Below are 144,179 nucleotides of genomic sequence, written 5' to 3'. Positions count from 1 at the left end.
GGCCGGAATGAGATGATGTATGATGATACACTTCACACGGGTGTGACTTTTTTGGAGGGGCGCTAGCCCCTCCTATATACAGCTTTTGTCCCCACACGTCTCATATTTGCAAATGACAATGAAAGGAGAAATTTGGTCATATGTCCGTCAAATATGACGTAAATTTGTGGCAACACAAACATTAAATGCCATTGACAATGAAGGGAATCATTACGTCATATGTAGACGAGCAAATCAGCTAACACATCACATAAATCACATCACATAAATGTATGATGATGTATAATGATAAGAGCGCCCCTCACTTCACTCAGGTGTGATTTATGTTTACCATCCCATGTTTATCCACTCCCTCCTGGGCGGAACTACAGTCACTGTTCTTTTTTAATAAATTAAAATCCAAATTTCACCCACTTCTAGTGGTCAGAGGCCAAAATACCCAATATAAAGGTTGTTCGCAGACACCTGTTTGGGGGTTTAGGAACAGTGAGACTTGTGGACATTGAAAAAACTATTCCCATTGGGAAATTGATAAATATGTTTTAAAATTAAACAAAGACCATTATCTCTCAAACCTAATGTCGGAGAAATATGTCCCTTGTACCTTAGAAGCACGTGTTTCAGACCTTTTATTTTAAATAAGCTAACCCTATGGTTAGTAGTGTTACGCAGAGAAATATGACTTTTGGTCACGTTCTGACCATGTGATTGTAGCCTTTGTTGAATTTTCGACAAAGTTGTACAAGTCCATACAAAATCACACTCATGGCATCGGATGCGTCTTTGAAAGGCCTTTCTTAGTGTATGTGGTTCAGTGCTAATAGTATACTCCAAGCCGGAAAAACAAATCAAAAACTAACCCTTTGAAACATTTATATTGCAATGGACAGATCATGCTAAGGGTTAAAATCTGGTTAACTAGCTTGTGCTGCACACCTGCTGCTCATTCCTGATTGCGGATGGACATAGATATTGCCCCGCTCAACACTTTTATACATTGACACGAAGGAACACCCACAAACGTCACATCCGGTTTTAGCCCGGGGTAAAGAAAATGGTCCTCAGAGTTATAATAGCGTACGATCCTTTGGATCACTTTCAGAGCGATTTGTTGGATGATAGAAATATTGACAGACAAGAAAAATCCATCAGAAGGACATCTGGAACACTCGCCCTCGGAAAGTTGACTTATTATTACGTATACGAGACGATTTAGCCATGGTTCACATGGTGCCCGTCTGTCATGGCGGAACTTCAACCTGTTTTATGCACTTTTCCCATTTAGAACGTTATACATACATGTTCAGATTTCAAATATAAAGTGCTCGCCCCAGAGCTACGGATGTTACAATCCTCCTCGGGTGGGTAAAAGTAGGCTACCCGTGTCTTCCGCATAGTTCAATAAAAAGCGTTTTAATCCGATCGGTGGCCATTTTATCATCAGAGTTATAATGCACCAACCGATAGTTGGGCGCATAGTTGAAAGCGCATGGCCAAAAACGGATTAATCATTGTAGTAGAGGACCTGACTATGTATATCTATATGTATGCACTTCATTTAGGAGAGAATATCGCAACTGTTCTTGACTAATATGACCCCCACGAACAACTTGGGAACTGTGAACAATTCTCTATCCGAAATACCCGAAAATTACCACGCCCTTTTAAAAATGACTGCTAGTTCAAACATGGCTCTATCTTCTAAACCGTTGGAGCTACAGATTTTCTGAGGTGCTCAAAATGTTCAGAATACTACAATGTTCAGAATGGCTCGGGCACTAATCTGTGCCCGAGCCAGCAACCCTCATAGTGGTCAAATCCAATATGGCTGCCAGTCTGCCACCTGAAAAAGGTTTTATCTAGAACTTTTGAACCACATGAGCTATGAATGCAAACTTGGTGTCTAAATCATGTTTTTTGACAATTAGAAACTTTTTGGATTATTATTATCAGGCCATTGTGTTGTGTTGGATCATGTCCATGCAGTCAAGGAAAACATTCCAATCGGCCTCTAGCTTGTTTCATTTTCTAAAGTAGCGTTCCTTGTCGAGTGGCAACAAGGATCTGTGCCTGTGATCTGGCAAGCCATGAATTTTAAATTAGTATAGTATTTAAAGCATCTGCGTTTGAAAACCCAACACGTCACTGTTTATTCCGGTTGAGAGAACTCTGAACTTTCCCCCGTCTCCACCCCCCAGCTATATTGACGCCCCTATGATGACAAAAGTCTGTGTGAATGTATAGAATGGCTTTTTACTAGAGCTTGATTGCTTTTGTTTTAAATTGAATTGTTTGTGCTTTGTCTTGTTTCTTTCTTTTCCCATGTGTTTTTTGCTTTTGTTTTCCCACATTGTGTTCTACTGTGATTTGTGTTGTGACTCAAACTTGCTTTTGACTCATGGGGAACACGTCTGTCACTTTGACCAGTAAGCCTAGATTTTTGAGCAATTTGAATGACTAGTTCTACACACAAGCTATAGACCATTATCTGAAATCCCAGTTGAAGAGACATTTGTAAAAAATATATATATATAAATTTGCAAGCACCGATAACAGGCACTTTGAACAGGCATAACTCATGCCTCATTTGGCCAAAAGCCATGGAACTTGTTTACACATGTGCCTTGACTCATGTGGAACACATCTGTCACTTTGTACGTGAATAAATTTGTACAAAACTAGATATGCACTCTGTCGATCTGCCAACTTGCGCATTGCACACAAGTAGGCCATGTATGGCCTATTTGTGCGCAAGAAGAGCGCGCCATGAGGTGCGCACCTCACTGCTGGTACGACTGCTGCTCTGATTCCTAAAGCTCTCTGCTGCTGTCTAGGTTTGAAATACAGCAGTGGTCAGTGGTCCCTCATTGCCCGGTGGAGTACACCGACATGCACACATACTCAGCTGATACATACAATACCCCCTATTCACCTTATACCAATTTTGAAATGTACTTTAGTTACGTCATCGAGAACAGTAGTTTCTCATTGGCTGGTGGAATGTACCAACATACATACCCAGCTGTAATGTTTGTGTTTGCACCGTTTGTTTTATCACCATTACATCACCTAATCAACATGAGTTAGACTTTAATATATTAGCGCCCCTCACTTCATACGGGTGTGATTTTTTATTTAATTTCCCTTGTCACCATTTGTTCTTTACAATCCCGTTTTTGAGGGGCTATTTCCAGCTTTGAGGGTTTGTGTATACACAAACATTGTCCTAACACAAACATTGAATGCCATTGACAATGAATGGCCAGTTGAGTGTTTGTGCAAACACAAACATCGAATGCCATTGACAATGAATGGCCAGTTTTGAGTGTTTGTCTAAACACATATTGTGTAAACACAAACAAAACTAAAGTGATGACGCAAATTGGGATTTGGCCGGAATGAGATGATGTATGATGATACACTTCACACGGGTGTGACTTTTTTGGAGGGGCGCTAGCCCCTCCTATATACAGCTTTTGTCCCCACACGTCTCATATTTGCAAATGACAATGAAAGGAGAAATTTGGTCATATGTCCGTCAAATATGACGTAAATTTGTGGCAACACAAACATTAAATGCCATTGACAATGAAGGGAATCATTACGTCATATGTAGACGAGCAAATCAGCTAACACATCACATAAATCACATCACATAAATGTATGATGATGTATAATGATAAGAGCGCCCCTCACTTCACTCAGGTGTGATTTATGTTTACCATCCCATGTTTATCCACTCCCTCCTGGGCGGAACTACAGTCACTGTTCTTTTTTAATAAATTAAAATCCAAATTTCACCCACTTCTAGTGGTCAGAGGCCAAAATACCCAATATAAAGGTTGTTCGCAGACACCTGTTTGGGGGTTTAGGAACAGTGAGACTTGTGGACATTGAAAAAACTATTCCCATTGGGAAATTGATAAATATGTTTTAAAATTAAACAAAGACCATTATCTCTCAAACCTAATGTCGGAGAAATATGTCCCTTGTACCTTAGAAGCACGTGTTTCAGACCTTTTATTTTAAATAAGCTAACCCTATGGTTAGTAGTGTTACGCAGAGAAATATGACTTTTGGTCACGTTCTGACCATGTGATTGTAGCCTTTGTTGAATTTTCGACAAAGTTGTACAAGTCCATACAAAATCACACTCATGGCATCGGATGCGTCTTTGAAAGGCCTTTCTTAGTGTATGTGGTTCAGTGCTAATAGTATACTCCAAGCCGGAAAAACAAATCAAAAACTAACCCTTTGAAACATTTATATTGCAATGGACAGATCATGCTAAGGGTTAAAATCTGGTTAACTAGCTTGTGCTGCACACCTGCTGCTCATTCCTGATTGCGGATGGACATAGATATTGCCCCGCTCAACACTTTTATACATTGACACGAAGGAACACCCACAAACGTCACATCCGGTTTTAGCCCGGGGTAAAGAAAATGGTCCTCAGAGTTATAATAGCGTACGATCCTTTGGATCACTTTCAGAGCGATTTGTTGGATGATAGAAATATTGACAGACAAGAAAAATCCATCAGAAGGACATCTGGAACACTCGCCCTCGGAAAGTTGACTTATTATTACGTATACGAGACGATTTAGCCATGGTTCACATGGTGCCCGTCTGTCATGGCGGAACTTCAACCTGTTTTATGCACTTTTCCCATTTAGAACGTTATACATACATGTTCAGATTTCAAATATAAAGTGCTCGCCCCAGAGCTACGGATGTTACAATCCTCCTCGGGTGGGTAAAAGTAGGCTACCCGTGTCTTCCGCATAGTTCAATAAAAAGCGTTTTAATCCGATCGGTGGCCATTTTATCATCAGAGTTATAATGCACCAACCGATAGTTGGGCGCATAGTTGAAAGCGCATGGCCAAAAACGGATTAATCATTGTAGTAGAGGACCTGACTATGTATATCTATATGTATGCACTTCATTTAGGAGAGAATATCGCAACTGTTCTTGACTAATATGACCCCCACGAACAACTTGGGAACTGTGAACAATTCTCTATCCGAAATACCCGAAAATGACCACGCCCTTTTAAAAATGACTGCTAGTTCAAACATGGCTCTATCTTCTAAACCGTTGGAGCTACAGATTTTCTGAGGTGCTCAAAATGTTCAGAATACTACAATGTTCAGAATGGCTCGGGCACTAATCTGTGCCCGAGCCAGCAACCCTCATAGTGGTCAAATCCAATATGGCTGCCAGTCTGCCACCTGAAAAAGGTTTTATCTAGAACTTTTGAACCACATGAGCTATGAATGCAAACTTGGTGTCTAAATCATGTTTTTTGACAATTAGAAACTTTTTGGATTATTATTATCAGGCCATTGTGTTGTGTTGGATCATGTCCATGCAGTCAAGGAAAACATTCCAATCGGCCTCTAGCTTGTTTCATTTTCTAAAGTAGCGTTCCTTGTCGAGTGGCAACAAGGATCTGTGCCTGTGATCTGGCAAGCCATGAATTTTAAATTAGTATAGTATTTAAAGCATCTGCGTTTGAAAACCCAACACGTCACTGTTTATTCCGGTTGAGAGAACTCTGAACTTTCCCCCGTCTCCACCCCCCAGCTATATTGACGCCCCTATGATGACAAAAGTCTGTGTGAATGTATAGAATGGCTTTTTACTAGAGCTTGATTGCTTTTGTTTTAAATGGAATTGTTTGTGCTTTGTCTTGTTTCTTTCTTTTCCCATGTGTTTTTTGCTTTTGTTTTCCCACATTGTGTTCTACTGTGATTTGTGTTGTGACTCAAACTTGCTTTTGACTCATGGGGAACACGTCTGTCACTTTGACCAGTAAGCCTAGATTTTTGAGCAATTTGAATGACTAGTTCTACACACAAGCTATAGACCATTATCTGAAATCCCAGTTGAAGAGACATTTGTAAAAAAGATATATATATAAATTTGCAAGCACCGATAACAGGCACTTTGAACAGGCATAACTCATGCCTCATTTGGCCAAAAGCCATGGAACTTGTTTACACATGTGCCTTGACTCATGTGGAACACATCTGTCACTTTGTACGTGAATAAATTTGTACAAAACTAGATATGCACTCTGTCGATCTGCCAACTTGCGCATTGCACACAAGTAGGCCATGTATGGCCTATTTGTGCGCAAGAAGAGCGCGCCATGAGGTGCGCACCTCACTGCTGGTACGACTGCTGCTCTGATTCCTAAAGCTCTCTGCTGCTGTCTAGGTTTGAAATACAGCAGTGGTCAGTGGTCCCTCATTGCCCGGTGGAGTACACCGACATGCACACATACTCAGCTGATACATACAATACCCCCTATTCACCTTATACCAATTTTGAAATGTACTTTAGTTACGTCATCGAGAACAGTAGTTTCTCATTGGCTGGTGGAATGTACCAACATACATACCCAGCTGTAATGTTTGTGTTTGCACCGTTTGTTTTATCACCATTACATCACCTAATCAACATGAGTTAGACTTTAATATATTAGCGCCCCTCACTTCATACGGGTGTGATTTTTTATTTAATTTCCCTTGTCACCATTTGTTCTTTACAATCCCGTTTTTGAGGGGCTATTTCCAGCTTTGAGGGTTTGTGTATACACAAACATTGTCCTAACACAAACATTGAATGCCATTGACAATGAATGGCCAGTTGAGTGTTTGTGCAAACACAAACATCGAATGCCATTGACAATGAATGGCCAGTTTTGAGTGTTTGTCTAAACACATATTGTGTAAACACAAACAAAACTAAAGTGATGACGCAAATTGGGATTTGGCCGGAATGAGATGATGTATGATGATACACTTCACACGGGTGTGACTTTTTTGGAGGGGCGCTAGCCCCTCCTATATACAGCTTTTGTCCCCACACGTCTCATATTTGCAAATGACAATGAAAGGAGAAATTTGGTCATATGTCCGTCAAATATGACGTAAATTTGTGGCAACACAAACATTAAATGCCATTGACAATGAAGGGAATCATTACGTCATATGTAGACGAGCAAATCAGCTAACACATCACATAAATCACATCACATAAATGTATGATGATGTATAATGATAAGAGCGCCCCTCACTTCACTCAGGTGTGATTTATGTTTACCATCCCATGTTTATCCACTCCCTCCTGGGCGGAACTACAGTCACTGTTCTTTTTTAATAAATTAAAATCCAAATTTCACCCACTTCTAGTGGTCAGAGGCCAAAATACCCAATATAAAGGTTGTTCGCAGACACCTGTTTGGGGGTTTAGGAACAGTGAGACTTGTGGACATTGAAAAAACTATTCCCATTGGGAAATTGATAAATATGTTTTAAAATTAAACAAAGACCATTATCTCTCAAACCTAATGTCGGAGAAATATGTCCCTTGTACCTTAGAAGCACGTGTTTCAGACCTTTTATTTTAAATAAGCTAACCCTATGGTTAGTAGTGTTACGCAGAGAAATATGACTTTTGGTCACGTTCTGACCATGTGATTGTAGCCTTTGTTGAATTTTCGACAAAGTTGTACAAGTCCATACAAAATCACACTCATGGCATCGGATGCGTCTTTGAAAGGCCTTTCTTAGTGTATGTGGTTCAGTGCTAATAGTATACTCCAAGCCGGAAAAACAAATCAAAAACTAACCCTTTGAAACATTTATATTGCAATGGACAGATCATGCTAAGGGTTAAAATCTGGTTAACTAGCTTGTGCTGCACACCTGCTGCTCATTCCTGATTGCGGATGGACATAGATATTGCCCCGCTCAACACTTTTATACATTGACACGAAGGAACACCCACAAACGTCACATCCGGTTTTAGCCCGGGGTAAAGAAAATGGTCCTCAGAGTTATAATAGCGTACGATCCTTTGGATCACTTTCAGAGCGATTTGTTGGATGATAGAAATATTGACAGACAAGAAAAATCCATCAGAAGGACATCTGGAACACTCGCCCTCGGAAAGTTGACTTATTATTACGTATACGAGACGATTTAGCCATGGTTCACATGGTGCCCGTCTGTCATGGCGGAACTTCAACCTGTTTTATGCACTTTTCCCATTTAGAACGTTATACATACATGTTCAGATTTCAAATATAAAGTGCTCGCCCCAGAGCTACGGATGTTACAATCCTCCTCGGGTGGGTAAAAGTAGGCTACCCGTGTCTTCCGCATAGTTCAATAAAAAGCGTTTTAATCCGATCGGTGGCCATTTTATCATCAGAGTTATAATGCACCAACCGATAGTTGGGCGCATAGTTGAAAGCGCATGGCCAAAAACGGATTAATCATTGTAGTAGAGGACCTGACTATGTATATCTATATGTATGCACTTCATTTAGGAGAGAATATCGCAACTGTTCTTGACTAATATGACCCCCACGAACAACTTGGGAACTGTGAACAATTCTCTATCCGAAATACCCGAAAATGACCACGCCCTTTTAAAAATGACTGCTAGTTCAAACATGGCTCTATCTTCTAAACCGTTGGAGCTACTGATTTTCTGAGGTGCTCAAAATGTTCAGAATACTACAATGTTCAGAATGGCTCGGGCACTAATCTGTGCCCGAGCCAGCAACCCTCATAGTGGTCAAATCCAATATGGCTGCCAGTCTGCCACCTGAAAAAGGTTTTATCTAGAACTTTTGAACCACATGAGCTATGAATGCAAACTTGGTGTCTAAATCATGTTTTTTGACAATTAGAAACTTTTTGGATTATTATTATCAGGCCATTGTGTTGTGTTGGATCATGTCCATGCAGTCAAGGAAAACATTCCAATCGGCCTCTAGCTTGTTTCATTTTCTAAAGTAGCGTTCCTTGTCGAGTGGCAACAAGGATCTGTGCCTGTGATCTGGCAAGCCATGAATTTTAAATTAGTATAGTATTTAAAGCATCTGCGTTTGAAAACCCAACACGTCACTGTTTATTCCGGTTGAGAGAACTCTGAACTTTCCCCCGTCTCCACCCCCCAGCTATATTGACGCCCCTATGATGACAAAAGTCTGTGTGAATGTATAGAATGGCTTTTTACTAGAGCTTGATTGCTTTTGTTTTAAATGGAATTGTTTGTGCTTTGTCTTGTTTCTTTCTTTTCCCATGTGTTTTTTGCTTTTGTTTTCCCACATTGTGTTCTACTGTGATTTGTGTTGTGACTCAAACTTGCTTTTGACTCATGGGGAACACGTCTGTCACTTTGACCAGTAAGCCTAGATTTTTGAGCAATTTGAATGACTAGTTCTACACACAAGCTATAGACCATTATCTGAAATCCCAGTTGAAGAGACATTTGTAAAAAAGATATATATATAAATTTGCAAGCACCGATAACAGGCACTTTGAACAGGCATAACTCATGCCTCATTTGGCCAAAAGCCATGGAACTTGTTTACACATGTGCCTTGACTCATGTGGAACACATCTGTCACTTTGTACGTGAATAAATTTGTACAAAACTAGATATGCACTCTGTCGATCTGCCAACTTGCGCATTGCACACAAGTAGGCCATGTATGGCCTATTTGTGCGCAAGAAGAGCGCGCCATGAGGTGCGCACCTCACTGCTGGTACGACTGCTGCTCTGATTCCTAAAGCTCTCTGCTGCTGTCTAGGTTTGAAATACAGCAGTGGTCAGTGGTCCCTCATTGCCCGGTGGAGTACACCGACATGCACACATACTCAGCTGATACATACAATACCCCCTATTCACCTTATACCAATTTTGAAATGTACTTTAGTTACGTCATCGAGAACAGTAGTTTCTCATTGGCTGGTGGAATGTACCAACATACATACCCAGCTGTAATGTTTGTGTTTGCACCGTTTGTTTTATCACCATTACATCACCTAATCAACATGAGTTAGACTTTAATATATTAGCGCCCCTCACTTCATACGGGTGTGATTTTTTATTTAATTTCCCTTGTCACCATTTGTTCTTTACAATCCCGTTTTTGAGGGGCTATTTCCAGCTTTGAGGGTTTGTGTATACACAAACATTGTCCTAACACAAACATTGAATGCCATTGACAATGAATGGCCAGTTGAGTGTTTGTGCAAACACAAACATCGAATGCCATTGACAATGAATGGCCAGTTTTGAGTGTTTGTCTAAACACATATTGTGTAAACACAAACAAAACTAAAGTGATGACGCAAATTGGGATTTGGCCGGAATGAGATGATGTATGATGATACACTTCACACGGGTGTGACTTTTTTGGAGGGGCGCTAGCCCCTCCTATATACAGCTTTTGTCCCCACACGTCTCATATTTGCAAATGACAATGAAAGGAGAAATTTGGTCATATGTCCGTCAAATATGACGTAAATTTGTGGCAACACAAACATTAAATGCCATTGACAATGAAGGGAATCATTACGTCATATGTAGACGAGCAAATCAGCTAACACATCACATAAATCACATCACATAAATGTATGATGATGTATAATGATAAGAGCGCCCCTCACTTCACTCAGGTGTGATTTATGTTTACCATCCCATGTTTATCCACTCCCTCCTGGGCGGAACTACAGTCACTGTTCTTTTTTAATAAATTAAAATCCAAATTTCACCCACTTCTAGTGGTCAGAGGCCAAAATACCCAATATAAAGGTTGTTCGCAGACACCTGTTTGGGGGTTTAGGAACAGTGAGACTTGTGGACATTGAAAAAACTATTCCCATTGGGAAATTGATAAATATGTTTTAAAATTAAACAAAGACCATTATCTCTCAAACCTAATGTCGGAGAAATATGTCCCTTGTACCTTAGAAGCACGTGTTTCAGACCTTTTATTTTAAATAAGCTAACCCTATGGTTAGTAGTGTTACGCAGAGAAATATGACTTTTGGTCACGTTCTGACCATGTGATTGTAGCCTTTGTTGAATTTTCGACAAAGTTGTACAAGTCCATACAAAATCACACTCATGGCATCGGATGCGTCTTTGAAAGGCCTTTCTTAGTGTATGTGGTTCAGTGCTAATAGTATACTCCAAGCCGGAAAAACAAATCAAAAACTAACCCTTTGAAACATTTATATTGCAATGGACAGATCATGCTAAGGGTTAAAATCTGGTTAACTAGCTTGTGCTGCACACCTGCTGCTCATTCCTGATTGCGGATGGACATAGATATTGCCCCGCTCAACACTTTTATACATTGACACGAAGGAACACCCACAAACGTCACATCCGGTTTTAGCCCGGGGTAAAGAAAATGGTCCTCAGAGTTATAATAGCGTACGATCCTTTGGATCACTTTCAGAGCGATTTGTTGGATGATAGAAATATTGACAGACAAGAAAAATCCATCAGAAGGACATCTGGAACACTCGCCCTCGGAAAGTTGACTTATTATTACGTATACGAGACGATTTAGCCATGGTTCACATGGTGCCCGTCTGTCATGGCGGAACTTCAACCTGTTTTATGCACTTTTCCCATTTAGAACGTTATACATACATGTTCAGATTTCAAATATAAAGTGCTCGCCCCAGAGCTACGGATGTTACAATCCTCCTCGGGTGGGTAAAAGTAGGCTACCCGTGTCTTCCGCATAGTTCAATAAAAAGCGTTTTAATCCGATCGGTGGCCATTTTATCATCAGAGTTATAATGCACCAACCGATAGTTGGGCGCATAGTTGAAAGCGCATGGCCAAAAACGGATTAATCATTGTAGTAGAGGACCTGACTATGTATATCTATATGTATGCACTTCATTTAGGAGAGAATATCGCAACTGTTCTTGACTAATATGACCCCCACGAACAACTTGGGAACTGTGAACAATTCTCTATCCGAAATACCCGAAAATGACCACGCCCTTTTAAAAATGACTGCTAGTTCAAACATGGCTCTATCTTCTAAACCGTTGGAGCTACAGATTTTCTGAGGTGCTCAAAATGTTCAGAATACTACAATGTTCAGAATGGCTCGGGCACTAATCTGTGCCCGAGCCAGCAACCCTCATAGTGGTCAAATCCAATATGGCTGCCAGTCTGCCACCTGAAAAAGGTTTTATCTAGAACTTTTGAACCACATGAGCTATGAATGCAAACTTGGTGTCTAAATCATGTTTTTTGACAATTAGAAACTTTTTGGATTATTATTATCAGGCCATTGTGTTGTGTTGGATCATGTCCATGCAGTCAAGGAAAACATTCCAATCGGCCTCTAGCTTGTTTCATTTTCTAAAGTAGCGTTCCTTGTCGAGTGGCAACAAGGATCTGTGCCTGTGATCTGGCAAGCCATGAATTTTAAATTAGTATAGTATTTAAAGCATCTGCGTTTGAAAACCCAACACGTCACTGTTTATTCCGGTTGAGAGAACTCTGAACTTTCCCCCGTCTCCACCCCCCAGCTATATTGACGCCCCTATGATGACAAAAGTCTGTGTGAATGTATAGAATGGCTTTTTACTAGAGCTTGATTGCTTTTGTTTTAAATGGAATTGTTTGTGCTTTGTCTTGTTTCTTTCTTTTCCCATGTGTTTTTTGCTTTTGTTTTCCCACATTGTGTTCTACTGTGATTTGTGTTGTGACTCAAACTTGCTTTTGACTCATGGGGAACACGTCTGTCACTTTGACCAGTAAGCCTAGATTTTTGAGCAATTTGAATGACTAGTTCTACACACAAGCTATAGACCATTATCTGAAATCCCAGTTGAAGAGACATTTGTAAAAAAGATATATATATAAATTTGCAAGCACCGATAACAGGCACTTTGAACAGGCATAACTCATGCCTCATTTGGCCAAAAGCCATGGAACTTGTTTACACATGTGCCTTGACTCATGTGGAACACATCTGTCACTTTGTACGTGAATAAATTTGTACAAAACTAGATATGCACTCTGTCGATCTGCCAACTTGCGCATTGCACACAAGTAGGCCATGTATGGCCTATTTGTGCGCAAGAAGAGCGCGCCATGAGGTGCGCACCTCACTGCTGGTACGACTGCTGCTCTGATTCCTAAAGCTCTCTGCTGCTGTCTAGGTTTGAAATACAGCAGTGGTCAGTGGTCCCTCATTGCCCGGTGGAGTACACCGACATGCACACATACTCAGCTGATACATACAATACCCCCTATTCACCTTATACCAATTTTGAAATGTACTTTAGTTACGTCATCGAGAACAGTAGTTTCTCATTGGCTGGTGGAATGTACCAACATACATACCCAGCTGTAATGTTTGTGTTTGCACCGTTTGTTTTATCACCATTACATCACCTAATCAACATGAGTTAGACTTTAATATATTAGCGCCCCTCACTTCATACGGGTGTGATTTTTTATTTAATTTCCCTTGTCACCATTTGTTCTTTACAATCCCGTTTTTGAGGGGCTATTTCCAGCTTTGAGGGTTTGTGTATACACAAACATTGTCCTAACACAAACATTGAATGCCATTGACAATGAATGGCCAGTTGAGTGTTTGTGCAAACACAAACATCGAATGCCATTGACAATGAATGGCCAGTTTTGAGTGTTTGTCTAAACACATATTGTGTAAACACAAACAAAACTAAAGTGATGACGCAAATTGGGATTTGGCCGGAATGAGATGATGTATGATGATACACTTCACACGGGTGTGACTTTTTTGGAGGGGCGCTAGCCCCTCCTATATACAGCTTTTGTCCCCACACGTCTCATATTTGCAAATGACAATGAAAGGAGAAATTTGGTCATATGTCCGTCAAATATGACGTAAATTTGTGGCAACACAAACATTAAATGCCATTGACAATGAAGGGAATCATTACGTCATATGTAGACGAGCAAATCAGCTAACACATCACATAAATCACATCACATAAATGTATGATGATGTATAATGATAAGAGCGCCCCTCACTTCACTCAGGTGTGATTTATGTTTACCATCCCATGTTTATCCACTCCCTCCTGGGCGGAACTACAGTCACTGTTCTTTTTTAATAAATTAAAATCCAAATTTCACCCACTTCTAGTGGTCAGAGGCCAAAATACCCAATATAAAGGTTGTTCGCAGACACCTGTTTGGGGGTTTAGGAACAGTGAGACTTGTGGACATTGAAAAAACTATTCCCATTGGGAAATTGATAAATATGTTTTAAAATTAAACAAAGACCATTATCTCTCAAACCTAATGTCGGAGAAATATGTCCCTTGTACCTTAGAAGCACGTGTTTCAGACCTTTTATTTTAAATAAGCTAACCCTATGGTTAGTAGTGTTACGCAGAGAAATATGACTTTTGGTCACGTTCTGACCATGTGATTGTAGCCTTTGTTGAATTTTCGACAAAGTTGTACAAGTCCATACAAAATCACACTCATGGCATCGGATGCGTCTTTGAAAGGCCTTTCTTAGTGTATGTGGTTCAGTGCTAATAGTATACTCCAAGCCGGAAAAACAAATCAAAAACTAACCATTTGAAACATTTATATTGCAATGGACAGATCATGCTAAGGGTTAAAATCTGGTTAACTAGCTTGTGCTGCACACCTGCTGCTCATTCCTGATTGCGGATAGACATAGATATTGCCCCGCTCAACACTTTTATACATTGACACGAAGGAACACCCACAAACGTCACATCCGGTTTTAGCCCGGGGTAAAGAAAATGGTCCTCAGAGTTATAATAGCGTACGATCCTTTGGATCACTTTCAGAGCGATTTGTTGGATGATAGAAATATTGACAGACAAGAAAAATCCATCAGAAGGACATCTGGAACACTCGCCCTCGGAAAGTTGACTAATTATTACGTATACGAGACGATTTAGCCATGGTTCACATGGTGCCCGTCTGTCATGGCGGAACTTCAACCTGTTTTATGCACTTTTCCCATTTAGAACGTTATACATACATGTTCAGATTTCAAATATAAAGTGCTCGCCCCAGAGCTACGGATGTTACAATCCTCCTCGGGTGGGTAAAAGTAGGCTACCCGTGTCTTCCGCATAGTTCAATAAAAAGCGTTTTAATCCGATCGGTGGCCATTTTATCATCAGAGTTATAATGCACCAACCGATAGTTGGGCGCATAGTTGAAAGCGCATGGCCAAAAACGGATTAATCATTGTAGTAGAGGACCTGACTATGTATATCTATATGTATGCACTTCATTTAGGAGAGAATATCGCAACTGTTCTTGACTAATATGACCCCCACGAACAACTTGGGAACTGTGAACAATTCTCTATCCGAAATACCCGAAAATGACCACGCCCTTTTAAAAATGACTGCTAGTTCAAACATGGCTCTATCTTCTAAACCGTTGGAGCTACAGATTTTCTGAGGTGCTCAAAATGTTCAGAATACTACAATGTTCAGAATGGCTCGGGCACTAATCTGTGCCCGAGCCAGCAACCCTCATAGTGGTCAAATCCAATATGGCTGCCAGTCTGCCACCTGAAAAAGGTTTTATCTAGAACTTTTGAACCACATGAGCTATGAATGCAAACTTGGTGTCTAAATCATGTTTTTTGACAATTAGAAACTTTTTGGATTATTATTATCAGGCCATTGTGTTGTGTTGGATCATGTCCATGCAGTCAAGGAAAACATTCCAATCGGCCTCTAGCTTGTTTCATTTTCTAAAGTAGCGTTCCTTGTCGAGTGGCAACAAGGATCTGTGCCTGTGATCTGGCAAGCCATGAATTTTAAATTAGTATAGTATTTAAAGCATCTGCGTTTGAAAACCCAACACGTCACTGTTTATTCCGGTTGAGAGAACTCTGAACTTTCCCCCGTCTCCACCCCCCAGCTATATTGACGCCCCTATGATGACAAAAGTCTGTGTGAATGTATAGAATGGCTTTTTACTAGAGCTTGATTGCTTTTGTTTTAAATGGAATTGTTTGTGCTTTGTCTTGTTTCTTTCTTTTCCCATGTGTTTTTTGCTTTTGTTTTCCCACATTGTGTTCTACTGTGATTTGTGTTGTGACTCAAACTTGCTTTTGACTCATGGGGAACACGTCTGTCACTTTGACCAGTAAGCCTAGATTTTTGAGCAATTTGAATGACTAGTTCTACACACAAGCTATAGACCATTATCTGAAATCCCAGTTGAAGAGACATTTGTAAAAAAGATATATATATAAATTTGCAAGCACCGATAACAGGCACTTTGAACAGGCATAACTCATGCCTCATTTGGCCAAAAGCCATGGAACTTGTTTACACATGTGCCTTGACTCATGTGGAACACATCTGTCACTTTGTACGTGAATAAATTTGTACAAAACTAGATATGCACTCTGTCGATCTGCCAACTTGCGCATTGCACACAAGTAGGCCATATATGGCCTATTTGTGCGCAAGAAGAGCGCGCCATGAGGTGCGCACCTCACTGCTGGTACGACTGCTGCTCTGATTCCTAAAGCTCTCTGCTGCTGTCTAGGTTTGAAATACAGCAGTGGTCAGTGGTCCCTCATTGCCCAGTGGAGTACACCGACATGCACACATACTCAGCTGATACATACAATACCCCCTATTCACCTTATACCAATTTTGAAATGTACTTTAGTTACGTCATCGAGAACAGTAGTTTCTCATTGGCTGGTGGAATGTACCAACATACATACCCAGCTGTAATGTTTGTGTTTGCACCGTTTGTTTTATCACCATTACATCACCTAATCAACATGAGTTAGACTTTAATATATTAGCGCCCCTCACTTCATACGGGTGTGATTTTTTATTTAATTTCCCTTGTCACCATTTGTTCTTTACAATCCCGTTTTTGAGGGGCTATTTCCAGCTTTGAGGGTTTGTGTATACACAAACATTGTCCTAACACAAACATTGAATGCCATTGACAATGAATGGCCAGTTTTGAGTGTTTGTGCAAACACAAACATCGAATGCCATTGACAATGAATGGCCAGTTTTGAGTGTTTGTCTAAACACATATTGTGTAAACACAAACAAAACTAAAGTGATGACGCAAATTGGGATTTGGCCGGAATGAGATGATGTATGATGATACACTTCACACGGATGTGACTTTTTTTGAGGGGCGCTAGCCCCTCCTATATACAGCTTTTGTCCCCACACGTCTCATATTTGCAAATGACAATGAAAGGAGAAATTTGGTCATATGTCCGTCAAATATGACGTAAATTTGTGGCAACACAAACATTAAATGCCATTGACAATGAAGGGAAACATTACGTCATATGTAGACGAGAAAATCAGCTAACACATCACATACATCACATCACATAAATGTATAATGATAAGAGCGCCCCTCACTTCACTCAGGCGTGATTTATGTTTACCATCCCATGTTTATCCACTCCCTCCTGGGCGGAACTACAGTCACTGTTCTTTTTTAATAAATTAAAATCCAAATTTCACCCACTTCTAGTGGTCAGAGGCCAAAATACCCAATATAAAGGTTGTTCGCAGACACCTGTTTGGGGGTTTAGGAACAGTGAGACTTGTGGACATTGAAAAAACTATTCCCATTGGGAAATTGATAAATATGTTTTAAAATGAAACGAAGACCATTATCTCTCAAACCTAATGTCGGAGAAATATGTCCCTTGTACCTTAGAAGCACGTGTTTCAGACCTTTTATTTTAAATAAGCTAACCCTATGGTTAGTAGTGTTACGCAGAGAAATATGACTTTTGGTCACGTTCTGACCATGTGATTGTAGCCTTTGTTGAATTTTCGACAAAGTTGTACAAGTCCATACAAAATCACACTCATGGCATCGGATGCGTCTTTGAAAGGCCTTTCTTAGTGTATGTGGTTCAGTGCTAATAGTATACTCCAAGCCGGAAAAACAAATCAAAAACTAACCCTTTGAAACATTTATATTGCAATGGCCACCGATCGGATTAAAATGCTTTTTATTGAACTATACGGAAGACACGGGTAGCCTACTTTTACCCACCCGAGGAGGATTGTAACATCCGTAGCTCTGGGGCGAGCACTTTATATTTGAAATCTGAACATGTATGTATAACGTTCTAAATGGGAAAAGTGCATAAAACAGGTTGAAGTTCCGCCATGACAGACGGGCACCATGTGAACCATGGCTAAATCGTCTCGTATACGTAATAATAAGTCAACTTTCCGAGGGCGAGTGTTCCAGATGTCCTTCTGATGGATTTTTCTTGTCTGTCAATATTTCTATCATCCGACAAATCGCTCTGAAAGTGATCCAAAGGATCGTACGCTATTATAACTCTAAGGAGGACCATTTTCTTTACCCCGGGCTAAAACCGGATGTGACGTTTGTGGGTGTTCCTGTCTACCTTCGTGTCAATGTATAAAAGTGTTGAGCGGGGCAATATCTATGTCTATCCGCAATCAGGAATGAGCAGCAGGTGTGCAGCACAAGCTAGTTAACCAGATTTTAACCCTTAGCATGATCTGTCCATTGCAATATAAATGTTTCAAAGGGTTAGTTTTTGATTTGTTTTTCCGGCTTGGAGTATACTATTAGCACTGAACCACATACACTAAGAAAGGCCTTTCAAAGACGCATCCGATGCCATGAGTGTGATTTTGTATGGACTTGTACAACTTTGTCGAAAATTCAACAAAGGCTACAATCACATGGTCAGAACGTGACCAAAAGTCATATTTCTCTGCGTAACACTACTAACCATAGGGTTAGCTTATTTAAAATAAAAGGTCTGAAACAAGTGCTTCTAAGGTACAAGGGACATATTTCTCCGACATTAGGTTTGAGAGATAATGGTCTTTGTTTAATGGGAATAGTTTTTTCAATGTCCACAAGTCTCACTGTTCCTAAACCCCCAAACAGGTGTCTGCGAACAACCTTTATATTGGGTATTTTTGCCTCTGACCACTAGAAGTGGGTGAAATTTGGATTTTAATTTATTAAAAAAGAACAGTGACTGTAGTTCCGCCCAGGAGGGAGTGGATAAACATGGGATGGTAAACATAAATCACACCTGAGTGAAGTGAGGGGCGCTCTTATCATTATACATCATCATACATTTGTGATTTATGTGATGTGTTAGCTGATTTGCTCGTCTACATATGACGTAATGTTTCCCTTCATTGTCAATGGCATTTAATGTTTGTGTTGCCACAAATTTACGTCATATTTGACGGACATATGACCAAATTTCTCCTTTCATTGTCATTTGCAAATATGAGACGTGTGGGGACAAAAGCTGTATATAGGAGGCCCCTCAAAAAAAGTCACACCCGTGTGAAGTGTATCATCATACATCATCTCATTCCGGCCAAATCCCAATTTGCGTCATCACTTTAGTTTTGTTTGTGTTTACACAATATGTGTTTAGACAAACACTCAAAACTGGCCATTCATTGTCAATGGCATTCGATGTTTGTGTTTGCACAAACACTCAAAACTGGCCATTCATTGTCAATGGCATTCAATGTTTGTGTTAGGACAATGTTTGTGTATACACAAACCCTCAAAGCTGGAAATAGCCCCTCAAAAACGGGATTGTAAAGAACAAATGGTGACAAGGGAAATTAAATAAAAAATCACACCCGTATGAAGTGAGGGGCGCTAATATATTAAAGTCTAACTCATGTTGATTAGGTGATGTAATGGTGATAAAACAAACGGTGCAAACACAAACATTACAGATGGGTATGTATGTTGGTACATTCCACCAGCCAATGAGAAACTACTGTTCTCGATGACGTAACTAAAGTACATTTCAAAATTGGTATAAGGTGAATAGGGGGTATTGTATGTATCAGCTGAGTATGTGTGCATGTCGGTCTACTCCACCGGGCAATGAGGGACCACTGACCACTGCTGTATTTCAAACCTAGACAGCAGCAGAGAGCTTTAGGAATCAGAGCAGCAGTCGTACCAGCAGTGGTGACTCACCACTGCATGAGGTTCGCACCTCATGGCGCGCTCTTCTTGCGCACAAATAGGCCATACATGGCCTACTTGTGTGCAATGTGCAAGTTGGCAGATCGACAGAGTGCATATCTAGTTTTGTACAAATTTATTCACGTACAAAGTGACAGATGTGTTCCACATGAGTCAAGGCACATGTGTCCATTCGTATGGACTTGTACAACTTTGTCGAAAATTCAACAAAGGCTACAATCACATGGTCAGAACGTGACCAAAAGTCATATTTCTCTGTGTAACACTACTAACCATAGGGTTAGCTTATCTAAAATAAAAGGTCTGAAACACGTGCTTCTAAGTTACAAGGGACAATTTCTCCGACATTAGGTTCGAGAGATAATGGTCTTCGTTTAATTTTAAAACCTATTTATCAATTTCCCAATGGGAATAGTTTTTTCAATGTCCACAAGTCTCACTGTTCCTAAACCCCCAAACACGTGTCTGTGAACAACCTTTATATTGGGTATTTTGGCCTCTGACCACTAGAAGTGGGTGAAATTTGGATTTTAATTTATTAAAAATGAACAGTGACTGTAGTTCCGCCCAGGAGGGAGTGGATAAACATGGGATGGTAAACATAAATCACACCCGAGTGAAGTGAGGGGCGCTCTTATCATTATACATCATCATACATTTATGTGATGTGATTTATGTGATGTGTTAGCTCAGGGGTGCCCAACCAGTAGCCCGCGTGAGGATTGCCAGTCGACTGCGAGATGATTTCGGGAAAAAGAAAAAAAAAGCGAGCTGGATAGCTTGAGCCCTCCATAATACACTGCTTCCGAAAATAGCAGATCTACAACCTCTCTACAAGTGCATTATGCATTGCATCAGTCAGGTTGTTCGCTTGTACATCTGTTCTGAAACCAGCGCCTACAACCCAGACTTTGAGAAACTAGCCTCCTCTTCCCAGTGCCAGCGTTCCCACTAAGGTAGACTGACATTATTAAAATAACTACAAAAAAATAAAAACCTACAAAAAAAAGAGAGACTTTGAAGATCGTTGACTTTTGATTGATGGAAAAATGTAATATTACAATTTGCATAAAAGTACAGGTCAATACAAAGTGCTGAGAGCACAAAAAAAACACAAGTTGTCTTTTGGATGAATGTGTTGTCAGTATGTTTGGCAGAGTTCAATAAATGTGGAGTCCCAAATGAGAAGTTGCAATGTTTTCATTCTTGTAATTCCGACCTTACAATGACTATTAATATTTTCTGTTGGTCATGTGCATATTGAATGGGTTATTACGGTAAATTTTGGGCTGGTAGCCCTCGGCTAGGTGGCAAATTTGAAAGTAGATCTTGGGTCAAAAAAGGTTGGGCACCCCTGTGTTAGCTGATTTGCTCGTCTACATATGACGTAATTTTTCCCTTCATTGTCAATGGCATTTAAAGTTTGTGTTGCCACAAATTTACGTCATATAAACAAATTTCTCCTTTCATTGTCATTTGCAAATATGAGACGTGTGGGGACAAAAGCTGTATATAGGAGGGGCTAAAAAAAGTCACACCCGTGTGAAGTGTATCATCATACATCATCTCATTCCGGCCAAATCCCAATTTGCGTCATCACTTTAGTTTTGTTTGTGTTTACACAATATGCGTTTAGACAAACACTCAAAACTGGCCATTCATTGTCAATGGCATTCAATGTTTGTGTTAGTACACTGTGTACTAACTATGTTACAATTTACAATACAATTTAGGCATTTAGCAGACGCTCTTAATCCAGAGCGACTTACATTAAGCAAGAACAAAAAGCATGGGAATACATCACATATATAAAAAGCATTTGTCAAGAAACATTCGTAAGCTAAGAACGTAACTAGAACATATCTATATAATGACACTATACATATAAACTATACATATATATTATACTATGCTGTACTGTTATTGTGCTGTCTACATGACATGCTATAAGTCTGTTTCAAATGCTATCTAAGTCTAAAAAGTGCTGTCTAAGGCGGTAGGGTAAGTGCTATGGGCCATGGTGGAGTCTGAAAAGGTGGGTTTTCAAACTACGGCGGAAGATCGGGAGTGATGCTGCAGTTCTGATTGCAACGGGAAGTGCATTCCACAGTTTTGGGGCCAGAAGGGAGAAGAGTTTGGGACGTGTGGAGCGTTGTCCCGGCGTTTTTAGTGAGGGTACTTCCAGCTTCCCTGCGTTGGCTGATCTGAGTGCGCGGGAGGGTTTGTAGGGTTCAATCGTGCTTGCAAGATATGGGGGAGCCATACCTTTGGTTGCTTTAAATGCCAGCATCAGAGTTTTGTATTCTGTGCGGGCAGCGACCGGGAGCCAGTGCAGGGAGCGGAGCAGGGGGGAGACATGTGAGAATTTTGGCTGGTTGAAGACCAAGCGAGCTGCGGCATTTTGGATCAGTTGGAGAGGCTTAAGTGCACATGCCGGTAGGCCAGTGAGGAGGGAGTTACAATAGTCAAGTTTTGACAAGACTGTTGTCTGGATTAGGAGCTGGGCTGATTCCTGGGTGAGGAAAGGTCTAATTCGTCGTATGTTATAGAGTGTGAACCTACAGGATCGAGTGACAGCTGTGATGTGAGTTTTGAACGAGAGCTGACTGTCCAGGACTACACCAAGGTTCCTGGCTGTTGGGACAGACGTTACCAGGGCGTTGTCTACGGAAATAGTTAGCTCCCGCATAGGGCAGGACTTAGCTGGGAAGAAGAGAAGCTCAGTCTTGTCTGGGTTCAGCTTGAGGTGGTTGGAGGACATCCACTGTGAGATGTCAGCCAGGCATGCAGTGATGCGCTCTTCCACCTGGGTGGCAGAGGGGGTGAAGGATAGAAACACACACAGTGTTAGTACACTGTTCCAAGTGGTGTCACCTTTGCTTGTCAACCCGGTTGAGATTGAGAACCACTGTCCTATGTGACCAGCCTGTGACATCATCTATGACAGTCATCTATGACATATTTATGAGGCACGCACATTACAGTACTAGAAGCCTTCAGAATGGTGAAGTTTGCGCTGCAGTTCAGAGCCACCCTGGAGAGCATCACAAATGTGCGACCGTTGGGAGAGGATTTCCGCTGGTTTCTCAAACTGAAATGCGGAAACTGTGGGGAAGTTCCAAATAAATGGCAATATTTAACCCTTGCGGAAAGCACACCACTAAAAGGAGGCAGAGGCAGTGCCAGCATGGTGCAGAAGTGTAAACTTTGTGCCAGGGAGTATTCTATCGATATCCTGGGAGATACTATCACGCCTTACAATGCAGAGGACAACGAGAGATTCAACTCTAAGTGGCTTCGGCCAACAGGATTGGATATCAATAATCATGTCATATAATATAATAGTAAATGACAGTTTCTGCCATGGATAAAAGAAAATACTGCGCTGCATTTTTTATAGACTAGAACTGTACGTGCCCGTCGCAGTCAGCCACCGGCATACTTGGGAACGATGCAACTTGGGAACCTAATGATATACGTTGTCATAGCACCCGTTTTAACTGGACTTTGATACAGTGGATTATGCACTCCTCTTATCTTACACAGAAATGGATTTAATGGAAATACCTGCAAGTGTTTTCAGAGCTACCTGGCTGGGAGATCTCAATGTGTAAAAAGCTGGGAGAGCCCAGTCAGGGTTCTAACCCATCTTGAAAGGTGTCCCACAAGCATCGATCCTGGGCCCTGTTCTATTTACCCTATATATTAATAACATTGCTTCGACTCTAGATGGCTGCCAAGCCCATTTCTATGCAGATGACACCATTATTTACTGCATTGCTGATTATGTCCAGCTTGCAACAGATCATTTGCAGCATTCATTTAATGCACTTCAAGATGCACTCAGAGAGCTAAAGCTTGTACTAAATGCTGGAAAAACTAAATTCATGGTATTCTCCATGATCACTACCTCAATTGGATCAAACATAGAAAGGGTTGCTGAATACAAATACCTTGGAATATGGCTTGTTTACATTTAAATACCATATTGACAATCTTGTCAATATGGTATATAGAAAAGCTGCTCCTTCTGTCCTCAAGCCCTTGGATGCAGTTTATCACTCTGCTCTGAGATTTACATCTGAACCTTATAGACCTCATCAATGCGTCCTATATGACAGAGTGGGCTGGCCTTCCTTGGCGGACAGGCAAAATAAACATTGGTATTTATTTTTAAAGCAATTGATGGGACTTTACCGTTGTATATTAAAGCTCTGCTGGATTGGAATCCTGTAACATATAGGGCACGCTCCAGTCACTGGCTTACACTAATAAAGGTTCCAAATGTAAACACAGAACTGGGGAAAACAGCCTTTTGTTTTAGTGCCCCAAACACGTGGAATGACTTACAGCTTAAATTAAAGATCTGCTCTCACATTACACACGGTCAATTTAAATCTTTGATTGCAGACTTACCACCAAGTGTCTGCAACTGTTTTAAACATGTATTAGATCACACAATGTTGCTTGTTCTGTTTTTGTTGTTTTACTGTACTGTACTCGATACTGTACTGTATCTCGAGTTTCTCGACGACACTGCACATGAGGGAAACCTCAATGTCTCTCGAGAATTAATAAAGGTTTGAATGAAATTAATGAAACTTAAAGCATGATTGATTTTTTTTCCATAATAGGTTGTTAATGGTATAGTCAGATATTATGCCAATTATGAAAATTGCTCAACATATGCAAGTTAGCATCCGGCAGTTTCTACATGCTGGGGACCCATACTCAACATTTCTAACATAACATTTTGGTGTACTCATGCCTGGGTTCACATTCTGGCAAGTGGACTATGATGGTTTATATTGCCAAATCTTCTAAAATTTTGAGGATTTTACGCCATATCAGTTCTGACTTTTGGCCATTATGTCTGTATATATATAATCTAATTCTAAATCATCTTTACAGTAAAGGACATTTCAGCTCACTTTTGACCATAGCCAAGGTTATTCGTTACTAGTACTTTATTTGTTACGCACAAGTCCTGGACCTGGTTAGACATAGGATGGGCCCGGACAGGAGTCAACCCACAGAGCCTAGTCATTCCACGCGCCAGACCTCCCAGGATAGATAGGGAACCTACCGGATTTCAGATTTGGACCCTGTCATATAAGTGCCTCCACCGGGTGGTAGCACCACTTTCGGATTCGGGCACCCGCCCGAGTGCACGAAGTGGAAGGGGGCTCGTACAACTCCGCCCGCTCCCCGCCCATGAGGCCCGGGTGCCCGGATCTGAAGCCGTATGTTCAGAGTTCCCAAAGTTGAAGGGTCAACTCCTCCCACTCCCCGCCCACAAGGCCCGGATCTGAAGCCGTATGTTCAAATGAACTGAAACTGAAGCAGTGTGCCCAAAGTTGAAAGAAGGTGGTCAAATGAACTGAAACTGAGGCAGAGTGCCAAAAGTTGAAAGAAGGTGGTAAAATGAACTGAAACCGAAGCAATGGTGTAAGAGTGCCCAAAGTTGAAAGAAGGTGGTCAAATGAACTGAAACCGAAGCAATGCTGTAAGAGTGCCCAAAATTGAACTGAAACTGAAGCTATTGATTATCATTATAAGTAGTAGATTCATAGTTATATTGTTATTGATTAGACTGACCCAAAGCATCAACCTTCAACTTTGGGCACTTTTACATGTAGACTGACCCAAGGTTGAAAGTTGATGATCAAATGAACTGCAGCTATCCAGTGCCCAAAGTTGAAGGGCGCTTCAACCTTGGGTACTGGGTAGCTGAAGTTGAAGCTCTGCCCTTCAACTTTGGGCACTTTTACATGGTGGTCAAATTAACTGGAACTGAATCAGAGTGCCCAAAGTTGAAAGAGGTGGTCAAATGAACTGAAACTGAGGCAGAGTGCCCAAAATTGAAAGAAGGTGGTCAAATGAACTGAAACCGAAGCAATGGTGTAGGAGTGCCCAAAGTTGAACTGAAACTAAAGCTATTGATTATCATTATAAACACCAGTAGTAGATTCATAGTTATATTGTTATTGATTATCATTATAAGCACCAGTAGTAGATTCATAGTTATATTGTTATTGATTATCATTATGAACACCAGTAGTAGATTCATAGTTATATTGTTATTGATTAGACTGACCCAAAGCATCAACCTTCAACTATGGGTGGCTGAAGATCCAGTGCCCAAAGTTGAAGGGCGCTTCAACCTTGGGTACTGGGTAGCTGAAGTTGAAGCTTTCAACTTCAGCTATCCAGTGCCCAAAGTTGAAGCTCTGCCCTTCAACTTTGGGCACTTTTACATGTAGGCCGACCCAAAGTTGAAACAGTTGCCAGGGGGACATCTTTGGGCCTGGGGTCCTCATCGTTGGATATGTTGTTCCCACAACCAAGAAGAGTATTTTACCCTTTACTGGAGGTCCTAGGCCCTAAAATGACCCCATGAGGAAGCGTTGACCTTTACTGAATTGCTTCAGTTTCAGTTCATTTGACCACCTAACTTCAGATTTGGGCACCCTAACATGTGGTCTTTAAGTGGTGGGCCTGGGGTCATCTTAGTGGCTATAGGAGGTCCAGTGAAAGGCCTACATACTCTCCCAAGATGGAGGAACAACATTTTACAATCTGGGAACCCTAGGCCTTTGTATGGCTACAGGGCGACTGGTTAAATCCTACCCTAAATCTAGGCCTAAGACGTGACACCTCAAAGTGGGGTACATTGCATCCTTTCCCTGGACCTTCTAGCCCCTAGGATGACCCCAGGCCCACCACATGCTACGGTGCCCAAATCTGAATTTAGGTGCTCAAATGAACTCAAACTGAAGCAATTCAGTAAAGGTCAACACTTCCTCCTGGGGTCATTTTAGGGGCTGGGACCTCCAGTAAAAGGCCTAAATACTCTCCAAGAGTTGGGGAAGAACATATCAAGAGAGTGGAGTGGTAGGCCCTTGGATTGACCCAGGACCAGTGATTCAATGTACCCCACTTTGAGGTCTCAGGTCTTTCAATTTTGGGCAGTGTTGCCACGGAAACGGTCGACAGTGTGATGTCAGACCATGACGTCACATCACTCTATATAGTATGGCGAGCAGAGCAGTAGACTAGAGTTAATATATCATTAAGACTATAAGAAAGGAGGTATCTAGAGACAGGCTTTAGACTCAAACGTGACCAGCTCCGTTCCCTCCCCAGTTCCTAAGAAGACATACAGATCCTTAGACTATAAGACCTCCCTGAATACGAGCCCTTATAGACTCCCCTGACCGTCCCCCATAAGCATAGGAGATCTCGGTTACATGGTCCTTCTCTCCCGGCAGCTGGCCACAAAGACGTCTGAACCCTAAAGATGCCAGAGGTTTCTGAAGCCACACTTAAAAATCTTAAAAATCCACCTCAACTTCAACATGCTGAACTAGAAGTGAAGCTCAAAGCCCAAGAGGCCGAATTAAAAGCAAAGCTCGGAGTGCAAAAAGATAAATTTGCACACAACCCGAGCGCCTACAATGACGGCTGTGAGAGGCTGAAGTCGATCACCCATGAGAACAAAATACTAAGAGGCAGACTTACAAGCCTCGAGAACGAGGTATCCGAAGGAAAACTTGCAGCACAAGAGAATCACCTCACACACAAATCCCTCAACAAACAACTCAAAGCAGAGAACGAACAACTCACATGTGTGAACGCATCCTCCTTCGCTAAGTCCCACCCAAGCCTGTTGTTGGCCAATACCACGTTAGCGACGGTTACTAAGGTAGGATACTGGTCACGCTTGCAATGCTGGTCAAAATGTTTAAGCAGTGTCAATACATATATTTAATGTACAGCATGTGTGGACCTCAGAAAGAGGGTTTGTTTTCTTACCTTGTTATGAGCAAACTAGTCCGTTCCATTAATTATTTCGCTCCGTTGTGCAGTTTAATAGTACATATTAGAAATAAAAATCACACCCGTGTGAACTGAGTGGTGTAAGGTTTTATATAGCATGATCAGCTGTGGTCTGACGTAATGTCTGACGTAATGAAATAAGGTAAGGTATTATGTAGCCTGATCAGCTCTGATCTGACGTAATGAAATCACACCCGGATGTGATTTCACAACTGGCTTTTTCTGTGCAGAGAAAATGACCATGGTTGCTACGGTCATCCAGTTCATCCGGGTGTGATTTAATTACGTCAGAAATTATTTTGAACATAGCAACCATGCTCATTTTTTTCTGCACACAAAAGCCAGTTGTAGGAGTGGTTTACACCACTCAAAAATAGGCTCTCGTTGACTTCCATTGTAACGGGGGAACAGCTCTCAAAGTCACTCTTTTAGAACACTAAGCTGATTCTGACCGTTTATGACTTCAGGAAAACTCATGCGGTTTTATTTTTAATAAAAAATGTCAAAGTTGTCTTGTTTATGTTTTGACTTCAGTGTTGCCACATTGTGTGAGAGAAATAAGCCAACCCACCTCCAAAAACAAGCCAACTCTTAAAGCCAAATCAAGAAAAACAAGCCAAAACAAACACAATAATATGACCATATATAATCATAATAAAAAGATTGTATGCATGTATCATTATAAATACTATGTAGGCCTATGTCTATGATAATTAATGTTTTGGTAATGTATTACATACACTAATGATTAGCCTTAAGCCAAAAGTAGCGGGAAATAAGCAGACCTGGCAACCCTGACAAGTTTGTGTGGAAAGAAGTTCCGGTTTGCCTACAAAACGATCTGATTGGTCCAAATCTGTACACACACTTCTGAAGTAGCCTCGGTCTCAGCCTTCCATCCAGGCCGTTGGATGTAAACAAATTTGATCTCGTCCACTTGTCGCAAACACCATACACAATTTTGGACGCGTTTGAGGGAGACACTTTAGGAGAAATGTCTGGGACTGCAGCTGGGTGCATCTCAAACAGCATGGCTTCTTGTTTACAAACGAGAGTTGGGAACACCAGAACCGCTTCACTGTATATCTCCAACCAAAATAGTTACTTTATAAATCTATCAAAAGACGAAAATAAAACGGCATGGGTTTTCCTGATGTCATAAACTGTCAGAATCAGCTTTTGTTGTGTTCGCTTATGTGCTAACTGACTGACTTTGAGAGCTGTTTCCCCGTTACAATGGAAGTCTGCATGCAAGCGTGACCAGTATCCTACCTTAGTAACCGTCGCTAACGTGGTATTGGCCAACAACGGACTTGGGTGAGACTTAGCGAAGAGTGAATTCATACACAGGTAACGGAGATGAAGGATTCAGACCTCCGCGAACCAACCACACCTCCACCAGCAACCACCAGCGAGAACAAACTATGAATCAATCAACCCCCCTAGAACACTTCAACAATGGTCTGGCTGAATTATCCCGCTCCACCAACAATAGCTTAGCTGAAATAGCCCGCTCCACCAGCAATAGCCTGGCTGAAATAGCCCGCTCCAATCGCGCCATCACAATCCAACCATTCGATGGTTGGAATGACGGATGTACAGTAGACCGCATAGACTACGTTGAACAATATACCGTAGGCGCAGCTCACAGACTCATTGAGCACTCCCTTTCCATCCCCGATGTAACAGAAGCATACGCCGCCGCCATGAAGACACTTCGAGACCACTACGATGACCCTAATACCATTGTTAAGATTCTCTGGCAGAAGGCATCCAATTGGCCACGAGTACATACAGCCACAGAACGTGATCAACTCAGCGAATTCCTCACCAGCTTTCACAACAGGCTGAAAGCCATGAACGCGACCTACTCCGCAGACATACTCCTCACAAAAGTTATTATCAACTACCACAGAAGTCCCGGGACGAATGGTCTAACCACAAGGCAGACATGGAAGTGGAGAGGAAACCGCTGACTTTCGGAGACTTAGTAGAATTTACAAATCGCGAAGCCAGATGATGGAAATACCGCGAAGAAGATTCATGGGATCCAAGCGTCAGCCCCTCCCCTGAACAAGGACGCCATCTCAATGACCACAGGGCACCCTGCCGCCAAGGCCGCCCCCTAAGATGGGACCACTACCCCACCCAGATCAGGACTAACAATTATGCTAACAAGAAAGCAAAAACAGCTTGAGGGGGGGAGGACCCATAGGCGGAGCCCCAGAAAAGAAAATCAGCCCAGAACGACGACGATCAATCGTTTCACCCAAGCCTTTGTGAAGAAGACCCTCGTCGAGCGACCCTTGACTGCCACATCTGCAGCGACAACAATTGTCGAACGACCCTTGACTGCAACATCTGCAGCGAAGACAATTGACTTCACCCCGAAGAATATTGCTATCCAGCGCTCGTCTCATCACATCCCTACTGCCAAGTTGCAGCAGACCAAAAAGGATGATCTGGAGTGGATGAACGTCCGATCGAAGACACCGGGATACCCCAGAAATACCAAGACTGCTTGGGGATGGAATCTCACTACAGAGACAAGAGGCTCTCAGACAGTGTTACCAAGTCAGGATGGAAAGAGTCCTGAACTCAATACACCTGTGTCCAAGAGGCCCACAAATAAGACAGAGAGGCTTACGTCTACCAAAAAGGTAGCTCCTACAGATAAGGCTAAGAGCCCCGACCCCCTAATACCATTAAGTGAAGTAAGGCGAACCCCAACTATTACAGAATCATCACAAACCGCGCTCTACGCACAAGTAACAGAGCATGGACAGCCCAAACCTGGCCCTGCGATCGCATCCGATGAGCCGCCAAAGTCAGGTGATAATCACCAAGAGGACAAAAGAAACGATCCGTTAGTTGCTCGTGACGCCCAAGGTCCTGACAATCCTGACCTTAATAGCAAATCCCCTGAAACTACCCCATCGTCCATTAAGATGCAAGGGAGGACGGACCCCACTACAACGAAGCTGAACGATAATCCATGATTGGTGCAGTCCGCACCACCAGTCCCTTATTCAGGACCCACATTCATAGCTACAATTACAGCTGTGCAGAGCCTGCTCCCACTTCAACAGTCCTCAATAGACACTCAGGGCATGTCTACCATAGCTCAAATAAGCCCAGCCGAAGGAGCTGATGCACAGGAGTTGCAGACATCAACGTTCCGTAGGCCCAAATCGCCTACATCAGGAACTGCATTAGCCATACCCATGCAAGGAGCAGCGAGAGGACCTCCCCCACTAAACGACAATCTACCCCAGATCCAAATGATCATCACTCTAAGTTTCATCGTCCTACTGTCACTGCCTGCTGCCACTGTCTTCTACAGCAGCCCAATCGCCATGGTCAGCCTCAGACTCACGCTCGGTGCCAATTAATCAATCAAACATGGTAAGCCCAAAGAGCCCCCCACCAATGAAAAGAGGACCACTGAACTCCAACGAAACGCTGAACTAGCTATCCTAAAACGGATCCGACAGGACTGTCTCCCAAGCTGGATAATTACCTAGATCTAGCAAGGTAGATCGAGATAATTACCTAGCTCTAGCAAGCTACGAATGCTAAAACCAGAACACCACTCGGAACTTCTCGGAGTAGGAGGCAGACTCCGCAGATGCCGTGATTTAGATCATGAAATGATCCACCCCATCCTACTATTCTCCTCTCAAACTCAGAGAAGAGAAGCGAAGAAGTGAAGAAACATAAAAACAAGCTGCTTTGAATGTCAATACACCGATGAGTCTACGCTACCATGCTCAGGCAGTGGGCCATCAGCTTAATGTGGCGCCTCCGCAATTCCCTACAGCAAGTGGCACCTCAGACCAGACTAGCAGGTCCCCAACCCCCGTAACAATTATCAGGAAGACAGCAAAAGGAAGAACGTAAAGTCCGTTACCGTGGATTGAATTAGTGAATCCGAATCACCGGATCCACAGGGGGACTGTTGCCACGGAAACGGTCGACAGCGTGATGTCAGGCCATGACGTCACGTCACTCTATATAGTATGGCGAGCAGAGCAGTAGAGTAGAGTTAATATATCATTAAGACTATAAGAAAGGAGGTATCTAGAGACAGGCTTTAGACGCAAACGTGTCCAGCTCCATTCCCTCCCCAGTTCCTAAGAAGACATACAGATCCTTAGACCTCCCTGAATACGAGCCCTTATAGACTATTGCTTCAGTTTCAGTTCATTTGACCACCTCCTTTCAACTTTGGGCACTTTTATATGTAGACTGACCCAAAGCATCAACCTTCAACTATGGGTAGCTGAAGTTGAAGCTTTCAACTTCAGCTATCCAGTGCTCAAAGTTGAAGGGCGCTTCAACCTTGGGTACTGGGTAGCTGAAGTTGAAGCTCTGCCCTTCAACTTTGGGCACTTTTACATGTAGGCTGACCCAAAGTTGAAACAGTTGCCAGGGGGACATCTTTGGGCCTGGGGTCCTCATCGTTGGATATGTTGTTCCCACAACCAAGAAGAGTATTTTACCCTTTACTGGAGGTCCTAGGCCCTAAAATGACCCATGAGGAAGCGTTGACCTTTACTGAATTTCTTCAGTTTCAGGTCATTTGACCACCCAACTTCAGATTTGGGCACAATTACACCATTGCTTCAGTTTCAGTTCATTTGACAACCTTCTTTCAACTCTGGGCACTTTTACATGAAGGCTGACCCATGGTTGAAAGTTGATGATCAAATGAACTGCAGCTATCCAGTGCCCAAAGTTGAAGGGCGCTTCAACATTGGGTACTGGATAGCTGAAGTTGAAGCTCTGCCCTTCAACTTTGGGCACTTTTACATGGTGGTCAAATGAACTGGAACTGAATCAGAGTGCCCAAAGTTGAAGGAGGTGGTCAAATGAACTGAAACTGAGGCAGAGTGCCCAAAATTGAAAGAAGGTTGTCAAATTAACTGAAACCGAAGCAATGGTGTAAGAGTGCCCAAAGTTGAACTGAAACTAAAGCTATTGATTATCATTATAAACACCAGTAGTAGATTCATAGTTATATTGTTATTGATTATCATTATAAGCACCAGTAGTAGATTCATAGTTATATTGTTATTGATTATCATTATGAACACCAGTAGTAGATTCATAGTTATATTGTTATTGATTAGACTGACCCAAAGCATCAACCTTCAACTGCATATAGATCACTGTACTGCATGCCAGGCTCAGCTGTCACTAAAGACCAGACAGAAGGAATTTGTCTTTAATACAGATTGACAAATATCCATTGACTGGGCAGCTCTATGTGTAGGGGGCTAGGGGCAAGATATTTCACAGCCTGGAACAGCTTGCCCCCAGTGGGAGGCAGTCACTGCGAAGGCTCGGTAGATGAAGTTCCGTGGTCTACATATCCACTAGAGTGGTCTACTGATGCACTAGAGTAGTCTAAACATGCACTAGCGTGGTCTAAACATGCACTAGAGTGGTCTAAACATGCCCTAGAGTGGTCTAAACATGCACTAGAGTGGTTGAATCAATTAGGTATTTGCTACCATGCTCAGGCAGTGGGCCATCAGCTTAATGTGGCGCCTCCGCAATTCCCTACAGCAAGTGGCACCTCAGACCAGACTAGCAGGTCCCCAACCCCCGTAACAATTATCAGGAAGACAGCAAAAGGAAGAACGTAAAGTCCGTTACCGTGGATTGAATTAGTGAATCCGAATCACCGGATCCACAGGGGGACTGTTGCCACGGAAACGGTCGACAGCGTGATGTCAGGCCATGACGTCACGTCACTCTATATAGTATGGCAAGCAGAGCAGTAGAGTAGAGTTAATATATCATTAAGACTATAAGAAAGGAGGTATCTAGAGACAGGCTTTAGACTCAAACGTGTCCAGCTCCATTCCCTCTTCAGTTCCTAAGAAGACATACAGATCCTTAGACCTCCCTGAATACGAGCCCTTATAGACTATTGCTTCAGTTTCAGTTAATTTGACCACCTCCTTTCAACTTTGGGCACTTTTATATGTAGACTGACCCAAAGCATCAACCTTCAACTATGGGTAGCTGAAGTTGAAGCTTTCAACTTCAGCTATCCAGTGCTCAAAGTTGAAGGGCGCTTCAACCTTGGGTACTGGGTAGCTGAAGTTGAAGCTCTGCCCTTCAACTTTGGGCACTTTTACATGTAGGCTGACCCAAAGTTGAAACAGTTGCCAGGGGGACATCTTTGGGCCTGGGGTCCTCATCGTTGGATATGTTGTTCCCACAACCAAGAAGAGTATTTTACCCTTTACTGGAGGTCCTAGGCCCTAAAATGACCCATGAGGAAGCGTTGACCTTTACTGCATTTCTTCAGTTTCAGGTCATTTGACCACCCAACTTCAGATTTGGGCACAATTACACCATTGCTTCAGTTTCAGTTCATTTGACAACCTTCTTTCAACTCTGGGCACTTTTACATGAAGGCTGACCCATGGTTGAAAGTTGATGATCAAATGAACTGCAGCTATCCAGTGCCCAAAGTTGAAGGGCGCTTCAACATTGGGTACTGGATAGCTGAAGTTGAAGCTCTGCCCTTCAACTTTGGGCACTTTTACATGGTGGTCAAATGAACTGGAACTGAATCAGAGTGCCCAAAGTTGAAGGAGGTGGTCAAATGAACTGAAACTGAGGCAGAGTGCCCAAAATTGAAAGAAGGTTGTCAAATTAACTGAAACCGAAGCAATGGTGTAAGAGTGCCCAAAGTTGAACTGAAACTAAAGCTATTGATTATCATTATAAACACCAGTAGTAGATTCATAGTTATATTGTTATTGATTATCATTATAAGCACCAGTAGTAGATTCATAGTTATATTGTTATTGATTATCATTATGAACACCAGTAGTAGATTCATAGTTATATTGTTATTGATTAGACTGACCCAAAGCATCAACCTTCAACTGCATATAGATCACTGTACTGCATGCCAGGCTCAGCTGTCACTAAAGACCAGACAGAAGGAATTTGTCTTTAATACAGATTGACAAATATCCATTGACTGGGCAGCTCTATGTGTAGGGGGCTAGGGGCAAGATATTTCACAGCCTGGAACAGCTTGCCCCCAGTGGGAGGCAGTCACTGCGAAGGCTCGGTAGATGAAGTTCCGTGGTCTACATATCCACTAGAGTGGTCTACTGATGCACTAGAGTAGTCTAAACATGCACTAGCGTGGTCTAAACATGCACTAGAGTGGTCTACTGATGCACTAGAGTACAATTTACAATTTAGGCATTTAGCAGACGCTCTTAATCCAGAGCGAGAACACAAAAGCATGGGAATACATCACATAATAATAAAATGCATTTATCAAGAAACATGCGTAAGCTAAGAACATAACTAGAACAGATCTATATAATCTATATAATGACACTATACATATAAATATAAAATATACCACTCTAGTGCATGTTCAGACCACTCTAGGGCATGTTTAGACCATTCTAGTGCATGTTCAGACCACCATAGTGCATGTTTAGATCACTAGTGCATGTTTAGACCACTCTAGTGATGCTTAGGCCACTCTAGGGCATGTTTAGGCCGCTCTAGTGCATGTTTAGACCACTCTAGTGCATGTTTAGACCATTCTAGTGCATGTTCAGACCACTCTAGTGCATGTTTAGACCGCTCTAGGGCATGTTTAGACCACTCTAGTGCATGTTCAGACCACTCTAGTGCATGTTTAGACCGCTCTAGGGCATCAGTAGACCACTATAGTGGATATGTTGACCACAGAACTTCATCTACCGAGCCTTCGCAGTGACTGCCTCCCACTGGGGGCAAGCTGTTCCAGGCTGTGAAATATCTTGCCCCTAGCCCCCTACACATAGAGCTGCCCAGTCAATGGATATTTGTCAATCTGTATTAAAGACAAATTCCTTCTGTCTGGTCTTTAGTGACAGCTGAGCCTGGCTTGCAGTACAGTGATCTATATGCAGTGCAGTGGTCAATGTATGGGGTCTATAGATACAATGTATAGATACAATTCGGATGTATATAGATGCAGCACAGTAGTCTCGATGCAGTACAGTGGTCTCATATGCAGTACAGTGGTTTAGATACAGTACAGAGGTCTTTTTTACAATAGGCAGAAATTACACATTTGTACTGCATGTATAAAACGGCATGAGATTGGCATAAATTTGGCATGTCTGTACAGGGGAGGCTTGAAGGTATCCATGTAATCCATTTCCATTCACATATATTGAAGTGACAGCTAAAGGGGCCTTTTGGAAAATGACTATGGCTGTTTTTCTCTCGCCAAAATGTAGTCAAACCTTGAATCAATTAGGTATTTTCCCCCCTTGCTGACAAGGTGGCATGACAAGGTTGGTCCCATTGGAAACCTGAGGTTGTCTAGAATCAAATGGTATCTCTATCTTTGGTCTATCTCTAAATCTGAGCGTGCCACAGTCTCTGAAAGAGTCTCGCCGGTGTTCCAGACAGCAATTTGGCAGGTCTCATAGGGGTAATAAAACATTGAAAAAAACACACTTTGGGCCATTTTTGTTCTTGGGATCATCAAAATCTGTATATTAGAGGTCCTATGGATCCCAAAAATCAAAAAAAAAAGAAAGGGGGGGTGCGCGTGGACGCCTTCTGGGGCTTCTACTAAACAGTTTGAGACTTGTGGACATTGAAAAAACAATTCCCATTGGGAAATCGATAAATAGGTTTTAACATTAAACAAAGACTATTATCTCTTGAATCAAATGTCGGAGAAATATGTTGCTTGTACCTTTAGAAGCACGTGTTTCAGACCTTTCATTTTAAATAAGCTAACACTATGGTTAGTTGTGTTACGCAGAGAAATATTACTTTTGGTCACGTTCTGACCATGTGATTGTGGCCTTTGTTGAATTTTCGACAAAGTTGTACAAGTCCATACGAAATCACACTCATGGCATCGGATGCGTCTTTGAAAGGCCTTTCTTAGTGTATGTGGTTCAGTGCTATAGTATACTCCAAGCCGGAGAAACAAATACAAAACTAACCCTTTGAAACTTGTAAACATTGCAACTGACAGATCATGCTAAGGGTTCATATCTGGTTAACTAGCTTGTGCTGCTCATTAGGCTGCACACCTGCTGTTCATTCCTGATTGCAGGTGTTGCCCCGCCCAACACCCCTATAAAAGCCTTCCAATACCACACTCCTGCTTTCTCAAATTCTCACTCAGTCATTCAATGCAGCACAGAACAGCGGCATGTCCTCATTGTCCTGTTACACTCGGGTGATTTTTAGTTTAGTAGTTTTTAAGTTGAGAGTGGTTAGAATGGTCCTATGTGGGACTTGCCTAGCTCCTCTCCTTTCTTTTCTCTTCCATTTTGGCTGACATATCTAGTCACTTTTGGTTATTTTTCTTTGACTCCTGAGTTTAAATTCTACTTTAAAACGAGTCATTCTGAATGAAGTGCATGTCAAATCCATGAAATCTATGTATTAGCATTAGTTTTTTGGTAAACTCAAGATTGCAGTGGGGAGTGAATCAGAGCAGTGCCAGGGCAGTCACTGACAGGTGCTTCCAGTTGTCTAATTGTGCTGTCCTGATTCTACCAATGCCTTCAGTATAGTTCTCAAACTTTAGTGCCAAGGGACCCTCAAAATGATATGTATGGCTGTGAACCCCCATCTGAATATTTGTGCCAGGGACCCCCCAGAAGTGAACATTCAATATTCAACATAGTTTGTGAAAGAAAAGTTAAACTACAGCCTTAATTTCAGTGCAGTGCTGTGAGCTTGTACAACAGCTATTTTTTTCCAAGAGTTTTCTGAAAATCATGTCATATGTCCCAAAAGACAGATGCTTTCCTGGTTTTAATGGGTTAAAGTAGTATGCTGGACTCAAACATTCCAGACCTTCCACACCTGCTGTTCATTCCTGATTGCAGGTGTTGCCCCGCCCAACACCCCTATAAAAGCCTTCCAATACCACACTCCTGCTTTCTCAAATTCTCACTCAGTCATTCAATGCAGCACAGAACAGCGGCATGTCCTCATTGTCCTGTTACACTCGGGTGATTTTTAGTTTAGTAGTTTTTAAGTTGAGAGTGGTTAGAATGGTCCTATGTGGGACTTGCCTAGCTCCTCTCCTTTCTTTTCTCTTCCATTTTGGCTGACATATCTAGTCACTTTTGGTTATTTTTCTTTGACTCCTGAGTTTAAATTCTACTTTAAAACGAGTCATTCTGAATGAAGTGCATGTCAAATCCATGAAATCTATGTATTAGCATTAGTTTTTTGGTAAACTCAAGATTGCAGTGGGGAGTGAATCAGAGCAGTGCCAGGGCAGTCACTGACAGGTGCTTCCAGTTGTCTAATTGTGCTGTCCTGATTCTACCAATGCCTTCAGTATAGTTCTCAAACTTTAGTGCCAAGGGACCCTCAAAATGATATGTATGGCTGTGAACCCCCATCTGAATATTTGTGCCAGGGACCCCCCAGAAGTGAACATTCAATATTCAACATAGTTTGTGAAAGAAAAGTTAAACTACAGCCTTAATTTCAGTGCAGTGCTGTGAGCTTGTACAACAGCTATTTTTTTCCAAGAGTTTTCTGAAAATCATGTCATATGTCCCAAAAGACAGATGCTTTCCTGGTTTTAATGGGTTAAAGTAGTATGCTGGACTCAAACATTCCAGACCTTCCACACCTGCTGTTCATTCCTGATTGCAGGTGTTGCCCCGCCCAACACCCCTATAAAAGCCTTCCAATACCACACTCCTGCTTTCTCAAATTCTCACTCAGTCAATGCAGCACAGAACAGCGGCATGTCCTCATTGTCCTGTTACACTCATGTGATTTTTAGTTTAGTAGTTTTTAGTTGAGGAGAGTGGTTAGAATGGTCCTATGTGGGACTTGCCTAGCTCCTCTCCTTTCTTTTCTCTTCCATTTTGGCTGACATATCCAGTCACTTTGTTATTTTTCTTTGACTCCTGAGTTTAAATTCTACTTTAAAACGAGTCATTCTGAATGAAGTGCATGTCAAATCCATGAAATCTATGTATTAGCATTAGTTTTTTGGTAAACTCAAGATTGCAGTGGGGAGTGAATCAGAGCAGTGCCAGGGCAAAGTCACTGACAGGTGCTTCCAGTTGTCTAATTGTGCTGTCCTGATTCTACCAATGCCTTCAGTATAGTTCTCAAACTTTAGTGCCAAGGGACCCTCAAAATGATATGTATGGCTGTGAACCCCCATCTGAATATTTGTGCCAGGGACCCCCCAGAAGTGAACATTATTGATTCAATATTCAACATAGTTTGTGAAAGAAAAGTTAAACTACAGCCTTAATTTCAGTGCAGTGAGCTTGTACAACGGCTGTTTTCTGACAATCATATGTCCCAAAAGACAGATGCTTTCCTGGTTTTAATGGGTTAAAGTAGTATGCTGGACTCAAACATTCCAGACCTTCAACGGTAAATACTATAGTTCTCTAGAAGAGCAGAGGAAAGGTTTCTAGAAGAGGAAAAGAGAATTTAACACAATGGGGGATCCCATTTGGTGGTAAAAAACAAACAAAAAAATGTCCACAGTGAAATATTTCAAGGATTTTCGACTTCTAGGATATATCCGGTCAATGTAACAGGTGTATGCTAGTATTTCACTTGGTCTTTTTACAGTTAAAACCCAGAGTTGGTTAAAACACTAGTGTTAGGGCGGCATACAATTACCTTCTGCTGCCACCTAGTGGATTAACATGATATGATTTATCACATCCTCTGTTCTTAGACTTTTGTCAATCCAAAGTGAGTTATTCTCATGTTGATTAGGTGATTTTCCCATCATTGTCAATGGGTACGTTTACATGAGGTCTTTCAACCCCTCTTAATTCCGAATAGAAGTTAAATCCTATTAAACGTTGTCATGTAAACACCTACAAAAACGTAAATCCGAATGAAAATGCTCGATGCGATTTAAAAACCATTCCGATGTCACTGGCCGGATTATTCCGATGTTGAATGCGATTGGCCGAAAGTTGGACTCATGTATACACTGCTTCGGATGTAAATTCATTCTGGTCTTTCTGAGCATGCTCATTTCCAAGGCGCTCCAACTCCAAGGCGCTCATATCCAAGGCGCGCAGAGGAGTTTGCACATAGAGCGCGTTATTTCGTGCATTTTGCAGATCCGAAATAGCCTACACACAAAAAAAACGTGGAGCAGGCTGCAGCAGCAGTGGTGATGATGATCCCCCTGATCTGTGAGTGTTCGAAGATCCAACCGTCCCGAGTTGATGATCACTCTGATAATTTTCAAACATGTTTGATAGGCCTATAGGTTATATAGCCAGCCTATATGTATCTGGATGCTTCATGCTACTGTAGGCTAAGTGCATGGGGGACTCACAGAAAGACGGAGGAGAGAGAGGACGAAATGCCGTCAGTCCGCTGTTCAGTAATCTCTCACACACACACACACACACACAGTCCCAAGAATACGCTATTATCGCTATAATGTCCATCCTATCCCTTTAAACTTTTATAGGCTATAACTTTCCTATTCCAAGTTGCAACCAAAACGTCATGAAACATAACGGCTTTGCAGTTTAATTGGGACACGTTGTCAGCCTGTAGATCAGCGCTTACTTACACAATGTACGTGCATTGTGCAAAGACGAATCACAAATAAACCCAATAGCCTTGTGAGGCGCACAGCGAAAACTTGATAAATGCGATGTGTGTGTGTGTGTGTTCAACAGTCTCTCTCTCTCTCTCTCTCCTCTCAAAAATAACGAGCGACCCTTGATACAATAATAATCAGTGTGCGTGCCCTGGCCGTGCTGTAGTGTAGATAATAAAGTACAAATAAAAACGAGATGATCACCTTCCCAGCGGAGAAGGGGAGCCGCAGCGGGTGGGGAATAAAATACGGTAAACATATACGCCCGCCCCTATCCAACCAGCAGCCTCAAAGCTACTGCAGAATGAAATGATGGGATTTCAAAGTATCGTCTTTCACATAATGAATGAACTGCCTATATTTTATGTGTCCAACACGTGTCCATCACGTGAATTAACATGTATCATGTCTTATATCACATCTCCTTGTAAACGCTCATTCGGAATGACCATTTCCCATGTAAACACGCAGCAAAAAACATTACTTCGGATGTATTTTATTCGGAAGTATTTATTCGGAATGATCAGCCTGCATGTAACCGCGGCCAATGGCGTTTACAAAACAAACATTGAACCTGTGTATAGGAGGGGCCCTCAAAAACCTGGAGATTTGTTACTGAACTATTGATTAGTCAGTATAGAGCCATTTAACACATTATAATAAAGAACAAATTAAAAAATATATAATTTACCCTACCTTTAACCAATCAGGTCAAATTATTTTTGCAAAAGAGACAGGATAACCATGAACAATTTTATTTAGGCTCAGAACATCTTACAAAAAACAAAACAAACACAGTGGTCGCCGTCTCTTGACGTCTTCAGCTCTGCAGAGTGAACACAAAGACATAGATCAAATGGAATAAGAAACTGTGGAAGTTGATGAAAGCAGTACAGTTATGCAACATGTAGAGTTTTGACTATTAGCTTCACAATGGTGGATTTCAAAAGAGGTGCACGCAGATCCAAAAAAAGACTGAGAAAGGAGAGTGGAGTTCCGCACACTGTTTTAAAAGCTCCCAAAGTAATTTATAGAGCAGACAAAGAAATACAACGTTTCGGCCTAACCTGCCTTTGTCAGGTATACTGAAACAGCGCATCATATTTTTTAAGAACACCAGAAAATTACTTACTAGGGGCTGAACACCCAGTTGCTGTTCCTGGTGGACACCATGTTGGCTGATGGTTAAAAAAAAAACTTTTAGGTCTGTTATTATTGTCACGTGCCATATAACAAAGCTTTTGTGAGAACGCCAGAAAATTACTTACTAGGCGTAAAACACCCATTTTGCCTTTTATCTTGTAGACACAAGACAGCACTTTGGCCTGTTTGCCCTCCATGATGGCCACGCAGGAGTTGGTGGTGCCCAGGTCGATCCCAATGGCCGCGTGTGTGTGTGTGTGTGTCACGTGGTTGGAGTTGAGCTCCAATGTTGAATAAATATGAATTTTAGTAATCAACTTACGCAAATTCAAGTCCACTTGTATGTTGCGTACAACATAACGGAGGGCATATGAGCCCATGCTCCTGGCCGCTGTGAAGGCTGAAGCAATGATTGGGTCCATTTCAAACTGTGAGGCATTCAAGCCGGGAAAGTCAAAGTTTTCCTATAAATAATTATAAAAATCCTTGACCTCCTCCATCTTGGCCTCGATGTCGTGGGCGACGCCCTCGGCCATGTTGACCGCCTTTGTGCGCTCCTTCTTCGTCCTGTCGGTCTCGGCGTGCCTCTCGGCGCTCCGGATCATGTTCTCGATGTCGTTTCGGCCTAACCTGCCTTTGTCAGGTATACTGAAACAGTGCATCAAAGTGTTGGCATATAGGGCAACGTCAAGTGTTGTCGCTCACGTCAGTTTGTGAGTGGAGAAACCTGGGGTATACCACTTTAGTGGTACTACAGGTTATCACACCCCAAATCTTAATAAGAAATGCTACAACTACTATTTTGTAAGAACACCAGAAAATTACTTACTAGGGGCTGTTCCTGGTGGACACCACGGGCTGGGGGTGCTGGGGCCACCATGTTGGCTAGCCTCACAACAAGTGGGTTGATGGTCTGGGGAAGTGTTAAAAAAAAGCTTAAAATGTTGTGAACTTTTAGGTCTGTTATTATTGTCACGTGCCATATAACAAAGCTTTTGTGAGAACGCCAGAAAATTACTTACTAGGCGTAAAACACCCATTTTGCAGCACCTTGGCCTGTTTGTCTAAGGTGATTGCGATCTGAGGCACGCCGTGCGGGGCGGGGGGGATCCCCACCAGGGTGAACTGACCCAACAACTTGTTGTCTGCCACCATCTCTCGCTCTCCCTGGAACACCTTGATGTCCACCTGGGACTGTCCGTCCGCGGCCGTGGAGAATATCTGGCTGTGCTTGGTGGGAATGGTGGTGTTCCTGTTGATGAGTCTGGTGAAGATCCCGCCATTGGTCGCGATGCCCAGCGACAGCGGCGTTACGTCGAGTAGCAGAACGTCTGTGACATTGCCGGCCAGGACGCCGCCCTGGATGCGACTGCCTCGTCTGGGTTGACCGACTTGCTGGGAGCACGGCCAAACAGCTCCTGGACCATCTGAATAGAATAGAATACACTACACGGTTAGAATGAACAAATATTTGAAGAATTTCATTAATTTATAATTCTTTAGAAACAAGTTGAATATTTGTGCCAGGGACCCCCCAGAAGTGAACATTATTGATTCAATATTCAACATAGTTTGTGAAAGAAAAGTTAAACTACAGCCTTAATTTCAGTGCAGTGCTGTGAGCTTGTACAACGGCTATTTTTTTCTAAGTTTTCTGAAAATCATATGACATATGTCCCAAAAGACAGATGCTTTCCTGGTTTTAATGGGTTAAAGTAGTATGCTGGACTCAAACATTCCAGACCTTCAACGGTAAATACTATAGTTCTCTAGAAGAGCAGAGGAAAGGTTTCTAGAAGAGGAAAAGAGAATTTAACACAATGGGGGATCCCATTTGGTGGTAAAAAACAAACAAAAAAGGATTTTCGACTTCTAGGATATATCCGGTCAATGTAACCGGTGTATGCTAGTATTTCACTTGGTATTTTTACAGTTAAAACCCAGAGTTGGTTAAAACACTAGTGTTAGGGCGGAATACAATTACCTTCTGCTGCCACCTAGTGGATTAACATGATATGATTTATCACATCCTCTGTTCTTAGACTTTTGTCAATCCAAAGTGAGTTATTCTCATGTTGATTAGGTGATTTTCCCATCATTGTCAATGGCGTTTACAAAACAAACATTGAACCTGTGTATAGGAGGGGCCCTCAAAAACCTGGAGATTTGTTACTGAACTATTGATTAGTCAGTATAGAGCCATAATTTATAGAACAGACAAAGAAATACAACGTTTCGGCCTAACCTGCCTTTGTCAGGTATACTGAAACAGCGCATCATATTTTTTAAGAACACCAGAAAATTACTTACTAGGGGCTGAACAACCAGTTGCTGTTCCTGGTGGACACCATGTTGGCTATTATTGTCACGTGCCATATAACAAAGCTTTTGTGAGAACGCCAGAAAATTACTTACTAGGTGTAAAACACCCATTTTGCCTTTTATCTTGTAGACACAATAGACAGCACTTTGGCCTGTTTGCCCTCCATGATGGCCACGCAGGAGTTGGTGGTGCCCAGGTCGATCCAAATGGCCGTGCCTTTGGGGGCCCCGGACGCATAGGTCCTCCTGGAGAGGGCTCTGAGTGCATCATCCAGTTGGAAGCCATTCCTGTGTGGCTTCCTGATGAACGAAGACATGGTTCGTGAAAAAAAACAATTTAATAATAATTAGATTGTCTCTGCTTCTCATTTTCTGTTCATTTGTCATTACACTTACTTGGAGTAAAGACCTAACTTGAGCAGCAGTAGCCTACTATCTTTAGTTAACAAAAACAGCCTTTTTAAAGGCTTCCAAAACAATACATTGCATTTCATTTCTGTCAATTATCAGACATATATTTTATTTTAATTTGATTTGATTTTACTTTTCTTTTCTATCATTTTAGTTGGGGTCAGTTTAGTTCCAGTGTAATAGGGTAAGAAAACATGGACTGGAGTGTTGTGTTATTTGTTCAGAAGGAAGTGGGGACATGAGGTGTCCAGCAGATTCTCTGCAAAAAAAAACAGTGCAGAGGTGTACAACAATTTCCTTAAGTTAGTTGAAGAATTTAGGGAATTGGATGGGATGCCTGTAAAGGTTGATTTCAAAGGTTGTGGTACAGTTCAAAAACAATGCATGTGGAAACCTATTTACATCACTGAATAAGGTTACTGATGATGTTTGTCTCGTTATGACACAACAAGGATTATTTATCAGCTTTACTACACAATGACTGAATGCCAATACACTACTTGCCTGTAATCAACTTGCGCATATTCAAGTCCACCTGTATATTGTTCAAAATATAGTGCAGGTTGATGTCGGTCTGCAGCGAAGAGGACAGCTCACACTTGGCCTTCTCAGCGGCCTCTCGGACCCTCTGCAGGGCCATGGCGTCTTTGGTCAGATCCACGCCGCACTCTCTCTTGAATTCCTTGACAATGTGTTGCAAGATGTGCTGGTCAAAGTTCTCCGTTGGTGGATTTAACCTCAAACACACCCTTCTGCATTTCCAGGATGGACACGTCAAACGTACCGCCGCCCAGGTCATAAACGGCGACAATCTTGTCCATGGTCTTGTCCAGTCCATGGGCCAGAGCGGCGGCTGTTGGCTCGTTGATTACACGGAGGACGTTGAGACCGGCGATCTGACCGGCGTCCTTCGTGGCCTGTCTCTGGGAGTCGTTGAAGTAGGCCGGCACAGTGACCACCGCGTCCTTCACGCTGTGACCCAGGTAGCTTTCGGCAGTCTCCTTCATCTTCCCCAGGATGAAGGCGCCGGCCTGGCTCGGGGAGTACATTTTCCCTTGAACCTCCACCCAGGCGTCGCCGTTCGATGCTCGCACAACCTTGTAGGGAACGTTCTTCGAGTCCTTCTGGATATCCGGGTCGTCGAAGTGCCGCCCTATGAGCCTCTTGGTGGCGTACAGCGTGTTAGCGGGGTTGGTCACAGCCTGCCGCTTGGCGGCCACTCCCACCAGACACTCCCCGTCGGACGTGAAGGCGACGACGGAGGGGGTGGTCCGCGCTCCTTCCGCGTTCTCCAGCACCTTGGCCTGTTTGCCCTCCATGACGGCCACGCAGGAGTTGGTGGTGCCCAGGTCGATCCCAATGACCGTGCCTTTGGGGGCCCCGGACGCATAGGTCCTCCTGGAGAGGGCTCTGAGTGCATCGTCCAGTTGGAAGCCATTCCTGTGTGGCTTCCTGATGAACGAAGACATGGTCCGTGTGCAGTTCCATGAAGGAAGAAGAGCCTTGTGGACGTTTCTAGTGATGGTCAGCATGGTGTCTGTATGAATAAAAGCAGTGAATATATGAAAGCGATATATCAGCTATACTGTACTGTACTGTAATACAATTTTGAGGTATTTGTACTTTACTTGAGTGTTTCCAATTTCCAGTACTTTTACTTCTACTCCACTACACTGCAGAGGCAAATATTGTACTTTTCTCCACTACATCTAACGTTAGTTACTTTTTAGACATATACATTTCGGCTATTTTCAAAATATATCTACCTAGGGTCCTGGTCTGAAGGCTGTGGCCAGAATTGGGTCCATTTCGAACGCAGAGGTGTTGGGTCCCTCCAGCTTGGCGCGCTCGTCTGCAGGGACATGATCCTTGAACTCCTCCATCTTGGCCTCGACGTCGTGGGCGACGCCCTCGGCCATGTTGACCGCCTCTGTGCGCTCCTTCTTCGTCCTGTAGGCCCTGGCGTGCCTCTCGGAACTCCGGATCATGTTCTCGATGTCGTCCTTGCTGAGACCTCCGGAGGACTGGATGAGGATCTGCTGCTCACGGCCGGTGCCCTGGTCCCTGGCCGAGACATGGACGATGCCGCTGGCATCGATGTCTAAGGTGATTGCGATCTGAGGCACGCCGCGCGGGGCGGGGGGGATCCCCACCAGGGTGAACTGACCCAACAGCTTGTTGTCTGCCGCCATCTCTAGCTCTCCCTGGAACACCTTGATGTCCACCTGGGTTTAAACAACAGATTTCTATTAAATCCTTCACATTTTGTTCAGTCCGTTGTTTTTGTTGATAGGGCAAAGATTGACTATACCTGGTTTACAGTAAAGGCAGCACTGTTCCCTAAGGTAAGTAGGATCTGAGCTGTGTCAGACGGATTACTGCTGGACTGAAGAAGTGACAGCAACATGTTCAGATGCTGTGATTCCAGGCTCCCGGGTGATTTTGAGATGATGTCACCTATAGAACAAAATCATATATTTATTCTACATGATGACGAATGTGAACAATGTCGTTGAAATTTCGTTTGAAATGTAACTATTCTACATACTGTGAAATAGAAATTTCAATCAATCAAAACAAAACACGTGTTATTGAGTATGGATTCAATTCAGCCCCTAGCTGTGAGAGACCAACTTTGAAAACCTGACACTTTAACGTCATCTTGCTAGAGTAGAGATATTATTAAGCTAAACGTACTAGATGAAACGTCCTCGGGACTGTCACCCCCACGGGGACGAACAATCTCCAGACCCGACACTTTGGCCAACAGGCTCCCGGGTTGTAAGGTTACTTCGCCGGGTTGGCTACTTTTGACAGCGCGACTTTCATTGGCAGCGTTCTTCTTGTTCCTGAAGTTCTCTCCACTGATCAGTTTATAGATCCCATAGGAGGCTCCAGCCCCGGCTACGATCCCAAGCAGCGTCTTCATATTTCCCAGCTTGGGAGTGACACCGCCATCACCCATGCTGCTGTGTGATCTCTGGTACCCAGCTGATGCTAGCTAGTAACCCGCTTAAACCAGCATGGTGTCTATGCATAAAAGCAGTGAATATATGAAAGCGATATATCAGCTATATATATGGGTCAATTACTTACTAGGCGTAAAACACCCATTTTGCAGCACCTTGGCCTGTTTGCCCTCCATGACGGCCACACAGGAGTTGGTGGTGCCCAGGTCGATCCCAATGACCGTGCCTTTGGGGGCCCCGGACGCATAGGTCCTCCTGGAGAGGGAGTGCATCGTCCAGTTGGAAGCCATTCCTGTGTGGCTTCCTGATGAACGAAGACATGGTTCGTGTGCAGTTCCATGAAGGAAGAAGAGCCTTGTGGACGTTTCTAGCGATGGTCAGCATGGTGTCTGTATGCATAAAAGCAGTGAATATATGAAAGCGATATATCAGCTATATATATGGGTCATCACAGGCATGGTGTCACCATGACTCAGCCATAACAACATAAGGAGTTCCCAATGCAGCTATATACATTTCGGCTGTTTTCAAAATATATCTACCCAGGGTCCTGGGTACCCTGGGCACGCGCGTGTGTGTGTGTGTGTGCACGTGGTTGGAGTTGAGCTCCAATGTTGAGCCCCACGCGTCTCATATTTGCCAACAACAATGAAAGGAGAAATTAGGTCAAATGCCCGCAACAGGATTCAATTTGATAAACTTACGTCAGGATCCAAGTTGTGGCAGATCCTGATCTGGTTAAATGGTGCCATGCCTGAGTGATGGAAATAGAAAACATAACACCATCGTGATTAGCCGGAATGAGCTGATGGATTTATGATAAGAGTGCCACTCACTTCACATGGGTGTGATTTGTTTTATCCTCAATTCTGTGGTACACACAGACAGAAAGCTGGCTATAGGAGGGCCCTCACCACTTTTACTAATGATGTTTGTCTCTTTATAACACAACAAGGATTATTAGACATTTATCAGCTTTACTACACTATGACTGAATGCCAATACACTACAGGCAGATTATAAATATGAATTTTAGTAATCAATTTAGGCAAATTCAAGTCCACTTGTATGTTGCGTACAACATAACGGAGGGCATATGAGCCCATGCTCCTGGCCGCTGTGAAGGCTGAAGCAATGATTGGGTCCATTTCAAACTGTGAGGCATTCAAGCCGGGAAAGTCAAAGTTTTCCTATAAATAATTATAAAAATCCTTGAACTCCTCCATCTTGGCCTCGATGTCGTGGGCGACGCCCTCGGCCATGTTGACCGCCTTTGTGCGCTCCTTCTTCGTCCTGTCGGTCTCGGCGTGCCTCTCGGCGCTCCGGATCATGTTCTCGATGTCGTTTCGGCCTAACCTGCCTTTGTCAGGTATACTGAAACAGTGCATCAAAGTGTTGGCATATAGGGCAACGTCAAGTGTTGTCGCTCACGTCAGTTTGTGAGTGGAGAAACCTGGGGTATACCACTTTAGTGGTACTACAGGTTATCACACCCCAAATCTTAATAAGAAATGCTACAACTACTATTTTGTAAGAACACCAGAAAATTACTTACTAGGGGCTGTTCCTGGTGGACACCACGGGCTGGGGGTGCTGGGGCCACCATGTTGGCTAGCCTCACAACAAGTGGGTTGATGGTCTGGGGAAGTGTTAAAAAAAAGCTTAAAATGTTGTGAACTTTTAGGTCTGTTATTATTGTCACGTGCCATATAACAAAGCTTTTGTGAGAACGCCAGAAAATTACTTAAAAAAACACCCATTTTGCAGCACCTTGGCCTGTTTGTCTAAGGTGATTGCGATCTGAGGCACGCCGTGCGGGGCGGGGGGGATCCCCACCAGGGTGAACTGACCCAACAACTTGTTGTCTGCCACCATCTCTCGCTCTCCCTGGAACACCTTGATGTCCACCTGGGACTGTCCGTCCGCGGCCGTGGAGAATATCTGGCTGTGCTTGGTGGGAATGGTGGTGTTCCTGTTGATGAGTCTGGTGAAGATCCCGCCATTGGTCGCGATGCCCAGCGACAGCGGCGTTACGTCGAGTAGCAGAACGTCTGTGACATTGCCGGCCAGGACGCCGCCCTGGATGCGACTGCCTCGTCTGGGTTGACCGACTTGCTGGGAGCACGGCCAAACAGCTCCTGGACCATCTGAATAGAATAGAATACACTACACGGTTAGAATGAACAAATATTTGAAGAATTTCATTAATTTATAATTCTTTAGAAACAAGTTGAATATTTGTGCCAGGGACCCCCCAGAAGTGAACATTATTGATTCAATATTCAACATAGTTTGTGAAAGAAAAGTTAAACTACAGCCTTAATTTCAGTGCAGTGCTGTGAGCTTGTACAACGGCTATTTTTTTCTAAGTTTTCTGAAAATCACATGTCATATGTCCCAAAAGACAGATGCTTTCCTGGTTTTAATGGGTTAAAGTAGTATGCTGGACTCAAACATTCCAGACCTTCAACGGTAAATACTATAGTTCTCTAGAAGAGCAGAGGAAAGGTTTCTAGAAGAGGAAAAGAGAATTTAACACAATGGGGGATCCCATTTGGTGGTAAAAACCAAACAAAAAAGGATTGTAACCGGTGTATGCTAGTATTTCACTTGGTATTTTTACAGTTAAAACCCAGAGTTGGTTAAAACACTAGTGTTAGGGCGGAATACAATTACCTTCTGCTGCCACCTAGTGGATTAACATGATATGATTTATCACATCCTCTGTTCTTAGACTTTTGTCAATCCAAAGTGAGTTATTCTCATGTTGATTAGGTGATTTTCCCATCATTGTCAATGGCGTTTACAAAACAAACATTGAACCTGTGTATAGGAGGGGCCCTCAAAAACCTGGAGATTTGTTACTGAACTATTGATTAGTCAGTATAGAGCCATAATTTATAGAACAGACAAAGAAATACAACGTTTCGGCCTAACCTGCCTTTGTCAGGTATACTGAAACAGCGCATCATATTTTTTAAGAACACCAGAAAATTACTTACTAGGGGCTGAACAACCAGTTGCTGTTCCTGGTGGACACCATGTTGGCTGATGGTTAAAAAAAAAACTTTTAGGTCTGTTATTATTGTCACGTGCCATATAACAAAGCTTTTGTGAGAACGCCAGAAAATTACTTACTAGGCGTAAAACACCCATTTTGCCTTTTATCTTGTAGACACAATAGACAGCACTTTGGCCTGTTTGCCCTCCATGATGGCCACGCAGGAGTTGGTGGTGCCCAGGTCGATCCAAATGGCCGTGCCTTTGGGGGCCCCGGACGCATAGGTCCTCCTGGAGAGGGCTCTGAGTGCATCATCCAGTTGGAAGCCATTCCTGTGTGGCTTCCTGATGAACGAAGACATGGTTCGTGAAAAAAAACAATTTAATAATAATTAGATTGTCTCTGCTTCTCATTTTCTGTTCATTTGTCATTACACTTACTTGGAGTAAAGACCTAACTTGAGCAGCAGTAGCCTACTATCTTTAGTTAACAAAAACAGCCTTTTTAAAGGCTTCCAAAACAATACATTGCATTTCATTTCTGTCAATTATCAGACATATATTTTATTTTAATTTGATTTGATTTTACTTTTCTTTTCTATCATTTTAGTTAGGGTCAGTTTAGTTCCAGTGTAATAGGGTAAGAAAACATGGACTGGAGTGTTGTGTTATTTGTTCAGAAGGAAGTGGGGACATGAGGTGTCCAGCAGATTCTCTGCAAAAAAAAACAGTGCAGAGGTGTACAACAATTTCCTTAAGTTAGTTGAAGAATTTAGGGAATTGGATGGGATGCCTGTAAAGGTTGATTTCAAAGGTTGTGGTACAGTTCAAAAACAATGCATGTGGAAACCTATTTACATCACTGAATATGGTTACTGATGATGTTTGTCTCGTTATGACACAACAAGGATTATTTATCAGCTTTACTACACAATGACTGAATGCCAATACACTACTTGCCTGTAATCAACTTGCGCATATTCAAGTCCACCTGTATATTGTTCAAAATATAGTGCAGGTTGATGTCGGTCTGCAGCGAAGAGGACAGCTCACACTTGGCCTTCTCAGCGGCCTCTCGGACCCTCTGCAGGGCCATGGCGTCTTTGGTCAGATCCACGCCGCACTCTCTCTTGAATTCCTTGACAATGTGTTGCAAGATGTGCTGGTCAAAGTCCTCCGTTGGTGGATTTAACCTCAAACACACCCTTCTGCATTTCCAGGATGGACACGTCAAACGTACCGCCGCCCAGGTCATAAACGGCGACAATCTTGTCCATGGTCTTGTCCAGTCCATGGGCCAGAGCGGCGGCTGTTGGCTCGTTGATTACACGGAGGACGTTGAGACCGGCGATCTGACCGGCGTCCTTCGTGGCCTGTCTCTGGGAGTCGTTGAAGTAGGCCGGCACAGTGACCACCGCGTCCTTCACGCTGTGACCCAGGTAGCTTTCGGCAGTCTCCTTCATCTTCCCCAGGATGAAGGCGCCGGCCTGGCTCGGGGAGTACATTTTCCCTTGAACCTCCACCCAGGCGTCGCCGTTCGATGCTCGCACAACCTTGTAGGGAACGTTCTTCGAGTCCTTCTGGATATCCGGGTCGTCGAAGTGCCGCCCTATGAGCCTCTTGGTGGCGTACAGCGTGTTAGCGGGGTTGGTCACAGCCTGCCGCTTGGCGGCCACTCCCACCAGACACTCCCCGTCGGACGTGAAGGCGACGACGGAGGGGGTGGTCCGCGCTCCTTCCGCGTTCTCCAGCACCTTGGCCTGTTTGCCCTCCATGACGGCCACGCAGGAGTTGGTGGTGCCCAGGTCGATCCCAATGACCGTGCCTTTGGGGGCCCCGGACGCATAGGTCCTCCTGGAGAGGGCTCTGAGTGCATCGTCCAGTTGGAAGCCATTCCTGTGTGGCTTCCTGATGAACGAAGACATGGTCCGTGTGCAGTTCCATGAAGGAAGAAGAGCCTTGTGGACGTTTCTAGTGATGGTCAGCATGGTGTCTGTATGAATAAAAGCAGTGAATATATGAAAGCGATATATCAGCTATACTGTACTGTACTGTAATACAATTTTGAGGTATTTGTACTTTACTTGAGTGTTTCCAATTTCCAGTACTTTTACTTCTACTCCACTACACTGCAGAGGCAAGTGTACACATCAGTGTACACATCTAACGTTAGTTACTTTTTAGACATATACATTTCGGCTATTTTCAAAATATATCTACCTAGGGTCCTGGTCTGAAGGCTGTGGCCAGAATTGGGTCCATTTCGAACGCAGAGGTGTTGGGTCCCTCCAGCTTGGCGCGCTCGTCTGCAGGGACATGATCCTTGAACTCCTCCATCTTGGCCTCGACGTCGTGGGCGACGCCCTCGGCCATGTTGACCGCCTCTGTGCGCTCCTTCTTCGTCCTGTAGGCCCTGGCGTGCCTCTCGGAACTCCGGATCATGTTCTCGATGTCGTCCTTGCTGAGACCTCCGGAGGACTGGATGAGGATCTGCTGCTCACGGCCGGTGCCCTGGTCCCTGGCCGAGACATGGACGATGCCGCTGGCATCGATGTCTAAGGTGATTGCGATCTGAGGCACGCCGCGCGGGGCGGGGGGATCCCCACCAGGGTGAACTGACCCAACAGCTTGTTGTCTGCCGCCATCTCTCGCTCTCCCTGGAACACCTTGATGTCCACCTGGGTTTAAACAACAGATTTCTATTAAATCCTTCACATTTTGTTCAGTCCGTTGTTTTTGTTGATAGGGCAAAGATTGACTATACCTGGTTTACAGTAAAGGCAGCACTGTTCCCTAAGGTAAGTAGGATCTGAGCTGTGTCAGACGGATTACTGCTGGACTGAAGAAGTGACAGCAACATGTTCAGATGCTGTGATTCCAGGCTCCCGGGTGATTTTGAGATGATGTCACCTATAGAACAAAATCATATATTTATTCTACATAATGACGAATGTGAACAATGTCGTTGAAATTTCGTTTGAAATGTAACTATTCTACATACTGTGAAATAGAAATTTCAATCAATCAAAACAAAACACGTGTTATTGTATTGAGTATAGATTCAATTCAGCCCCTAGCTGTGAGACCAACTTTGAAAACCTGACACTTTAACGTCATCTTGCTAGAGTAGAGATATAGAACGCTGCTGTGTGATCTCTGGTACCCAGCTGATGCTAGCTAGTAACTAGCTAGCGGGATCAACAAAATTAAACCTGTTGTTTAAACCTGTTGTTTAAACCAGCATGGTGTCTATGCATAAAAGCAGTGAATATATGAAAGCGATATATCAGCTATATATATGGGTCAATTACTTACTAGGCGTAAAACACCCATTTTGCAGCACCTTGGCCTGTTTGCCCTCCATGACGGCCACACAGGAGTTGGTGGTGCCCAGGTCGATCCCAATGACCGTGCCTTTGGGGGCCCCGGACGCATAGGTCCTCCTGGAGAGGGAGTGCATCGTCCAGTTGGAAGCCATTCCTGTGTGGCTTCCTGATGAACGAAGACATGGTTCGTGTGCAGTTCCATGAAGGAAGAAGAGCCTTGTGGACGTTTCTAGCGATGGTCAGCATGGTGTCTGTATGCATAAAAGCAGTGAATATATGAAAGCGATATATCAGCTATATATATGGGTCATCACAGGCATGGTGTCACCATGACTCAGCCATAACAACATAAGGAGTTCCCAATGCAGCTATATACATTTCGGCTGTTTTCAAAATATATCTACCCAGGGTCCTGGGTACCCTGGGCACGCGCGTGTGTGTGTGTGTGTGCACGTGGTTGGAGTTGAGCTCCAATGTTGAGCCCCACGCGTCTCATATTTGCCAACAACAATGAAAGGAGAAATTAGGTCAAATGCCCGCAACAGGATTCAATTTGATAAACTTACGTCAGGATCCAAGTTGTGGCAGATCCTGATCTGGTTAAATGGTGCCATGCCTGAGTGATGGAAATAGAAAACATAACACCATCGTGATTAGCCGGAATGAGCTGATGGATTTATGATAAGAGTGCCACTCACTTCACATGGGTGTGATTTGTTTTATCCTCAATTCTGTGGTACACACAGACAGAAAGCTGGCTATAGGAGGGCCCTCACCACTTTTACTAATGATGTTTGTCTCTTTATAACACAACAAGGATTATTAGACATTTATCAGCTTTACTACACTATGACTGAATGCCAATACACTACAGGCAGATTATAAATATGAATTTTAGTAATCAATTTAGGCAAATTCAAGTCCACTTGTATGTTGCGTACAACATAACGGAGGGCATATGAGCCCATGCTCCTGGCCGCTGTGAAGGCTGAAGCAATGATTGGGTCCATTTCAAACTGTGAGGCATTCAAGCCGGGAAAGTCAAAGTTTTCCTATAAATAATTATAAAAATCCTTGAACTCCTCCATCTTGGCCTCGATGTCGTGGGCGACGCCCTCGGCCATGTTGACCGCCTTTGTGCGCTCCTTCTTCGTCCTGTCGGTCTCGGCGTGCCTCTCGGCGCTCCGGATCATGTTCTCGATGTCGTTTCGGCCTAACCTGCCTTTGTCAGGTATACTGAAACAGTGCATCAAAGTGTTGGCATATAGGGCAACGTCAAGTGTTGTCGCTCACGTCAGTTTGTGAGTGGAGAAACCTGGGGTATACCACTTTAGTGGTACTACAGGTTATCACACCCCAAATCTTAATAAGAAATGCTACAACTACTATTTTGTAAGAACACCAGAAAATTACTTACTAGGGGCTGTTCCTGGTGGACACCACGGGCTGGGGGTGCTGGGGCCACCATGTTGGCTAGCCTCACAACAAGTGGGTTGATGGTCTGGGGAAGTGTTAAAAAAAAGCTTAAAATGTTGTGAACTTTTAGGTCTGTTATTATTGTCACGTGCCATATAACAAAGCTTTTGTGAGAACGCCAGAAAATTACTTAAAAAAACACCCATTTTGCAGCACCTTGGCCTGTTTGTCTAAGGTGATTGCGATCTGAGGCACGCCGTGCGGGGCGGGGGGGATCCCCACCAGGGTGAACTGACCCAACAACTTGTTGTCTGCCACCATCTCTCGCTCTCCCTGGAACACCTTGATGTCCACCTGGGACTGTCCGTCCGCGGCCGTGGAGAATATCTGGCTGTGCTTGGTGGGAATGGTGGTGTTCCTGTTGATGAGTCTGGTGAAGATCCCGCCATTGGTCGCGATGCCCAGCGACAGCGGCGTTACGTCGAGTAGCAGAACGTCTGTGACATTGCCGGCCAGGACGCCGCCCTGGATGCGACTGCCTCGTCTGGGTTGACCGACTTGCTGGGAGCACGGCCAAACAGCTCCTGGACCATCTGAATAGAATAGAATACACTACACGGTTAGAATGAACAAATATTTGAAGAATTTCATTAATTTATAATTCTTTAGAAACAAGTTGAATATTTGTGCCAGGGACCCCCCAGAAGTGAACATTATTGATTCAATATTCAACATAGTTTGTGAAAGAAAAGTTAAACTACAGCCTTAATTTCAGTGCAGTGCTGTGAGCTTGTACAACGGCTATTTTTTTCTAAGTTTTCTGAAAATCATATGTCATATGTCCCAAAAGACAGATGCTTTCCTGGTTTTAATGGGTTAAAGTAGTATGCTGGACTCAAACATTCCAGACCTTCAACGGTAAATACTATAGTTCTCTAGAAGAGCAGAGGAAAGGTTTCTAGAAGAGGAAAAGAGAATTTAACACAATGGGGGATCCCATTTGGTGGTAAAAAACAAACAAAAAAGGATTTTCGACTTCTAGGATATATCCGGTCAATGTAACCGGTGTATGCTAGTATTTCACTTGGTATTTTTACAGTTAAAACCCAGAGTTGGTTAAAACACTAGTGTTAGGGCGGAATACAATTACCTTCTGCTGCCACCTAGTGGATTAACATGATATGATTTATCACATCCTCTGTTCTTAGACTTTTGTCAATCCAAAGTGAGTTATTCTCATGTTGATTAGGTGATTTTCCCATCATTGTCAATGGCGTTTACAAAACAAACATTGAACCTGTGTATAGGAGGGGCCCTCAAAAACCTGGAGATTTGTTACTGAACTATTGATTAGTCAGTATAGAGCCATAATTTATAGAACAGACAAAGAAATACAACGTTTCGGCCTAACCTGCCTTTGTCAGGTATACTGAAACAGCGCATCATATTTTTTAAGAACACCAGAAAATTACTTACTAGGGGCTGAACAACCAGTTGCTGTTCCTGGTGGACACCATGTTGGCTATTATTGTCACGTGCCATATAACAAAGCTTTTGTGAGAACGCCAGAAAATTACTTACTAGGTGTAAAACACCCATTTTGCCTTTTATCTTGTAGACACAATAGACAGCACTTTGGCCTGTTTGCCCTCCATGATGGCCACGCAGGAGTTGGTGGTGCCCAGGTCGATCCAAATGGCCGTGCCTTTGGGGGCCCCGGACGCATAGGTCCTCCTGGAGAGGGCTCTGAGTGCATCATCCAGTTGGAAGCCATTCCTGTGTGGCTTCCTGATGAACGAAGACATGGTTCGTGAAAAAAAACAATTTAATAATAATTAGATTGTCTCTGCTTCTCATTTTCTGTTCATTTGTCATTACACTTACTTGGAGTAAAGACCTAACTTGAGCAGCAGTAGCCTACTATCTTTAGTTAACAAAAACAGCCTTTTTAAAGGCTTCCAAAACAATACATTGCATTTCATTTCTGTCAATTATCAGACATATATTTTATTTTAATTTGATTTGATTTTACTTTTCTTTTCTATCATTTTAGTTAGGGTCAGTTTAGTTCCAGTGTAATAGGGTAAGAAAACATGGACTGGAGTGTTGTGTTATTTGTTCAGAAGGAAGTGGGGACATGAGGTGTCCAGCAGATTCTCTGCAAAAAAAAACAGTGCAGAGGTGTACAACAATTTCCTTAAGTTAGTTGAAGAATTTAGGGAATTGGATGGGATGCCTGTAAAGGTTGATTTCAAAGGTTGTGGTACAGTTCAAAAACAATGCATGTGGAAACCTATTTACATCACTGAATATGGTTACTGATGATGTTTGTCTCGTTATGACACAACAAGGATTATTTATCAGCTTTACTACACAATGACTGAATGCCAATACACTACTTGCCTGTAATCAACTTGCGCATATTCAAGTCCACCTGTATATTGTTCAAAATATAGTGCAGGTTGATGTCGGTCTGCAGCGAAGAGGACAGCTCACACTTGGCCTTCTCAGCGGCCTCTCGGACCCTCTGCAGGGCCATGGCGTCTTTGGTCAGATCCACGCCGCACTCTCTCTTGAATTCCTTGACAATGTGTTGCAAGATGTGCTGGTCAAAGTCCTCCGTTGGTGGATTTAACCTCAAACACACCCTTCTGCATTTCCAGGATGGACACGTCAAACGTACCGCCGCCCAGGTCATAAACGGCGACAATCTTGTCCATGGTCTTGTCCAGTCCATGGGCCAGAGCGGCGGCTGTTGGCTCGTTGATTACACGGAGGACGTTGAGACCGGCGATCTGACCGGCGTCCTTCGTGGCCTGTCTCTGGGAGTCGTTGAAGTAGGCCGGCACAGTGACCACCGCGTCCTTCACGCTGTGACCCAGGTAGCTTTCGGCAGTCTCCTTCATCTTCCCCAGGATGAAGGCGCCGGCCTGGCTCGGGGAGTACATTTTCCCTTGAACCTCCACCCAGGCGTCGCCGTTCGATGCTCGCACAACCTTGTAGGGAACGTTCTTCGAGTCCTTCTGGATATCCGGGTCGTCGAAGTGCCGCCCTATGAGCCTCTTGGTGGCGTACAGCGTGTTAGCGGGGTTGGTCACAGCCTGCCGCTTGGCGGCCACTCCCACCAGACACTCCCCGTCGGACGTGAAGGCGACGACGGAGGGGGTGGTCCGCGCTCCTTCCGCGTTCTCCAGCACCTTGGCCTGTTTGCCCTCCATGACGGCCACGCAGGAGTTGGTGGTGCCCAGGTCGATCCCAATGACCGTGCCTTTGGGGGCCCCGGACGCATAGGTCCTCCTGGAGAGGGCTCTGAGTGCATCGTCCAGTTGGAAGCCATTCCTGTGTGGCTTCCTGATGAACGAAGACATGGTCCGTGTGCAGTTCCATGAAGGAAGAAGAGCCTTGTGGACGTTTCTAGTGATGGTCAGCATGGTGTCTGTATGAATAAAAGCAGTGAATATATGAAAGCGATATATCAGCTATACTGTACTGTACTGTAATACAATTTTGAGGTATTTGTACTTTACTTGAGTGTTTCCAATTTCCAGTACTTTTACTTCTACTCCACTACACTGCAGAGGCAAGTGTACACATCAGTGTACACATCTAACGTTAGTTACTTTTTAGACATATACATTTCGGCTATTTTCAAAATATATCTACCTAGGGTCCTGGTCTGAAGGCTGTGGCCAGAATTGGGTCCATTTCGAACGCAGAGGTGTTGGGTCCCTCCAGCTTGGCGCGCTCGTCTGCAGGGACATGATCCTTGAACTCCTCCATCTTGGCCTCGACGTCGTGGGCGACGCCCTCGGCCATGTTGACCGCCTCTGTGCGCTCCTTCTTCGTCCTGTAGGCCCTGGCGTGCCTCTCGGAACTCCGGATCATGTTCTCGATGTCGTCCTTGCTGAGACCTCCGGAGGACTGGATGAGGATCTGCTGCTCACGGCCGGTGCCCTGGTCCCTGGCCGAGACATGGACGATGCCGCTGGCATCGATGTCTAAGGTGATTGCGATCTGAGGCACGCCGCGCGGGGCGGGGGGATCCCCACCAGGGTGAACTGACCCAACAGCTTGTTGTCTGCCGCCATCTCTCGCTCTCCCTGGAACACCTTGATGTCCACCTGGGTTTAAACAACAGATTTCTATTAAATCCTTCACATTTTGTTCAGTCCGTTGTTTTTGTTGATAGGGCAAAGATTGACTATACCTGGTTTACAGTAAAGGCAGCACTGTTCCCTAAGGTAAGTAGGATCTGAGCTGTGTCAGACGGATTACTGCTGGACTGAAGAAGTGACAGCAACATGTTCAGATGCTGTGATTCCAGGCTCCCGGGTGATTTTGAGATGATGTCACCTATAGAACAAAATCATATATTTATTCTACATAATGACGAATGTGAACAATGTCGTTGAAATTTCGTTTGAAATGTAACTATTCTACATACTGTGAAATAGAAATTTCAATCAATCAAAACAAAACACGTGTTATTGTATTGAGTATAGATTCAATTCAGCCCCTAGCTGTGAGACCAACTTTGAAAACCTGACACTTTAACGTCATCTTGCTAGAGTAGAGATATAGAACGCTGCTGTGTGATCTCTGGTACCCAGCTGATGCTAGCTAGTAACTAGCTAGCGGGATCAACAAAATTAAACCTGTTGTTTAAACCTGTTGTTTAAACCAGCATGGTGTCTATGCATAAAAGCAGTGAATATATGAAAGCGATATATCAGCTATATATATGGGTCAATTACTTACTAGGCGTAAAACACCCATTTTGCAGCACCTTGGCCTGTTTGCCCTCCATGACGGCCACACAGGAGTTGGTGGTGCCCAGGTCGATCCCAATGACCGTGCCTTTGGGGGCCCCGGACGCATAGGTCCTCCTGGAGAGGGAGTGCATCGTCCAGTTGGAAGCCATTCCTGTGTGGCTTCCTGATGAACGAAGACATGGTTCGTGTGCAGTTCCATGAAGGAAGAAGAGCCTTGTGGACGTTTCTAGCGATGGTCAGCATGGTGTCTGTATGCATAAAAGCAGTGAATATATGAAAGCGATATATCAGCTATATATATGGGTCATCACAGGCATGGTGTCACCATGACTCAGCCATAACAACATAAGGAGTTCCCAATGCAGCTATATACATTTCGGCTGTTTTCAAAATATATCTACCCAGGGTCCTGGGTACCCTGGGCACGCGCGTGTGTGTGTGTGTGTGCACGTGGTTGGAGTTGAGCTCCAATGTTGAGCCCCACGCGTCTCATATTTGCCAACAACAATGAAAGGAGAAATTAGGTCAAATGCCCGCAACAGGATTCAATTTGATAAACTTACGTCAGGATCCAAGTTGTGGCAGATCCTGATCTGGTTAAATGGTGCCATGCCTGAGTGATGGAAATAGAAAACATAACACCATCGTGATTAGCCGGAATGAGCTGATGGATTTATGATAAGAGTGCCACTCACTTCACATGGGTGTGATTTGTTTTATCCTCAATTCTGTGGTACACACAGACAGAAAGCTGGCTATAGGAGGGCCCTCACCACTTTTACTAATGATGTTTGTCTCTTTATAACACAACAAGGATTATTAGACATTTATCAGCTTTACTACACTATGACTGAATGCCAATACACTACAGGCAGATTATAAATATGAATTTTAGTAATCAATTTAGGCAAATTCAAGTCCACTTGTATGTTGCGTACAACATAACGGAGGGCATATGAGCCCATGCTCCTGGCCGCTGTGAAGGCTGAAGCAATGATTGGGTCCATTTCAAACTGTGAGGCATTCAAGCCGGGAAAGTCAAAGTTTTCCTATAAATAATTATAAAAATCCTTGAACTCCTCCATCTTGGCCTCGATGTCGTGGGCGACGCCCTCGGCCATGTTGACCGCCTTTGTGCGCTCCTTCTTCGTCCTGTCGGTCTCGGCGTGCCTCTCGGCGCTCCGGATCATGTTCTCGATGTCGTTTCGGCCTAACCTGCCTTTGTCAGGTATACTGAAACAGTGCATCAAAGTGTTGGCATATAGGGCAACGTCAAGTGTTGTCGCTCACGTCAGTTTGTGAGTGGAGAAACCTGGGGTATACCACTTTAGTGGTACTACAGGTTATCACACCCCAAATCTTAATAAGAAATGCTACAACTACTATTTTGTAAGAACACCAGAAAATTACTTACTAGGGGCTGTTCCTGGTGGACACCACGGGCTGGGGGTGCTGGGGCCACCATGTTGGCTAGCCTCACAACAAGTGGGTTGATGGTCTGGGGAAGTGTTAAAAAAAAGCTTAAAATGTTGTGAACTTTTAGGTCTGTTATTATTGTCACGTGCCATATAACAAAGCTTTTGTGAGAACGCCAGAAAATTACTTAAAAAAACACCCATTTTGCAGCACCTTGGCCTGTTTGTCTAAGGTGATTGCGATCTGAGGCACGCCGTGCGGGGCGGGGGGGATCCCCACCAGGGTGAACTGACCCAACAACTTGTTGTCTGCCACCATCTCTCGCTCTCCCTGGAACACCTTGATGTCCACCTGGGACTGTCCGTCCGCGGCCGTGGAGAATATCTGGCTGTGCTTGGTGGGAATGGTGGTGTTCCTGTTGATGAGTCTGGTGAAGATCCCGCCATTGGTCGCGATGCCCAGCGACAGCGGCGTTACGTCGAGTAGCAGAACGTCTGTGACATTGCCGGCCAGGACGCCGCCCTGGATGCGACTGCCTCGTCTGGGTTGACCGACTTGCTGGGAGCACGGCCAAACAGCTCCTGGACCATCTGAATAGAATAGAATACACTACACGGTTAGAATGAACAAATATTTGAAGAATTTCATTAATTTATAATTCTTTAGAAACAAGTTGAATATTTGTGCCAGGGACCCCCCAGAAGTGAACATTATTGATTCAATATTCAACATAGTTTGTGAAAGAAAAGTTAAACTACAGCCTTAATTTCAGTGCAGTGCTGTGAGCTTGTACAACGGCTATTTTTTTCTAAGTTTTCTGAAAATCACATGTCATATGTCCCAAAAGACAGATGCTTTCCTGGTTTTAATGGGTTAAAGTAGTATGCTGGACTCAAACATTCCAGACCTTCAACGGTAAATACTATAGTTCTCTAGAAGAGCAGAGGAAAGGTTTCTAGAAGAGGAAAAGAGAATTTAACACAATGGGGGATCCCATTTGGTGGTAAAAACCAAACAAAAAAGGATTGTAACCGGTGTATGCTAGTATTTCACTTGGTATTTTTACAGTTAAAACCCAGAGTTGGTTAAAACACTAGTGTTAGGGCGGAATACAATTACCTTCTGCTGCCACCTAGTGGATTAACATGATATGATTTATCACATCCTCTGTTCTTAGACTTTTGTCAATCCAAAGTGAGTTATTCTCATGTTGATTAGGTGATTTTCCCATCATTGTCAATGGCGTTTACAAAACAAACATTGAACCTGTGTATAGGAGGGGCCCTCAAAAACCTGGAGATTTGTTACTGAACTATTGATTAGTCAGTATAGAGCCATAATTTATAGAACAGACAAAGAAATACAACGTTTCGGCCTAACCTGCCTTTGTCAGGTATACTGAAACAGCGCATCATATTTTTTAAGAACACCAGAAAATTACTTACTAGGGGCTGAACAACCAGTTGCTGTTCCTGGTGGACACCATGTTGGCTGATGGTTAAAAAAAAAACTTTTAGGTCTGTTATTATTGTCACGTGCCATATAACAAAGCTTTTGTGAGAACGCCAGAAAATTACTTACTAGGCGTAAAACACCCATTTTGCCTTTTATCTTGTAGACACAATAGACAGCACTTTGGCCTGTTTGCCCTCCATGATGGCCACGCAGGAGTTGGTGGTGCCCAGGTCGATCCAAATGGCCGTGCCTTTGGGGGCCCCGGACGCATAGGTCCTCCTGGAGAGGGCTCTGAGTGCATCATCCAGTTGGAAGCCATTCCTGTGTGGCTTCCTGATGAACGAAGACATGGTTCGTGAAAAAAAACAATTTAATAATAATTAGATTGTCTCTGCTTCTCATTTTCTGTTCATTTGTCATTACACTTACTTGGAGTAAAGACCTAACTTGAGCAGCAGTAGCCTACTATCTTTAGTTAACAAAAACAGCCTTTTTAAAGGCTTCCAAAACAATACATTGCATTTCATTTCTGTCAATTATCAGACATATATTTTATTTTAATTTGATTTGATTTTACTTTTCTTTTCTATCATTTTAGTTAGGGTCAGTTTAGTTCCAGTGTAATAGGGTAAGAAAACATGGACTGGAGTGTTGTGTTATTTGTTCAGAAGGAAGTGGGGACATGAGGTGTCCAGCAGATTCTCTGCAAAAAAAAACAGTGCAGAGGTGTACAACAATTTCCTTAAGTTAGTTGAAGAATTTAGGGAATTGGATGGGATGCCTGTAAAGGTTGATTTCAAAGGTTGTGGTACAGTTCAAAAACAATGCATGTGGAAACCTATTTACATCACTGAATATGGTTACTGATGATGTTTGTCTCGTTATGACACAACAAGGATTATTTATCAGCTTTACTACACAATGACTGAATGCCAATACACTACTTGCCTGTAATCAACTTGCGCATATTCAAGTCCACCTGTATATTGTTCAAAATATAGTGCAGGTTGATGTCGGTCTGCAGCGAAGAGGACAGCTCACACTTGGCCTTCTCAGCGGCCTCTCGGACCCTCTGCAGGGCCATGGCGTCTTTGGTCAGATCCACGCCGCACTCTCTCTTGAATTCCTTGACAATGTGTTGCAAGATGTGCTGGTCAAAGTCCTCCGTTGGTGGATTTAACCTCAAACACACCCTTCTGCATTTCCAGGATGGACACGTCAAACGTACCGCCGCCCAGGTCATAAACGGCGACAATCTTGTCCATGGTCTTGTCCAGTCCATGGGCCAGAGCGGCGGCTGTTGGCTCGTTGATTACACGGAGGACGTTGAGACCGGCGATCTGACCGGCGTCCTTCGTGGCCTGTCTCTGGGAGTCGTTGAAGTAGGCCGGCACAGTGACCACCGCGTCCTTCACGCTGTGACCCAGGTAGCTTTCGGCAGTCTCCTTCATCTTCCCCAGGATGAAGGCGCCGGCCTGGCTCGGGGAGTACATTTTCCCTTGAACCTCCACCCAGGCGTCGCCGTTCGATGCTCGCACAACCTTGTAGGGAACGTTCTTCGAGTCCTTCTGGATATCCGGGTCGTCGAAGTGCCGCCCTATGAGCCTCTTGGTGGCGTACAGCGTGTTAGCGGGGTTGGTCACAGCCTGCCGCTTGGCGGCCACTCCCACCAGACACTCCCCGTCGGACGTGAAGGCGACGACGGAGGGGGTGGTCCGCGCTCCTTCCGCGTTCTCCAGCACCTTGGCCTGTTTGCCCTCCATGACGGCCACGCAGGAGTTGGTGGTGCCCAGGTCGATCCCAATGACCGTGCCTTTGGGGGCCCCGGACGCATAGGTCCTCCTGGAGAGGGCTCTGAGTGCATCGTCCAGTTGGAAGCCATTCCTGTGTGGCTTCCTGATGAACGAAGACATGGTCCGTGTGCAGTTCCATGAAGGAAGAAGAGCCTTGTGGACGTTTCTAGTGATGGTCAGCATGGTGTCTGTATGAATAAAAGCAGTGAATATATGAAAGCGATATATCAGCTATACTGTACTGTACTGTAATACAATTTTGAGGTATTTGTACTTTACTTGAGTGTTTCCAATTTCCAGTACTTTTACTTCTACTCCACTACACTGCAGAGGCAAGTGTACACATCAGTGTACACATCTAACGTTAGTTACTTTTTAGACATATACATTTCGGCTATTTTCAAAATATATCTACCTAGGGTCCTGGTCTGAAGGCTGTGGCCAGAATTGGGTCCATTTCGAACGCAGAGGTGTTGGGTCCCTCCAGCTTGGCGCGCTCGTCTGCAGGGACATGATCCTTGAACTCCTCCATCTTGGCCTCGACGTCGTGGGCGACGCCCTCGGCCATGTTGACCGCCTCTGTGCGCTCCTTCTTCGTCCTGTAGGCCCTGGCGTGCCTCTCGGAACTCCGGATCATGTTCTCGATGTCGTCCTTGCTGAGACCTCCGGAGGACTGGATGAGGATCTGCTGCTCACGGCCGGTGCCCTGGTCCCTGGCCGAGACATGGACGATGCCGCTGGCATCGATGTCTAAGGTGATTGCGATCTGAGGCACGCCGCGCGGGGCGGGGGGATCCCCACCAGGGTGAACTGACCCAACAGCTTGTTGTCTGCCGCCATCTCTCGCTCTCCCTGGAACACCTTGATGTCCACCTGGGTTTAAACAACAGATTTCTATTAAATCCTTCACATTTTGTTCAGTCCGTTGTTTTTGTTGATAGGGCAAAGATTGACTATACCTGGTTTACAGTAAAGGCAGCACTGTTCCCTAAGGTAAGTAGGATCTGAGCTGTGTCAGACGGATTACTGCTGGACTGAAGAAGTGACAGCAACATGTTCAGATGCTGTGATTCCAGGCTCCCGGGTGATTTTGAGATGATGTCACCTATAGAACAAAATCATATATTTATTCTACATAATGACGAATGTGAACAATGTCGTTGAAATTTCGTTTGAAATGTAACTATTCTACATACTGTGAAATAGAAATTTCAATCAATCAAAACAAAACACGTGTTATTGTATTGAGTATAGATTCAATTCAGCCCCTAGCTGTGAGACCAACTTTGAAAACCTGACACTTTAACGTCATCTTGCTAGAGTAGAGATATAGAACGCTGCTGTGTGATCTCTGGTACCCAGCTGATGCTAGCTAGTAACTAGCTAGCGGGATCAACAAAATTAAACCTGTTGTTTAAACCTGTTGTTTAAACCAGCATGGTGTCTATGCATAAAAGCAGTGAATATATGAAAGCGATATATCAGCTATATATATGGGTCAATTACTTACTAGGCGTAAAACACCCATTTTGCAGCACCTTGGCCTGTTTGCCCTCCATGACGGCCACACAGGAGTTGGTGGTGCCCAGGTCGATCCCAATGACCGTGCCTTTGGGGGCCCCGGACGCATAGGTCCTCCTGGAGAGGGAGTGCATCGTCCAGTTGGAAGCCATTCCTGTGTGGCTTCCTGATGAACGAAGACATGGTTCGTGTGCAGTTCCATGAAGGAAGAAGAGCCTTGTGGACGTTTCTAGCGATGGTCAGCATGGTGTCTGTATGCATAAAAGCAGTGAATATATGAAAGCGATATATCAGCTATATATATGGGTCATCACAGGCATGGTGTCACCATGACTCAGCCATAACAACATAAGGAGTTCCCAATGCAGCTATATACATTTCGGCTGTTTTCAAAATATATCTACCCAGGGTCCTGGGTACCCTGGGCACGCGCGTGTGTGTGTGTGTGTGCACGTGGTTGGAGTTGAGCTCCAATGTTGAGCCCCACGCGTCTCATATTTGCCAACAACAATGAAAGGAGAAATTAGGTCAAATGCCCGCAACAGGATTCAATTTGATAAACTTACGTCAGGATCCAAGTTGTGGCAGATCCTGATCTGGTTAAATGGTGCCATGCCTGAGTGATGGAAATAGAAAACATAACACCATCGTGATTAGCCGGAATGAGCTGATGGATTTATGATAAGAGTGCCACTCACTTCACATGGGTGTGATTTGTTTTATCCTCAATTCTGTGGTACACACAGACAGAAAGCTGGCTATAGGAGGGCCCTCACCACTTTTACTAATGATGTTTGTCTCTTTATAACACAACAAGGATTATTAGACATTTATCAGCTTTACTACACTATGACTGAATGCCAATACACTACAGGCAGATTATAAATATGAATTTTAGTAATCAATTTAGGCAAATTCAAGTCCACTTGTATGTTGCGTACAACATAACGGAGGGCATATGAGCCCATGCTCCTGGCCGCTGTGAAGGCTGAAGCAATGATTGGGTCCATTTCAAACTGTGAGGCATTCAAGCCGGGAAAGTCAAAGTTTTCCTATAAATAATTATAAAAATCCTTGAACTCCTCCATCTTGGCCTCGATGTCGTGGGCGACGCCCTCGGCCATGTTGACCGCCTTTGTGCGCTCCTTCTTCGTCCTGTCGGTCTCGGCGTGCCTCTCGGCGCTCCGGATCATGTTCTCGATGTCGTTTCGGCCTAACCTGCCTTTGTCAGGTATACTGAAACAGTGCATCAAAGTGTTGGCATATAGGGCAACGTCAAGTGTTGTCGCTCACGTCAGTTTGTGAGTGGAGAAACCTGGGGTATACCACTTTAGTGGTACTACAGGTTATCACACCCCAAATCTTAATAAGAAATGCTACAACTACTATTTTGTAAGAACACCAGAAAATTACTTACTAGGGGCTGTTCCTGGTGGACACCACGGGCTGGGGGTGCTGGGGCCACCATGTTGGCTAGCCTCACAACAAGTGGGTTGATGGTCTGGGGAAGTGTTAAAAAAAAGCTTAAAATGTTGTGAACTTTTAGGTCTGTTATTATTGTCACGTGCCATATAACAAAGCTTTTGTGAGAACGCCAGAAAATTACTTAAAAAAACACCCATTTTGCAGCACCTTGGCCTGTTTGTCTAAGGTGATTGCGATCTGAGGCACGCCGTGCGGGGCGGGGGGGATCCCCACCAGGGTGAACTGACCCAACAACTTGTTGTCTGCCACCATCTCTCGCTCTCCCTGGAACACCTTGATGTCCACCTGGGACTGTCCGTCCGCGGCCGTGGAGAATATCTGGCTGTGCTTGGTGGGAATGGTGGTGTTCCTGTTGATGAGTCTGGTGAAGATCCCGCCATTGGTCGCGATGCCCAGCGACAGCGGCGTTACGTCGAGTAGCAGAACGTCTGTGACATTGCCGGCCAGGACGCCGCCCTGGATGCGACTGCCTCGTCTGGGTTGACCGACTTGCTGGGAGCACGGCCAAACAGCTCCTGGACCATCTGAATAGAATAGAATACACTACACGGTTAGAATGAACAAATATTTGAAGAATTTCATTAATTTATAATTCTTTAGAAACAAGTTGAATATTTGTGCCAGGGACCCCCCAGAAGTGAACATTATTGATTCAATATTCAACATAGTTTGTGAAAGAAAAGTTAAACTACAGCCTTAATTTCAGTGCAGTGCTGTGAGCTTGTACAACGGCTATTTTTTTCTACGTTTTCTGAAAATCATATGTCATATGTCCCAAAAGACAGATGCTTTCCTGGTTTTAATGGGTTAAAGTAGTATGCTGGACTCAAACATTCCAGACCTTCAACGGTAAATACTATAGTTCTCTAGAAGAGCAGAGGAAAGGTTTCTAGAAGAGGAAAAGAGAATTTAACACAATGGGGGATCCCATTTGGTGGTAAAAAACAAACAAAAAAGGATTTTCGACTTCTAGGATATATCCGGTCAATGTAACCGGTGTATGCTAGTATTTCACTTGGTATTTTTACAGTTAAAACCCAGAGTTGGTTAAAACACTAGTGTTAGGGCGGAATACAATTACCTTCTGCTGCCACCTAGTGGATTAACATGATATGATTTATCACATCCTCTGTTCTTAGACTTTTGTCAATCCAAAGTGAGTTATTCTCATGTTGATTAGGTGATTTTCCCATCATTGTCAATGGCGTTTACAAAACAAACATTGAACCTGTGTATAGGAGGGGCCCTCAAAAACCTGGAGATTTGTTACTGAACTATTGATTAGTCAGTATAGAGCCATAATTTATAGAACAGACAAAGAAATACAACGTTTCGGCCTAACCTGCCTTTGTCAGGTATACTGAAACAGCGCATCATATTTTTTAAGAACACCAGAAAATTACTTACTAGGGGCTGAACAACCAGTTGCTGTTCCTGGTGGACACCATGTTGGCTATTATTGTCACGTGCCATATAACAAAGCTTTTGTGAGAACGCCAGAAAATTACTTACTAGGTGTAAAACACCCATTTTGCCTTTTATCTTGTAGACACAATAGACAGCACTTTGGCCTGTTTGCCCTCCATGATGGCCACGCAGGAGTTGGTGGTGCCCAGGTCGATCCAAATGGCCGTGCCTTTGGGGGCCCCGGACGCATAGGTCCTCCTGGAGAGGGCTCTGAGTGCATCATCCAGTTGGAAGCCATTCCTGTGTGGCTTCCTGATGAACGAAGACATGGTTCGTGAAAAAAAACAATTTAATAATAATTAGATTGTCTCTGCTTCTCATTTTCTGTTCATTTGTCATTACACTTACTTGGAGTAAAGACCTAACTTGAGCAGCAGTAGCCTACTATCTTTAGTTAACAAAAACAGCCTTTTTAAAGGCTTCCAAAACAATACATTGCATTTCATTTCTGTCAATTATCAGACATATATTTTATTTTAATTTGATTTGATTTTACTTTTCTTTTCTATCATTTTAGTTAGGGTCAGTTTAGTTCCAGTGTAATAGGGTAAGAAAACATGGACTGGAGTGTTGTGTTATTTGTTCAGAAGGAAGTGGGGACATGAGGTGTCCAGCAGATTCTCTGCAAAAAAAAACAGTGCAGAGGTGTACAACAATTTCCTTAAGTTAGTTGAAGAATTTAGGGAATTGGATGGGATGCCTGTAAAGGTTGATTTCAAAGGTTGTGGTACAGTTCAAAAACAATGCATGTGGAAACCTATTTACATCACTGAATATGGTTACTGATGATGTTTGTCTCGTTATGACACAACAAGGATTATTTATCAGCTTTACTACACAATGACTGAATGCCAATACACTACTTGCCTGTAATCAACTTGCGCATATTCAAGTCCACCTGTATATTGTTCAAAATATAGTGCAGGTTGATGTCGGTCTGCAGCGAAGAGGACAGCTCACACTTGGCCTTCTCAGCGGCCTCTCGGACCCTCTGCAGGGCCATGGCGTCTTTGGTCAGATCCACGCCGCACTCTCTCTTGAATTCCTTGACAATGTGTTGCAAGATGTGCTGGTCAAAGTCCTCCGTTGGTGGATTTAACCTCAAACACACCCTTCTGCATTTCCAGGATGGACACGTCAAACGTACCGCCGCCCAGGTCATAAACGGCGACAATCTTGTCCATGGTCTTGTCCAGTCCATGGGCCAGAGCGGCGGCTGTTGGCTCGTTGATTACACGGAGGACGTTGAGACCGGCGATCTGACCGGCGTCCTTCGTGGCCTGTCTCTGGGAGTCGTTGAAGTAGGCCGGCACAGTGACCACCGCGTCCTTCACGCTGTGACCCAGGTAGCTTTCGGCAGTCTCCTTCATCTTCCCCAGGATGAAGGCGCCGGCCTGGCTCGGGGAGTACATTTTCCCTTGAACCTCCACCCAGGCGTCGCCGTTCGATGCTCGCACAACCTTGTAGGGAACGTTCTTCGAGTCCTTCTGGATATCCGGGTCGTCGAAGTGCCGCCCTATGAGCCTCTTGGTGGCGTACAGCGTGTTAGCGGGGTTGGTCACAGCCTGCCGCTTGGCGGCCACTCCCACCAGACACTCCCCGTCGGACGTGAAGGCGACGACGGAGGGGGTGGTCCGCGCTCCTTCCGCGTTCTCCAGCACCTTGGCCTGTTTGCCCTCCATGACGGCCACGCAGGAGTTGGTGGTGCCCAGGTCGATCCCAATGACCGTGCCTTTGGGGGCCCCGGACGCATAGGTCCTCCTGGAGAGGGCTCTGAGTGCATCGTCCAGTTGGAAGCCATTCCTGTGTGGCTTCCTGATGAACGAAGACATGGTCCGTGTGCAGTTCCATGAAGGAAGAAGAGCCTTGTGGACGTTTCTAGTGATGGTCAGCATGGTGTCTGTATGAATAAAAGCAGTGAATATATGAAAGCGATATATCAGCTATACTGTACTGTACTGTAATACAATTTTGAGGTATTTGTACTTTACTTGAGTGTTTCCAATTTCCAGTACTTTTACTTCTACTCCACTACACTGCAGAGGCAAGTGTACACATCAGTGTACACATCTAACGTTAGTTACTTTTTAGACATATACATTTCGGCTATTTTCAAAATATATCTACCTAGGGTCCTGGTCTGAAGGCTGTGGCCAGAATTGGGTCCATTTCGAACGCAGAGGTGTTGGGTCCCTCCAGCTTGGCGCGCTCGTCTGCAGGGACATGATCCTTGAACTCCTCCATCTTGGCCTCGACGTCGTGGGCGACGCCCTCGGCCATGTTGACCGCCTCTGTGCGCTCCTTCTTCGTCCTGTAGGCCCTGGCGTGCCTCTCGGAACTCCGGATCATGTTCTCGATGTCGTCCTTGCTGAGACCTCCGGAGGACTGGATGAGGATCTGCTGCTCACGGCCGGTGCCCTGGTCCCTGGCCGAGACATGGACGATGCCGCTGGCATCGATGTCTAAGGTGATTGCGATCTGAGGCACGCCGCGCGGGGCGGGGGGATCCCCACCAGGGTGAACTGACCCAACAGCTTGTTGTCTGCCGCCATCTCTCGCTCTCCCTGGAACACCTTGATGTCCACCTGGGTTTAAACAACAGATTTCTATTAAATCCTTCACATTTTGTTCAGTCCGTTGTTTTTGTTGATAGGGCAAAGATTGACTATACCTGGTTTACAGTAAAGGCAGCACTGTTCCCTAAGGTAAGTAGGATCTGAGCTGTGTCAGACGGATTACTGCTGGACTGAAGAAGTGACAGCAACATGTTCAGATGCTGTGATTCCAGGCTCCCGGGTGATTTTGAGATGATGTCACCTATAGAACAAAATCATATATTTATTCTACATAATGACGAATGTGAACAATGTCGTTGAAATTTCGTTTGAAATGTAACTATTCTACATACTGTGAAATAGAAATTTCAATCAATCAAAACAAAACACGTGTTATTGTATTGAGTATAGATTCAATTCAGCCCCTAGCTGTGAGACCAACTTTGAAAACCTGACACTTTAACGTCATCTTGCTAGAGTAGAGATATAGAACGCTGCTGTGTGATCTCTGGTACCCAGCTGATGCTAGCTAGTAACTAGCTAGCGGGATCAACAAAATTAAACCTGTTGTTTAAACCTGTTGTTTAAACCAGCATGGTGTCTATGCATAAAAGCAGTGAATATATGAAAGCGATATATCAGCTATATATATGGGTCAATTACTTACTAGGCGTAAAACACCCATTTTGCAGCACCTTGGCCTGTTTGCCCTCCATGACGGCCACACAGGAGTTGGTGGTGCCCAGGTCGATCCCAATGACCGTGCCTTTGGGGGCCCCGGACGCATAGGTCCTCCTGGAGAGGGAGTGCATCGTCCAGTTGGAAGCCATTCCTGTGTGGCTTCCTGATGAACGAAGACATGGTTCGTGTGCAGTTCCATGAAGGAAGAAGAGCCTTGTGGACGTTTCTAGCGATGGTCAGCATGGTGTCTGTATGCATAAAAGCAGTGAATATATGAAAGCGATATATCAGCTATATATATGGGTCATCACAGGCATGGTGTCACCATGACTCAGCCATAACAACATAAGGAGTTCCCAATGCAGCTATATACATTTCGGCTGTTTTCAAAATATATCTACCCAGGGTCCTGGGTACCCTGGGCACGCGCGTGTGTGTGTGTGTGTGCACGTGGTTGGAGTTGAGCTCCAATGTTGAGCCCCACGCGTCTCATATTTGCCAACAACAATGAAAGGAGAAATTAGGTCAAATGCCCGCAACAGGATTCAATTTGATAAACTTACGTCAGGATCCAAGTTGTGGCAGATCCTGATCTGGTTAAATGGTGCCATGCCTGAGTGATGGAAATAGAAAACATAACACCATCGTGATTAGCCGGAATGAGCTGATGGATTTATGATAAGAGTGCCACTCACTTCACATGGGTGTGATTTGTTTTATCCTCAATTCTGTGGTACACACAGACAGAAAGCTGGCTATAGGAGGGCCCTCACCACTTTTACTAATGATGTTTGTCTCTTTATAACACAACAAGGATTATTAGACATTTATCAGCTTTACTACACTATGACTGAATGCCAATACACTACAGGCAGATTATAAATATGAATTTTAGTAATCAATTTAGGCAAATTCAAGTCCACTTGTATGTTGCGTACAACATAACGGAGGGCATATGAGCCCATGCTCCTGGCCGCTGTGAAGGCTGAAGCAATGATTGGGTCCATTTCAAACTGTGAGGCATTCAAGCCGGGAAAGTCAAAGTTTTCCTATAAATAATTATAAAAATCCTTGAACTCCTCCATCTTGGCCTCGATGTCGTGGGCGACGCCCTCGGCCATGTTGACCGCCTTTGTGCGCTCCTTCTTCGTCCTGTCGGTCTCGGCGTGCCTCTCGGCGCTCCGGATCATGTTCTCGATGTCGTTTCGGCCTAACCTGCCTTTGTCAGGTATACTGAAACAGTGCATCAAAGTGTTGGCATATAGGGCAACGTCAAGTGTTGTCGCTCACGTCAGTTTGTGAGTGGAGAAACCTGGGGTATACCACTTTAGTGGTACTACAGGTTATCACACCCCAAATCTTAATAAGAAATGCTACAACTACTATTTTGTAAGAACACCAGAAAATTACTTACTAGGGGCTGTTCCTGGTGGACACCACGGGCTGGGGGTGCTGGGGCCACCATGTTGGCTAGCCTCACAACAAGTGGGTTGATGGTCTGGGGAAGTGTTAAAAAAAAGCTTAAAATGTTGTGAACTTTTAGGTCTGTTATTATTGTCACGTGCCATATAACAAAGCTTTTGTGAGAACGCCAGAAAATTACTTAAAAAAACACCCATTTTGCAGCACCTTGGCCTGTTTGTCTAAGGTGATTGCGATCTGAGGCACGCCGTGCGGGGCGGGGGGGATCCCCACCAGGGTGAACTGACCCAACAACTTGTTGTCTGCCACCATCTCTCGCTCTCCCTGGAACACCTTGATGTCCACCTGGGACTGTCCGTCCGCGGCCGTGGAGAATATCTGGCTGTGCTTGGTGGGAATGGTGGTGTTCCTGTTGATGAGTCTGGTGAAGATCCCGCCATTGGTCGCGATGCCCAGCGACAGCGGCGTTACGTCGAGTAGCAGAACGTCTGTGACATTGCCGGCCAGGACGCCGCCCTGGATGCGACTGCCTCGTCTGGGTTGACCGACTTGCTGGGAGCACGGCCAAACAGCTCCTGGACCATCTGAATAGAATAGAATACACTACACGGTTAGAATGAACAAATATTTGAAGAATTTCATTAATTTATAATTCTTTAGAAACAAGTTGAATATTTGTGCCAGGGACCCCCCAGAAGTGAACATTATTGATTCAATATTCAACATAGTTTGTGAAAGAAAAGTTAAACTACAGCCTTAATTTCAGTGCAGTGCTGTGAGCTTGTACAACGGCTATTTTTTTCTAAGTTTTCTGAAAATCACATGTCATATGTCCCAAAAGACAGATGCTTTCCTGGTTTTAATGGGTTAAAGTAGTATGCTGGACTCAAACATTCCAGACCTTCAACGGTAAATACTATAGTTCTCTAGAAGAGCAGAGGAAAGGTTTCTAGAAGAGGAAAAGAGAATTTAACACAATGGGGGATCCCATTTGGTGGTAAAAACCAAACAAAAAAGGATTGTAACCGGTGTATGCTAGTATTTCACTTGGTATTTTTACAGTTAAAACCCAGAGTTGGTTAAAACACTAGTGTTAGGGCGGAATACAATTACCTTCTGCTGCCACCTAGTGGATTAACATGATATGATTTATCACATCCTCTGTTCTTAGACTTTTGTCAATCCAAAGTGAGTTATTCTCATGTTGATTAGGTGATTTTCCCATCATTGTCAATGGCGTTTACAAAACAAACATTGAACCTGTGTATAGGAGGGGCCCTCAAAAACCTGGAGATTTGTTACTGAACTATTGATTAGTCAGTATAGAGCCATAATTTATAGAACAGACAAAGAAATACAACGTTTCGGCCTAACCTGCCTTTGTCAGGTATACTGAAACAGCGCATCATATTTTTTAAGAACACCAGAAAATTACTTACTAGGGGCTGAACAACCAGTTGCTGTTCCTGGTGGACACCATGTTGGCTGATGGTTAAAAAAAAAACTTTTAGGTCTGTTATTATTGTCACGTGCCATATAACAAAGCTTTTGTGAGAACGCCAGAAAATTACTTACTAGGCGTAAAACACCCATTTTGCCTTTTATCTTGTAGACACAATAGACAGCACTTTGGCCTGTTTGCCCTCCATGATGGCCACGCAGGAGTTGGTGGTGCCCAGGTCGATCCAAATGGCCGTGCCTTTGGGGGCCCCGGACGCATAGGTCCTCCTGGAGAGGGCTCTGAGTGCATCATCCAGTTGGAAGCCATTCCTGTGTGGCTTCCTGATGAACGAAGACATGGTTCGTGAAAAAAAACAATTTAATAATAATTAGATTGTCTCTGCTTCTCATTTTCTGTTCATTTGTCATTACACTTACTTGGAGTAAAGACCTAACTTGAGCAGCAGTAGCCTACTATCTTTAGTTAACAAAAACAGCCTTTTTAAAGGCTTCCAAAACAATACATTGCATTTCATTTCTGTCAATTATCAGACATATATTTTATTTTAATTTGATTTGATTTTACTTTTCTTTTCTATCATTTTAGTTAGGGTCAGTTTAGTTCCAGTGTAATAGGGTAAGAAAACATGGACTGGAGTGTTGTGTTATTTGTTCAGAAGGAAGTGGGGACATGAGGTGTCCAGCAGATTCTCTGCAAAAAAAAACAGTGCAGAGGTGTACAACAATTTCCTTAAGTTAGTTGAAGAATTTAGGGAATTGGATGGGATGCCTGTAAAGGTTGATTTCAAAGGTTGTGGTACAGTTCAAAAACAATGCATGTGGAAACCTATTTACATCACTGAATATGGTTACTGATGATGTTTGTCTCGTTATGACACAACAAGGATTATTTATCAGCTTTACTACACAATGACTGAATGCCAATACACTACTTGCCTGTAATCAACTTGCGCATATTCAAGTCCACCTGTATATTGTTCAAAATATAGTGCAGGTTGATGTCGGTCTGCAGCGAAGAGGACAGCTCACACTTGGCCTTCTCAGCGGCCTCTCGGACCCTCTGCAGGGCCATGGCGTCTTTGGTCAGATCCACGCCGCACTCTCTCTTGAATTCCTTGACAATGTGTTGCAAGATGTGCTGGTCAAAGTCCTCCGTTGGTGGATTTAACCTCAAACACACCCTTCTGCATTTCCAGGATGGACACGTCAAACGTACCGCCGCCCAGGTCATAAACGGCGACAATCTTGTCCATGGTCTTGTCCAGTCCATGGGCCAGAGCGGCGGCTGTTGGCTCGTTGATTACACGGAGGACGTTGAGACCGGCGATCTGACCGGCGTCCTTCGTGGCCTGTCTCTGGGAGTCGTTGAAGTAGGCCGGCACAGTGACCACCGCGTCCTTCACGCTGTGACCCAGGTAGCTTTCGGCAGTCTCCTTCATCTTCCCCAGGATGAAGGCGCCGGCCTGGCTCGGGGAGTACATTTTCCCTTGAACCTCCACCCAGGCGTCGCCGTTCGATGCTCGCACAACCTTGTAGGGAACGTTCTTCGAGTCCTTCTGGATATCCGGGTCGTCGAAGTGCCGCCCTATGAGCCTCTTGGTGGCGTACAGCGTGTTAGCGGGGTTGGTCACAGCCTGCCGCTTGGCGGCCACTCCCACCAGACACTCCCCGTCGGACGTGAAGGCGACGACGGAGGGGGTGGTCCGCGCTCCTTCCGCGTTCTCCAGCACCTTGGCCTGTTTGCCCTCCATGACGGCCACGCAGGAGTTGGTGGTGCCCAGGTCGATCCCAATGACCGTGCCTTTGGGGGCCCCGGACGCATAGGTCCTCCTGGAGAGGGCTCTGAGTGCATCGTCCAGTTGGAAGCCATTCCTGTGTGGCTTCCTGATGAACGAAGACATGGTCCGTGTGCAGTTCCATGAAGGAAGAAGAGCCTTGTGGACGTTTCTAGTGATGGTCAGCATGGTGTCTGTATGAATAAAAGCAGTGAATATATGAAAGCGATATATCAGCTATACTGTACTGTACTGTAATACAATTTTGAGGTATTTGTACTTTACTTGAGTGTTTCCAATTTCCAGTACTTTTACTTCTACTCCACTACACTGCAGAGGCAAGTGTACACATCAGTGTACACATCTAACGTTAGTTACTTTTTAGACATATACATTTCGGCTATTTTCAAAATATATCTACCTAGGGTCCTGGTCTGAAGGCTGTGGCCAGAATTGGGTCCATTTCGAACGCAGAGGTGTTGGGTCCCTCCAGCTTGGCGCGCTCGTCTGCAGGGACATGATCCTTGAACTCCTCCATCTTGGCCTCGACGTCGTGGGCGACGCCCTCGGCCATGTTGACCGCCTCTGTGCGCTCCTTCTTCGTCCTGTAGGCCCTGGCGTGCCTCTCGGAACTCCGGATCATGTTCTCGATGTCGTCCTTGCTGAGACCTCCGGAGGACTGGATGAGGATCTGCTGCTCACGGCCGGTGCCCTGGTCCCTGGCCGAGACATGGACGATGCCGCTGGCATCGATGTCTAAGGTGATTGCGATCTGAGGCACGCCGCGCGGGGCGGGGGGATCCCCACCAGGGTGAACTGACCCAACAGCTTGTTGTCTGCCGCCATCTCTCGCTCTCCCTGGAACACCTTGATGTCCACCTGGGTTTAAACAACAGATTTCTATTAAATCCTTCACATTTTGTTCAGTCCGTTGTTTTTGTTGATAGGGCAAAGATTGACTATACCTGGTTTACAGTAAAGGCAGCACTGTTCCCTAAGGTAAGTAGGATCTGAGCTGTGTCAGACGGATTACTGCTGGACTGAAGAAGTGACAGCAACATGTTCAGATGCTGTGATTCCAGGCTCCCGGGTGATTTTGAGATGATGTCACCTATAGAACAAAATCATATATTTATTCTACATAATGACGAATGTGAACAATGTCGTTGAAATTTCGTTTGAAATGTAACTATTCTACATACTGTGAAATAGAAATTTCAATCAATCAAAACAAAACACGTGTTATTGTATTGAGTATAGATTCAATTCAGCCCCTAGCTGTGAGACCAACTTTGAAAACCTGACACTTTAACGTCATCTTGCTAGAGTAGAGATATAGAACGCTGCTGTGTGATCTCTGGTACCCAGCTGATGCTAGCTAGTAACTAGCTAGCGGGATCAACAAAATTAAACCTGTTGTTTAAACCTGTTGTTTAAACCAGCATGGTGTCTATGCATAAAAGCAGTGAATATATGAAAGCGATATATCAGCTATATATATGGGTCAATTACTTACTAGGCGTAAAACACCCATTTTGCAGCACCTTGGCCTGTTTGCCCTCCATGACGGCCACACAGGAGTTGGTGGTGCCCAGGTCGATCCCAATGACCGTGCCTTTGGGGGCCCCGGACGCATAGGTCCTCCTGGAGAGGGAGTGCATCGTCCAGTTGGAAGCCATTCCTGTGTGGCTTCCTGATGAACGAAGACATGGTTCGTGTGCAGTTCCATGAAGGAAGAAGAGCCTTGTGGACGTTTCTAGCGATGGTCAGCATGGTGTCTGTATGCATAAAAGCAGTGAATATATGAAAGCGATATATCAGCTATATATATGGGTCATCACAGGCATGGTGTCACCATGACTCAGCCATAACAACATAAGGAGTTCCCAATGCAGCTATATACATTTCGGCTGTTTTCAAAATATATCTACCCAGGGTCCTGGGTACCCTGGGCACGCGCGTGTGTGTGTGTGTGTGCACGTGGTTGGAGTTGAGCTCCAATGTTGAGCCCCACGCGTCTCATATTTGCCAACAACAATGAAAGGAGAAATTAGGTCAAATGCCCGCAACAGGATTCAATTTGATAAACTTACGTCAGGATCCAAGTTGTGGCAGATCCTGATCTGGTTAAATGGTGCCATGCCTGAGTGATGGAAATAGAAAACATAACACCATCGTGATTAGCCGGAATGAGCTGATGGATTTATGATAAGAGTGCCACTCACTTCACATGGGTGTGATTTGTTTTATCCTCAATTCTGTGGTACACACAGACAGAAAGCTGGCTATAGGAGGGCCCTCACCACTTTTACTAATGATGTTTGTCTCTTTATAACACAACAAGGATTATTAGACATTTATCAGCTTTACTACACTATGACTGAATGCCAATACACTACAGGCAGATTATAAATATGAATTTTAGTAATCAATTTAGGCAAATTCAAGTCCACTTGTATGTTGCGTACAACATAACGGAGGGCATATGAGCCCATGCTCCTGGCCGCTGTGAAGGCTGAAGCAATGATTGGGTCCATTTCAAACTGTGAGGCATTCAAGCCGGGAAAGTCAAAGTTTTCCTATAAATAATTATAAAAATCCTTGAACTCCTCCATCTTGGCCTCGATGTCGTGGGCGACGCCCTCGGCCATGTTGACCGCCTTTGTGCGCTCCTTCTTCGTCCTGTCGGTCTCGGCGTGCCTCTCGGCGCTCCGGATCATGTTCTCGATGTCGTTTCGGCCTAACCTGCCTTTGTCAGGTATACTGAAACAGTGCATCAAAGTGTTGGCATATAGGGCAACGTCAAGTGTTGTCGCTCACGTCAGTTTGTGAGTGGAGAAACCTGGGGTATACCACTTTAGTGGTACTACAGGTTATCACACCCCAAATCTTAATAAGAAATGCTACAACTACTATTTTGTAAGAACACCAGAAAATTACTTACTAGGGGCTGTTCCTGGTGGACACCACGGGCTGGGGGTGCTGGGGCCACCATGTTGGCTAGCCTCACAACAAGTGGGTTGATGGTCTGGGGAAGTGTTAAAAAAAAGCTTAAAATGTTGTGAACTTTTAGGTCTGTTATTATTGTCACGTGCCATATAACAAAGCTTTTGTGAGAACGCCAGAAAATTACTTAAAAAAACACCCATTTTGCAGCACCTTGGCCTGTTTGTCTAAGGTGATTGCGATCTGAGGCACGCCGTGCGGGGCGGGGGGGATCCCCACCAGGGTGAACTGACCCAACAACTTGTTGTCTGCCACCATCTCTCGCTCTCCCTGGAACACCTTGATGTCCACCTGGGACTGTCCGTCCGCGGCCGTGGAGAATATCTGGCTGTGCTTGGTGGGAATGGTGGTGTTCCTGTTGATGAGTCTGGTGAAGATCCCGCCATTGGTCGCGATGCCCAGCGACAGCGGCGTTACGTCGAGTAGCAGAACGTCTGTGACATTGCCGGCCAGGACGCCGCCCTGGATGCGACTGCCTCGTCTGGGTTGACCGACTTGCTGGGAGCACGGCCAAACAGCTCCTGGACCATCTGAATAGAATAGAATACACTACACGGTTAGAATGAACAAATATTTGAAGAATTTCATTAATTTATAATTCTTTAGAAACAAGTTGAATATTTGTGCCAGGGACCCCCCAGAAGTGAACATTATTGATTCAATATTCAACATAGTTTGTGAAAGAAAAGTTAAACTACAGCCTTAATTTCAGTGCAGTGCTGTGAGCTTGTACAACGGCTATTTTTTTCTAAGTTTTCTGAAAATCATATGTCATATGTCCCAAAAGACAGATGCTTTCCTGGTTTTAATGGGTTAAAGTAGTATGCTGGACTCAAACATTCCAGACCTTCAACGGTAAATACTATAGTTCTCTAGAAGAGCAGAGGAAAGGTTTCTAGAAGAGGAAAAGAGAATTTAACACAATGGGGGATCCCATTTGGTGGTAAAAAACAAACAAAAAAGGATTTTCGACTTCTAGGATATATCCGGTCAATGTAACCGGTGTATGCTAGTATTTCACTTGGTATTTTTACAGTTAAAACCCAGAGTTGGTTAAAACACTAGTGTTAGGGCGGAATACAATTACCTTCTGCTGCCACCTAGTGGATTAACATGATATGATTTATCACATCCTCTGTTCTTAGACTTTTGTCAATCCAAAGTGAGTTATTCTCATGTTGATTAGGTGATTTTCCCATCATTGTCAATGGCGTTTACAAAACAAACATTGAACCTGTGTATAGGAGGGGCCCTCAAAAACCTGGAGATTTGTTACTGAACTATTGATTAGTCAGTATAGAGCCATAATTTATAGAACAGACAAAGAAATACAACGTTTCGGCCTAACCTGCCTTTGTCAGGTATACTGAAACAGCGCATCATATTTTTTAAGAACACCAGAAAATTACTTACTAGGGGCTGAACAACCAGTTGCTGTTCCTGGTGGACACCATGTTGGCTGATGGTTAAAAAAAAAACTTTTAGGTCTGTTATTATTGTCACGTGCCATATAACAAAGCTTTTGTGAGAACGCCAGAAAATTACTTACTAGGCGTAAAACACCCATTTTGCCTTTTATCTTGTAGACACAATAGACAGCACTTTGGCCTGTTTGCCCTCCATGATGGCCACGCAGGAGTTGGTGGTGCCCAGGTCGATCCCAATGGCCGTGCCTTTGGGGGCCCCGGACGCATAGGTCCTCCTGGAGAGGGCTCTGAGTGCATCATCCAGTTGGAAGCCATTCCTGTGTGGCTTCCTGATGAACGAAGACATGGTTCGTGAAAAAAAACAATTTAATAATAATTAGATTGTCTCTGCTTCTCATTTTCTGTTCATTTGTCATTACACTTACTTGGAGTAAAGACCTAACTTGAGCAGCAGTAGCCTACTATCTTTAGTTAACAAAAACAGCCTTTTTAAAGGCTTCCAAAACAATACATTGCATTTCATTTCTGTCAATTATCAGACATATATTTTATTTTAATTTGATTTGATTTTACTTTTCTTTTCTATCATTTTAGTTAGGGTCAGTTTAGTTCCAGTGTAATAGGGTAAGAAAACATGGACTGGAGTGTTGTGTTATTTGTTCAGAAGGAAGTGGGGACATGAGGTGTCCAGCAGATTCTCTGCAAAAAAAAACAGTGCAGAGGTGTACAACAATTTCCTTAAGTTAGTTGAAGAATTTAGGGAATTGGATGGGATGCCTGTAAAGGTTGATTTCAAAGGTTGTGGTACAGTTCAAAAACAATGCATGTGGAAACCTATTTACATCACTGAATATGGTTACTGATGATGTTTGTCTCGTTATGACACAACAAGGATTATTTATCAGCTTTACTACACAATGACTGAATGCCAATACACTACTTGCCTGTAATCAACTTGCGCATATTCAAGTCCACCTGTATATTGTTCAAAATATAGTGCAGGTTGATGTCGGTCTGCAGCGAAGAGGACAGCTCACACTTGGCCTTCTCAGCGGCCTCTCGGACCCTCTGCAGGGCCATGGCGTCTTTGGTCAGATCCACGCCGCACTCTCTCTTGAATTCCTTGACAATGTGTTGCAAGATGTGCTGGTCAAAGTCCTCCGTTGGTGGATTTAACCTCAAACACACCCTTCTGCATTTCCAGGATGGACACGTCAAACGTACCGCCGCCCAGGTCATAAACGGCGACAATCTTGTCCATGGTCTTGTCCAGTCCATGGGCCAGAGCGGCGGCTGTTGGCTCGTTGATTACACGGAGGACGTTGAGACCGGCGATCTGACCGGCGTCCTTCGTGGCCTGTCTCTGGGAGTCGTTGAAGTAGGCCGGCACAGTGACCACCGCGTCCTTCACGCTGTGACCCAGGTAGCTTTCGGCAGTCTCCTTCATCTTCCCCAGGATGAAGGCGCCGGCCTGGCTCGGGGAGTACATTTTCCCTTGAACCTCCACCCAGGCGTCGCCGTTCGATGCTCGCACAACCTTGTAGGGAACGTTCTTCGAGTCCTTCTGGATATCCGGGTCGTCGAAGTGCCGCCCTATGAGCCTCTTGGTGGCGTACAGCGTGTTAGCGGGGTTGGTCACAGCCTGCCGCTTGGCGGCCACTCCCACCAGACACTCCCCGTCGGACGTGAAGGCGACGACGGAGGGGGTGGTCCGCGCTCCTTCCGCGTTCTCCAGCACCTTGGCCTGTTTGCCCTCCATGACGGCCACGCAGGAGTTGGTGGTGCCCAGGTCGATCCCAATGACCGTGCCTTTGGGGGCCCCGGACGCATAGGTCCTCCTGGAGAGGGCTCTGAGTGCATCGTCCAGTTGGAAGCCATTCCTGTGTGGCTTCCTGATGAACGAAGACATGGTCCGTGTGCAGTTCCATGAAGGAAGAAGAGCCTTGTGGACGTTTCTAGTGATGGTCAGCATGGTGTCTGTATGAATAAAAGCAGTGAATATATGAAAGCGATATATCAGCTATACTGTACTGTACTGTAATACAATTTTGAGGTATTTGTACTTTACTTGAGTGTTTCCAATTTCCAGTACTTTTACTTCTACTCCACTACACTGCAGAGGCAAGTGTACACATCAGTGTACACATCTAACGTTAGTTACTTTTTAGACATATACATTTCGGCTATTTTCAAAATATATCTACCTAGGGTCCTGGTCTGAAGGCTGTGGCCAGAATTGGGTCCATTTCGAACGCAGAGGTGTTGGGTCCCTCCAGCTTGGCGCGCTCGTCTGCAGGGACATGATCCTTGAACTCCTCCATCTTGGCCTCGACGTCGTGGGCGACGCCCTCGGCCATGTTGACCGCCTCTGTGCGCTCCTTCTTCGTCCTGTAGGCCCTGGCGTGCCTCTCGGAACTCCGGATCATGTTCTCGATGTCGTCCTTGCTGAGACCTCCGGAGGACTGGATGAGGATCTGCTGCTCACGGCCGGTGCCCTGGTCCCTGGCCGAGACATGGACGATGCCGCTGGCATCGATGTCTAAGGTGATTGCGATCTGAGGCACGCCGCGCGGGGCGGGGGGATCCCCACCAGGGTGAACTGACCCAACAGCTTGTTGTCTGCCGCCATCTCTCGCTCTCCCTGGAACACCTTGATGTCCACCTGGGTTTAAACAACAGATTTCTATTAAATCCTTCACATTTTGTTCAGTCCGTTGTTTTTGTTGATAGGGCAAAGATTGACTATACCTGGTTTACAGTAAAGGCAGCACTGTTCCCTAAGGTAAGTAGGATCTGAGCTGTGTCAGACGGATTACTGCTGGACTGAAGAAGTGACAGCAACATGTTCAGATGCTGTGATTCCAGGCTCCCGGGTGATTTTGAGATGATGTCACCTATAGAACAAAATCATATATTTATTCTACATAATGACGAATGTGAACAATGTCGTTGAAATTTCGTTTGAAATGTAACTATTCTACATACTGTGAAATAGAAATTTCAATCAATCAAAACAAAACACGTGTTATTGTATTGAGTATAGATTCAATTCAGCCCCTAGCTGTGAGACCAACTTTGAAAACCTGACACTTTAACGTCATCTTGCTAGAGTAGAGATATAGAACGCTGCTGTGTGATCTCTGGTACCCAGCTGATGCTAGCTAGTAACTAGCTAGCGGGATCAACAAAATTAAACCTGTTGTTTAAACCTGTTGTTTAAACCAGCATGGTGTCTATGCATAAAAGCAGTGAATATATGAAAGCGATATATCAGCTATATATATGGGTCAATTACTTACTAGGCGTAAAACACCCATTTTGCAGCACCTTGGCCTGTTTGCCCTCCATGACGGCCACACAGGAGTTGGTGGTGCCCAGGTCGATCCCAATGACCGTGCCTTTGGGGGCCCCGGACGCATAGGTCCTCCTGGAGAGGGAGTGCATCGTCCAGTTGGAAGCCATTCCTGTGTGGCTTCCTGATGAACGAAGACATGGTTCGTGTGCAGTTCCATGAAGGAAGAAGAGCCTTGTGGACGTTTCTAGCGATGGTCAGCATGGTGTCTGTATGCATAAAAGCAGTGAATATATGAAAGCGATATATCAGCTATATATATGGGTCATCACAGGCATGGTGTCACCATGACTCAGCCATAACAACATAAGGAGTTCCCAATGCAGCTATATACATTTCGGCTGTTTTCAAAATATATCTACCCAGGGTCCTGGGTACCCTGGGCACGCGCGTGTGTGTGTGTGTGTGCACGTGGTTGGAGTTGAGCTCCAATGTTGAGCCCCACGCGTCTCATATTTGCCAACAACAATGAAAGGAGAAATTAGGTCAAATGCCCGCAACAGGATTCAATTTGATAAACTTACGTCAGGATCCAAGTTGTGGCAGATCCTGATCTGGTTAAATGGTGCCATGCCTGAGTGATGGAAATAGAAAACATAACACCATCGTGATTAGCCGGAATGAGCTGATGGATTTATGATAAGAGTGCCACTCACTTCACATGGGTGTGATTTGTTTTATCCTCAATTCTGTGGTACACACAGACAGAAAGCTGGCTATAGGAGGGCCCTCACCACTTTTACTAATGATGTTTGTCTCTTTATAACACAACAAGGATTATTAGACATTTATCAGCTTTACTACACTATGACTGAATGCCAATACACTACAGGCAGATTATAAATATGAATTTTAGTAATCAATTTAGGCAAATTCAAGTCCACTTGTATGTTGCGTACAACATAACGGAGGGCATATGAGCCCATGCTCCTGGCCGCTGTGAAGGCTGAAGCAATGATTGGGTCCATTTCAAACTGTGAGGCATTCAAGCCGGGAAAGTCAAAGTTTTCCTATAAATAATTATAAAAATCCTTAACTCCTCCATCTTGGCCTCGATGTCGTGGGCGACGCCCTCGGCCATGTTGACCGCCTTTGTGCGCTCCTTCTTCGTCCTGTCGGTCTCGGCGTGCCTCTCGGCGCTCCGGATCATGTTCTCGATGTCGTTTCGGCCTAACCTGCCTTTGTCAGGTATACTGAAACAGTGCATCAAAGTGTTGGCATATAGGGCAACGTCAAGTGTTGTCGCTCACGTCAGTTTGTGAGTGGAGAAACCTGGGGTATACCACTTTAGTGGTACTACAGGTTATCACACCCCAAATCTTAATAAGAAATGCTACAACTACTATTTTGTAAGAACACCAGAAAATTACTTACTAGGGGCTGTTCCTGGTGGACACCACGGGCTGGGGGTGCTGGGGCCACCATGTTGGCTAGCCTCACAACAAGTGGGTTGATGGTCTGGGGAAGTGTTAAAAAAAAGCTTAAAATGTTGTGAACTTTTAGGTCTGTTATTATTGTCACGTGCCATATAACAAAGCTTTTGTGAGAACGCCAGAAAATTACTTAAAAAAACACCCATTTTGCAGCACCTTGGCCTGTTTGTCTAAGGTGATTGCGATCTGAGGCACGCCGTGCGGGGCGGGGGGGATCCCCACCAGGGTGAACTGACCCAACAACTTGTTGTCTGCCACCATCTCTCGCTCTCCCTGGAACACCTTGATGTCCACCTGGGACTGTCCGTCCGCGGCCGTGGAGAATATCTGGCTGTGCTTGGTGGGAATGGTGGTGTTCCTGTTGATGAGTCTGGTGAAGATCCCGCCATTGGTCGCGATGCCCAGCGACAGCGGCGTTACGTCGAGTAGCAGAACGTCTGTGACATTGCCGGCCAGGACGCCGCCCTGGATGCGACTGCCTCGTCTGGGTTGACCGACTTGCTGGGAGCACGGCCAAACAGCTCCTGGACCATCTGAATAGAATAGAATACACTACACGGTTAGAATGAACAAATATTTGAAGAATTTCATTAATTTATAATTCTTTAGAAACAAGTTGAATATTTGTGCCAGGGACCCCCCAGAAGTGAACATTATTGATTCAATATTCAACATAGTTTGTGAAAGAAAAGTTAAACTACAGCCTTAATTTCAGTGCAGTGCTGTGAGCTTGTACAACGGCTATTTTTTTCTAAGTTTTCTGAAAATCATATGTCATATGTCCCAAAAGACAGATGCTTTCCTGGTTTTAATGGGTTAAAGTAGTATGCTGGACTCAAACATTCCAGACCTTCAACGGTAAATACTATAGTTCTCTAGAAGAGCAGAGGAAAGGTTTCTAGAAGAGGAAAAGAGAATTTAACACAATGGGGGATCCCATTTGGTGGTAAAAAACAAACAAAAAAGGATTTTCGACTTCTAGGATATATCCGGTCAATGTAACCGGTGTATGCTAGTATTTCACTTGGTATTTTTACAGTTAAAACCCAGAGTTGGTTAAAACACTAGTGTTAGGGCGGAATACAATTACCTTCTGCTGCCACCTAGTGGATTAACATGATATGATTTATCACATCCTCTGTTCTTAGACTTTTGTCAATCCAAAGTGAGTTATTCTCATGTTGATTAGGTGATTTTCCCATCATTGTCAATGGCGTTTACAAAACAAACATTGAACCTGTGTATAGGAGGGGCCCTCAAAAACCTGGAGATTTGTTACTGAACTATTGATTAGTCAGTATAGAGCCATAATTTATAGAACAGACAAAGAAATACAACGTTTCGGCCTAACCTGCCTTTGTCAGGTATACTGAAACAGCGCATCATATTTTTTAAGAACACCAGAAAATTACTTACTAGGGGCTGAACAACCAGTTGCTGTTCCTGGTGGACACCATGTTGGCTATTATTGTCACGTGCCATATAACAAAGCTTTTGTGAGAACGCCAGAAAATTACTTACTAGGTGTAAAACACCCATTTTGCCTTTTATCTTGTAGACACAATAGACAGCACTTTGGCCTGTTTGCCCTCCATGATGGCCACGCAGGAGTTGGTGGTGCCCAGGTCGATCCAAATGGCCGTGCCTTTGGGGGCCCCGGACGCATAGGTCCTCCTGGAGAGGGCTCTGAGTGCATCATCCAGTTGGAAGCCATTCCTGTGTGGCTTCCTGATGAACGAAGACATGGTTCGTGAAAAAAAACAATTTAATAATAATTAGATTGTCTCTGCTTCTCATTTTCTGTTCATTTGTCATTACACTTACTTGGAGTAAAGACCTAACTTGAGCAGCAGTAGCCTACTATCTTTAGTTAACAAAAACAGCCTTTTTAAAGGCTTCCAAAACAATACATTGCATTTCATTTCTGTCAATTATCAGACATATATTTTATTTTAATTTGATTTGATTTTACTTTTCTTTTCTATCATTTTAGTTAGGGTCAGTTTAGTTCCAGTGTAATAGGGTAAGAAAACATGGACTGGAGTGTTGTGTTATTTGTTCAGAAGGAAGTGGGGACATGAGGTGTCCAGCAGATTCTCTGCAAAAAAAAACAGTGCAGAGGTGTACAACAATTTCCTTAAGTTAGTTGAAGAATTTAGGGAATTGGATGGGATGCCTGTAAAGGTTGATTTCAAAGGTTGTGGTACAGTTCAAAAACAATGCATGTGGAAACCTATTTACATCACTGAATATGGTTACTGATGATGTTTGTCTCGTTATGACACAACAAGGATTATTTATCAGCTTTACTACACAATGACTGAATGCCAATACACTACTTGCCTGTAATCAACTTGCGCATATTCAAGTCCACCTGTATATTGTTCAAAATATAGTGCAGGTTGATGTCGGTCTGCAGCGAAGAGGACAGCTCACACTTGGCCTTCTCAGCGGCCTCTCGGACCCTCTGCAGGGCCATGGCGTCTTTGGTCAGATCCACGCCGCACTCTCTCTTGAATTCCTTGACAATGTGTTGCAAGATGTGCTGGTCAAAGTCCTCCGTTGGTGGATTTAACCTCAAACACACCCTTCTGCATTTCCAGGATGGACACGTCAAACGTACCGCCGCCCAGGTCATAAACGGCGACAATCTTGTCCATGGTCTTGTCCAGTCCATGGGCCAGAGCGGCGGCTGTTGGCTCGTTGATTACACGGAGGACGTTGAGACCGGCGATCTGACCGGCGTCCTTCGTGGCCTGTCTCTGGGAGTCGTTGAAGTAGGCCGGCACAGTGACCACCGCGTCCTTCACGCTGTGACCCAGGTAGCTTTCGGCAGTCTCCTTCATCTTCCCCAGGATGAAGGCGCCGGCCTGGCTCGGGGAGTACATTTTCCCTTGAACCTCCACCCAGGCGTCGCCGTTCGATGCTCGCACAACCTTGTAGGGAACGTTCTTCGAGTCCTTCTGGATATCCGGGTCGTCGAAGTGCCGCCCTATGAGCCTCTTGGTGGCGTACAGCGTGTTAGCGGGGTTGGTCACAGCCTGCCGCTTGGCGGCCACTCCCACCAGACACTCCCCGTCGGACGTGAAGGCGACGACGGAGGGGGTGGTCCGCGCTCCTTCCGCGTTCTCCAGCACCTTGGCCTGTTTGCCCTCCATGACGGCCACGCAGGAGTTGGTGGTGCCCAGGTCGATCCCAATGACCGTGCCTTTGGGGGCCCCGGACGCATAGGTCCTCCTGGAGAGGGCTCTGAGTGCATCGTCCAGTTGGAAGCCATTCCTGTGTGGCTTCCTGATGAACGAAGACATGGTCCGTGTGCAGTTCCATGAAGGAAGAAGAGCCTTGTGGACGTTTCTAGTGATGGTCAGCATGGTGTCTGTATGAATAAAAGCAGTGAATATATGAAAGCGATATATCAGCTATACTGTACTGTACTGTAATACAATTTTGAGGTATTTGTACTTTACTTGAGTGTTTCCAATTTCCAGTACTTTTACTTCTACTCCACTACACTGCAGAGGCAAGTGTACACATCAGTGTACACATCTAACGTTAGTTACTTTTTAGACATATACATTTCGGCTATTTTCAAAATATATCTACCTAGGGTCCTGGTCTGAAGGCTGTGGCCAGAATTGGGTCCATTTCGAACGCAGAGGTGTTGGGTCCCTCCAGCTTGGCGCGCTCGTCTGCAGGGACATGATCCTTGAACTCCTCCATCTTGGCCTCGACGTCGTGGGCGACGCCCTCGGCCATGTTGACCGCCTCTGTGCGCTCCTTCTTCGTCCTGTAGGCCCTGGCGTGCCTCTCGGAACTCCGGATCATGTTCTCGATGTCGTCCTTGCTGAGACCTCCGGAGGACTGGATGAGGATCTGCTGCTCACGGCCGGTGCCCTGGTCCCTGGCCGAGACATGGACGATGCCGCTGGCATCGATGTCTAAGGTGATTGCGATCTGAGGCACGCCGCGCGGGGCGGGGGGATCCCCACCAGGGTGAACTGACCCAACAGCTTGTTGTCTGCCGCCATCTCTCGCTCTCCCTGGAACACCTTGATGTCCACCTGGGTTTAAACAACAGATTTCTATTAAATCCTTCACATTTTGTTCAGTCCGTTGTTTTTGTTGATAGGGCAAAGATTGACTATACCTGGTTTACAGTAAAGGCAGCACTGTTCCCTAAGGTAAGTAGGATCTGAGCTGTGTCAGACGGATTACTGCTGGACTGAAGAAGTGACAGCAACATGTTCAGATGCTGTGATTCCAGGCTCCCGGGTGATTTTGAGATGATGTCACCTATAGAACAAAATCATATATTTATTCTACATAATGACGAATGTGAACAATGTCGTTGAAATTTCGTTTGAAATGTAACTATTCTACATACTGTGAAATAGAAATTTCAATCAATCAAAACAAAACACGTGTTATTGTATTGAGTATAGATTCAATTCAGCCCCTAGCTGTGAGACCAACTTTGAAAACCTGACACTTTAACGTCATCTTGCTAGAGTAGAGATATAGAACGCTGCTGTGTGATCTCTGGTACCCAGCTGATGCTAGCTAGTAACTAGCTAGCGGGATCAACAAAATTAAACCTGTTGTTTAAACCTGTTGTTTAAACCAGCATGGTGTCTATGCATAAAAGCAGTGAATATATGAAAGCGATATATCAGCTATATATATGGGTCAATTACTTACTAGGCGTAAAACACCCATTTTGCAGCACCTTGGCCTGTTTGCCCTCCATGACGGCCACACAGGAGTTGGTGGTGCCCAGGTCGATCCCAATGACCGTGCCTTTGGGGGCCCCGGACGCATAGGTCCTCCTGGAGAGGGAGTGCATCGTCCAGTTGGAAGCCATTCCTGTGTGGCTTCCTGATGAACGAAGACATGGTTCGTGTGCAGTTCCATGAAGGAAGAAGAGCCTTGTGGACGTTTCTAGCGATGGTCAGCATGGTGTCTGTATGCATAAAAGCAGTGAATATATGAAAGCGATATATCAGCTATATATATGGGTCATCACAGGCATGGTGTCACCATGACTCAGCCATAACAACATAAGGAGTTCCCAATGCAGCTATATACATTTCGGCTGTTTTCAAAATATATCTACCCAGGGTCCTGGGTACCCTGGGCACGCGCGTGTGTGTGTGTGTGTGCACGTGGTTGGAGTTGAGCTCCAATGTTGAGCCCCACGCGTCTCATATTTGCCAACAACAATGAAAGGAGAAATTAGGTCAAATGCCCGCAACAGGATTCAATTTGATAAACTTACGTCAGGATCCAAGTTGTGGCAGATCCTGATCTGGTTAAATGGTGCCATGCCTGAGTGATGGAAATAGAAAACATAACACCATCGTGATTAGCCGGAATGAGCTGATGGATTTATGATAAGAGTGCCACTCACTTCACATGGGTGTGATTTGTTTTATCCTCAATTCTGTGGTACACACAGACAGAAAGCTGGCTATAGGAGGGCCCTCACCACTTTTACTAATGATGTTTGTCTCTTTATAACACAACAAGGATTATTAGACATTTATCAGCTTTACTACACTATGACTGAATGCCAATACACTACAGGCAGATTATAAATATGAATTTTAGTAATCAATTTAGGCAAATTCAAGTCCACTTGTATGTTGCGTACAACATAACGGAGGGCATATGAGCCCATGCTCCTGGCCGCTGTGAAGGCTGAAGCAATGATTGGGTCCATTTCAAACTGTGAGGCATTCAAGCCGGGAAAGTCAAAGTTTTCCTATAAATAATTATAAAAATCCTTGAACTCCTCCATCTTGGCCTCGATGTCGTGGGCGACGCCCTCGGCCATGTTGACCGCCTTTGTGCGCTCCTTCTTCGTCCTGTCGGTCTCGGCGTGCCTCTCGGCGCTCCGGATCATGTTCTCGATGTCGTTTCGGCCTAACCTGCCTTTGTCAGGTATACTGAAACAGTGCATCAAAGTGTTGGCATATAGGGCAACGTCAAGTGTTGTCGCTCACGTCAGTTTGTGAGTGGAGAAACCTGGGGTATACCACTTTAGTGGTACTACAGGTTATCACACCCCAAATCTTAATAAGAAATGCTACAACTACTATTTTGTAAGAACACCAGAAAATTACTTACTAGGGGCTGTTCCTGGTGGACACCACGGGCTGGGGGTGCTGGGGCCACCATGTTGGCTAGCCTCACAACAAGTGGGTTGATGGTCTGGGGAAGTGTTAAAAAAAAGCTTAAAATGTTGTGAACTTTTAGGTCTGTTATTATTGTCACGTGCCATATAACAAAGCTTTTGTGAGAACGCCAGAAAATTACTTAAAAAAACACCCATTTTGCAGCACCTTGGCCTGTTTGTCTAAGGTGATTGCGATCTGAGGCACGCCGTGCGGGGCGGGGGGGATCCCCACCAGGGTGAACTGACCCAACAACTTGTTGTCTGCCACCATCTCTCGCTCTCCCTGGAACACCTTGATGTCCACCTGGGACTGTCCGTCCGCGGCCGTGGAGAATATCTGGCTGTGCTTGGTGGGAATGGTGGTGTTCCTGTTGATGAGTCTGGTGAAGATCCCGCCATTGGTCGCGATGCCCAGCGACAGCGGCGTTACGTCGAGTAGCAGAACGTCTGTGACATTGCCGGCCAGGACGCCGCCCTGGATGCGACTGCCTCGTCTGGGTTGACCGACTTGCTGGGAGCACGGCCAAACAGCTCCTGGACCATCTGAATAGAATAGAATACACTACACGGTTAGAATGAACAAATATTTGAAGAATTTCATTAATTTATAATTCTTTAGAAACAAGTTGAATATTTGTGCCAGGGACCCCCCAGAAGTGAACATTATTGATTCAATATTCAACATAGTTTGTGAAAGAAAAGTTAAACTACAGCCTTAATTTCAGTGCAGTGCTGTGAGCTTGTACAACGGCTATTTTTTTCTAAGTTTTCTGAAAATCACATGTCATATGTCCCAAAAGACAGATGCTTTCCTGGTTTTAATGGGTTAAAGTAGTATGCTGGACTCAAACATTCCAGACCTTCAACGGTAAATACTATAGTTCTCTAGAAGAGCAGAGGAAAGGTTTCTAGAAGAGGAAAAGAGAATTTAACACAATGGGGGATCCCATTTGGTGGTAAAAACCAAACAAAAAAGGATTGTAACCGGTGTATGCTAGTATTTCACTTGGTATTTTTACAGTTAAAACCCAGAGTTGGTTAAAACACTAGTGTTAGGGCGGAATACAATTACCTTCTGCTGCCACCTAGTGGATTAACATGATATGATTTATCACATCCTCTGTTCTTAGACTTTTGTCAATCCAAAGTGAGTTATTCTCATGTTGATTAGGTGATTTTCCCATCATTGTCAATGGCGTTTACAAAACAAACATTGAACCTGTGTATAGGAGGGGCCCTCAAAAACCTGGAGATTTGTTACTGAACTATTGATTAGTCAGTATAGAGCCATAATTTATAGAACAGACAAAGAAATACAACGTTTCGGCCTAACCTGCCTTTGTCAGGTATACTGAAACAGCGCATCATATTTTTTAAGAACACCAGAAAATTACTTACTAGGGGCTGAACAACCAGTTGCTGTTCCTGGTGGACACCATGTTGGCTGATGGTTAAAAAAAAAACTTTTAGGTCTGTTATTATTGTCACGTGCCATATAACAAAGCTTTTGTGAGAACGCCAGAAAATTACTTACTAGGCGTAAAACACCCATTTTGCCTTTTATCTTGTAGACACAATAGACAGCACTTTGGCCTGTTTGCCCTCCATGATGGCCACGCAGGAGTTGGTGGTGCCCAGGTCGATCCAAATGGCCGTGCCTTTGGGGGCCCCGGACGCATAGGTCCTCCTGGAGAGGGCTCTGAGTGCATCATCCAGTTGGAAGCCATTCCTGTGTGGCTTCCTGATGAACGAAGACATGGTTCGTGAAAAAAAACAATTTAATAATAATTAGATTGTCTCTGCTTCTCATTTTCTGTTCATTTGTCATTACACTTACTTGGAGTAAAGACCTAACTTGAGCAGCAGTAGCCTACTATCTTTAGTTAACAAAAACAGCCTTTTTAAAGGCTTCCAAAACAATACATTGCATTTCATTTCTGTCAATTATCAGACATATATTTTATTTTAATTTGATTTGATTTTACTTTTCTTTTCTATCATTTTAGTTAGGGTCAGTTTAGTTCCAGTGTAATAGGGTAAGAAAACATGGACTGGAGTGTTGTGTTATTTGTTCAGAAGGAAGTGGGGACATGAGGTGTCCAGCAGATTCTCTGCAAAAAAAAACAGTGCAGAGGTGTACAACAATTTCCTTAAGTTAGTTGAAGAATTTAGGGAATTGGATGGGATGCCTGTAAAGGTTGATTTCAAAGGTTGTGGTACAGTTCAAAAACAATGCATGTGGAAACCTATTTACATCACTGAATATGGTTACTGATGATGTTTGTCTCGTTATGACACAACAAGGATTATTTATCAGCTTTACTACACAATGACTGAATGCCAATACACTACTTGCCTGTAATCAACTTGCGCATATTCAAGTCCACCTGTATATTGTTCAAAATATAGTGCAGGTTGATGTCGGTCTGCAGCGAAGAGGACAGCTCACACTTGGCCTTCTCAGCGGCCTCTCGGACCCTCTGCAGGGCCATGGCGTCTTTGGTCAGATCCACGCCGCACTCTCTCTTGAATTCCTTGACAATGTGTTGCAAGATGTGCTGGTCAAAGTCCTCCGTTGGTGGATTTAACCTCAAACACACCCTTCTGCATTTCCAGGATGGACACGTCAAACGTACCGCCGCCCAGGTCATAAACGGCGACAATCTTGTCCATGGTCTTGTCCAGTCCATGGGCCAGAGCGGCGGCTGTTGGCTCGTTGATTACACGGAGGACGTTGAGACCGGCGATCTGACCGGCGACCTTCGTGGCCTGTCTCTGGGAGTCGTTGAAGTAGGCCGGCACAGTGACCACCGCGTCCTTCACGCTGTGACCCAGGTAGCTTTCGGCATTCTCCTTCATCTTCCCCAGGATGAAGGCGCCGGCCTGGCTCGGGGAGTACATTTTCCCTTGAACCTCCACCCAGGCGTCGCCGTTCGATGCTCGCACAACCTTGTAGGGAACGTTCTTCGAGTCCTTCTGGATATCCGGGTCGTCGAAGTGCCGCCCTATGAGCCTCTTGGTGGCGTACAGCGTGTTAGCGGGGTTGGTCACAGCCTGCCGCTTGGCGGCCACTCCCACCAGACACTCCCCGTCGGACGTGAAGGCGACGACGGAGGGGGTGGTCCGCGCTCCTTCCGCGTTCTCCAGCACCTTGGCCTGTTTGCCCTCCATGACGGCCACGCAGGAGTTGGTGGTGCCCAGGTCGATCCCAATGACCGTGCCTTTGGGGGCCCCGGACGCATAGGTCCTCCTGGAGAGGGCTCTGAGTGCATCGTCCAGTTGGAAGCCATTCCTGTGTGGCTTCCTGATGAACGAAGACATGGTCCGTGTGCAGTTCCATGAAGGAAGAAGAGCCTTGTGGACGTTTCTAGTGATGGTCAGCATGGTGTCTGTATGAATAAAAGCAGTGAATATATGAAAGCGATATATCAGCTATACTGTACTGTACTGTAATACAATTTTGAGGTATTTGTACTTTACTTGAGTGTTTCCAATTTCCAGTACTTTTACTTCTACTCCACTACACTGCAGAGGCAAATATTGTACTTTTCTCCACTACATCTAACGTTAATTACTTTTTAGACATATACATTTCGGCTATTTTCAAAATATATCTACCTAGGGTCCTGGTCTGAAGGCTGTGGCCAGAATTGGGTCCATTTCGAACGCAGAGGTGTTGGGTCCCTCCAGCTTGGCGCGCTCGTCTGCAGGGACATGATCCTTGAACTCCTCCATCTTGGCCTCGACGTCGTGGGCGACGCCCTCGGCCATGTTGACCGCCTCTGTGCGCTCCTTCTTCGTCCTGTAGGCCCTGGCGTGCCTCTCGGAACTCCGGATCATGTTCTCGATGTCGTCCTTGCTGAGACCTCCGGAGGACTGGATGAGGATCTGCTGCTCACGGCCGGTGCCCTGGTCCCTGGCCGAGACATGGACGATGCCGCTGGCATCGATGTCTAAGGTGATTGCGATCTGAGGCACGCCGCGCGGGGCGGGGGGGATCCCCACCAGGGTGAACTGACCCAACAGCTTGTTGTCTGCCGCCATCTCTCGCTCTCCCTGGAACACCTTGATGTCCACCTGGGTTTAAACAACAGATTTCTATTAAATCCTTCACATTTTGTTCAGTCCGTTGTTTTTGTTGATAGGGCAAAGATTGACTATACCTGGTTTACAGTAAAGGCAGCACTGTTCCCTAAGGTAAGTAGGATCTGAGCTGTGTCAGACGGATTACTGCTGGACTGAAGAAGTGACAGCAACATGTTCAGATGCTGTGATTCCAGGCTCCCGGGTGATTTTGAGATGATGTCACCTATAGAACAAAATCATATATTTATTCTACATGATGACGAATGTGAACAATGTCGTTGAAATTTCGTTTGAAATGTAACTATTCTACATACTGTGAAATAGAAATTTCAATCAATCAAAACAAAACACGTGTTATTGAGTATGGATTCAATTCAGCCCCTAGCTGTGAGAGACCAACTTTGAAAACCTGACACTTTAACGTCATCTTGCTAGAGTAGAGATATTATTAAGCTAAACGTACTAGATGAAACGTCCTCGGGACTGTCACCCCCACGGGGACGAACAATCTCCAGACCCGACACTTTGGCCAACAGGCTCCCGGGTTGTAAGGTTACTTCGCCGGGTTGGCTACTTTTGACAGCGCGACTTTCATTGGCAGCGTTCTTCTTGTTCCTGAAGTTCTCTCCACTGATCAGTTTATAGATCCCATAGGAGGCTCCAGCCCCGGCTACGATCCCAAGCAGCGTCTTCATATTTCCCAGCTTGGGAGTGACACCGCCATCACCCATGCTGCTGTGTGATCTCTGGTACCCAGCTGATGCTAGCTAGTAACCCGCTTAAACCAGCATGGTGTCTATGCATAAAAGCAGTGAATATATGAAAGCGATATATCAGCTATATATATGGGTCAATTACTTACTAGGCGTAAAACACCCATTTTGCAGCACCTTGGCCTGTTTGCCCTCCATGACGGCCACACAGGAGTTGGTGGTGCCCAGGTCGATCCCAATGACCGTGCCTTTGGGGGCCCCGGACGCATAGGTCCTCCTGGAGAGGGAGTGCATCGTCCAGTTGGAAGCCATTCCTGTGTGGCTTCCTGATGAACGAAGACATGGTTCGTGTGCAGTTCCATGAAGGAAGAAGAGCCTTGTGGACGTTTCTAGCGATGGTCAGCATGGTGTCTGTATGCATAAAAGCAGTGAATATATGAAAGCGATATATCAGCTATATATATGGGTCATCACAGGCATGGTGTCACCATGACTCAGCCATAACAACATAAGTTGTTCCCAATGCAGCTATATACATTTCGGCTGTTTTCAAAATATATCTACCCAGGGTCCTGGGTACCCTGGGCACGCGCGCGTGTGTGTGTGTGTGTGTGTGCACGTGGTTGGAGTTGAGCTCCAATGTTGAGCCCCACGCGTCTCATATTTGCCAACAACAATGAAAGGAGAAATTAGGTCAAATGCCCGCAACAGGATTCAATTTGATAAACTTACGTCAGGATCCAAGTTGTGGCAGATCCTGATCTGGTTAAATGGTGCCATGCCTGCGTGATGGAAATAGAAAACATAACACCATCGTGATTAGCCGGAATGAGCTGATGTATGATGTATGATAAGAGTGCCACTCACTTCACATGGGTGTGATTTGTTTTATCCTCAATTCTGTGGTACACACAGACAGAAAGCTGGCTATAGGAGGGCCCTCACCACTTTTACTAATGATGTTTGTCTCTTTATAACACAACAAGGATTATTAGACATTTATCAGCTTTACTACACTATGACTGAATGCCAATACACTACAGGCAGATTATAAATATGAATTTTAGTAATCAACTTACGCAAATTCAAGTCCACTTGTATGTTGCGTACAACATAACGGAGGGCATATGAGCCCATGCTCCTGGCCGCTGTGAAGGCTGAAGCAATGATTGGGTCCATTTCAAACTGTGAGGCATTCAAGCCGGGAAAGTCAAAGTTTTCCTATAAATAATTATAAAAATCCTTGAACTCCTCCATCTTGGCCTCGATGTCGTGGGCGACGCCCTCGGCCATGTTGACCGCCTTTGTGCGCTCCTTCTTCGTCCTGTCGGTCTCGGCGTGCCTCTCGGCGCTCCGGATCATGTTCTCGATGTCGTTTCGGCCTAACCTGCCTTTGTCAGGTATACTGAAACAGTGCATCAAAGTGTTGGCATATAGGGCAACGTCAAGTGTTGTCGCTCACGTCAGTTTGTGAGTGGAGAAACCTGGGGTATACCACTTTAGTGGTACTACAGGTTATCAAACCCCAAATCTTAATAAGAAATGCTACAACTACTATTTTGTAAGAACACCAGAAAATTACTTACTAGGGGCTGAACACCCAGTTGCTGTTCCTGGTGGACACCACGGGCTGGGGGTGCTGGGGCCACCATGTTGGCTGGCCTCACAACAAGTGGGTTGATGGTCTGGGGAAGTGTTAAAAAAAAGCTTAAAATGTTGTGAACTTTTAGGTCTGTTATTATTGTCACGTGCCATATAACAAAGCTTTTTTGAGAACGCCAGAAAATTACTTACTAGGCGTAAAACACCCATTTTGCAGCACCTTGGCCTGTTTGTCTAAGGTGATTGGGATCTGAGGCACGCCGTGCGGGGCGGGGGGGATCCCCACCAGGGTGAACTGACCCAACAGCTTGTTGTCTGCCACCATCTCTCGCTCTCCCTGGAACACCTTGATGTCCACCTGGGACTGTCCGTCCGCGGCCGTGGAGAATATCTGGCTGTGCTTGGTGGGAATGGTGGTGTTCCTGTTGATGAGTCTGGTGAAGATCCCGCCATTGGTCGCGATGCCCAGCGACAGCGGCGTTAGCAGAACGTCCGTGACATTGCCGGCCAGGACGCCGCCCTAGATGCGACTGCCTCGTCTGGGTTGACCGACTTGCTGGGAGCACGGCCAAACAGCTCCTGGACCATCTGAATAGAATAGAATACACTACACGGTTAGAATGAACAAATATTTGAAGAATTTCATTAATTTATAATTCTTTAGAAACAAGTTGTGACACCCTGCATGTCCCCAAGGATTATTTATCAGCTTTACTACACAATGACTGAATACCAAAATATAGTGCAGGTTGATGTCTGTCTGCAGCGAACAGGACAGCTCACACTTGGCCTTCTCAGCGGCCTCTCGGACCCTCTGCAGGGCCATGGCGTCTTTGGTCAGATCCATCCATACTCCCTAGAGGCCAAGGAAAACCCTTTGCCTGGAATTTTTCACATCTGCTCTTTATAGCGCCACCAGGAGGCCGACATATGTAAAACACATTTTCTAATATTACTCCTTCAGATTTTATCCAAATTTCACACAAATCGGTACACATGCTCTCCATAGTCATGTGATCAAGACGGGTTTGTTTGATTTCTCATAATCCACCTTCATTGCCTAAGATTGGCAAATAAACTTTTCAGGAGTAGCCCGCTTTGTACCCGTTTTGTACAAATCAACTACTACTCAACGCAGCGTCCGATTGCGGTGAAACTGTGCATGCATATTCCTACTAGGCTGAGGAAGAAATGCCACTTGACAGTTTTCAAAACAGCCTCATGGTGGCGCCACAACAGGCCAAGCCGCGTCACACACACACACACACACACACACACACACACACACACACACACACACACACACACACACACACACACACACACACACACGATTATATTACTCCTAAACATTTTGCCAAACATCACACACACTCCTATACTCCTGGTAGAGACCTGTGCCCAGAAGGGCACTTTTTCTAGTTAACAATCCTTCCTTCCACATCATATCATGAGCTTTTTCAATATCAAAAAACACCACTACTACTGACAGCTCACACTTGGCCTTCTCAGCGGCCTCTCGGACCCTCTGCAGGGCCATGGCGTCTTTGGTCAGATCCACGCCGCACTCTTGAATTCCTTAAACCACTCTGAATGAGATGACCTTCCACATAAATCCCTTTCTGAGTGATATATTGTCAATGCCAAAAATACATGATTGTTTTAAAAGACCCTATGAATGATTAACAATAGATAATCTATTGTAAAAATCTTCACATGACCAGAGATCAAGCCTTCTATTGGGACACAACTCCATAGCGTTTTAATGCCCAAAAATGGATAGAAGCCTACAGTTGGATGTACTATTGGGAATGTATTAAAATGTTGTATCATTTAAAAAAATGTTGTATCATTTTAAATAAGACTCTTTACTGGACCTATACTGACTCCCCCGACACCCCCCCCCCCCCCCCCCCCCCCCCCCCCCCCCAGAGTGTGGGAGCACCACAAGCAACAGTTTCTCGCGCTGGAAAGTATACAATGTTGCAACCTTGTGCGGGAAGGTCACACCCCCTCACACACTGTTAGGGGGTGAGGTGAGGACACTGAGTGGAAGGGGGTGTGTCTTCTTCTTAAAAAGATTTTCTCAAAAAAGAAAAGAAAAAAAACAATTTAATAATAATAATAAGATTGTCTCTGCTTCTCATTTTCTGTTCATTTGTCATTACACTTACTTGGAGTAAAGACCTAACTTGAGCAGCAGTAGCCTACTATCTTTAGTTAACAAAAACAGCCTTTTTAAAGGCTTCCAAAACAATACATTGCATTTCATTTCTGTCAATTATCAGACATATATTTTATTTTAATTTGATTTGATTTTACTTTTCTTTTCTATCATTTTATTTAGGGTCAGTTTAGTTCCAGTGTAATAGGGTAAGAAAACATGGACTGGAGTGTTGTGTTATTTGTTCAGAGGGAAGTGGGGACATGAGGTGTCCAGCAGATTCTCTGCAAAAAAAAACAGTGCAGAGGTGTACAACAATTTCCTTAAGTTAGTTGAAGAATTTAGGGAATTGGATGGGATGCCTGTAAAGGTTGATTTCAAAGGTTGTGGTACAGTTCAAAAACAATGCATGTGGAAACCTATTTACATCACTGAATAAGGTTACTGATGATGTTTGTCTCGTTATGACACAACAAGGATTATTTATCAGCTTTACTACACAATGACTGAATGCCAATACACTACTTGCCTGTAATCAACTTGCGCATATTCAAGACCACCTGTATATTGTTCAAAATATAGTGCAGGTTGATGTCGGTCTGCAGCGAAGAGGACAGCTCACACTTGGCCTTCTCAGCGGCCTCTCGGACCCTCTGCAGGGCCATGGCGTCTTTGGTCAGATCCACGCCGCAGTGTCTCTTGAATTCCTTGACAATGTGTGGGTGTGGCCTTTCCTGCAGTCCTGGCTCTTCGGAAATGAACAAGTTTAGAAACATTCCACAACAGAAAGTGTAATTAAGAATGAAGCTGCACTACTACATTTAGGCTTACCTCCCCTAGCCTTGTTCATTTTTGCCAAGGCAGGGTTCTGTGCACTGGCAGGTGTACTTATTTCGATGTCACTACTTTCTTGTGACATGTAGTCCCGTGCTTCATTAAGAGAAGTAAAAACATGTCACCCCTGAATCCTCCAGTTGAAATGTCTCAACCCTTCAGTGTCAATAGTGCAATGTGACAAAAATCTTACTTTCATTGTATATTCCTGCCTCATTTGGTGTGTCTGTAAAGACAATGGAATCACATTAGAATATCCATGAAATCGGAAATAAATAGGCCTACATTATCCCAAATTCCTCCATACTAAAAGTTAAAGGCTAAAGGTTACCATCTTGATGTACCACTGAGGAGTCATCCATCTCCTCGTCAGCACTGCAGGCAGAACTCTCCGCCACTTCAAAATATAAGGAAGAGAGGACCAGCTTAAAAATCACTTATCCTGTAAATGTTTTCTCACAATGTAATCAGATTACCACATTGACAAGATTTACCTTGTTTCTTTTTTTTGACTGCCTTTCTCACAGGCCTCTTGGGTGCTGTAAAGACATTAATGTGTAACATCATTAGATTAGATTAGTCCAATTACAATGATGCAATTCAGCAATTTACACACAACTTTTGTAAATAGTTTTATGAAAATGTAATCAGATCCAAACTGCCAGTTTAACTTTGTTTTTCTTCAGAGCTGCAGCCTTCCTCCCTCACCCAGGCTTAGATGCAACTGGTGTTTCTGTAAAGACAATTTGTGCCACAACAAACAGGAATCATGATTACAACGTAAATTTAAAGTTAGAAAGAAATATATACTTAGGCTACTCTATATTGCTGTTCTGATTAGAGAGCAAGGGTATTGTCTTATACTTCTTTTTGTTGTTTTACGGCAGTTGGCAAACCAGATTATGGTGCATTACCGCCATCTAGTGATCCATCTCTTGGATCAACTGTATGAATCACACACACACACCACTCACACTCCCTTAACTAAACTATATCCTGTCAAACACTCCTGTTTCCCTTAAGAACTCTAATATAATTTTAACATGTCTTCTTTCCCCCATTCTTAAAAGACCCTCTAATGTTAATTCCTGCACCCCTATGTCCCTCATCTGAGACCTCATCGCCTCCCTCTCTGGCTCATACCCTCCACAATTCAAAAGAACATGTTCAACGGTGTCCTGTTCCTGACACTCCTCACATAACCCAGACTGATGTTTCCCTATTAATGCCAATGTTTTATTTAGTTCACTGTGCCCTAACCTTAATCTAGTTAATACTACTTCTTCTCTTCTCTGTCCACTACCCACTCTTTTAACTTTGACACTCTTTTGAGCATTATATAAATGTCTCCCTTTCACCTCACTATCCCACTGTTCCTGCCACATTAGATTAACTTTCTCCCAAATTATATACCTAACTTCTGCCTTGCTAATGCTAACATTAATTTCTACCACCCCTTTCTCTAAAGCCTTCTTAGCCAATTTATCTGCTTTCTCATTCCCGATCACCCCTACATGCGCTGGAACCCATAGAAATTTGATCTGACCACCCTTTTGCACCAACTTAGTAGTTACCTGGAGAACTTCATATAATGAACCTTGACGGCAACTTGAATAGGATGATCTCAGACTTGCTAGGACTGCTGCAGAATCAAATTACAACCATAGCCAATCTTGCTGTTTCCACCCATTTTAGTGCCACCAGCACCCCCAACATTTCCACTGTGTACACCCCTAGCCTATCAGTTGTCCTTGTATTGATTCCTATTCCCTTTGATGGCACTGCCACGCCAAACCCCGTCACTCCTGTCTCAGGTTGTTTAGATCAGTCTGTATATATTTGAACAAATTCACTATACTTATTCAGAAAGTGCTGGTTAAATACACCAACCAGGTCAACCTCTCCTCTCTCTTTCCTCTTTATCTCTAGCAAATGGCAATCTACATCTGGCCACACCAACCTCCATGGCGGCACCTCCGGATAGACCACTGTTGGGCATATTTTCATGTCAACCACTCCAAACTCTTTTGCTATTTTATTCCCTACCCGACCAAAATGATCCTTCTTACACTTCCAATAGTCCCAGCATTCCTGCAACACTGCTTTTGTGGGGTGAGAATCCCTATGACCTTGTAAATTAGCCCAATAGTTCAACATTAACTGATTTCGTCTCAGTTCCAAAGGAAATTCCCCCAGTTCTACCTGTAGGGCAGACACTGGTGAAGATTTAAAAGCCCCACTGCACACCCTTAATGCCTGAGCCTGAATGACATCCAACTTTTTGAGTGGTGTAAACCACTCCTACGACTGGCTTTGTTAGTTTACGTATCTGTCTGTCTGTCTGTTCGTACCAAAAAATGAGCATGGTTGCTACGGTCACCCAGTTCACCCGGGTGTGATTTCATTATGATGTCAGATCAGAGCTGATCAGGCTATATAATACCTCACACCAGACAAACACTCCAGCCGAATCAACTTCATGGTCACAAATCATCACATCAGAAGACGACCCTACCAGAATCAGACCTGAAGGCCATTCCGAAACAGTTGGTGCAACATACATTAGCGCCACTAATGCGACCACAGCTGATCAGGCTATATAAGACCTTACACCACTCAGTTCACACGGGTGTGATTTTTTAAGAGAGAAACAGCTGCTGATCCATAGCCAAATTTTGCACACAGACTCCCTGGATGCCAACGATGAACCTCTGCCCCAGAATTTCCAGAACGGCCTGTTATAGCGCCACCAGGAGGCCGTTTTGTGCAAAACAAGTTTTTGGACAGTACACCTACAGATTTTGTCCAAACATCATGCAAATTGGTACACAGTCTCTCTAGAGCCATTCAACAAAACAAGTCTTTCAGATTTCTCAGACTCCATCCTGATTGGCTAAGATTGGCTTCCAAAGTCCGCAGGAGTGCTCAGTTTCAAACAAGATGCTGCAAATCATGAACACATCGTGTGATTTCCGTGAAATTGTGCACGCCCATTATGAAAGCGATATATCAGCTATATATATGGGTCATCACAGGCATGGTGTCACCATGACTCAGCCATAACCACATAAGGAGTTCCCAATGCAGCTGAGCCCAAGTATGGAGTGTGTTGTCTATGTCTATAACCATATATGGGAACAAAAGAGGACATTCCCATTATTGGCACAAAAGGGGAAAGCAGTGGTGGAAAGTAACTAGGTACTTTGTACTGTACTGTACTGTACTGTACTGTACTGTACTGTACTGTACTGTACTGTACTGTACTTAAATACAATTTTGAGGTATTTGTACTTTACTTGAGTGTTTCCAATTTCCAGTACTTTTTCTACTCCACTACACTGCAGAGACAGACAGTTACTTTTTAGACCTATATACATATAGCGAAGTTGAGAGGACAGTAAAGCGGGCAAGAACAGCGTCAGCCCCTGGGCCCAACGGCGTTCCATATAGGCTCTATAAGAACTGCCCGGGTGTCTTGAAGTACCTCTGGAAGCTAATGAAAGTGGCATGGGAAAAAGGAATCATACCAAAGGCATGGCGACGGGCAGGAGGGATCCTGATTCCCAAAGAGAAGAATTCCTCAACCATCGACCAGTTCCGCCAGATCAGTCTGCTGAATGTGGAAGGAAAGCTCTTCTTCAGTGTCGTGGCCCAGAGGCTCTCAATATTCCTGCAGAAGAACAACTTTGTCGACACCTCAGTGCAGAAGGCAGGGATTGGTGGATTCTCAGGATGCCTGGAACACACAAATGTCATTTGGCACCAGATACAGATGGCCAAGAAGGAGAAGAAAGATCTGCATGTGGTCTTCTTAGATCTTGCCAACGCCTTCGGGTCAGTGCCTCATGAGATTTTGTGGACAGCATTCAACTTCTTTCAAGTCCCAGAGGGCATCACAAGGCTGGTCAAAGCCTACTTCCAGGACCTCCAGTTCTGCGTTACAGCACAGGCCAGTACAACTGCCTGGCAGCACCTCGAAGTAGGCATAATGGCGGGCTGCACCATCTCTCCACTGGCTTTTACCATGGCAATGGAGCTTATTATTCGAGCATCCCGATGGGTGGTTGGAGGGGAACGGCTGAAGAGTGGGCTGCGTCTTCCTCCAATCAGGGCGTACATGGATGACATGACGACGATAACAACAACAAACGCATGCACCAAACGCCTGCTGGATAAACTCCAGGGAAACATCAAATGGGCACGAATGGAGATTAAACCCAGCAAATCCCGAAGTATCTCCATTGTCAAAGGCCAGCTTGCCAATGAGAGGTTCCACGTCAACAACGAGCCAATACCAACAGTTCTGGAGAAGCCTATCAAAAGCCTTGGCCGCTGGTATAGCGCAGAACTCAAAGACTCGAAGCAGGTGGAACAACTCAAGCAGGATACCATCAGTGGCCTCAAGCAGATCAACAGCACTGCTCTCCCTGGGAAGCTGAAGCTGTGGTGCTTTCAGTTTGGTCTGCTGCCCCGTCTCATGTGGCCAATATCCATCTATGAGGTCACTCTATCCCATGCCAATCGGCTGGAGAGACTGGTGAATGTACAAGTGAGGAAGTGGCTTGGACTGCCGAGAGGCCTTAGCAGCATAGGCCTGTATGGGAATGGAGCCCTCTCCCTGCCAATCTCAAGCCTGGTGGAGGAGTACAAATGTGCAAAATCAAGGCTGGAAATGACTCTCACAGAATCCCGGGATCCATTCGTCCGAGGTGCTGCTCCAACCCTAGCAACAGGGAGGAAATGGAAGCCATCTGCAGCAGTTGCGGTGGCAAAGACCGCCCTCAGGCACCGGGATATAGTGGGGCATGTCCAACACGGCAGAGGGGGCCTTGGTTTGGAAGCATCAACACCCACATGGCAAAAGGCTACTCCAACCGAACGGCGGCACATGGTGGTGGAGGAGGTGCGCCACCAGGAGGAAGCAGCCAGGTGTGCCAAGGCAGTCTCCCAGGCCCAGCAAGGCCGCTGGATGAAGTGACAGACCTCAGCCAGAGGCTCACCTTCCCACCCGAAATTGCAGCGACCAACCTGCGTCCAGACCTGGTCCTCTGGTCCAAATCCTGTCGGCGTGTCTTCATCGTTGAGCTAACAGTCCCATGGGAGGATGCCATCGATGAGGCATTCGAGCGGAAGAAGCTGCGGTATGCCAACTTAGCAGCTGAAGCAGAGGGGCGGGGCTGGAATGCGAAGGTGTGGCCCGTGGAGGTGGGCTGCAGAGGCTTTGTAGCCAGTTCCACCACAAGGCTCCTGAAGGAAGTAGGGATCAGAGGTCAGGCCCAACGGAAGGCAATTAAAGAACTTTCCACTGCGGCAGAACGGAGCAGTCACTGGCTGTGGCTGAAGCGTAGAGACGCAACATGGGCTTCCAGATGACCACGTGGTGCCACCATGCGACATACACCCAGGTCTGATCAGCCTGTGGTGGGCCAACCTCGGCAGAGGGTGTCTTGTGATAAGGGGCCGAAACACCCAATGAGGTCGGGGCACACAACTGAAGATGTGTCGTACTGGTGGCACCACGCGATCATTGACAATTCCACCCCACCCAAGAAGTCATCTCCAATCCATTCAATTGTTGTGCTGAATATTTAGGGATCTTTAACAACTAGTCCTATTAAGAATCCATTTCGGCTATTTTCAAAATATATCTACCCAGGGTCCTGGTCAACCTGAAGGCTGTGGCCAGAATTGGGTCCATTTCGAACGCAGAGGCATTCAAGCCGGTCTACTGCCGCGCCTTTCTTGTCTCTCCTTCGGAGGTGGAACCGCTGTTCTCCCGATCCGACGCCATCTTCTTGTATGCCAGCTCAAACAGTTTAAGCGACGACTGCTGGAGGTCGCTGCCAGCCTGCTTAATAGCGTTAACATCCTCGTCCTTGTTGGCCAGGAGACCCCTGACGTTGGCGATGTCTCCCTCCAGCTTGGCACGCTCTTCTGCGGGGACATGATCCTTGAACTCCTCCATCTTGGCCTCGACGTTGTGGGCGACGCCCTCGGCCATGTTGACTGCCTCTGTGCGCTCCTTCTTCGTCCTGTCGGCCTCGGCGTGCCTCTCGGCGCTCCGGATCATGTTCTCGATGTCGTCCTTGCTGAGACCTCCGGAGGACTGGATGACGATCTGCTGCTCGCGGCCGGTGCCCTGGTCCCTGGCCGAGACATGGACGATGCCGCTGGCATCGATGTCTAAGGTGATCGCGATCTGAGGCACGCCGCGCGGGGCGGGGGGGATCCCCACCAGGGTGAACTGACCCAACAGCTTGTTGTCTGCCGCCATCTCTCGCTCTCCCTGGAACACCTTGATGTCCACCTGGGACTGTCCGTCCGCGGCCGTGGAGAATATCTGGCTGTGCTTGGTGGGAATGGTGGTGTTCCTGTTGATGAGTCTTGTGAAGATCCCACCATTGGTCACGATGCCCAGCGACAGCGGCGTTACGTCGAGTAGCAGAACGTCCGTGACATTGCCGGCCAGGACGCCGCCCTGGATGGCCGCCCCCGAAGCGACTGCCTCGTCTGGGTTGACCGACTTGCTGGGAGCACGGCCAAACAGCTCCTGGACCATCTGCTGGACCTTGGGCATGCGGGTCATACCTCCGACCAGCAGCACCTCTTGGATGTCTCCCTTGGACAAGTCGGCGTCCTTCATGGCCTTCTGGCACGGGGCCACGGTGCGGCGGATCAGGTCGGCCACGATGCCCTCGAGCTGGGAGCGGCTTAGCTTCATGTTGAGATGTCTGGGACCGGAGGCGTCCATGGTCAGGTAAGGCAGGTTGATGTCGGTCTGCAGCGAAGAGGACAGCTCACACTTGGCCTTCTCAGCGGCCTCTCGGACCCTCTGCAGGGCCATGGCGTCTTTGGTCAGATCCACGCCGCACTCTCTCTTGAATTCCTTGACAATGTGTTGCAAGATGTGCTGGTCAAAGTGGGAATTGGATGGGATGCCTGTAAAGGTTGATTTCAAAGGTTGTGGTACAGTTCAAAAACAATGCATGTGGAAACCTATTTACATCACTGAATAAGGTTACTGATGATGTTTGTCTCGTTATGACACAACAAGGATTATTTATCAGCTTTACTACACAATGACTGAATGCCAATACACTACTTGCCTGTAATCAACTTGCGCATATTCAAGACCACCTGTATATTGTTCAAAATATAGTGCAGGTTGATGTCGGTCTGCAGCGAAGAGGACAGCTCACACTTGGCCTTCTCAGCGGCCTCTCGGACCCTCTGCAGGGCCATGGCGTCTTTGGTCAGATCCACGCCGCAGTGTCTCTTGAATTCCTTGACAATGTGTGGGTGTGGCCTTTCCTGCAGTCCTGGCTCTTCGGAAATGAACAAGTTTAGAAACATTCCACAACAGAAAGTGTAATTAAGAATGAAGCTGCACTACTACATTTAGGCTTACCTCCCCTAGCCTTGTTCATTTTTGCCAAGGCAGGGTTCTGTGCACTGGCAGGTGTACTTATTTCGATGTCACTACTTTCTTGTGACATGTAGTCCCGTGCTTCATTAAGAGAAGTAAAAACATGTCACCCCTGAATCCTCCAGTTGAAATGTCTCAACCCTTCAGTGTCAATAGTGCAATGTGACAAAAATCTTACTTTCATTGTATATTCCTGCCTCATTTGGTGTGTCTGTAAAGACAATGGAATCACATTAGAATATCCATGAAATCGGAAATAAATAGGCCTACATTATCCCAAATTCCTCCATACTAAAAGTTAAAGGCTAAAGGTTACCATCTTGATGTACCACTGAGGAGTCATCCATCTCCTCGTCAGCACTGCAGGCAGAACTCTCCGCCACTTCAAAATATAAGGAAGAGAGGACCAGCTTAAAAATCACTTATCCTGTAAATGTTTTCTCACAATGTAATCAGATTACCACATTGACAAGATTTACCTTGTTTCTTTTTTTTGACTGCCTTTCTCACAGGCCTCTTGGGTGCTGTAAAGACATTAATGTGTAACATCATTAGATTAGATTAGTCCAATTACAATGATGCAATTCAGCAATTTACACACAACTTTTGTAAATAGTTTTATGAAAATGTAATCAGATCCAAACTGCCAGTTTAACTTTGTTTTTCTTCAGAGCTGCAGCCTTCCTCCCTCACCCAGGCTTAGATGCAACTGGTGTTTCTGTAAAGACAATTTGTGCCACAACAAACAGGAATCATGATTACAACGTAAATTTAAAGTTAGAAAGAAATATATACTTAGGCTACTCTATATTGCTGTTCTGATTAGAGAGCAAGGGTATTGTCTTATACTTCTTTTTGTTGTTTTACGGCAGTTGGCAAACCAGATTATGGTGCATTACCGCCATCTAGTGATCCATCTCTTGGATCAACTGTATGAATCACACACACACACCACTCACACTCCCTTAACTAAACTATATCCTGTCAAACACTCCTGTTTCCCTTAAGAACTCTAATATAATTTTAACATGTCTTCTTTCCCCCATTCTTAAAAGACCCTCTAATGTTAATTCCTGCACCCCTATGTCCCTCATCTGAGACCTCATCGCCTCCCTCTCTGGCTCATACCCTCCACAATTCAAAAGAACATGTTCAACGGTGTCCTGTTCCTGACACTCCTCACATAACCCAGACTGATGTTTCCCTATTAATGCCAATGTTTTATTTAGTTCACTGTGCCCTAACCTTAATCTAGTTAATACTACTTCTTCTCTTCTCTGTCCACTACCCACTCTTTTAACTTTGACACTCTTTTGAGCATTATATAAATGTCTCCCTTTCACCTCACTATCCCACTGTTCCTGCCACATTAGATTAACTTTCTCCCAAATTATATACCTAACTTCTGCCTTGCTAATGCTAACATTAATTTCTACCACCCCTTTCTCTAAAGCCTTCTTAGCCAATTTATCTGCTTTCTCATTCCCGATCACCCCTACATGCGCTGGAACCCATAGAAATTTGATCTGACCACCCTTTTGCACCAACTTAGTAGTTACCTGGAGAACTTCATATAATGAACCTTGACGGCAACTTGAATAGGATGATCTCAGACTTGCTAGGACTGCTGCAGAATCAAATTACAACCATAGCCAATCTTGCTGTTTCCACCCATTTTAGTGCCACCAGCACCCCCAACATTTCCACTGTGTACACCCCTAGCCTATCAGTTGTCCTTGTATTGATTCCTATTCCCTTTGATGGCACTGCCACGCCAAACCCCGTCACTCCTGTCTCAGGTTGTTTAGATCAGTCTGTATATATTTGAACAAATTCACTATACTTATTCAGAAAGTGCTGGTTAAATACACCAACCAGGTCAACCTCTCCTCTCTCTTTCCTCTTTATCTCTAGCAAATGGCAATCTACATCTGGCCACACCAACCTCCATGGCGGCACCTCCGGATAGACCACTGTTGGGCATATTTTCATGTCAACCACTCCAAACTCTTTTGCTATTTTATTCCCTACCCGACCAAAATGATCCTTCTTACACTTCCAATAGTCCCAGCATTCCTGCAACACTGCTTTTGTGGGGTGAGAATCCCTATGACCTTGTAAATTAGCCCAATAGTTCAACATTAACTGATTTCGTCTCAGTTCCAAAGGAAATTCCCCCAGTTCTACCTGTAGGGCAGACACTGGTGAAGATTTAAAAGCCCCACTGCACACCCTTAATGCCTGAGCCTGAATGACATCCAACTTTTTGAGTGGTGTAAACCACTCCTACGACTGGCTTTGTTAGTTTACGTATCTGTCTGTCTGTCTGTTCGTACCAAAAAATGAGCATGGTTGCTACGGTCACCCAGTTCACCCGGGTGTGATTTCATTATGATGTCAGATCAGAGCTGATCAGGCTATATAATACCTCACACCAGACAAACACTCCAGCCGAATCAACTTCATGGTCACAAATCATCACATCAGAAGACGACCCTACCAGAATCAGACCTGAAGGCCATTCCGAAACAGTTGGTGCAACATACATTAGCGCCACTAATGCGACCACAGCTGATCAGGCTATATAAGACCTTACACCACTCAGTTCACACGGGTGTGATTTTTTAAGAGAGAAACAGCTGCTGATCCATAGCCAAATTTTGCACACAGACTCCCTGGATGCCAACGATGAACCTCTGCCCCAGAATTTCCAGAACGGCCTGTTATAGCGCCACCAGGAGGCCGTTTTGTGCAAAACAAGTTTTTGGACAGTACACCTACAGATTTTGTCCAAACATCATGCAAATTGGTACACAGTCTCTCTAGAGCCATTCAACAAAACAAGTCTTTCAGATTTCTCAGACTCCATCCTGATTGGCTAAGATTGGCTTCCAAAGTCCGCAGGAGTGCTCAGTTTCAAACAAGATGCTGCAAATCATGAACACATCGTGTGATTTCCGTGAAATTGTGCACGCCCATTATGAAAGCGATATATCAGCTATATATATGGGTCATCACAGGCATGGTGTCACCATGACTCAGCCATAACCACATAAGGAGTTCCCAATGCAGCTGAGCCCAAGTATGGAGTGTGTTGTCTATGTCTATAACCATATATGGGAACAAAAGAGGACATTCCCATTATTGGCACAAAAGGGGAAAGCAGTGGTGGAAAGTAACTAGGTACTTTGTACTGTACTGTACTGTACTGTACTGTACTGTACTGTACTGTACTGTACTGTACTGTACTGTACTTAAATACAATTTTGAGGTATTTGTACTTTACTTGAGTGTTTCCAATTTCCAGTACTTTTTCTACTCCACTACACTGCAGAGACAAATATTGTACTTTTCTCCACTACATCTGATGTTACAGTTACTTTTTAGACCTATATACATATAGCGAAGTTGAGAGGACAGTAAAGCGGGCAAGAACAGCGTCAGCCCCTGGGCCCAACGGCGTTCCATATAGGCTCTATAAGAACTGCCCGGGTGTCTTGAAGTACCTCTGGAAGCTAATGAAAGTGGCATGGGAAAAAGGAATCATACCAAAGGCATGGCGACGGGCAGGAGGGATCCTGATTCCCAAAGAGAAGAATTCCTCAACCATCGACCAGTTCCGCCAGATCAGTCTGCTGAATGTGGAAGGAAAGCTCTTCTTCAGTGTCGTGGCCCAGAGGCTCTCAATATTCCTGCAGAAGAACAACTTTGTCGACACCTCAGTGCAGAAGGCAGGGATTGGTGGATTCTCAGGATGCCTGGAACACACAAATGTCATTTGGCACCAGATACAGATGGCCAAGAAGGAGAAGAAAGATCTGCATGTGGTCTTCTTAGATCTTGCCAACGCCTTCGGGTCAGTGCCTCATGAGATTTTGTGGACAGCATTCAACTTCTTTCAAGTCCCAGAGGGCATCACAAGGCTGGTCAAAGCCTACTTCCAGGACCTCCAGTTCTGCGTTACAGCACAGGCCAGTACAACTGCCTGGCAGCACCTCGAAGTAGGCATAATGGCGGGCTGCACCATCTCTCCACTGGCTTTTACCATGGCAATGGAGCTTATTATTCGAGCATCCCGATGGGTGGTTGGAGGGGAACGGCTGAAGAGTGGGCTGCGTCTTCCTCCAATCAGGGCGTACATGGATGACATGACGACGATAACAACAACAAACGCATGCACCAAACGCCTGCTGGATAAACTCCAGGGAAACATCAAATGGGCACGAATGGAGATTAAACCCAGCAAATCCCGAAGTATCTCCATTGTCAAAGGCCAGCTTGCCAATGAGAGGTTCCACGTCAACAACGAGCCAATACCAACAGTTCTGGAGAAGCCTATCAAAAGCCTTGGCCGCTGGTATAGCGCAGAACTCAAAGACTCGAAGCAGGTGGAACAACTCAAGCAGGATACCATCAGTGGCCTCAAGCAGATCAACAGCACTGCTCTCCCTGGGAAGCTGAAGCTGTGGTGCTTTCAGTTTGGTCTGCTGCCCCGTCTCATGTGGCCAATATCCATCTATGAGGTCACTCTATCCCATGCCAATCGGCTGGAGAGACTGGTGAATGTACAAGTGAGGAAGTGGCTTGGACTGCCGAGAGGCCTTAGCAGCATAGGCCTGTATGGGAATGGAGCCCTCTCCCTGCCAATCTCAAGCCTGGTGGAGGAGTACAAATGTGCAAAATCAAGGCTGGAAATGACTCTCACAGAATCCCGGGATCCATTCGTCCGAGGTGCTGCTCCAACCCTAGCAACAGGGAGGAAATGGAAGCCATCTGCAGCAGTTGCGGTGGCAAAGACCGCCCTCAGGCACCGGGATATAGTGGGGCATGTCCAACACGGCAGAGGGGGCCTTGGTTTGGAAGCATCAACACCCACATGGCAAAAGGCTACTCCAACCGAACGGCGGCACATGGTGGTGGAGGAGGTGCGCCACCAGGAGGAAGCAGCCAGGTGTGCCAAGGCAGTCTCCCAGGCCCAGCAAGGCCGCTGGATGAAGTGGGATGGCGTGGAGAGGAGGAAAATCACATGGAACGAGCTGTGGAGCATGGAGTCTAGTAGGCTGAGTTTCATCATTAGAGCCACATATGACGTCCTGCCCTCTCCAACCAACCTACATCTTTGGTATGGAGAGGACCCAGCCTGTATCCAGTGTGCAGCCCCAGCAAACCTCAAACACATCTTGGTGGGTTGTAAGACCAGTCTAACTCAAGGAAGATACACCTGGCGCCACAACCAAGTGCTAAAGTGCTTGGCTGCCGAGCTTGAGAACAAGAGGGCAACCACCAATGCCATGCCTCTAAATGCCCAGACTACCATCCCACGGAAAACAACCTTCATCCGGGAAGGGGAGAAACGGCGGACCAAGCCAGCGCCTCCAGACTCAGGCCCACTGAGTGCAGCCCGGGATTGGGAAATGCGGACAGACCTCAGCCAGAGGCTCACCTTCCCACCCGAAATTGCAGCGACCAACCTGCGTCCAGACCTGGTCCTCTGGTCCAAATCCTGTCGGCGTGTCTTCATCGTTGAGCTAACAGTCCCATGGGAGGATGCCATCGATGAGGCATTCGAGCGGAAGAAGCTGCGGTATGCCAACTTAGCAGCTGAAGCAGAGGGGCGGGGCTGGAATGCGAAGGTGTGGCCCGTGGAGGTGGGCTGCAGAGGCTTTGTAGCCAGTTCCACCACAAGGCTCCTGAAGGAAGTAGGGATCAGAGGTCAGGCCCAACGGAAGGCAATTAAAGAACTTTCCACTGCGGCAGAACGGAGCAGTCACTGGCTGTGGCTGAAGCGTAGAGACGCAACATGGGCTTCCAGATGACCACGTGGTGCCACCATGCGACATACACCCAGGTCTGATCAGCCTGTGGTGGGCCAACCTCGGCAGAGGGTGTCTTGTGATAAGGGGCCGAAACACCCAATGAGGTCGGGGCACACAACTGAAGATGTGTCGTACTGGTGGCACCACGCGATCATTGACAATTCCACCCCACCCAAGAAGTCATCTCCAATCCATTCAATTGTTGTGCTGAATATTTAGGGATCTTTAACAACTAGTCCTATTAAGAATCCATTTCGGCTATTTTCAAAATATATCTACCCAGGGTCCTGGTCAACCTGAAGGCTGTGGCCAGAATTGGGTCCATTTCGAACGCAGAGGCATTCAAGCCGGTCTACTGCCGCGCCTTTCTTGTCTCTCCTTCGGAGGTGGAACCGCTGTTCTCCCGATCCGACGCCATCTTCTTGTATGCCAGCTCAAACAGTTTAAGCGACGACTGCTGGAGGTCGCTGCCAGCCTGCTTAATAGCGTTAACATCCTCGTCCTTGTTGGCCAGGAGACCCCTGACGTTGGCGATGTCTCCCTCCAGCTTGGCACGCTCTTCTGCGGGGACATGATCCTTGAACTCCTCCATCTTGGCCTCGACGTTGTGGGCGACGCCCTCGGCCATGTTGACTGCCTCTGTGCGCTCCTTCTTCGTCCTGTCGGCCTCGGCGTGCCTCTCGGCGCTCCGGATCATGTTCTCGATGTCGTCCTTGCTGAGACCTCCGGAGGACTGGATGACGATCTGCTGCTCGCGGCCGGTGCCCTGGTCCCTGGCCGAGACATGGACGATGCCGCTGGCATCGATGTCTAAGGTGATCGCGATCTGAGGCACGCCGCGCGGGGCGGGGGGGATCCCCACCAGGGTGAACTGACCCAACAGCTTGTTGTCTGCCGCCATCTCTCGCTCTCCCTGGAACACCTTGATGTCCACCTGGGACTGTCCGTCCGCGGCCGTGGAGAATATCTGGCTGTGCTTGGTGGGAATGGTGGTGTTCCTGTTGATGAGTCTTGTGAAGATCCCACCATTGGTCACGATGCCCAGCGACAGCGGCGTTACGTCGAGTAGCAGAACGTCCGTGACATTGCCGGCCAGGACGCCGCCCTGGATGGCCGCCCCCGAAGCGACTGCCTCGTCTGGGTTGACCGACTTGCTGGGAGCACGGCCAAACAGCTCCTGGACCATCTGCTGGACCTTGGGCATGCGGGTCATACCTCCGACCAGCAGCACCTCTTGGATGTCTCCCTTGGACAAGTCGGCGTCCTTCATGGCCTTCTGGCACGGGGCCACGGTGCGGCGGATCAGGTCGGCCACGATGCCCTCGAGCTGGGAGCGGCTTAGCTTCATGTTGAGATGTCTGGGACCGGAGGCGTCCATGGTCAGGTAAGGCAGGTTGATGTCGGTCTGCAGCGAAGAGGACAGCTCACACTTGGCCTTCTCAGCGGCCTCTCGGACCCTCTGCAGGGCCATGGCGTCTTTGGTCAGATCCACGCCGCACTCTCTCTTGAATTCCTTGACAATGTGTTGCAAGATGTGCTGGTCAAAGTCCTCTCCTCCCAGGAAGGTGTCTCCGTTGGTGGATTTAACCTCAAACACACCCTTCTGCATTTCCAGGATGGACACGTCAAACGTACCGCCGCCCAGGTCATAAACGGCGACAATCTTGTCCATGGTCTTGTCCAGTCCATGGGCCAGAGCGGCGGCTGTTGGCTCGTTGATGACACGGAGGACGTTGAGACCGGCGATCTGACCGGCGTCCTTCGTGGCCTGTCTCTGGGAGTCGTTGAAGTAGGCCGGCACAGTGACCACCGCGTCCTTCACGCTGTGACCCAGGTAGCTTTCGGCAGTCTCCTTCATCTTCCCCAGGATGAAGGCGCCGGCCTGGCTCGGGGAGTACATTTTCCCTTGAACCTCCACCCAGGCGTCGCCGTTCGATGCTCGCACAACCTTGTAGGGAACGTTCTTCGAGTCCTTCTGGATATCCGGGTCGTCGAAGTGCCGCCCTATGAGCCTCTTGGTGGCGTACAACGTGTTAGCGGGGTTGGTCACAGCCTGCCGCTTGGCGGCCACTCCCACCAGACACTCCCCGTCGGACGTGAAGGCGACGACGGAGGGGGTGGTCCGCGCTCCTTCCGCGTTCTCCAGCACCTTGGCCTGTTTGCCCTCCATGACGGCCACGCAGGAGTTGGTGGTGCCCAGGTCGATCCCAATGACCGTGCCTTTGGGGGCCCCGGACGCATAGGTCCTCCTGGAGAGGGCTCTGAGTGCATCGTCCAGTTGGAAGCCATTCCTGTGTGGCTTCCTGATGAACGAAGACATGAAGAAGAGCCTTGTGGACGTTTCTAGCGATGGTCAGCATGGTGTCTGTATGAATAAAAGCAGTGAATATATGAAAGCGATATATCAGCTATATATATGGGTCATCACAGGCATGGTGTCACCATGACTCAGCCATAACAACATAAGGAGTTCCCAATGCAGCTGAGCCCAAGTATGGAGTGTGTTGTCTATGTCTATAACCTCAAAGTGTCATCATGACATCAAGCAAATCAGTCAGGTCCATATGTGGGCACAAAAGGGGACATTCCCATATATGGGCATTATAATGATGACATCAGGGATCTCCATATATGGGCACAAAAGAGGACATTCCCATTATGGACACAAAAGGGGAAAGCAGTGGTGGAAAGTAACTAGGTACTTTGTACTGTACTGTACTGTACTGTACTGTACTGTACTGTACTGTACTGTACTGTACTGTACTGTACTGTACTGTAATACAATTTTGAGGTATTTGTACTTTACTTGAGTGTTTCCAATTTCCAGTACTTTTACTCCTCTACACTGCAGAGGCAAATATTGTACTTTTCTCCACTACATCTAACGGTAGTTACTTTTTAGACCTATATACATTTCGGCTATTTTCAAAATATATCTACCTAGGGTCCTGGTCTGAAGGCTGTGGCCAGAATTGGGTCCATTTCGAACGCAGAGGTGTTGGGTCCCTCCAGCTTGGCGCGCTCGTCTGCAGGGACATGATCCTTGAACTCCTCCATCTTGGCCTCGACGTCGTGGGCGACGCCCTCGGCCATGTTGACCGCCTCTGTGCGCTCCTTCTTCGTCCTGTAGGCCCTGGCGTGCCTCTCGGAACTCCGGATCATGTTCTCGATGTCGTCCTTGCTGAGACCTCCAGAGGACTGGATGAGGATCTGCTGCTCACGGCCGGTGCCCTGGTCCCTGGCCGAGACATGGACGATGCCGCTGGCATCGATGTCTAAGGTGATTGCGATCTGAGGCACGCCGCGCGGGGCGGGGGGGATCCCCACCAGGGTGAACTGACCCAACAGCTTGTTGTCTGCCGCCATCTCTCGCTCTCCCTGGAACACCTTGATGTCCACCTGGGACTGTCCGTCCGCGGCCGTGGAGAATATCTGGCTGTGCTTGGTGGGAATGGTGGTGTTCCTGTTGATGAGTCTGGTGAAGATCCCGCCATTGGTCGCGATGCCCAGCGACAGCGGCGCTAAGTCGAGTAGCAGAACATCTGTGACATTGCCGGCCAGGATGCCGCCCTGAATGGCCGCCCCCGAAGCGACTGCCTCGTCTGGGTTGACCGACTTGCTGGGAGCACGGCCAAACAGCTCCTGGACCATCTGAATAGAATAGAATACACTACACGGTTAGAATGAACAAATATTCGATAAGAATTTCATTAATTTATAATTCTTTAGAAACAAGTTGTGACACCCTGCATGTCCCCTGACCAGAGGAGAGACAGAGCGCAGAGCTGAGAGCCCCCTCGGAGACCCATGAAGAAATGTTTATTTATTTAATTTCAATAAATAAGCATAAACAAACTATTTCACATGAACGATGTTGGTATAGCTTTTTGTTTTTACAAATAGAAGACACATTATTTTGAGGTCAATTAAATTCTTCATTTTGCTGGTCTGTTTGATGTGAGTGCGAGAGGCGAACTCAGAGCAGAGCTTGGCATTAAATGTTTCAATCAATCTGTGATATGCGCTATGTCATGCCTGTCTAATGGCATACTCTATAGCCCTACTGCCACAGTGCCCCCCAAACCTGGCCTAACCTGCCTTCGTCAGGTATACTGAAACAGCGCATCAAAGTGCTGGCATATTGTTTTGGAACATGTTTTTGACTAAACAAAATCGATAGCCCAAAAACAATGCATGTGGAGCCCATGGAGCCCATTACATTGAAAACCTATTTACATCACTGAATAAGGTTACTAATGATGTTTGTCTCGTTATGACACAACAAGGATTATTTATCAGCTTTACTACACAATGACTGAATGCCAATACACTACTTGCCTGTAATCAACTTGCGCATATTCAAGACCACCTGTATATTGTTCAAAATATAGTGCAGGTTGATGTCGGTCTGCAGCGAAGAGGACAGCTCACACTTGGACTTCTCAGCGGCCTCTCGGACCCTCTGCAGGGCCATGGCGTCTTTGGTCAGATCCACGCCGCACTGTCTCTTGAATTCCTTGACAATGTGTGGGTGTGGCCTTTCCTGCAGTCCTGGCTCTTCGGAAATGAACAAGTTTAGAAACTTTCCACAACAGAAAGTGTAATTAAGAATGAAGCTGCACTACTACATTTAGGCTTACCTCCCCTAGCCTTGTTCATTTTTGCCAAGGCAGGGTTCTGTGCACTGGCAGGTGTACTTATTTCGATGTCACTACTTTCTTGTGACATGTAGTCCCGTGCTTTATTAAGAGAAGTAAAAACATGTCACCCCTGAATCCTCCAGTTGAAATGTCTCAACCCTTCAGTGTCAATAGTGCAATGTGACAAAAATCTTACTTTCATTGTATATTCCTGCCTCATTTGGTGTGTCTGTAAAGACAATGGAATCACATTAGAATATCCATGAAATCGGAAATAAATAGGCCTACATTATCCCAAATTCCTCCATACTAAAAGTTAAAGGCTAAAGGTTACCATCTTGATGTACCACTGAGGAGTCATCCATCTCCTCGTCAGCACTGCAGGCAGAACTCTCCACCACTTCAAAATATAAGGAAGAGAGGACCAGCTTAAAAATCACTTATCTTGTAAATGTTTTCTCACAATGAATGTAATCAGATTACCACATTGACAAGATTTACCTTGTTTCTTTTTTTTTACTGCCTTTCTCACAGGCCTCTTGGGTGCTGTAAAGACATTAATGTGTAACATCATTAGATTAGATTAGTCCAATTACAATGATGCAATTCAGCAATTTACACACAACTTTTGTAAATAGTTTTATGAAAATGTAATCAGATTCAAACTGCCAGTTTAACTTTGTTTTTCTTCAGAGCTGCAGCCTTCCTCCCTCACCCAGGCTTAGATGCAACTGGTGTTTCTGTAAAGACAATTTGTGCCACAACAAACAGGAATCATGATTACAACGTAAATTTAAAGTTAGAAAGAAATATATATACTTAGGCTACTCTATATTGCTGTTCTGATTAGAGAGCAAGGGTATTGTCTTATACTTCTTTTTGTTGTTTTACGGCAGTTGGCAACCAGATTATGGTGCATTACTGCCATCTAGTGATCCATCTCTTGGATCAACTGTATGAATCACACACACACACCACTCACACTCCCTTAACTAAACTATATCCTGTCAAACACTCCTGTTTCCCTTAAGAATTTTAACATGTCTTCTTTCCCCCATTCTTAAAAGACCCTCTAATGTTAATTCCTGCACCCCTATGTCCCTCATCTGAGACCTCATCGCCTCCCTCTCTGGCTCATACCCTCCACAATTCAAAAGAACATGTTCAACGGTGTCCTGTTCCTGACACTCCTCACATAACCCAGACTGATGTTTCCCTATTAATGCCAATGTTTTATTTAGTTCACTGTGCCCTAACCTTAATCTAGTTAATACTACTTCTTCTCTTCTCTGTCCACTACCCACTCTTTTAACTTTGACACTCTTTTGAGCATTATATAAATGTCTCCCTTTCACCTCACTATCCCACTGTTCCTGCCACATTAGATTAACTTTCTCCCAAATTATATACTTAACTTCTGCCTTGCTAATGCTAACATTCATTTCTACCACCCCTTTCTCTAAAGCCTTCTTAGCCAACTTATCTGCTTTCTCATTCCCGATCACCCCTACATGCGCTGGAACCCATAGAAATTTGATCTGACTACCCTTTTGCACCAACTTAGTAGTTACCTGGAGAACTTCATATAATGAACCTTGACGGCAACTTGAATAGGATGATCTCAGACTTGCTAGGACTGCTGCAGAATCAAATTACAACCATAGCCAATCTTGCTGTTTCCACCCATTTTAGTGCCACCAGCACCCCCAACATTTCCACTGTGTACACCCCTAGCCTATCAGTTGTCCTTGTATTGATTCCTATTCCCTTTGATGGCACTGCCACGCCAAACCCCGTCACTCCTGTCTCAGGTTGTTTAGATCCGTCTGTATATATTTGAACAAATTCACTATACTTATTCAGCAAGTGCTGGTTAAATACACCAACCAGGTCAACCTCTCCTCTCTCTTTCCTCTTTATCTCTAGCAAATGCCAATCTACATCTGGCCACACCAACCTCCATGGCGGCACCTCCGGATAGACCACTGTTGGGCATATTTTCATGTCAACCACTCCAAACTCTTTTGCTATTTTATTCCCTACCCGACCAAAATGATCCTTCTTACACTTCCCATAGTCCCAGCATTCCTGCAACACTGCTTTTGTGGGGTGAGAATCCCTATGACCTTGTAAATTAGCCCAATAGTTCAACATTAACTGATTTCGTCTCAGTTCCAAAGGAAATTCCCCCAGTTCTACCTGTAGGGCAGACACTGGTGAAGATTTAAAAGCCCCACTGCACACCCTTAATGCCTGAGCCTGAATGACATCCAACTTTTTGAGTGGTGTAAACCACTCCTACGACTGGCTTTGTTAGTTTACGTGTCTGTCTGTCTGTCTGTTCGTACCAAAAAATGAGCATGGTTGCTACGGTCACCCAGTTCACCCGGGTGTGATTTCATTATGATGTCAGATCAGAGCTGATCAGGCTATATAATACCTCACACCAGACAAACACTCCAGCCGAATCAACTTCATGGTCACAAATCATCACATCAGAAGACGACCCTACCAGAATCAGACCTGATTCCGAAACAGTTGGTGCAACATACATTAGCGCCACTAATGCGACCACAGGCGGTGGCGTAACCGTCTGGGCACCCGACTAGTAATCCAGTCGCAGTGTGCCGCGGGTTCGACTCCCGAGCCCGACACTTTACTGCATGTCTTCCCCCATCTCTCTCCCGTTTCCTGTCAGCCTACTGTCTGTCCCTTCAAAAACCAATAAAAGCCGTAAGCCGCAAAAAAATATCTTTAAAAAAGAAAAAACTAATGCGACCACAGCTCAGGCTATATAAGACCTTACACCACTCAGTTCACACGGGTGTGATTTTTTAAGAGAGAAACAGCTGCTGATCCATAGCCAAATTTTGCACACAGACTCCCTGGATGCCAACGATGAACCTCTGCCCCAGGAGATAAAAATCTACCCAAATAATAAATCATATGTGACCAAGGATATAAAAGAGGTAATAAATGAAAGGAAAACAGCCTTCATAAACAAAGATCGCCCGATCTTTGTCGCCATCTTCTTGTATGCCAGCTCAAACAGTTTAAGCGACGACTGCTGGAGGTCGCTGCCAGCCTGCTTAATAGCGTTAACATCCTCGTCCTTGTTGGCCAGGAGACCCCTGACGTTGGCGATGTCTCCCTCCAGCTTGGCGCGCTCGTCTGCGGGGACATGATCCTTGAACTCCTCCATCTTGGCCTCGACGTTGTGGGCGACGCCCTCGGCCATGTTGACTGCCTCTGTGCGCTCCTTCTTCGTCCTGTCGGCCTCGGCGTGCCTCTCGGCGCTCCGGATCATGTTCTCGATGTCGTCCTTGCTGAGACCTCCGGAGGACTGGATGACGATCTGCTGCTCGCGGCCGGTGCCCTGGTCCCTGGCCGAGACATGGACGATGCCGCTGGCATCGATGTCGAAGGTGATCGCGATCTGAGGCACGCCGCGCAGGGCGGGGGGGATCCCCACCAGGGTGAACTGGCCCAACAGCTTGTTGTCTGCCACCATCTCTCGCTCTCCCTGGAACACCTTGATGTCCACCTGGGACTGTCCGTCCGCGGCCGTGGAGAATATCTCGCTGTGCTTGGTGGGAATGGTGGTGTTCCTGTTGATGAGTCTGGTGAAGATCCCGCCATTGGTCACGATGCCCAGCGACAGCGGCGTTACGTCGAGTAGCAGAACGTCCGTGACATTGCCGGCCAGGACGCCGCCCTGGATGGCCGCCCCCGAAGCGACTGCCTCGTCTGGGTTGACCGACTTGCTGGGAGCACGGCCAAACAGCTCCTGGACCATCTGCTGGACCTTGGGCATGCGGGTCATACCTCCGACCAGCAGCACCTCTTGGATGTCTCCCTTGGACAAGTCGGCGTCCTTCATGGCCTTCTGGCACGGGGCCACGGTGCGGCGGATCAGGTCGGCCACGATGCCCTCGAGCTGGGAGCGGCTTAGCTTCATGTTGAGATGTCTGGGACCGGAGGCGTCCATGGTCAGGTAAGGCAGGTTGATGTCGGTCTGCAGCGAAGAGGACAGCTCACACTTGGCCTTCTCAGCGGCCTCTCGGACCCTCTGCAGGGCCATGGCGTCTTTGGTTAGATCCACGCCGCACTCTCTCTTGAATTCCTTGACAATGTGTTGCAAGATGTGCTGGTCAAAGTCCTCTCCTCCCAGGAAGGTGTCTCCGTTGGTGGATTTAACCTCAAACACACCCTTCTGCATTTCCAGGATGGACACGTCAAACGTACCGCCGCCCAGGTCATAAACGGCGACAATCTTGTCCATGGTCTTGTCCAGTCCATGGGCCAGAGCGGCGGCTGTTGGCTCGTTGATGACACGGAGGACGTTGAGACCGGCGATCTGACCGGCGTCCTTCGTGGCCTGTCTCTGGGAGTCGTTGAAGTAGGCCGGCACAGTGACCACCGCGTCCTTCACGCTGTGACCCAGATAGCTTTCGGCAGTCTCCTTCATCTTCCCCAGGATGAAGGCGCCGGCCTGGCTCGGGGAGTACATTTTCCCTTGAACCTCCACCCAGGCGTCGCCGTTCGATGCTCGCACAATCTTGTAGGGAACGTTCTTTAAGTCCTTCTGGATATCCGGGTCGTCGAAGTGCCTCCCTATGAGCCTCTTGGTGGCGTACAGCGTGTTAGCGGGGTTGGTCACAGCCTGCCGCTTGGCGGCCACTCCCACCAGACACTCCCCGTCGGACGTGAAGGCGACGACGGAGGGGGTGGTCCGCGCTCCTTCCGCGTTCTCCAGCACCTTGGCCTGTTTGCCCTCCATGACGGCCACGCAGGAGTTGGTGGTGCCCAGGTCGATCCCAATGACCGTGCCTTTGGGGGCCCCGGACGCATAGGTCCTCCTGGAGAGGGCTCTGAGTGCATCGTCCAGTTGGAAGCCATTCCTGTGTGGCTTCCTGATGAACGAAGACATGGTTCGTGTGCAGTTCCACAAAGGAAGAAGAGCCTTGTGGACGTTTCTAGCGATGGTCAGCATGGTGTCTGTATGAATAAAAGCAGTGAATATATGAAAGCGATATATCAGCTATATATGGGTCATCACAGGCATGGTGTCACCATGACTCAGCCATAACAACATAAGGAGTTCCCAATGCAGCTGAGCCCAAGTATGGAGTGTGTTGTCTATGTCTATAACCTCAAAGTGTCATCATGACATCAAGCAAATCAGTCAGGTCCATATTTGGGCACAAAAGGGGACATTTCCATATATGGGCATTATAATGATGACATCAGGGATCTCCATATATGGGCACAAAAGAGGACATTCCCATTATGGACACAAAAGGGGAAAGAAGTTGTGGAAAGTAACTAGGTACTTTCTGTACTGTACTGTACTGTACTGTACTGTACTGTACTGTACTGTACTGTACTGTACTGTACTGTACTGTACTGTACTGTACTTAAATACAATTTTGAGGTATTTGTACTTTACTTGAGTGTTTCCAATTCCCAGTACTTTTACTTCTACTCCACTACACTGCAGAGGAAAATATTGTACTTTTCTCCACTACATCTAACGTTACAGTTACTTTTTAGACCTATATACATTTCGGCTATTTTCAAAATATATCTACCCAGGGTCCTGGTCTGAAGGCTGTGGCCAGAATTGGGTCCATTTCGAACGCAGAGGCGTTGGGTCCCTCCAGCTTGGCGCGCTAGTCTGCGGGGACATGATCCTTGAACTCCTCCATCTTGGCCTCGACATCGTGGGCGACGCCCTCGGCCATGTTGACCGCCTCTGTGAGCTCCTTCTTCGTCCTGTCGGCCTCGGCGTGCCTCTCAGCGCTCCGGATCATGTTCTCGATGTCGTTTCGATGTCTCAATTTCATTGTATAGTAGTCGATCTCTATACTCTGTAAAATTAAGAAAGAATAACATGACACAGAGACGGTGACTGCTTAATTAAGTTAATTTAGGACCTTCTAGCAGTTAATTTCGTTTTATTAAACACATTTCTTCCATGTAGCCCATGTTTTGTAATGGCATCATCATGCTATTATGCCTGTGGATATACAGAGTGAACTTAACAATGATAAATTAATATGATATTACCTTTTATATAATCACCAGCATGAATTATGTTTGTTATTTACAGCTAGGTAGAGTAGTGGGGGCGAGATGGAAAAGGGCGACCGTGCCTGTTACGATTGCAAATATATACCAGTATATATGATTCCATATTTCACATGGAATCACATTTTGACATCTTTTTTCTTTTTTCTCAATCGGGTCATTCACAACACCTGTGCAAATGAAATGCACACGAGAAGTTTGTCAGAATGCAAGTCTTTTTGGTCAGTCATTCACTGTTTCACACTGCCAAAACTTTGTAATACATTAGATTTCACTGCATGTGTCACAAATCCAAACACTTAGACCTACTAAATAGCTGATCTACAAGCTCTATTTTCAAATATCCTATAAAACAGGTTAAAATATGGAATATACAGTACATGCAAAACAAAGAACTCTATTCATGGCACATACTGTGTGAATCTGTTATTCAACTACAGTCACCGAGCCATTGATGGGCCGATCAAGTCTGTATAGAATCCTAATTTGCAAATGATTGCTGCAAATTCCTTCATAACAACATAACAAAATAAATTGTAGGCTACACTACATACACATATCAGCCCTCTGGGCGAGCTCTCCTGCCTCGGGACTTTTCCCGACCACAAAATGAGTTAATTGTCTGATTTAAGTGATTTCTGAACTTTATTGGGACCCTTTATCACAAAGTGTGTCACTTTTTTAGTTACTCACAATGAAGAACGGCATTGTTCCAGCTCTGAGTTGCTGCGCAGACTGACCAGGGACCCTGAAAGTTAATGATGATGGACAGATATGAGACACGCCCATGGCATGAGGATATACCTGCACGGGAAACGTTTTGACCACAGAGCAGATTCGTGAGACATTCAGGCAGTATCTAGAATTGAATCGCTTATTTATTGTTAAAAACGTCTGTTAAAAAAATAAAACAAAAAACACATCATTCATATATAATATTATTTCATTTGTTGAAATTGGAGTGAGAGAATGTAGGGTTGCTTGGCTACAGGGGGTGGTCAATGTGGGGCAATATTTATTTACTTTTGTTTTCCCGCCGAGGTTCATGCTGGGCTTCATTCAGGCAGTGTTGCCATGTCTGCTTATTATAAGCAACCTTTGACTTGTTTTTTCTGCAAATTAGCCTGGGTACCATTTCATTTCGGGTATATGATCCGGTCGGGAGCGGATGATATCGTTACGCCACTCGCGCTACGAGTTGGATTACAATATGGATATACCAAACGAACTATAAGCGCGATTCATATTCATACTCCGAATAAAAGTATCTGTAGAGCCTACAATGTGACATAATTTGAGGTTCGGGGACCGTCCTTAAGTCGGCTCTTCGGTGCAGTGCTACTGAAAATTTCTGACGAGCCGAAATCATTTCGGCACTACAGCGGTATTTCCTCATTCATTCAGCCCAGCTTCGAGTTCAATTTGTCGGCCGTGAAGTCAACGAAACACTGGTAGTTTTGGAGCCAACTTCCAAATGCTTGTGGACGGGAAATGAGCTGTGCAGAGCGGGTACAGTAGATGCATCTCACTGGTCGTGTGATCTGGCTGACAGCTGTCATCAGACCAGGCGATCAAAAGCGAGGGGTGGGGTTGTAAATGCGCGCACACACACGCACGTGCGCGCGCCTGACCAATCACAGTAACCTACCAGCTCAGCAGCGCGAATATTGGTTTTTTTCTCGACTGTACTATAGGCTACAGCCTACCTATTTCAATCTGTATGTATAGTATATAATATATATAATATATAGTATATAATATATATAATATATTATCAGTATGTATACAGTATGGGCACAAAATGGACACATGCAGACAGATAGTTATAATAGAAGGCATCTTCAATTTCATGCCCCATCATTTTTTACACATCCTGCAGAGTATGTGGGGCATGGGATGGGACTGCATGACCAGCAGTCTCTCCAGCCGCGCTTTCACTGCATGGAAAAGATGATATTGGAGGGGAGGGGGGGGTTGCTGCATGAACTTCTGCGTATAACCTGCCGTTTGGGCCACTAGGTGGTCATAGACCCGCTTGACGGGGAGGCTTGGATCCGCTGCCGGCTGCCGCACCTGCTCGAGCATCTGCTCAATTGGAGCACGTGGTGGTGAGTGGCAAGTCGCCACTTGCGACACGATCAGCCTCCGCCGCGTGGTCATCATCAGCGCTGATTTTCTCGAATAAAACTATGACAAAAAATGTTGGTCGACTACCTTTTTTCACTGACAAAGACTAAACTAAACTAAAACGAGATAAAAATTAAGCCATGAATGATGAATAAAGCTATGACTAAATATAGTGTAGGCCTATTGCCCAAACAAATAAAAACTAGACTAAAATGTTAGGAAGGGACTAGTGGAGAAGAGACAATTCAACACGTTTGGTTGCGCTCGGGCCGCTGTTGCGCTCTGAAAATATCAGATCTATCGGCTATTTTCAGCATGCAAGATGCAACCAAGTGTAAAATCTTAATGACAGATCAAGGACCGCTAAAATTATTTTTTGTCGACAAAGTCAACTGTAGATTGTATAGACAAAAGTAGACTAACACTAAAACATTCCAGATTACAAATGTGACTAAAATTAAACAACATTGTATTAAAAATGACAAACTAAATCGAAATTTGCTGTCAAAATCAACACTGGTCATCATGGTCACCTGCATGGATGCCTCACCCACGACGACATCATGGCTTCAATGCTGCATCATCCGCCTTCAGTCCATCCATCCACCGGGAACCCCATCCACCGCGTTCCATTAACATGTCGGTGTTCATGCACAGTGCACACGCATAACGCCAACGTGCCAAAACTGCCATCGCCAATATATTTATTTTGTAGTTTTATTGCGGAGGTAGCGAATCAAGTTGTCCATTATGAGGGCTTTCCCTCCGCGACTGTTCGGATACCTGAAAGTATACGGCCAATCGGCCATGCTGTCTTGTCAGTGTTGGATAAGAGCACTCTGGTGGGACGCTGTTGTATAGACGTAAACTTGATTGATTGATTGATTGATTAACACCTGCTTCCAATACATTGCGCGATCACTACCTCAAACTCATTGGCCTTGGCAAATTGAATAATTTATTTGGCATATTTTATAGACGTAAACTTGATTGATTAACACCTGCTTCCAAGTTAAACCATTTGAACGTGCTGACCGTCAGAACGTACAGACTTAAATCATGCTGGATCGGATCGGATCATGGATGTAAAGGCAAATCCAGGTTTGACAAGCGTGTCCGTCCATTCCACAGCCTGGTTTATTCCGTTCAACTAACGCCAAGCCAGGCTGAGAAGGGTGGCGGTTAGAGTGTCCCCCCCCCATGCTGCTACCGATGATTAATGTTTCAATTCAAGTGGTAAAGTTCACGTGGGCATGTCCGTCCATCTTTCTGATACTGTTGTTGTCTTAGTATTCCTTTCATGCGACTTCACTCACCTCCACTAAGTAAGATTGTAAGTGCATGTGGATGGAGCTGTTGTGTTTGTATTCCACCTTTACTCCATCTATCTTGCCCTCTTTTGAAAGTGCCTGTGTTCATTTTAGGTCTTGTTTTGATTGTTCAAAGAATCAAAACTCACCTTTATCAGGCGATTGCAGAGCAGAGCTAACAACTTTATATATACAGCCATCGGACAGACCGGAGCAAATCAGTCTACTCTAACGTGCAGCCAAGCAGCCCAGTTTAAACACTCTATTTCCTGCCTGCGCCGTGAAGGGGCCTTCACAATAAAGCGTCACCCTTTACCTCCCAATGAACTACATTTTACACGGCTTATTATTGACAGGAAATGTAGTCTTAGTCGCGGTAACTTAACAGCGTGTTTGTGGGAGAGAGAGCCAGAGAGAGAGAGAGTATACACAAGGGGGCAGGCAGGCTTTCCAACGTTGAAGCTCTCCTCCCTAGTGGTAGGAGGAGGGACTACAGGCGAACCCGTGGATTCATGACCGGGAAACCCCGTGCAGCTGGGCTTTAACATTGAGCGCTCGGTTGCACTTCCGCATTTGACCACCAAAATTTGGTGGTCAAATGCGGAAGTAGACGTTCTCAGACGGTACTTCCGGCAGTCTTCCGGGTGCTTCAAAACGCCACTGAGCAACTTCCACTGACATGAATAGCTGGGGGGGCGGAGCTTCGCGCCAGTTCAGTCTCTATTATATATATACTCTGAGTATACAGTTTAATACCACGCATCGGAGCGGCCGAGGCGACTGCCTCTACTGCCTCGCCTATATCGCCTTGTCAAGCCAGGATGGTCAGGCTGAATGAATGCGTGTTATTAAAAATTGAGATAAGATCAATGATCAATTTGTATACATTTGAATAGATCACTCCGGCATGCACAGTGTTTAAATTCAAGTGACATCTCCATGACGCTCTTGTAGGCTACTTACTGTAGGCTACACGCATCCATCCATGAGTCTCCACTCCACATGGTCGAATCGTAACGAACTAAAGTTCTCTCTCTCTTGGAGTGAGTCGCTGGGCGGTTAGTGCGTGGAGACTGGAGAGGCATGGTTCAGCACCAAGGACAGCTCCTTTCAGGGTTCCACAATAGACGGCACGCGGGCCATTTGCGGCCCGCGAGGACCATCTGTCCGGCCCTCACCAACCCCTGTTAAAAATAAGAGGGGGGAGGTAATTATGTTTCTACAACAGTTGTAGGTCTTCTGCATCTCTACATCTATTCTATAAGATTAATATAAACCCCCAATTTTTTCCGGCCCGCATTATACCCATATATATTCAAAATGTGGCCCATGGGGAAAATTAATTGGGGAACCCTATAAGGGATAATTTCACTTTCAAAAAGACTTTTGGTCATTTTATAGTCTAGTTAGGCTGCCTTAGGCCTATATGCACCCCAAGCTGTTTTTAAGTTGCTTGATTCAGTATTCGGATTAACAATAGCCGATATTGACAATGTACCATGCAAGGCCGGGCTATAGTATAGTAGCCTAATACACAACAAAGTAATTATAGCAGATGAACATCATTAAGTTTACTTTCCATGTAGGATCTGTAGTATACAGTAGATAGGCCTATGGAAAAAGTGGTAAACATCAGTAGCCTACACTTATCTACGTAGGTCTACATTTGTGAAAAGAGGTAAAACAGGCATTGTTATTTACAGATGAATGCAGCTTAATGTCTATTTTTTTAACATTTTATTTTGTATTATCAGGTTTTCACATGTGACAAGTGAAAATGTGTCCCAAGAGGTGGCGTTCCCATTGAATTAGATTCTCTGCACATCTTACAGTCAAGAGTACACAACATATTGAGGAAAAAATATATAATAATAATACATGAAATGTAACAACACATTCTAGGACTATACCCAAGTGCCTGTCAGAAGGAATGACAGTTGTCAACTGCAAAACGGCTATACAGGTGCATATCTGCCCCATATGCATGTTTCCTGTCTCTCTGCCCAGACGAGGGCCAGAACCTGGTATGGACACCCCCCAACCCTCCTGACCTTTGACCTGATTTGGACCCACCTCCCTAATGTCCTGGTCCTTGGTGTCCGCCCTCCCCGCCTCCTTCCTGGTGAGCCGTCTCCCTTCATGAAGTAGGTGAGTCAATATATGAATAAATATCACTTAACCCCAAATAAAAAGGTTGCTGGAGCTTAAAACGGCTATCTCATATGGGAAGGAAAAAAATGAAAAGGATTTTTCCCTACTGATTCTGGTACATGCTTAAGAACATCTATCTATAAATGCACCAAGTCTCTGTGTGTGTGTACGTGTATACGACTGTAATCCACGTAACTCGAGAACCGTTCGCCCACCGACTTCAAATTCGACATGCGCGTTCCACACCCCCACAGGGAGTGCAGTGCTCGGTGTCGAGTCGGTCAGACCCACGGTCATACAGGCCTCTGCCCAGGCTGTGGAACTGATCACCTTATATCTCCATATATGGAGCTGGCCTGTTCATTCTGACATGTGCATAGACTCCATATTTGGGCACGCCTGACAAAGAACTCCATATAAGGGCATAAAAGGGACACAGACATAATAACTGGGTGGGGCATGTTCTGACAGCTATCCGCATAGACTCCATATTTGGGCATGCCTGACGAAGAACTCCTTATATGGTCATAAAAGGGACACAGACGTAATTACGCATAGACTCCATATTTGTGCATGCCTGACAAATAACTCAATAACTGTATCTGTCTCAGTTCTGCTTTGCTCAGAGCTCCAGATCTTTTTTTTTTTTTTTCTCTGTAGTGGTTCCTTCTCCCAAAACTCGACATAGTAACGGCCACTCCTCGTCTCTGTCAGGTTCTTGCTCGACAACGCTCAGGAGGAATGCTTCCTGATTGGGTTCACGACCCAAGAAGTTCTTCAGCATCTCATAGGGGTCCTCAGAACAACCAGGCTTCAGGATGCAGTTCCTGTAGTCCAAACCCACCTTAGGGTTCATGATTCCTTCCTGTTTGAAACGGGTGTGGAACATGTCCATGGAGAACACCTCGCCCCACATGTAGCGATAGTAGAATGCATCTAGGTACATTGAATGAAATTGTATGTAATTGTATGTTGGTATGTTGGCCGTTGTATAACCAGGGTCTCGTAGAATCTCCATTCTAAGCCTTTCATATACCTCAAGCGGGTCCACCAAACCAGTCTGGTTGTGAAAAGCCTGATCAATTTTGGCAAAGATTGTATCATATATTGCGCTGTGCACTGTGAAGCGAGACTTGATCAGTTTGTCCAACAGGTTGTCAGGAATCGGAGCTCCTGTCTTGTAGTGTTTGGATATTCTCTGTAGTGGTTCCTTCTCCCAAACCCAGTTCTCCAACATACGGGATGGAACCTCGGAAAAGTCCCGGTACCACTTAAAGTCCGAGTACCAGTCCGTGAATGGACTGAAAATTGCATAGTCAGTCTGAGCACAGAGGATATGCATAACATGACCAAACTCATGGAAGTAGTTCTTCACATCGTAATGCTGCAGAAGGTAGGGACTGGCAGTCGTGGTTCTGTGAAAGTTGGTCACGCAGGCAGCAACAGCTATCTGTCTGCTCCCGTCAGGCAGCAGACAGCCGGGCTGCAGGGGGAATACCCTTGTAGGAGTCGCTTTCTTTCCCTCTCTCTCGAACAGATCCAGGTAGAACTGTCCCACTATCTGCCCAGAGGAGCTGTCGGTGACACTGTACAGAGTGACATCAGGATGCCACACGGGGGCGTCGTGTACAAGGCTGAACGACAGGCCCAGCAGGTCCTGGCAGATGTCCAGCAGACCCTGGGTCACAACGTCCACTGGAAAATACTCCCTTAACTGTACGTAAGGGATCTCTCTGGTGGATAGGTCTGGTATTGTATTCGGCTTCAGCTTCTCCAGCAGCTCCTCCAGGAACATGGAGACCGTATTGGCAGACTTTTCCATGCTTGTCTGCAGGGCAAAGTCAGCATAGGTTTTGAAGCCCAGCAAAGCACTCTTTTGAGCACGTAGATTCACCAACCTCTCAAAGCATACTTTGTCTACGTTCATTATTCTTATCTTGTTGTTAATGCATTTTATCTCATTTTGTTTCTCTTTGGGGAGATGCAGTGCTCTTCTTCTTGCCTCCATGTTTGTCTCCATATATGTGTCTATGTATGCCTCTGTAGTAAGTCTGTGTGCATCCACCTCCACACGCTTCATCTTGTCTTGTATCTCCTTGATACTTTCCCCAAGCAGTCTCTCCATGTATCGCTTTTCCTCTGTAGTAAGACTGTCTTCATCCACCTTCATCCCCAGAGCTACTATTCTCTGATAGACGTCTTTTCTCATGTCCATGTCCTCGTCAAACTCAAGCAGCTTGTTACATGCATCTAAGCTGGCGGTCCTCACATTCTGACTGGGAGCCTCATTAAACAGGAAGATCAATATGTTCTTCTGGACAGTGTACTCTGCCTGCATGTTGGCCAGGGCCTTCAGGGTGTTGTCAAAGGTGACATTGTCCAGTTCAAGGAAACCCACTGCATCCTACACCTTCCTGGTCTTGGCAATGAACTCGTCAGTCATCTGTTGGAACTGTTTGGGGCTGAGATCCCAGCACAGGGGGTACCCTGCCTGCATGTTGGCCAGGGCCTTGTTGTTGTCAAAGGTGACATTGTCCAGTTCAAGGAAACCCACTGCATCGTACACCTTCCTGGTCTTGGCAATTGGCATCTGTTGGAACTGTTTGGGGCTGAGATCCCAGCACAGGCGGTTCTTGTTGCAAACGTGAGGAGGAGGGCTGCTGAAAACCACCTCTCCTGTAGGTCCCACCTCTCCTGTAGGTCCCACCTCTCCTGTAGGTCCCACCTCTCCTGTAGGTCCCATGTTAGTGGAAATTAATCGCATTGTTGTTTGAGCTCTCTTGTGAGGGAGTCTGTTGGATGTTGCAGACCTCTGGTGGGTTGCTGTGCCTATGCTGTTATGGTCAGCTGTGAAGGTTAACTTTGCTTATGGTCTTGTCTTTATGTTGAGGTTTTCCCTTCTACGATCCATATATGGGCACAAAAGGGGGCATGCCCATATATGGGTATATACTGATGACATCAGGGTTCTCCAGTCTCCATATATGGCCATAAAGGGACAAGGACTGAGATACAGAGATCTCCATATAGGGGCATATCAGTGAGTCTCTGTTGTCATGCGATGGCATTATTGAGTGTGATGATCAATACAATGTCCTCATAAGAAGATAAAAATCACACCCGTGTGAACTGAGTGGTGTAAGGTCTTATATAGCCTGGCCTGTCTGACGTAATGAAATCATGTCTGACGTAATTAAATCACACCCGGGTGAACAGGGTGAGCATAGCAACCATGCTCATTTTTTCTGCACAGACTAACAAAGCCAGTTGTAGGAGTGGTTTACACCACTCAAAAAATTAAGTTTGGTATCTGTGGACAATAAGAAAAAATCACACCCGTGTGAACTGAGTGGTGCAAGGTCTTATAGAGTCTGATCAGCTATGGCAGTGACGTCACACACTAACCATAGCAACCATGCTCATTTTTACGTGGTACGAACAAACACGGAAACACGGGTACACGGGTACAAAGCCAGTTGTTGGAGTGGTTTGCACCACTCAAAAAGTCCTTCTGCACACCTACAAAGGACAGGTGCGTCGGATAACTGGAACTGAGAATTAGAGAAAAAAATCACACCCGTGTGAACTGAGTGGTGTAAGGTATTATATAGCCTGATCAGCTGTGGTCTGACGTAATGTCTGACGTAATGAAATCACACCCGTGTGAACTGGGTGACCATAGCAACCATGCTCATTTTTTGGTACGAACAGACACGTAAACTAACAAAGCTGAAATCACACCCGGGTGAACTGGGTGACCATAGCAACCATGCTCATTGAGTGGTACGAACAGATTGTATCTGTGGACAAAAATGTATGCATATGGTGTCATGATTCAAATTGAGTAAATTATTCAAATGTTCATATGCCACAGCCACACTAGCCTCGGAAACCCAGACGTTTTATTTAAGCCACACTGACTATGAAGAAAATAAAAAAACATGTCACTTCCACCAGAGAACTCCATATCATATATGAGCACAAAATGAACACAGACAGATAGTAATCTCCAAATATGTGCATAAATAAAACATTGCATAACTGGAAGTGGGACCCAAGTGCAGAACAGACAGGCAGGAGCAGGGCAGGTCAAATGAACACTGATTTATTATCCAAAACACATGAACAGGACTGGAACATAACACCATAACATCTATACTCAAGCAAGAAACATAAGGAACTGAGGGTTTAAGTAGACACAGGAATAACAATACACAGGTGAACTAATATTGTATATTAATTTCAAGGACACTAGTCCTCACTGTGTAAAAAGAGACTCTGCTAAAAACTGGAGAGCACGGAGAAAAGTTTGAGACACAGCAGACAGCTTGACGATGTTTCTCAGGTGGTTTATTTCGCAAAGTACAGAGACAAAGGCTCACGCTGCTCAGGAGCCCATAGGCTGGGCTGACCAGACACACGGTAGTGACTGGCCCAACTGACCACAATCCTTACATTCAGACAGAATATATAGTAGAATATATGGGCTGTGGTACAGACACGGAAAATCACTGGCACCTCCTTGCAAAACAATCATGTCCCCACATGAAGACCTGGGTCCTCAAGAATGCTAATAGCCCCTATATGTGCCTGATGTCCCCCAAGAACACACAAGGCAGAGAGAGCTTCCTGCTAGTTCTGGCAGGGGAGAAAGGACAGTGGGCGGGTCCGCGGGGGGGTGCCCTGGGCGCGGCGGTCGCTGGGGTGTGGTCAGCACTGGTTTGCTGCACCTGGCCGGCAGGTTTTTCTCACTTCCCTGTTGGCCGGGTGTGGCTCTCCCTCCCGGTGCTGGTTGCGCTTCGGTGATGGCTGCGCGTGGGGTGCCCCTCCGTGGACTTGTCTATAGCTGGAAGCCTGGAGGAGAGGGGCAGTGACTCGGCCAATCACTGCTGAGTCTGGAGAGTGTAGTGGTTGAGGGTTGAAACACTCTAAGAAGGTTGGAGACGACCTGATGGCCTCTCTTCCAGGCCAAGGCATCCATTAGGAAAGGATTATATTCACATCTTTGATGTATTTACAAACATTGATCAGCTGGTCAGGAAGAGACTTGCTAAACCATATCTGTTCTCCTATCATTAGGTCAACAATGGCTATTTCAGTGGAATGCATGCCTTAAGAGTAAGACCCCCTGCAGGTCAGCTCCTCTGAGTCTCTGACCAGTTGAAATGAGTAGAATATAGTAACATTGCAGTTATTAAATGATGAATTATGGTTTCATACTACTAGCCTGGGCAGCATTCCTGATCCGGTCGGGAGCAGATGATATGTTTTGTAGTCATCAGGCCAGAACCCTCAATCTGGAACTTCCTTTCCCTCGATTTTTCCCAATAAAAGCCGTAGGCTACAAGAGAACGAGTCACGCTTTTATTGTTATTCGTCCGGTTTGTAGGAAAGGAAGTTCCAGATTGATGGTTCCGGCCTGAATCGCCTGATGACTACAAAACAATGACTACAACTACAACATGACGTTACGATATCATCCGCTCCCAACTGGATCATATGGCAATTTTGTAACACAGCCTGGTGACGCGAGGTTACAGGTGAACAGAACTAACTAAAAAACAGAGCGAAGGGCTGGGGCGGTGGTTTGCTCTTCACCACGCCTTGTGACGTCATGTTGTAGTTCGGTGGTCACCTCACCACCGAAAACCCAGACTATGAATGAGCCTTTATAGGTGGAGAAAACTAGTAATCAGGGAGGTGAGACAAGACAGGCAAACAGCTAGGCAAAACAGGAAACACATAAAAGTATACAGTACACAGTTCAGTTCATGATATTTTCACTCCTGTCCCATCCCACTCCCACAGAAAAAATCACACCCATGTGAACTGAGTGGTGTAAGGTCTTATATAGACTGATCAGCTGTGGTCTGACGTAATGTCTGACGTAATGAAATCACACCCGTGTGAACTGGGTGACCATAGTAACCGTGCTCATTTTTTGAGCACAGACAGACAGACAGACACGTAAACTAACAAAGCCAGTTGTAGGAGTGGTTTACACCACTCAAAAATCCCTGATCCCACTAAAAATGACTCCCACTCCCATCCCACTCGCACTCCCGTTGTTTATTTGTTTTGTTTTAATTAATAAATTGTCATTAAAAAAGGCAATGGGTAATCATGTCAAGACTGTGGTGTACTCGTTTTGTCTTTTTTTTTGTGTTTGTTTGTTTTTTGTCCGTGCATTGTAATGTCCGTATTGTGGTTCTTGTTGTTTTCCTATGTTATGTTGAAAAAAGAATGTGTGGTTCTATATACATTGAATTGTGATGAACAGTTGTGAAATCTCAGAGCCTCAATAAAAATACATTGAAAAAAGAGTTATTTTTAGATTACTGTTTCATGCTGTGTTAATTCAAAAGATACCAGGAACGGTATGCTCGCCTCAAATACGGCTGGTATTCCCAGGAAAAGTTCAATCATCCGTGGTAATATAATGAGGCTAATTGATGTCATTCCCGCTTCTGCCCGCTCCCGTTGACTTTTCATTCCCATCCCGGAATTATTAGACATTTTAATTCCATCCTGCAGGAATCCCGAAAAAATGTCAGCCTCTACTACACTGGCCAGGCTAAATAATTAATCATATCACCACAGACTCCACAGACTCACCACAGTGCGCAAATCTAGATCAGATCAATTATATGCCTTCACTCAAAGGACAGGAACTAGTCTCGCGTTACCAGACTGTTGCCTCAGCTTCATCATACAGTCTGGGCCAACGGAAGAGGTCTCATGAGTATGCGATAAAGCGGAATTGGAGCCTCTTCTCCACTTCCATTTCGTCTTTACAGTCGCGCAAATGTATTTTAATATAAATATAAATCATCTAAGGCTATATCTTGTTGCTGTAAATGTAAAGATATTTTAAAATATATTTTCGTGAACGGAAATGGCAGCTTCCGTTACTCAGCTCATGGGGGCTATAGTTCCAGACTCTATATAGCATTCGGAGATTGTGGAATAGTTGTCTGTCTACGCAAGACTAGACAGGAACTGATACCTGCAGGAAATGGAGACGACATACTTCCTGTCTTCCTGTTCAGCAGAGAAACTGCTGGCTCTGTCAGAAGTGAAGATGATAGATGACACGACGGTACTGCCTACGTATTCATTTACAGTAGAAGGCTTAGCTTTTAACATTTCCAACCAAGCAAGATTCCTTAGCCTTGTATCTAAGAAAGCAAAAGTCAGACTCTATAAAATAGGCCTACATCTATATGATTGATTGATTGATTGATTGATTGATTGATTGATTGATTGATTGATTGATTGATTAGATTCATTGAATATGTTATGCACAGTTTCAAAAGAAACTCAATATAAAAACAGTTACTGTGGATGACACCATGATAAAGCATGACACTTGTTTGCAACAGGGTCCACCATTTTCAATTCATCAGAAGATCCAATGCTAATTCATGCTACACTGTGGTCTGATACACTTCAACCAGGCAGGGAGAAAGTGTCCTTTATTTTGTTACAACTTAGGTTCAGGCCAAAGTAAATTGCAACATTATTAATCAAATCGAGTCATTCTTGTTCCTCCTGGTCGGTGTTCTGCAGGGTGAGAGAGTTCGATTAGTCTTCAATTAAACAAACGAAAAACAGTCTTTGCTTTATTGTCACTGGCTCGGGACCACTCTGGTGGGGCAGCGGTGACAGTTCGATTTCTAATGGCCTTTTTACCAGCTCCAAATCAGGCTGGTCAACAATCTATCAGGTTGGTAGTGGCAACTTATAATTTCATTGGCTGCCGTAGTCACCTATCTTTCTGATTGGCTGCCTCGTCTCCAGGCAACCAGACACTTTTTGTCTAGCTGACACCCACTACTGAGAGTGTGTGTGTGTGTGTGTGTGTGTGTGTGTGTGTGTGTGTGTGTGTGTGTGTGTGTGTGTGTGTGTGTGTGTGAGTGCGCACGCATGCACGCACGCACGCACGCACGCACGCACGCACGCACGTGCGACTACCAGTATGTCATTTTGGGCTTGTTCTTTCTCTTTTCTCTTCTAGGTTCTACGGCGGACAGCGGCTCCAGTGGCAGAGGTAGGTACATGCAGGTAGGTTTAGACTAGGCTTCACACAGTTCATTATAATAGAGCTTCCTTACCTACATTTCTTCTTATTTCACAGGGTTCCAGCGGACAGGTAAAGTATCGGTCAGGTGTGGTATTTAGCGTTAGCTATTCCTTCCCCAGGGTTCCAGTGAACAGGTAAAGTATCAGTCAGCGGTGGTATTTAGCCTTAGCAAAGTTCTGCCTCAGGGGAGTCTTCTGAACCGGTAAGGTTCTCGTTAACAACAGAAACGATGTGGGCTTGGGGGATACAAGGTTTCCCTGCACGCTCTCTCTCTCGGCGCCAGGGAACAATATAGAGATGTGAGGTTTCCTCCTTCACCTCTCGTTACTCTCCTAGTTTCCTCCCGGATCCAACTCCGCTCCTGTAATCAATCAATCTTTATTTCAGACCCAGGAGGATCCATATCACAGACAATACAATATAACAGTAAATACAAAAAATAAATAAAAAAGGTACATATATGCACATATCCCACACTGTTTCTGACATACAGACATGTGCGCCAGTGGTTCCACAGTCTCGATGAGAACCTGAGTGAACTGCGTTTAGGGTCCGTTATTACAGCAATGATGTCGTTTATTGACTCAGATGCCCTACACATGAATCTGTACATAAGGTTACGTAGTACAGCAGAGCAGGTAGGTACTCCGACACTAACAAACATCTGGCTAGCACTGGAGCTTCTTGGCACTCTCAACAGCAGCCTCATACAATCATTATAGGCCACTGTGAGTCTTCTGATGCTGCTTTGTCTATAGCGGCACCATAGGTGTGCAGTATACAGCGGTGTACAGAAAGATCTAAAGAGCGATATCTTCACAGGAACCGAGCACATGCTAAATTTGCGACACAGCATGTTTGCTTGGGCATACAGCTTCCGTCGCTGTCTATAGATGTCCTTGTCATCTGAGAGATCATCAGAGATGATATGGCCCAAATAAGTGTACTCGCTGCACACACTAAGAGCAGTGCCAGCCAAATGGAAGTCAGGAAAGGCTGAATGTCTGTCTTCCCTACTTCGGATTATCATTATTTTACTTTTCTTAGCATTGTATTTTATATTAAAATCAAGACCATACTGTGAGCATACTTCCAGAAGCTGTTGGAGACCAGCACTATACGGACTGAAAATGACCAAATCATCAGCATACATCAGGTGGTTAATTAGTGAGTCACCAACCCTACACCCTGTACCACATGTATTTAAAGACAATGATAAGTCATTCATATAAACATTAAAAAGAAAAGGAGATAAAATTCCCCCTTGACGGACACCATTGATCACATGAAAGGGAGCAGACATTGACTTCCCCCATTTTACACTCATGGTCTGGTGAGCATACCAGAACACCAGGATTCTGACTAAGAACCTGGGGACCCCTCTTTGCATCAGTTTAGAAAAAAGCTTTTCATGATTAATGCGATCAAATGCCCGGGAAGCATCAATGAAAGAAACAAACATTGTAGAGTTCTGCCTACCATATTTATCTAAGATCTCTTTGAGAGCAAAAATACACAAATCAGTGCCATGTTTTCTTTTAAAGCCAAATTGATTATCAGCAGACAAAATTGACCTCTCTAATCTACTCAGTAGAATTGTCTCAAGTACTTTGGACATGAAATGAAATGAAATGAAATTAAATTAAATCTATATTTACCCAGGGTATCTGGGCTAAGCTCAAGAACTTGTTTCCAGCCAGGCCCTGCTCATAGAACACATTTCATCGTAGTGGTTCAATGCCTTGTTCAAGGGCACTTCAGCGGTGGTAAGTTTAACGTGTCGGACGGCTGATTCGAACTAGGAACCTTCCGGTATCAAGACCGTGCCGCTATCCGTTCGGCCACCGCTGCCACTAAACACTGGCCAGGGCTATTGGCCTATTATCTGAACTGTTTACCTTACCCACTTTATCTTTAATGACCGGCACAAGTACCACAGCAAGCATGAAACAGGTAAAAACCCATGCGTAAAAAAACCTCCAAAACACATGGCCACCAGAGGGCACAGTGTCCTACTGGCAAGTTTGAGATGTTCCGCTGTTATATTGTCCAGACCGCAGGCCTTATTATCTCCTAGCTTCAATACTGCTTCAAGAACTTCTGCAGGTGTAACAATCATCTCATCATTAAAATCAACATTTTCAACTACAAACAGTTCACTTTTTACACAGTTGAATAGCTCTGAATACTGCTCCTTCCATAGCTGTGAAATCTCATCCGAACCACTCACACCATCTATATTCGATGGGAGAGAGGTTTTGCAATTATTTATCATTTTTATTGTATTTATTGTAAGCCTGTGACAGAGTAGAAATGAGGAGGCGCACTTTCAACATGTGGTTGCGTAAAGAGGGGGAAGAGAATGGATTACCATTCTCTTCCTTGTTTTGTCCTGCTCTTGGCAGGACAAAACAAGGAGTCTCTCTTGGAGTGAGTCGCTGGGCGGTTAGTGCGTGGAGACTGGAGAGGCATGGTTCAGCACCAAGGACAGCGCCTTTCAGGGTTCCACAAAAGACGGCGTGCGGGCCATTTGCGGCCCGCGAGGACCATCTGTCCGGCCCTCACCAACCACCAATAGGGGGGGGGGAGATATGAAATGTGATCTTATAGCTTCTTAAGTCTTCTGCATCTCTACATCTATTCTATAAGATTAATATAAACCCCCCATTTTTTCTATATTCAAAATGTGGCCCATGGGGAAAATTCATTAGGGATAATTTCACTTTCAAAAAGACTTCATGGTCCTGAATGCCACAGACATTCGACATGCGCGTTCCACACCCCCACAGGGAGTGCAGTGCTCGGTGTCGAGTCGGTCAGACCCACGGTCATACAGGCCTCTGCCCAGGCTGTGGAACTGATCACCCTATATCTCCATATATGGAGCTGGCCTGTTCTGACATCATTCTGACATGTGCATAGACTCCATATTTGGGCACGCCTGACAAAGAACTCCATATAAGGGCATAAAAGGGACACAGACATAATAACTGGGTGGGGCATGTTCTGACAGCTATCCGCATAGACTCCATATTTGGGCATGCCTGACGAAGAACTCCTTATATGGGCATAAAAGGGACACAGACGCAATTACGGGTGGAGCATGTTCTGACATCTGCATAGACTCCATATTTGTGCATGCCTGATAAATAACTCAATAAGTATTGTCTGTAATTGGAATAAAGGGACACAGAGACAGATACAGAAATGTCCATATATGGGCATAAAAGGGACACAGACAGATGGGTGGAACGGGTACTCTGACACGAGTACAATGGGTATTGCATAGCCAGGTGGGGCTGTCATTGGGCGCAATGCATCGGGCGCTTGAGGTTATATATATATATATAATCTAAGTAATAATCTGAAGCATGCATATCCACAGTAAGGGGGATTTCTTCAAATTGTGAAATTGAGTTTCTCTGTGAAAGTATGAAAGAATGGGGAGAGTCCAAAGTTTTAAACATTGAACATCTAAAAAATGACATAACATTTCAAAGTAAAAGGTTCAGGCCTGTGTGTCCAGTTGTCCACAGTAAGCTGCTTTTTTGAGTGGTGTAAACCACTCCTACGACTGGCTTTGTTAGTTTACGTGTCTGTCTCTGTCTGTCTGTCTGTTCATACCAAAAAATGAGCATGGTTGCTACGGTCACCCAGTTCACCCGGGTGTGATTTCATTACGTCAGACATGACGTCAGACCACAGCTGATCAGGCTATATAAGACCTTACACCACTCAGTTCACACGGGTGTGATTTGTACACAAACTATTCCCTCATTTTTGAGTGGTGTAAACCACTCCTACAACTGGCTTTGTTAGTTTACGTGTCTGTTCGTACCAAAAAATGAGCATGGTTGCTATGGTCATCCAGTTCACCCGGGTGTGATTTCAGCTTTGTTAGTTTACGTGTCTGTTCGTACCAAAAAAGGAGCATGGTTGCTATGGTCATCCAGTTCACCCGGGTGTGATTTCAGCTTTGTTAGTTTACGTGTCTGTTCGTACCAAAAAATGAGCATGGTTGCTATGGTCACCCAGTTCACACGGGTGTGATTTCATTACGTCAGACATTACGTCAGACCACAGCTGATCAGGCTATATAAGACCTTACACCACTCAGTTCACACGGGTGTGATTTGTATACAAACTATTCCCTCATTTTTGAGTGGTGTAAACCACTCCTACAACTGGCTTTGTTAGTTTACGTGTCTGTTCGTACCAAAAAATGAGCATGGTTGCTATGGTCACCCAGTTCACCCAGACATTACGTCAGACCACAGTTGATCAGTCTATATAAGACCTTACACCACTCAGTTCACATGGGTGTGATTTTTATACAAACTATTCCTTCATTTTTGAGTGGTGTAAACCACTCCTACAACTGGCTTTGTTAGTTTACGTGTCTGTTCGTACCAAAGAATTAGCTTTGTTAGTTTACGTGTCTGTTCGTACCAAAAAATGAGCATGGTTGCTATGGTCACCCAGTTCACACGGGTGTGATTTCATTACGTCAGACATTACGTCAGACCACAGCTGATCAGTCTATAAGACCTTACACCACTCAGTTCACACGGGTGTGATTTTCTTTTTTTTGAGGGGCGCTCTAACCCATCCTATGTCCAGCTTTTGGTGTATGTCCTACACAAACATAAAATTTCCGTTGACAATGAATGGACAATTTTGGACTATTTTACGCCCCTCACTTCACACGGGTATGTTTCCAGGTGAAAGCATGAAGAAGTTGTCATGTACCAAAATCCTCCATTGACTTAATTTTAAAGTAAAATAGGCCTATTTCTAAAACTACAAAACATTTCATAGAGTTTCTAAGTGAAAGTGTGTAGGAATTTAGGTCAAGGTGCCAATTAAAGTTTTAAGACATCTTACTGGTCTCGTTGCTGTTGCAGCAAGCCCACAATAATACAAACTAGAAAGAAGCAATTCTGGGAAATTGCAAAGTGTGGTTGCCTCACTCGCTGATATAGGCCCCTCCCAGTAATTTTGCTAGCCAATGACAATGTCAAGTCACCCTT

At 45.1% G+C, this 144,179-nt stretch overlaps 5 protein-coding genes and 9 pseudogenes across 14 annotated transcripts; all 14 read right to left on the bottom strand.

Annotated features, from left to right (window-relative positions):
* Nucleotides 1-41,144: 41,144 nt before the first annotated feature.
* LOC306938066 (stress-70 protein, mitochondrial-like) lies at nucleotides 41,145-45,669 on the bottom strand (annotated as a pseudogene). The gene is made up of 5 exons: nucleotides 44,580-45,669; nucleotides 42,518-42,913; nucleotides 42,297-42,352; nucleotides 41,959-42,115; nucleotides 41,145-41,150 (listed from the first exon to the last, which is right to left on the bottom strand). The product of its transcript is annotated as a stress-70 protein, mitochondrial-like (transcript).
* Nucleotides 45,670-45,966: 297 nt separating this feature from the next.
* On the bottom strand, nucleotides 45,967-52,094 carry LOC306938065 (stress-70 protein, mitochondrial-like; annotated as a pseudogene). Its single transcript has 4 exons — nucleotides 51,130-52,094; nucleotides 50,361-50,431; nucleotides 48,970-49,316; nucleotides 45,967-46,317 (listed from the first exon to the last, which is right to left on the bottom strand). The product of its transcript is annotated as a stress-70 protein, mitochondrial-like (transcript).
* Nucleotides 46,506-47,203, bottom strand: LOC306938636 (uncharacterized protein; the record flags this gene model as incomplete). The annotated part of the gene is made up of 2 exons (XM_079522898.1): nucleotides 46,898-47,203; nucleotides 46,506-46,657 (listed from the first exon to the last, which is right to left on the bottom strand). The coding sequence occupies exons 1-2, from the start codon at nucleotides 47,163-47,165 to the stop codon at nucleotides 46,506-46,508; spliced, it is 420 nt and encodes a 139-aa protein (XP_079379024.1). The 5' UTR covers nucleotides 47,166-47,203.
* Nucleotides 52,095-52,389: 295 nt separating the features above from the next.
* On the bottom strand, nucleotides 52,390-58,279 carry LOC306938064 (stress-70 protein, mitochondrial-like; annotated as a pseudogene). The gene is made up of 3 exons: nucleotides 57,190-58,279; nucleotides 55,266-55,523; nucleotides 52,390-52,847 (listed from the first exon to the last, which is right to left on the bottom strand). The product of its transcript is annotated as a stress-70 protein, mitochondrial-like (transcript).
* Nucleotides 58,280-58,574: 295 nt separating this feature from the next.
* LOC306938063 (stress-70 protein, mitochondrial-like) lies at nucleotides 58,575-64,467 on the bottom strand (annotated as a pseudogene). Its single transcript has 3 exons — nucleotides 63,378-64,467; nucleotides 61,451-61,708; nucleotides 58,575-59,032 (listed from the first exon to the last, which is right to left on the bottom strand). The product of its transcript is annotated as a stress-70 protein, mitochondrial-like (transcript).
* Nucleotides 64,468-64,762: 295 nt separating this feature from the next.
* LOC306938062 (stress-70 protein, mitochondrial-like) lies at nucleotides 64,763-70,652 on the bottom strand (annotated as a pseudogene). The gene is made up of 3 exons: nucleotides 69,563-70,652; nucleotides 67,639-67,896; nucleotides 64,763-65,220 (listed from the first exon to the last, which is right to left on the bottom strand). The product of its transcript is annotated as a stress-70 protein, mitochondrial-like (transcript).
* Nucleotides 70,653-70,947: 295 nt separating this feature from the next.
* LOC306938061 (stress-70 protein, mitochondrial-like) lies at nucleotides 70,948-76,840 on the bottom strand (annotated as a pseudogene). Its single transcript has 3 exons — nucleotides 75,751-76,840; nucleotides 73,824-74,081; nucleotides 70,948-71,405 (listed from the first exon to the last, which is right to left on the bottom strand). The product of its transcript is annotated as a stress-70 protein, mitochondrial-like (transcript).
* A 295-nt stretch (nucleotides 76,841-77,135) lies between these two features.
* Nucleotides 77,136-83,056, bottom strand: LOC306938059 (stress-70 protein, mitochondrial-like; annotated as a pseudogene). The gene is made up of 3 exons: nucleotides 81,967-83,056; nucleotides 80,012-80,269; nucleotides 77,136-77,593 (listed from the first exon to the last, which is right to left on the bottom strand). The product of its transcript is annotated as a stress-70 protein, mitochondrial-like (transcript).
* Nucleotides 83,057-83,351: 295 nt separating this feature from the next.
* On the bottom strand, nucleotides 83,352-89,240 carry LOC306938058 (stress-70 protein, mitochondrial-like; annotated as a pseudogene). Its single transcript has 3 exons — nucleotides 88,151-89,240; nucleotides 86,227-86,484; nucleotides 83,352-83,809 (listed from the first exon to the last, which is right to left on the bottom strand). The product of its transcript is annotated as a stress-70 protein, mitochondrial-like (transcript).
* Nucleotides 89,241-89,535: 295 nt separating this feature from the next.
* On the bottom strand, nucleotides 89,536-95,428 carry LOC306938057 (stress-70 protein, mitochondrial-like; annotated as a pseudogene). The gene is made up of 3 exons: nucleotides 94,339-95,428; nucleotides 92,412-92,669; nucleotides 89,536-89,993 (listed from the first exon to the last, which is right to left on the bottom strand). The product of its transcript is annotated as a stress-70 protein, mitochondrial-like (transcript).
* Nucleotides 95,429-107,231: 11,803 nt separating this feature from the next.
* On the bottom strand, nucleotides 107,232-108,933 carry LOC306938056 (stress-70 protein, mitochondrial-like; the record flags this gene model as incomplete). The annotated part of the gene is made up of 3 exons (XM_079522079.1): nucleotides 107,232-108,445; nucleotides 108,613-108,831; nucleotides 108,915-108,933. 3 exons carry the CDS (start codon nucleotides 108,931-108,933, stop codon nucleotides 107,232-107,234), a joined length of 1,452 nt encoding a protein of 483 aa, XP_079378205.1.
* A 6,167-nt stretch (nucleotides 108,934-115,100) lies between these two features.
* LOC306938055 (stress-70 protein, mitochondrial-like) lies at nucleotides 115,101-117,068 on the bottom strand (the record flags this gene model as incomplete). Its single annotated transcript, XM_079522078.1, has 1 exon — nucleotides 115,101-117,068. One exon carries the CDS (start codon nucleotides 117,066-117,068, stop codon nucleotides 115,101-115,103), a length of 1,968 nt encoding a protein of 655 aa, XP_079378204.1.
* A 620-nt stretch (nucleotides 117,069-117,688) lies between these two features.
* Nucleotides 117,689-124,318, bottom strand: LOC306938054 (stress-70 protein, mitochondrial-like; the record flags this gene model as incomplete). Its single annotated transcript, XM_079522077.1, has 3 exons — nucleotides 117,689-118,399; nucleotides 119,118-119,303; nucleotides 122,414-124,318. The coding sequence occupies 3 exons, from the start codon at nucleotides 124,316-124,318 to the stop codon at nucleotides 117,689-117,691; spliced, it is 2,802 nt and encodes a 933-aa protein (XP_079378203.1).
* Nucleotides 124,319-131,688: 7,370 nt separating this feature from the next.
* On the bottom strand, nucleotides 131,689-133,404 carry LOC306938053 (thimet oligopeptidase-like; the record flags this gene model as incomplete). The annotated part of the gene is made up of 1 exon (XM_079522076.1): nucleotides 131,689-133,404. One exon carries the CDS (start codon nucleotides 133,402-133,404, stop codon nucleotides 131,689-131,691), a length of 1,716 nt encoding a protein of 571 aa, XP_079378202.1.
* Nucleotides 133,405-144,179: the final 10,775 nt, after the last annotated feature.

Source organism: Electrona antarctica, assembly GCF_951216825.1.
Source record: "Electrona antarctica genome assembly, chromosome: 15".
In the NCBI taxonomy this organism is placed as follows: domain Eukaryota; kingdom Metazoa; phylum Chordata; class Actinopteri; order Myctophiformes; family Myctophidae; genus Electrona; species Electrona antarctica.
The sequence above is the reverse complement of the archived record's forward strand: the minus strand, read 5'-3'. Positions and strand labels throughout refer to the sequence as shown.